This window comes from Onychostoma macrolepis, chromosome 15 (assembly GCF_012432095.1).
Source record: "Onychostoma macrolepis isolate SWU-2019 chromosome 15, ASM1243209v1, whole genome shotgun sequence".
NCBI lineage: Eukaryota > Metazoa > Chordata > Actinopteri > Cypriniformes > Cyprinidae > Onychostoma > Onychostoma macrolepis.
This window is the reverse complement of record NC_081169.1, coordinates 15,105,417-15,222,260: the sequence shown is the minus strand read 5'-3', so window position 1 is coordinate 15,222,260 and position 116,844 is coordinate 15,105,417. Positions and strand designations below refer to the sequence as shown.

The window sequence follows — 116,844 nt, the reverse complement described above, 5'->3', positions numbered from 1 at the left end:
CTCTGAGACACAAACATACTCACACAAAGCTTGGCATTAGCCTTTGTCCTCTGGAGGATAAAAGTCCTCCCGGACTCTCTCATCTTGTGAAGAAATCTGTCAAGTAGAGTCAGTGAGAACATCCAAGGTCAATAGTGCACTGAAAGCATGAAAGATCCTCACACACGTCTCCGCTGGAGAATAGCCTCTTGAAGCGATATTGCACTGGACTTTATGAGATGCCAGATAATTTTATGAAAATTTTTTGAAAAGTTATTTTTATTTAATTTTTTAAAAACGTTTTCCTGCGTTACACTCTCAGGAAAGTTGGTTTTGCAAGAAAACACAAAAACAAAATATAATTTTAGAATTTTATCTAATCACTATGTCTATGTCTAATCACTACGCTTTTTAGGATGCTTCATTGGATATTTTTTCCAGCAATAATTATTAAATATTTATTCTATTTCATCACACAAAGCTGAATACACTAAATTTTGTGTGCAGTCTATTCACAAGACTTGAAACATAGCAAAGGCTATAGGTCAAATTATAACTTACTCTTTAACTATCATTTCCCGTTTAAGAATAATTGTTTGCGATTGTAATTATAATGTATTGTATTTAAAATTATATATAATTTGTAAATGTAATTATTTTAGAATTATTTGTATACTGTTCTAATATGTATGATTTATACTTTTATTTGAAAAATAATTAGCTACTTGTAGCTACTTCATTTAGTTGCTAAATCAATTTTGATTTAGGTTTTTTAAAGTTTCATTTAAAAACTGAGGCCTGTTAATGTTATTTTAGCTTCATTTAAATGACCAAAAACAATTTTTATATGCTCATGGGGAAAAAGAGCCCGTTTTTAAAAATGCACATAAAATGCGGACCTTATGAATCTGTTTGTGAGAGCTAAACTTGTTATATACAGGCTCCCTCTGCTGGAGGGTTTGATGTAATGCTAATATAAAATTCATAAGAGCCAATTAAGCACGAAAACCGAAAAGTTCAAGAAGTGTTGAGATTAAGACAGATATTTCAGATTTGGAGAGTTATTTCAGTATCACTCCACGAGATGCTATGAGATTCTAGCAGCCAGCCAGTGCTAATGCTAGCATGTTTCTGTGAGGTAAAACAGAAACTAGCTGTCACAGTTATGCAAATCCACTCTCCTGTTTTGTGTTAAAACACACGCACACATTTTCAAGTGTAATCCGATCATTTACAGGCTAAAAATACATCATGAAGTGTCTGTGTTGTGCAGGTTAGCTGAGTGTTGTCTGGCATATGGCAGCTGTCAGGGCGGCAGTACTGCGTTGTCAGCAGCAGTCTATAGAGGGCAGGAATCATGGGACACACACGGCAGTCTGAGAGAAAGGTCTGTCTTATGGCACTTTGTGTTGCCATAGGCAACCTGAAAAAATACTGTTAGGAGACTGTAAGTCGTAGAGCCAGTGACAGACTTCATTCTGGGAGGTTACATTGGAGCCCCTAAAGCTGAGGCCTGCGTGCGGAGGAGGGAATGTGGGCGACTGACTTCCAACGCTCATTTCACACACGGGAAAGAAGAGTTGAGCCACACAAAAAAATGACAATTATGGCAGGTCTTTGTTGCTGTGTGGAGGACATCTTGTCCAGTTTTTCCTCCTGCCTATCCAAGTTTAGAAATGTTAAAAGTCAGTACGAAAATGGATCGAAAGCCACTAGATTTGAGGAAATCGACTTCATAAAGTTAGGCCACAAAACATCAAATATAATCAGTCACTGTGAAATATTAAAACCTTCAAAGCAGGATTTATGAAGTCACTCCTGTTTGTTTAACCTGGAGAATGTGATTCAGTGTGTAATAAATGTTCACGTTATGTCAGCTTGAAAAACAAGATTAACTGAGTGCCGTATGTCTTTAATTATAGGAACTGCAGTACACAGTCTAATCAAGTGCAGCTCTTAATGTAATGGCTGAGTGATTAATATTGTCATAAGGAAACAGATTCATTTTTTATGCCCTCAAACATCTCGTTCTTAAAGGGATAGTTAACCTAAAAATGTTAATTTTATCATTTACTTGCCCTCATGTCATTTCAAACCTGTATGAGTTAGTTCTGTGGAACACAAAAGCAGATATTTTTCAACTTACAATCAATGGATACTGGAGATATCAAACTCAAAAAAGGACACAAAAGCAACATAAAAGTATTATAAAAATGGTCCACACAACTCATGCACTATATTTCAAGTCTTAAAATCATTTGATAGTTTTGTGTGACGAATAGTCTGAAATTTAAGTGATTGGTTTACAAAACAGGTACTGTATGAATGATTCATTACAGCACAGACAGATCTGGTTCTCACCGACTGAAAATGATAATGAATTAATGAACAATGAATGAGCAAATAATCAATCAGTGGATAAATAATTTGGTCCTTTTCTCACAAACAGCTACTGTACAACATCAGAAGACTTAAATATAGTGCACGAGTCATATGATAGCTTTGGTTTTGAAATGGACCAAATTGGGTATTCAATGATTCTGATTCACTCTGACACTAATTCATTATTACAAGTTTTATGGCACTGCAGGGAGTAACTAGTTACATGTAACAGAATTAGGTAATTTAATTACAAAACGAATGTAATTGTAATTAGTTACAGTTACTGAGACAGTTACTTATGAAAATGTTAACGATTACAAAGGGGGTTACATCTGAATATTTTCACACACATACATAGATTAAATTGATTACTTTCCCAAATTGCAAATGAGACACCAATGTTTCAGTTTAGGACACAGAATAAGACACAGGTTTATTCGATAATTGTTTTATGTCCTATTTAGGTTTATGTATATGCCTTATTTTTAAAAATTGGCGTTTTTTTTCCCAAGGCATTGTTAGATGCCAGTGTTTCATGTCATATAGCTGAGCAAAGATTTGATTTCAAAAACAGTATCATAGCTATTAAACTATATCTTATGATTTTAAATCTGTATTTAACCTCAGAACAATCTCAAAGTAAGGTGCTAAAGTTAGATTTTTTGGTGGCTGTGCTTTAAAATGAAATTATTACAATATTTATTTGAGATTTCTTTCATTATAGCTCTGGCACATGCACATTTATCAGGAAAAAAACTACACACTGGAACAGATTCGAAAACAGTTAATGCTATTATAGGCCTAAATGCTGTTTTGACATGCAATATTGAGTATAGCGCAGGGCATGTGGCAGTTTGACCTTGATAAATGACTGTCCAGGTCTCATTAGCACAGCCTTCCAGCTGTGAGCCCTCCAGTGAGAAGCTCCAGCAGGACTAATGAGACTGATGTGTAGGTTAATATTTCAATTTCTGCTGCATTTATATATAACTGCCCGTTTGTTATTGGACTCTTTATATAAGGACTTCAAAAGACTAATGATCAGCCCCTGACTGCACAAAATCATTTTCAATGCAGGCAACACACATTTCTGAGTTTTTATTCATTTATCAACTGATACAGAGCTTGATGCTGATGTCAACATGCAAGGTGATCTTGACTATCACTCGTTAAGCTTTCACAACTCAATTTCTATATTTCTAATGATACGCACTACCTTAAAAGACTTAGTATGAATCATTTTACAAATTAAACAGAATGAAATAAATTATAGTCAATCTTGCCATGCCATATGCTGCTTTGGAAGCTCTGATTTCATTTTCAACATATTACAGGTAGCAAACCAAACAAATCAGTCAACACAATTATAAACAACTGATAACATTCTATGATAAAACAAATTTCACATCTTATTGTGATAGTGGCTACATGGTCAAATCAAGGCAATCATTAACATACTACCACAAGAAAGGAATATCAAGCAACAAAAATGAGAAAACTCAATCATGATGCATTGTTTTAAGTCTACTTGACTGTCTGACTGAAGAAGCCTGTGTTAAATTCTACACTCTCCGTTTTCCGATTTATACAAATATCAGATATACAGTATACAGATGCCTTTTGTGGGATGCAAAAGCATGCTGGAGCAGATATTCACCCGGACTGGATAAGAAGCAGAAAATAGAGAAAGAGTTCACACATCAGATGACATATCCAGCCTAATTTTACTACTTTTTTTGGACACAAAAAAAAAAATTCCCTGGAGAAAGCGTCCTATAAGCTGTCCACCTTGAGAAGGGTCTTCACTGCTCTGGTCCAGATGTGGCGTCTGTCTCTACTCCGTCTGTTCCCCCTGCTTGCGAAATATGTTTTTTTTTAGATTTACTGCACTTCGGTTTGGAAACAAACAGCTGTCTAGTCAACTACTGTGACAAGCCAAATGATGTAGCATTACCCACTGCAAAAAATTATTTTCTTACTTGCTATTTTTGTTTTGTTTTCCATTACAAATATTTAAAAATTCATGAAAAATATCTGAAAGTGTTTATGAAAAATATCAAGAAAATATCTGTCAATGGGGTATGAAAAATAAACTCAATTCTAAGGAAAACTATTTCAAACTATAAAAACTATTTTATTACTTGATATAAAAGAAACATTAACTGAAATAATATAAAAAGTTAATTTTCTTTGAAGTATTAAAATGACAAAATATACCGTATGCGACAGAGCATTACTTATTGATCCTTTTTGCCAGAATATGAGTTGATCATAGACATTTTTTTATTTTTGTCCGAGTAAAACGGAGCACAACCTCGTTTCAGCGATGCAGATGCACCTGAGGATAAAAATAATACTTCCATACATAAAATGCTTAGCAACCGAGAACTGGGTTGATGTTGCTTGGGAAAGGCCTAAATTCGGCACAGAGGTGGGGTTGAGTGGAGCGGCACAGCTGAAGGAGAGATATTTGGGCCTGGGCTGGAGCTTGGAAGGACACTTTCATTCTCATTGCTTGCCCCACTTTCCACATCAAATGACCAGATCTGCTCGGTTCGTCCTCAAAGGACGACACCGATAAAGGTAGTTCAAATGGAGGCTTTGGTGTGAGAACATTAACGTTATGGTCTTTCCGTCAGCACTGGCCTATTTGTTGCTTCAAAGTAGAATCTCCGGGGATCAACTGCTCGAGAACCATTTGCATACTGAGTTGGGGGATGCAGTTTATCCAGCATCTCTAGAAAACGAGGCAATTTTGTGCAGAACAAAACACATCACCCAAAAGAAAATTGAAAGGGGGGACAAATCTGCAAGAGGCTTTAATATTGAGTCCTGGAATTGTGGAGGCTTAAACCACCCACAAAAGAAATTAGATTTGAGAGATCTGTGTCTCAACAAACTGAGATATTAGAGACTACAGAGTGACTCTGTGGACTCCGCTGGCTGTCTATAAATCGGTGAATGGCCTTTTAATACGGTTGCAGACTTTTAAGAATGATAGATGTGCTCATTAATAATTACTTCATTAAGAAAATAATTATCCAAAGCACTCATAGAGTAATTAAAATGCACCCTTGAGCATGTCTTATTATGTTTACTCAGTATAAAGACATGACTCATTAAACATAATTGATGGATTTTTAATTTTATTTCATGTTAGATTTGATGGAGTTCATTTGTGGCTCACCTACTATAATGGGCGCAATATTTCCTGCTTTTTTTATTCAAAATCTTTGGTAAACAGTACAGAAAGAAAGCGAATCAACACGCTCTTGAACTCTCATTAAAGTTCAAAGCTCTGGTTGTTTACTTCGGATCTCAAAGCCAAATTCTGTGAGGATTTGTGAATGTCTTGCCAAACTGAATTGGATCAAAATAGCTGGCAGCCTCTGCACCATGTGGGTTGGGTGTTGAGTCTAGCTCTTGACTATAACTGTTGGGGACAGAGACTAACCTGAGTCCCCTTGGCTGCCGTTGAGGGCCTCACCACTGCTGCTCACCTCCTCATTGGGCTTTTCACCGGGTTTCATCTTCTTCCGGGTCATATGACCACGAAAGCCGGCCTGGATTTTGGCGGCCGCCTTATTGGCCTCTGGGTCATCCAATGGGATGTCCATGATGTCCTCTTCCTCTTGTGGCTGGTTGCATTCCTCCTGAATGATGAATTATAAGTGATAAATTTAGCAAAACAGACACTGGGTGTACTTCGTATTGATTTCTCTTTTGCTTAGAGTGATTCAGACTATCCTCTAAGATCTTATATACCACCATAGTGGGTTTAGCATTTCCTACCCATTTAAGCCCCCTTGCAATGAGTCATTATCTATCAGCTCCACAGAAACGGAGTCTTTCCAACTGAATGCTGTTCTTCTCCATTACACTCTTACAAATAAAGGGGTTTTCACAGCAAGAATCATTTTGGGTTCCCAAAGGAACCCTTCAGTGAACAGTTCCAAAGAGAATCAATTTTTCATGCTGTGAAGAACATCTAAAGAACCTTTTTCCACTATAAAGGACCTTTTGTGAAATGGAAAGATCCATGGATGTTAAAAGTTCTTCAAAGTACCATAAGGAATGTTTATTTTTAAGAGTGTAAGAAACCTATTACCTGAACCTATGAAAATAAAATGAACTGAAACATAAATGCAATGATTTCAAATAAATAACCACCCAGATGCTACAAAAACCAACTGTGACCAGCTTCCTGTGCTCTGTGAAACATGTCAGCACACATCATCAAGCAGTGTGTGTGGTGGGATGTGATGTTATTTGTCTCATTAAGTCTTCCTGAAGCTGTGAAACCACATGCTTTCTCCCACCACAACAACTTAGCATATGTAAAATGGCTCAGCAGAGGCTGGTTGGCAGTCTTTAAACTGCTTGTGTGCGGGTGATGAGCAGAAGTCCATTGTAAAGCCCTGGTAGGAGCATGTCCACCCACTTTTGAACTAAGAATCAGCCTCCTTTTCATATTAACCAAACATTTTGCCAACATATCTCATATGTGGCCACAGGCAGAGGCGTTCCACAATCCCCCTATAAATAAGCATCTGTTCATTTTACTGCCGCCTCTGAGGCTTAGTGCATGCTTACCCATGGATCACCTCTAATGAAACTGCGCAGTCACAAGCCTTTCCCATGTCTATACCAGTCCATTTAAATTAAATTATACATTTGCCCAATCCTTTTGCATATGCATAACAACAACAGCAAGCACCAAGCAGAAATAATTGGGGTACCAGCAAAAGGACTTTTTTTTATCCCATAAGCTCACATATTTGTTCATATTTTAAAACGAGAGCTGACATTTGTTAACATCAATTTATGCACAATAACTAGATTCATTTTATATACATTTTTCTATATATAATACCACTTTGCACGCTTTTTCAGACCCTTACCCAAAACGTTTTGTGGCAATTGTCCACAAATGGCTGCTGAAAGCTGAATGACTTTTTAAATATGCAAATGTCCTCATATACCCAGCTAATATAGCCACGCCCTATAAGCCATGTTTAATAGAAAGTTATTAATCAATATATTGTTTAATAAATAAATAAAAAGAGAATATATATATATATATATATAAATCTGTATATGGCGCCACCAAGAGTCCACCTTATTTATTATTAATTTTCAGTCACTGAGACGGTACGCATTTTTTATTTTAATTTTCTACTATTTAAAGTTTGTAGATTATACATTTTAATAATCCAATTAATACTAATAATACTATTAATATGAATAATATAGACAAATATTTGGGGATCCTTTGAACTCCTAATGGCCTTAGCATAAACTGTAAAAAGCTTACTCATTTGCATAAAGAGTCAACTGTTAAAAAGTGTGAAATGATGGTGAGCCCAAAATATGGATCTGAAGACATAAACCCATAAATAGTCCCCAAATTTACTGGACATGGAATTTACCGCCGACATAAAGTTTCGAAATACTAAAACAAGTATGTGCAAACAAGTCCAGCTTTTCTCTGTCCTAAACTAAAAAGTTAGTATGTTTTAATTTATTATCAAACCGATACAATTTAGTTAAATATATTTAGCCTAATTCTATACATTCAATATAAAACAAACACACAAACAAACAAAAAACAGTTAAAGTGGTCTATACTTACGATATGACAATCCATGACGCGCAATTACAGACGTTAATAAACGTGATCTCGATTTACAAGACGCACAAGTGCAACAGAGCGTAAACCTCCTCGCAGGGCAAATGCCTTGGACGAATACGCCTCTCCTCCAACTATCCTTATAATTCAGTCTTGGGGTGGGAGGACAGAGAGAGAGCGAGGGAGCGAGAGAGAGCGCGAGAGAGAGAGAGAGAGAGCGCGCGCCAATCGCGAGCATCATCACTCTGACACTGTCACTCAGCTCTTTGCTCGTTGCAAACATTTTGTTTAATGCTGACGTTTACACCGCCATTATTCTCATTTTCCTTACACCTGTTACCAATAGGACCAGAGATACTTGATCTTCAATGGAGAGAATGATTGAAAAGAGACATACCATGGTCCAAACCAATTATATAACATAACTTTAAAAATTCACAGTCCAAAATATTCCTGAGGGCTATCATAAGCTACGAAAATACTAGAAGCAGCTCCCCACATCTCAGTCAGTCCCACACAGTCCGTGCCTCCTCCACCCTGTGGCAATATACTGTAGAGTATAAGACAAACAGACAGTAAATCCATTGCCCTTTATTTCTCTGGAACACTGCTGCATCTCCTGCCTCCTACCCTACCAAGATTAAAGAGAGAAGATGCAGCTCGGTGCTGTAATGGTATCAGTTCTCTTTTCTTGGCATCTGCTGGAGGTGTAAGGCTGGGAGCTAATGAAGTCGGTTCACAGAGCACCGAAGTGTTAAAACACTGAGTTTCCAAGAAGAAGATGAGGTGACTTTACAGTCGTGCCAGAGATTGATGATAGCCATGAATATTGTTCCTGAAAATAGCACTTACACGATTCCCTTGCTCCTCCTACAGCGTATAAAGTCATTGGACAAGAGTTGATATAGGTCAGGTTAGATGACCTACATTGGAGCGAGAAGAAGAGAGCTTTGCTTTAGTGTGTGTATCTCTAATTAACCCCTACAGAACTTGAAACACTCCACTTTGGACGAGGATTGAAAAGCGAAGCAGCTAATAGGGTACATATTCCGTTTCTTTGGAAATATCACACAACTCCAAAATCTAGATCAGTTTCTCCCTCAGATAAATGGTCGGTAAAATGTTTCCATGGAAACACCACCAAATCGGTCTCATTCGAACCCCTTTAAAGAAGCATATGTATATTCTTCTGACCTCTTGGTTTAAAAGATCTAAACCTTTTTTGAATATCTCTTTATGAAATGTTGCAATCATTTGTTTGGGTCTATGCGTAGTGTTTATATGATATAGGATGTATGCATAGTTTGAGCTTTTTTGACCCTCTCGCAGTCTTGCACTCACCAGCTGGACTATTTCAGGACATCTTCAATCACCGTTCTCCAGAGAGACACAGAGCCATACTGTTGATCTGACAAGTCCTTGAAGATTTTTTTTTTTACTTACTAACTTGGGATAATAAAAGGAATAGTCTGCAGATAAGGATGGGGTAGGGCTGCTGGATTATGGCAAAAATCATAATCACGATTATTTTGCTCAATATTGACATCACCATTATTTAACATGATTACTCACAGATTTCTGGAAACATATTGCATTTATTGCATTTTCTAAATAAATAATAAATTTAATAGAATACATTCAAATAATAAAATTAATTTAAAAAAAATAATAATATTTTTTCATAAACATGGGAAGCCAAAATAATAAAAAAAAAAAATCAAAAATCAAAATGATTATTTGCATGGCCCTAGGATGTGGCTTCTATTTTAAAAATAAATAAATGAAAATAAAAATAATAATATATATACATATTACATTTATATTTTACAATTTATTTTATACAAATACCATATTTTTGTTTACCAAATGAAAAGGTGGTGAAAAAAAGAAAAGAAACAAAAATCCCTTACCTTTTGTTCTATTCTGTCAGGATTTTCCTGGTTCTCACTTTCAAGTGTCGATTCCTGGCTTTTATCCCTCTGCTGCTCCAACTGATCCTCTTCATCTCCTTCATTCTCAGTGTTTTCAGTCTGTTCTTGTGACTCTGTAGGATGTTCTTCTCTGATAACCTCTGTTTCTCCTTCTAAAGGCCTGGAATCAGCTTCTTCAGCTTCAGAAGGCAAAATATCTTCCTTTGGTTCAGTATCATGGGTTAAATCATCCTCCTCATCTTCAGTTTTCACCATATTTTGCTGAGGCATGTTCGAAATGTCCAGATCCATCTCTTCAGCATCACTATCAAGATCACTCCCTTCATTTACATTCTCTGTGTTCAGATCTTTCTCAGAAGCATCCAGTACATCAGTATTTAAAATCTCATTGCTTATCATGTCCTCTGTGACTTCAGTTTCACTGTCGTTATCTAGCTTTGGGGTTTCCTCCTTCATTGCATCCATAATTTTAGAGGTGTTCTGTTCATCAGAGCTGTTCTCAGCTTCATGCTCACCTGTATGAGTAGAGCAGTGATGGTGCACTTCATCTAGAACATCTATGACTTCGCTTTTACTGTCATATGTCTCATCACTGTAGTCAATATATGTGTCTTTCATTTCCAATGATCTACTATTGATATCAGATGTGGAATCAGCTGCATCTTCAACAAAGTCATTGGTGCTGCTGTAGTCATGATTGGTCTCTTCCTGGATTCCATTGTCTTGTAAGTCACCCTTTTCTTCAGTATATTCCTCTGATTCCTGCTCTACTTCAACTGCGTTTTCAGTAGTACTTTCAGTTGATTCCTCCACATAAATCTGCTCAATGCTTTTCTCTTCTGGATCAATGTCTTCTAATACATTATCAGCCATTTCTAAAACTCCCTGTTCAGCATCTTCAGTATGGCCATCATCATCAGACATTTCATTTGCTTGCTTGCCTACATCCTGCTCAATATGTGAAGGGATTTCAACAAAAGATTCATCTTGTGTTTCAAACTCTCCTTCATTCAATTTTGTGCTTTCCAAGTCTCTGTTGTTCTTAGTAGGTTCAGACGGATGGTTTATCTCTTCAGCACATACATCCACATTTGCGAGACCACCAAAGGAAGGCAACGGTGTAGGCTCAAGTTCTGATCTGCAGATATCAATATCTACAGCTTCTTTTTCAACCTCATCGTCCTTCAGTACCTCTGATGTTTGCTCTGGAATCCCGCTGGGGTCTTTTAGCTCTTGAGCACATATATCAACATGTGCCGTTCCCACATAGGGAATATCTGCATCAGGTACGTTTTCCATCTCACCGAATTCCTCATCGAGCTTCTTATCTAACTCATATTTTTGCTTTACTCCAGTGTCCTCTGAATTATTAGTGTTGAGGTCTTTTAATGGGGAGCTTAGGGTTTCATTGTCTCCAAAAGTTTCAGAACGGCCAGCGTTGCTTCTGAAAATTGACATGTAAGAAGGCAAGGATAATTTATATATGCAACAGTGATTGATAATATAAGTAAAAAAAGCACAAACAACTACAACAGGAGTAATAAATGAATCCTAATGTACAACCCAGATGCATATCTGTGCTCTATGATCGAAGCCCTGCCTCAGAAACAGTGAGCCACCCGCCAAGGTTCATCCTGCTATAAAACTGCTGCACTGCAAGAACATTCAACCAGAATCAAGGAAATCATGAGCCATTTTTAGTATTATTGTCTAAAATCTCACACTGCTTCACTTCAGTCTTGGCTGTTTCTCTCATCTGGAAAACTGTTAGGGGGAGTGAAAGAGTAAAATCACACACCTTGTATTTATTTTTGGTGAAATGTAGTTTCCTTGTATTGCTGTGCCCTGTTTTGAGAAGAACAAACACCATGTTAGAAGAAACTAGTATAATCTTAAGGTTCAAAGAGTGTTGTCTCATTTTTAATCAGTTTTTTTTTTTTATACCTTAAATGAGTGATTATTGTAGAACCTGTCTTCCAAATTTGCACCCCACTCTGCTGGGTCTAGGCCACTTTCTGAAACAAAACATGCATTAGTTTGTACATTCATTATTTTCAAGCATGCATCGACAATATAGTTGATCTAATAATACTAGCCCTTGCAAAGAAAAACTTTTTTGCCTTGGCTTGGACAAAGGCATACTGTATAAGCATATAATGACTAACTCATATATGAGTAATTCATATGTCATCAAAAGCTACTAAACATCAGGATCAAAGGAAAACAGCTCAGTTACCTTCTCTGGCTTTAAGAAGCTTTGTGAAGTAGAGAGCAGCAAAGGTGGGGATGTCCTCAGGCTGGTCTCTCAAAACCTCTTTAGCAAGACCCTCCAATAAATTCCCAAAGCCTCTAGGGATCCGCAGGTTTGTGTTGGAGAAGGGAACAGACATCTTCTACAGCTCTCAGGTCTGAGTTTAATTAGGGAAAAGACGTGTTCATTAAATGTTAATGGTGTTGTAGACTAATGTTTTCCACATAATTAGAAAAATAATTAAATACAATGATTTTCTCATTAAGATGTTTAGCTTTACTGCATGATATACACATATAGTGACACTGACAATACAAATGTTGTGCTAAAAATCATCTAAATGAAAGACAAACTGGCTTTTTTCCTCTGTAAAATGAAAGATATTTTGGAACACTTGTGCTATCAAGCCCATATTTTCTTGCCTTGTTATCGGTAGTCAATATATATTTAATAATTTAGCCAGGTGTACTGGTGTGATGTTTCTTACCGTTCAAAATCAGTCGAATGTTGTCAACCGTTGCTATGCAACTGACACGTGGTTCCAACTACCGATAGCGGAGAGGGTCAAAACGTTATGGCTTGTCATGTTGAAAAGGCAAAACATTAGTAGGATACACCAGAATTTTGTGTATATTTACACCTGCAATATAAAATGGTAGGTAACGTAGTATTTTTGCAAGTAACTTTTTCCCACTGTATCTGGTCTCTCAGGAGGGTAATTTCATTAGTATTGGCGCACACGATCCGTATCAAGTAAATATTTAAAGTGGTCTAAAGATTTTATTTATTTTATTTTATTGCCAAATATGATTTTGGGAGCAGACTTTTTATATAGATTTTTTTTATACAGAAGAAAGGCTATTCTGTAGCAAAAATTAAGCTATGATATACAAGTTTAATTTCATATTTGCATAACTACAAACAAATTACGCCATAACTGCATTCCATATTATCGAAGACATTAAGTTAGCTAGACTCGTTTTACTCAGGTTTAACGAGCCATTGCTCATAGATAGTCACTGATAAATCCCTGACGATCGAAATTACCGTATATATCGACCTGAGAAACATTTCCGCTCACAATATTTATGAAATAATTTTTCTGTCAGTTCTTTTCAATTCGGCGATGCCCGCGAATCGTGAGTCTATCGGTCAAACGATTCACGATCCAGTCTGAATCATTTTAATAGTTTTCCAACAGTATCAAAACAGTAACAATATATAGAAGTGAATATGGTAAATGTGATAATGTTTTTGGCCATATTAAATAACCACCTTTCAGAGTCCAAAGCTCGCTCAATGTGTGAAGTGTGAACAAATTGCAAGGAATTTCTAACCTTGTATCAGTAGTAGGCCTCCCTGCAATAAGTAAACAAACAAGGTATATAGGCTGGTTTAATAAAAATAATTTAGAGGGGTCTGAACTGGTGTTTGAGGTGTTTTTTTAGTATTAGAAAAAAAAACACACAATTGTGAAATTGGACTTTAGACACCATACTATAAATGATGTAAACCATTCTTTTAAGTCATACAGACCTTCCTGGTCAAAAACAGCAAAGCAGCTGACACAGTAAAAAAATTTTATGAGCTGCAAAGCAAATTTAATGCAGTAGCCTAAATATTTCCTTCAAGACTATAAAAGCAACAAACATACAAGTCCACACATGCGTTTTACAGTTTTTTAATTGCAGACAACAGAAATTAGGCAGACAGCTATTCACGATTTTCACATTTTGCCTTCTATATTTAATCAGATATGCAGTTTTTTGAAGTAACTAACTAAGAGCCTCACAGGAGTAGGTAATTACAGCATATTCAGACGTTGTGCTTAATTTCCTAGTGACCTCTTTAGAGTGGATGTGCAGTCTGTCAGCTGAAGCGTGCAGTAGCCCTGCTCTGGCATCGTCCTTCCATCTCTGCAAAACACAATTCACACTGTCACACATCTGGTTCCATGATTTCAAACAACCCTGCAGAAAATCCTTAAATAATTGCATATATAAAATAATATTAATTCTCACCGGTCTTTGGTTTTTTGAAGTCTGGTTAAAGGTGTCAGATAGATCCGGATTGCTGGATCCTCTCACAGAGATCACAATGTCAGCATAAGGGACTTCATGATCGCTCTGGCTGTCTGGGATTAAATTTAAAAAATAAAATGTTATGTGGATCAGTTAACTATTGAATGGTACTGCCATTCATATGACCATATTCAGATACACTATTGCTCAAATGTTTGGTTTTTTCATGTTAATGAAAGAAGTCTGTAATTCTCATGAAGGCTGCATTTTTTTTTTTTGTCAAAATATAGTAAAACAGTAATATTGTGAAATATTGCAATTTAAAATCTTTTGTATTTTAATATATTTTAAAATATAATTTATTCCTGTTATGGCAAAGCTGAGTTTTCAGCACCATAATCCTGGCTTTAGTGTCATTATATACTGATTTGCTGCTCAAGAAACATTTCTTATTATTATCAATGTTGAAAAGAGTTGTGCTATATTTGTACAAACCGTTATACATATTTTTTCAGGATTCTGTGATGCGTAGATCAATTAAAAAGAACAGCATTTATTTGGAATAGAAATCTTGTGTAACTTTAATGTTACTGTTACTTTTGATTATTTTAATAGATCCTTATTGAACAAAAGTATTCATTTATTTTTAATTTTACTGACCCCAGAATTTGAATGGTAGTGTATCTCGGTTTCCATAAAAATATTAAGCAGCAAAAATAGTTTAACATTGATAATAACAAGAAATGTTTCTTAAGCAGCAAATGATCAGATTAGAAAGATTTCTGAAAGATTTCTGAAGAGTTGCCATCACGGGAATAAATTACATTTTAAAATATATTAAAAGAGAAAAAGTTACGACCTGGTTTAGACTAAACTAGGATTAGGCTATAGATCAATTAAGACATTTAAGTAATTTTTTTTATAAAAGTGCCTCATTGCTGGTGTCCATCTTGAGACAAAACAAAGGCACTGATATATGTTAAGACCAGTCAGTGCAAGTTTCTTTCAGTTGAAAGAGCTCAGACTTACATTTTAGTCTGGGACTAGGTTTAAGCCTTGTCTGTGAAACCGGGGGAATATTTCACAATATTAAATGTTTTATGTATTTTTGATCAAATAAATGCAGCCTTGGTGAGCATAAGAGACGTCTTTCAAAAACATAAAAAATGTTAAGTATTTCAAACCTTTGACAATTAGTGTATATACATATATTATTGTATTTTAGTAAAGTAAAATATCAATTGAAAAAGACCTTGAGCGATTGGCCTTATCACCACAGCACTTCTGGATGTAACCCTACAAGAGACCAGATACTGCTAATGAAAGAGATTTGATATGTTTTGCTGTTTCATCATGTTTAATTTTATACATAAAATTGTGCATTACCTTTCATGGACTCTGTTAGCAGAATCCATGATCTTACATCCTTTTCTGTAGCACAGATACACCAGATGGGCCGTCAGGATAACTACTGCAGACACTGCAAAAGCTGCAAAGATCTTGGCCCAGGCGAATCCATCTGTATGGAAAAATGCTGACTTGATGGACTGTGTTGTATGTGAATCTGAAAATGGGTTGATGTATTTTTGGAAGTGTAAAAGCGCTCACCCGATGTGATGACCTCTATTTCCACAGTGGTAGCCTGGTCAGTGCATGTCCCTTTGGTGTGGCACCTGTATCGTCCACTATCCTCTGCTTTGATTTCACTCCACTGTAATGTGGTGGCAGTTATTTTGTCCAAGGGGAGGGTGCCATTTTCTCTGACCCACTGCACCTCACAGTGTTTGTTATCAAGGGCAACACAGTGAAGTTTGAGTGAAGTTCCTGCCATCACTTCGATGGTAGATAATGATGTTAGCACTTCATCGGACTCCACCTGACCCCTATACAACTTTACTCTCAGAGATGGATCTAGACCAGTAAAACAACATTCAAAACATTAATACAAACCAACAATGGCCTTAAAAATAGTAGAATAAGTATAACTGTCCTTACCGATCCTTAACTTATAGACTTACCAGCTAGTACTTTAGGAGGTGTTACTTGTTCTTCGGATTCATCTGTATAAGAATTGCAAAAATGGTAAGAAAAGTCCTGAGATTAATTAAAAGGAATAGTTCACACAAAAATGAACATTTGCTGAAAATTTACTCACTCTCAGGCCATTCCAAGATCTAGATGAGTTTCTTTATCAGAACAGATTTGAAGAAATATAACATTACATCTAGTGTTAAATTTCTCTTCTGCAGTGAATGGGTGCCGTCAGAATGAGAGTTCAAACAGCTGATGAAAGAATCACAATAATCCACATGATTAGTCCATCAATTAAAGTCTTGTAAAAAGCTGCATGTTTTTAAGAAAAAAAAATCCATCATTAAGGCATTTTAGTTTTTACACCATCGCTTTTGGCCAAAATACTAGGCCATAATTCATAACGCTTGCTCCAGTGAAAAAGTTCATTCCCTGTCGTCACATCAAAATCAACTGTTTTTGCTTGTAAACAGTGCTTGACCTGTGTATATTTCTCTCCTGATTCAGACACAATGACTTTTTTTCACTGGAGAAAGCAAATATTATGGATAAGAAGACACATTTTAGCAATGGTTTGAAAGTTAAAAAATATATATATATCTTGATGGATTTATCACAAACAAGTAGATTTTCACTTCACAAGAAACTAATTGATGGACTGGAGTTGTGTGGATTACTTGTGGATTATTGTGATGTTTTAATCAGCTGTTTGAACTGTTTGATTCGGACGGCACCCATTCACTGCAGAGGATCCATTGGTGAACAAATAATGTAATGCTTAATTTCTCCAAAGCTGTTCTTGTCAAAGAAACAAACTCATCTACATCTTGTAAGACCTAAGGATGACTCAATTTCATATGTAATAATTTTTTCCAAATATTAATATTTTTGGGTGAAATATTCCTCTTTTTTTTTTTTTCATTTTTAGCAATAAACTCAAATACCTCTTACCGTGAACTTGCAGTGTTACCAGAAGCTCTGTTTTACGTGGAAGGCCCGGACGGTCACTCTCTTCAGCAAGGCAAGAATAGTTATAACGCGTTTGCTCCATAATTAGATGAGGTATGTACAAGCTCACAGTGCACATGTCTCCTAAATTTGATCTTTTATGCTTCCATTGGCACTTGCTACATGCTGGAGTGTTTTCCCATGTCCAGTAACCACGAGTGAAGCCACTGGAACAGTTGTAGGTACAGTTTAAAGTAAATGGCTGTTGGAGTCTTGCATTCTGAATCTCATGCTGGATTTCAGCACTCACAGCATCTGTAAAGAGCCACAAAGTTAACAGCAACTAGAAACTGCACTTATATATTAATTTAAATACTAGTATAACTATTTACGGTAACATCTAATATTTTAGATATAATTTATATCATAATTAATAATAAATAAAAACGATAGCATCTCAATGACATTACCTTGGAATCCTAGTTGTAAAAGTAGCATCAGAGGAATCAGCAACATGTTTTGGTATTCATTCAAGATACTTTTTCTTATATCTGCATAAATGATCAATTGTATTTAGCATGAGAGAAAAACAAAAGGAAGCTCCTCCCCATGAGGCGGGCTTTGTTTTTGAATAGCACCTGCCTCTGGAAAATGTGGTTAACTGAGCTGTTGGTACATTGTAATGCATAGCAAAGTGCCTTTTGCAGCTTGATTTGCATGGCACTGTGATATTCATTTAACTAAAAATGTACATTATATATGTAATCATTAATATATATAAAACAATGTAGGGTACGTCTTAAGGAATTTACAATATATTTGAATGTTAAACAAATAGCACAATTCTAACCCACAAGTTATTTACAGATTGTTGTTTTTATTATCTAATTAACATTTTTCATGTATCTAAACATTTTAAATGGAAATTGCGTGAGTGATATTAAAAGAAGTTCACAGTCTGACTCTTGATAACATCCATGTTAATGAATCAAAGTGACTTTCCCAGCAGTTTGATTAATTTATTAGCCCATTGTCAGTGATCACATTCATGCTTTGCCGTGGAAACTTGGGGTTAGTACGGTTGGCACAGCTGCGGAGGTTTGAAACTTCACTTGAACGTAAGGAACAGGAAACATCCTGCCTTCACATTACCACAAAAAATAGCGTCACTCCATCATAATCTATTTTAACATGTACTGTCTTTGTATTACATGTGTGTTCTTTTTTAATGTATGTTATTTGGTTTTCTAAATGCTTTCTTTGTTTTCAAATGTAAATAAACACTGCATAAATCTTGTGAATAAATATTCAGGTTATTTCATTTAAAAATGTAAAAAAAAAAAAATTATATATATACAGTATATATATATATACACACACACATATATATATATATATATATATATATATATACAGTATATACACATATATATATTTGTGTCATTAATGTTCTCATTACATTAATAAAAAATTTTTGTTGTTGTTGTCCCATCTATGTTTGTTTATTTTTTCTCAGAATATCAGTACAAATGAAAGTGAATGTAGGTATAAAATATTTATTCCTCTAACATTAAAAGAAATCGAAAGGTAAATAAGATCCTGTACAGTCCATGGTTTAAAAAACAGACTGATATTCTAGAAGTTTACAGTTTTGCCCAGTAAGTGCATCACTGGCTTCTGACTGGAATTGAGTTACATGGCTTGAATTTCACTTTCAATTATTGAGGTGTCCCTATTCACTGATAGACTTAAAGGGGCTATAGAGCGACTGAGGACAGAAGTCTGCTGCGATGAAACGGGGAGCTTAAAAACGATCACCATGAACCGGTATTTTCTTTTATTTTCTTTCTGCATAACATGGACTGGCTTTAGACAGAGATGGAATCTCTTTGTATCAGGTAGGTACCATCAGCATGAGATGGAATTCTTTACGTAGAGTGTGTTAAATAAATGAAATGTGGAATGAAATGAAATACTGATTGAATATTGGTCAATGATACAGTGTGCTTATTAATTACTGTTGCAATTAGTAATTTGTTCTTTAATATTTTGATGCAGGAGGTGACGTGGGGCCTGAGGGTTCAGAGCATTTAATCTACTGTAATCAGACTCAAATATCATGCCCAGAGGGAACCTACTTTTCATCAGGGATTTGTCTTGAGTGTCCTGCAGGGAAGTTGTAAGTGTGATTTTAGGCTTATAGGAGATTTTGTGTAGTTGTATTAAATATTCAAAACACAATATTTTCTTTTTCTTTCCTTACATTTCAGCTGTCCTGGCAATGTGTCTGCACCCAGAAAATGCCCCACTGGCATGTTTAACCCTTATACTGGAAAAAGCAGTATCCAGGACTGCCAGGTAACCTAGTAAATAAATAAAGCATTATTTAATTATCTTATTTAATGTTAATTTAAATTTTGTACTAATACATTATTAAAATCAAAAGTTGTGGCTGTTAACATTATTTAATGTACCTGAGCAGCCGTGAACTAATAATGAACAGCTGTTTATTAACTACTTTTAACAATACTGTAAGAAATGTTCATAGTTAATGTCAATTAATGCATTAATGGAACCTTTTTGTAAAGTGAGCCTTATTGTATTTGTAATTCTTTTAAAGCCCTGTGTCCCAGGTTTGGTTAGCACAGAAGACCGTGTGGAATGCAAGCTTTGTCCCGCTGGTTTCTCTTGTGACAGCGCATCAGGCAACCTTACAGCATGTCTGTCAGGACAGTATTCTCCAGAGGGACTCACCCAGTGCCTGCCGTGCCCCTTTGGCTTTGTTTGCATAGAGGGTTTTCAAATGAAGGTGGGCACAAACTAAAGTGCTGCTTAAGAGATATTTTTCCCCTCCGTTTTGGTAATATTACACTCAACCTAAGCATAAACTTTGGTGTAAACCATTTTTATTTGTTCGTTTCGCTGTTTTAGTGTGGCCTCGGTGAAGAACCAAACTTCAACCAGACGGAGTGTGTTGAGTGTGCTGAAGGCTACTATTCCACTCTGTGCAGTGCTCAATGTCAGCTGTGTCCTGCAGGTAAACATGGACTCCCATGTTTAATTCACATGCATTTGATGTCTTGCTTGCACCTGCTAAAGCCAAAATAAACACAAGCATCAATGTCACAACATGCATACAAGCTTACAGGCACAAAACTTCTTGTAAATCCCTATAATTTACTCTTTAAGGAAGCCATTGTCCGTACAAAAAGATGTCTGCACCTCTTTCTTGTCCCGTGGGCCATTATTCAGACATACCGGGCCAGACTGAGTGTAAAAAATGCAATGGTTCATCAGTCTGCAGGAGTACAGTGACTCCGGTCTGGTCAAGGGGGCAGTCTCATCTTGGTCAGAGGTCAAGGCAACTTATCTCCTGTCCCCCTGGGACATACCGAGATGGAGAGAGATCAGACTGTGTTGTGTGTCCTGCAGGTGGGTCAGTATTTCAGGTTGGGCTGCTTGCTTTTCACGTTCAATACCACATTTTGAGTGTTTACATTTGTTTTTGCAGGGCATTACTGTGTTGCAAATATCGCGATACAATGCCCGGCAGGAACTTATGGACCAAAGGAGGGGCTACAGAGAGAAAGGGACTGTGCTATTTGTCCTGCAGGTACCTGTGATGGCCTACAAATTTACTTATGTATTGATTTTACATGTGCGTCTATTTGCTAATGTCACAATTAAGCAATATAACAAGAGTAAGAGCGCTGTTTGTTTGACTGGCTGCACAGGCTGTAAATATTAGAAACAAAAGTGCTAATTTGAAATGGCTTTTATACAACAGTTCAGTAAACAAAAAGTTGATATTGGGTAACTTTTTTAACACAGTATTGGTGGTTAAAATGCATTCACATTCGCCAGTGGTCAGCAAAATTTTGATGGTTAAATCCAGTCATTGTAATAGGAATCCGTGCAATTGGAAATTTGACATAAAGGGGGAACATTTCCAACAGAAAGCTGATTGGTTTGTGTGAGCGGTACTTTGTGCTATTGACAGTAGAGAATGGATTGTTTGCCGGCAACATTTTGCTGACAATTCGCTAAACATGTGGTCATGTTTGCTAATGTCTATTTACGTCTATTTGCTAATGTCACAATTAAGCAATATAACAAGAGTAAGAGCGTTGTTTGTTTGACTGGCTGCAACAGGCTGTAAATATTAGAAACAAAAGTGCTCATTTGAAATGGCTTTTATACAACAGTTCAGTAAACAAAAAGTTAATATTGGCATTGGGTAACATGTGGTCATGTTTATCGTAGCTCTGCAAAATTTCATGGGCAAAACACAGTGATTACAATAGGAATCTATGTGATCAGGAATTTCCTCAAGCAGATTTTCCAATGGCTTCAAGTTTTTCATGCAAATTAGCTGCATTGACCAACACAAGGTTGCTTTTCCTAATATGAACGCAACTTTAGCCTGTTTTTGCACCGGTGGCAAAATAATTCCAAACAAAGTAAAAGCACGATGAACAAATACACGTCTCCAGGCATCATGCAATAGTGCTGTTTCGTTTTTAACAAATCAGTTGTTTGATTCAATGACTCACTCATAAAGAAACAGTCACTTGTCGCCATCTACTGGTGCAACAATGTAACCTGCAGAAAGAGTCGCTTTAAAAATCCCCACCACTAACGCACAGACTGACATTCTGTCTGGAAACGTGCAAACAGACAAACATCCCAGTCTATCAAATTCGAGGGTCAGAACTGAATGTTGTATAATCGTAATGCACATGATAATAGCTGGAATTGTTTTGTTCTTCCTAGGTTTTTACTGTTTGGAGGGCACATCTCGGAGGCCCAGCTCTCAGTTTCTGTGCCCACAAGGGTATTACTGTGAGGAAGGCACGGGTGTGCCGCACGGGTCACCTTGCCCTGCTGGAACTGCGGGAGGACAACTGGGTCAGACAAGTAGGGCAGCTTGCAAGAGGTGTGCAGAGGGTCGCTTCTGTCCCGCAGGTTAGGGCATGAACCCAAGACACACATATGTATGATCGCATTCATGCACACACATGCATATAACACACATGCATATAACACATTATCTTTTGCTTTTTGTTGTCATGATATTATCTGTGAAAGATGACTGGGCTTCTACAGACATAGTCTTTTGTAGAAACCTAAATAGTTAAATGTTTTGATTTTGTGTTTTTACCGAAGCTGCAACTTTAATTTTCCTTAACCCACATGAGCCACTGCTGTTGAACGGTTTCCTGCCCTCAGCTGTTTCCTGAGTGTGATGTGCTGTAAGAGTGTGTGATGTGGGTCTGGAGTGGAAAAGTTGTTTGCGACGTTTTACATCATAGCTTTGTGTTTAAGTAAAGCACATCTCCATTTCTGATCTTCTCATTTATTGTTGTAGACCTAAACAGACAGACTTAAAATGTAATTGTTTGTCATTTTAAGAGTAAAAGTGCTGTTTCTGTTCATTTTTTGTTTTTCTTCTTTTCATTCTTTTACATATACAGTATCTCACAGAATTGAGTACACCCTTCACATTTTTGTAAATATTTTATTATATCTTTTCATGTGACAACACTGAAGAAATGACACTTTGCTACAATGTAAAGTAGTGAGTGCACAGCTTGTATAACAGTGTAAATTTGCTGTCCCCTCAAAATAACTCAACACATAGCCATTAATGTCTAAACCGCTGGCCACAAAAGTGAGTACACCCCTAAGTGAAAATGTCCAAATTGGGCCCAAAGGGTCAATATTTTGTGTGGCCACCATTACTTTCCAGCACTGCCTTAACCCTCTTGGGCATGGAGTTCACCAGAGCTTCACAGGTTGCCACTGGAGTCCTCTTTCACTCCTCCATGACGACATCATGGAGCTGGTGGATGTTAGAGACCTTGCGCTCCTCCACCTTCCGTTTGAGGATGCCTCACAGATGCTCAATAGGTTTTAGGTCTGGAGACATGCTTGGCCAGTCCATCACCTTTACCCTCAGCTTCTTTAGCAAGTGTTTGGGGTCGTTATCATGTTGAAATACTGCCCTGCGTCCCAGTCTCCGAAGGGAGGGGATCATGCTCTGCTTCAGTATGTCACAGAACATGTTGGCATTCATGGTTCCCTCAATGAACTGTAGCTCCCCAGTGCCGGCAGCACTCATGCAGACCATGACACTCCCACCACCATGCTTGACTGTAGGCAAGACACACTTGTCATTGTACTCCTCACCTGGTTGCCGCCACACACGCTTGACACCATTAGAACCAAATAAGTTTATCTTGGTCTCATCAGACCACAGGACATGGTTCCAGGAATCCATGTCCTTAGTCTGCTTGTCTTTAGCAAACTGTTTGCGGGATTTCTTGTGCATTATCTTTAGAAGAGGCTTCCTTCTGGGACGACAGCCATGCAGACCAATTTGATGCAGTGTGCGGCATATGATCTGAGCACTGACAGGCTGACCCCCCACCCCTTCAACCTCTGCAGCAATGCTGCCAGCACTCATACGTCTATTTCCCAAACACAACCTCTGGATATGATGCTGAGCACGTGCACTCAACTTCTTTGGTCGATCCATGGCGAGGCCTGTTCTGAGTGGAACCTGTCCTGTTAAACCGCTGTATGGTCTTGGCCACCATGCTGCAGCTCAGTTTCAGGGTTTTGGCAATCTTCTTATAGCCTACGACATCTTTATGTAGAGCAACTTCCAGTGACCAGTATGAGAGAGTGAGAGCGATAACACCAAATTTAACACACCTGCTCCCCATTCACATCTGAGACCTTGTAACACTAACGAGTCACATGTCACCGGGGAGAGAAAATGGCTAATTGGGCCCAGTTTGGACATTTTCACTTAGGGGTGTACTCACTTTTGTGGCCAGAGGTTTAGACATTAATGGCTGTGTGTTGAGTTATTTTGAGGGGACAGCAAATTTACACTGTTATACAAGCTGTACACTCACTACTTTACATTGTAGCAAAGTGTCATTTCTTCAGTGTTGTCACATGAAAAGATATAATAAAATATTTACAAAAATGTGAGGGGTGTACTCACTTCTGTAAGATACTGTATGTATGTATATATAATATAATATATGTACAGTGGCGTGAGGTGGTGTTTTAAAATGAGGAGGCAGTTATAAGTTTATATATACATACATACACACACACACACATACATACATATATGTATATATATAAAATTCATGTCCCTGTTACACTTCATGTGTTTACACTAAGTGCAAATAGCTATAGATTCTGTTTACAGCTGGATTTTCTGCTATTTATACTACTTATTGCAAACTGTTGAAATTATCTGCACCTCCGTATTGTAGTACATTATAAAACAGTATGCAGTAATAACATATTGGGTGAAAATTATAATTTTAATTCAAATTACTAAATGGATGTCACCTTATTGGGACAATAAATCCCGCCCTACACCTACCCTAAGCCTACCCGATACTTTAAGTTCAACTTTTAGATTATTTCCTCCATTATTACTGAAAATACATGCCTTTCCGAGTGATATCTGATTTGAAAAGGTAGGGGGAAAAAAAAGTTTGGCAAAACGTGGATTCGAACCCAGGTCGATCGCGTCAAAAAGGCCATCTGCGCCACTGGAGCTGTTACTTAACAATGGTCTGTTTTGTAATCATATGTTGGTGGGCGGAGTTAGCGTAAATAGCCGCGGCCAAGGCGCGTTATGCACTTGTACATACACACTCCATTTTTTATTTGTTAACTGCTGCTCAGCTGTTTTTTAATAGTCAACCTAATTTCGGGCCATAGTCATAAAAGCCCTGTCACAAACATTGTCACAGCCACGAAGATACATCTTTCATTTCATCAAGCTGAATGCTCACTAAGAACTGACACAGTCATCATGTTTTCAAGCCATTTCATGTTTCATTTTGACATGACACAAAGCAGTGATATCTAAGCGGAAGAGTTGTTTTTAGCCTCCTCTCACGTGACTTTCCCCCATTCATCTCAATGAGCCTCCAGAAGTCACCGCAGGCTTTGGGGTCTCTGTAGAAAGTCTATGAACTGAAGGGAGGCAAGCCTCCGCTGTAACATTACCTGCGGGTGTCGCTGTTGGACAGTGTTACTTTATAAAAACGAGTGACTTTTAGACTTTTAATGTCATATTTAGTCATATTTGCGCAGGGCGTCGCTAGACCCCAGTATAAATCTGCTGTGCCCCAGTATAAATCTCAAGTTTATGTTTTAACAATTTACTTTTATTTATTTGTAATTTATATATTCATCAATATTCATTTACATTATACTCGCGGCAAAAACAAACAAAACTGGTCTATATGCAACGTAGTAACCTAATTCATGCTTGTAAAAGCGACGCAGTTGCGCACTTTAACCATGCAGTCCTTTTGCGCAGAAATGCCTCCATCGCGATATGATTGGATATGATCGGTTATGATTGGATGTGATTAGTTCATGCGCTAAATCCCGCCTCTTTGTTTTCGTGCGAGCTCTCGGCCTGAATGAAGAAAATGATGGCGTTATTGACTATTAGGCGAGTAAACAACTCACCCGCTTAGATATCACTGCTTTGTGTCACGCCAAAATAAAACTTGAAATGGCCTGAAAACGTGATGACAGTGTCAGTTAGTGAGCATTCAGCTTGATGAAATGAAAGATGTATCTTCGTGTCTGAGACAGTGTTTACAGGGCTTTTATGACGATGACCCGAAAATAAGTTGACTATTAAAAAGAACAGCTGAACATCAGTTCACTATTAAACAACGGAGTGTCTATTACACTAAATATTTGTAAATACATGTTTACCTTCCTCAGTATTGTTGCACTGTAGGAATAGTGGTTTAAGCAACGGAAGTTTGTACAGTGAATTGTGTTGCACACAGCAGGCTTTCAAGAAAAAAAGATAGTTAGATAGAAATTACTTTGATAGAAAAAGTAATGGGGGCCTGTGCCCAGTAAAGCTTTAGGTCTTGCAACGCCCCTTTTTGTAAAATCGATTGTTTTCTCATCCAATTTTGAGAAGAGGAGACACTGCCTCCCTTGCCTCCTCAGAGGAAACGTCCCTGAATATATATATATATATATATACATAGGGCCGTCCCTGGCTGACGCGTGGCCCGGTGCGAGGTAGGGAGCGGGGCCCCCCTCGGTCCATTCACGATCGTGTTCCGGGGGTGGGGGGTGGCGGTGGTCCTCCTCGGTCCGTTCGCTGCGGGGCCCCTCACAGTGCGGGGCCCGGTGCAACCGCACCAGTTGCACCGCCCAAAGGACGGCCCTGTATACACACACACACATATATGTACATGCATACATTCACATTTTAACACAATAGTATTCTAATAATAATTTATGAAATTTACTTATGTAAAATACTAATCTTACATATACTAATAATTTTTCTAATTACAATTTTTTATTTTTTATTTTTTTTATTTACAAAAATGTATTGAGTCAACTTTCAGATGTCCACTCTCCTCAGGCTAATAGACATGGATTAAAAGCCAGAGAACCTGAAACCCTTCTTGATTTGTAGGTTCTGCAGGTCCTGGCTTGCTTTGTGCCCGTGGGAGGTATTGTCCAGCAGGCACACTCAGTGAGATCTTATGCCCTCAAGGGACCTTCACCCCACATCAGGGGGCACTTAGTAAGTTTTCTTTCTTAAAACCTTCATTCTCATTAAAGCACATCCTTATGAATCTACCATCGTGTTGATATTCGTCTCTATTTTCATCATAGGTGTAAAGGACTGTTTAAAGTGTCCACCAGGCTTCTATTGTCCAGAAGGAACAAGTGACCCAATGCCTTGTCAACCAGGCACCTTTAACCCCCTGGAGGGACAGGATGCGCTGGCAGACTGCAGGCCTTGTTACCCGGGCAAAGCATGCACACAAGTTGCACTGAAGTTTCCTGATGTGGATTGTATGCCAGGGTTAGTGCATTTCGCACCTGAGAAGAAAAAAAAATTAAACCAGCCTGAGCTGTACTCATCGGGCTGGTCCATTTAGTTGGTTTTAGAGGTTTTGGGCATCTGACCATCTAGTTAAAATCACATTTTACACCCACTTTCTGGCCAAAAAGTTTATTTTTTTGTTTGTTTGTTTTTTCAGGTTTGTGTGTCCACCAGGTTCTGCCCGACCAAATGACCCATCCAACGCTTGCCCTCCTGGTACCCTTAGTAACCGCACAGACCTCACTGACCTCTCCCAGTGCCAGCAGTGTCCCGCACATTATGCCTGTCTTCGAGGTGCCAGACTACCTTCAGAGCCATGTTGCTTTTGTAAGTTTTATTTAACTTTAGTTAATTTCAATTTCTTCTTTTACAGGCACTGGTGGCATCCAGAGGCCTCCGCTTTTTTGCTTTCCTGGACATTACTGTCCTGTGGGCACTATGTTCCCCACTCAACACAAGTGTCCAGCTGGTACCTGGAACGACCGCAGTGGACTGGAGTCGAGCGCGAGTGTCGGCCGTGCCCAAAAGGCTGGTACTGTTTAGCAGGAGTGGGGGCTCCCTCTGGGAAATGCAACTCGGGACACTACTGTCCTGAAGGTACTAAAGCTGTGTGAAACATCTGAATGTTCTTCTACCTTGAAGAAAGACATGTTAAAGGAATTTATCACTCAAAAATTTAAATTCTGTCATTAGCTACTCAACCTCATGTCGTTCCAAACCTGTAAGACCTTCGTTCATCTTTGAAACACAGATGAAGATATTTTTGATGAAATGAGAGAGCTTTCTGAGTCGCAATGCAACTACCATGAAAGGTAGTAAGGACATCATTAAAACAGTCCATGTGACATCTGTGGTTTAACCGTAATGTTATGATGTTACGAGAATGCTTTTTGTGTGCAAAGAAGACAAAAATAATGACTTTATTCAACAATTTCTCTTCTACCGATTTCTTTACTACCTTTCTGGATACCCTCTATGTCAAACCCTTTTTTTTTAAGACTATTGAAAGTCTTGATATACCATATGTGTGTTTATCTCTACAGGTACGTTATATGGCTCACAGCATCCATGCCCTCCAGGCACCTACAGCACAAAGATTGGTAACGGCGGGAAAGAAGACTGTCAGGTCTGTCCAGAAGGCTATTACTGTAAGGAGGGCACATCTAAACCCACTTCCTGTCCACCGTGAGTAACAGTCCCATTGGCTGAAATAACAAAAATAAAGTCAGGTAAGTATTCAGTGGATTTGACTTTTCCCTATGTGTCCAGGGCAAAATTTCGTCGGATAAAGGGGGGCCGGAGAGCCGAGGATTGCTCTGTGTGTCCTGCTGGCTACTTCTGTCCTCATCCGACCACAATCAATCCTAAAGTTTGTGGAACAGGAAGTTATTCTGTAAGCCGGACAGCTAATTCTATTCTAATGCATGTTGTCTCATTGCAATAAATGAATACACCATTTCATTTATCTGTCTCCCTCTCTTCCGGCTCTTTGTCTTGCTCTTTTTTGTTAGGATGAGGGATCAGTAGAGTGTCAGCCATGTTTGCCGGGTCACTACTGCAGCAATGAGACCACCAGTGAAGAGGCCATGCTCAGAGTAATGGTCTGCCCCCCAGGTTTCCTCTGCTCACAGGGCCTGGATCGAGAACCCCAGCGCTCAGCGGTATTCTGCCCAATAGGCTTTTACTGCCCCGGTGGAAGCGTTGTAAGTATCATTTCTAGGCTCAGAAACATTACGAATATCGTTGATCATTGTGTCAGATGATCAATGGCACGATACATAGCAATTATTTTATTTTCTATTATTTATGCCCTACTCAGGATCCTAATCCTGTTCCGTGCCCCAAAGGAACCTACAGTCGACAGCCAGGACTACGTGACCCTTCAGACTGCACAAAGTGTCCAGAGGGCAAATACTGCTACACAGAGAATCCCCAGGAAGAGCCCATTATTGAACCAGTATGGCTCCCCTGTAGTTTTTGTTTCAACTGTCTGGTGATTATTTAGTCTAATAATTCACCAGTCCCCACCAACCCGACAAAAAAAACAAATTAAATATTAAATATTCACCCTCAAGTCATTCCAAACCCATTTGACTGCCTTTTTATGCAGAATACAAAAGGAGTTATCTAGAAGAAAGTCCAAACTGCTCTTTATACAATGTAATGAATGGTGACCACGGCTGTGTCAGGTCCCATGCATGGAAAAGAGCAGCTTTTGAGTAAACTTTCACTTATCTTGTTTATTTTTCCAATCAGACAGGAAACTGTCCTGATGGATACTTCTGTCCTCCTGGTACCGGACATCCAAACTCATTTCCGTGCCAGTCTGGCTTCTTCAGGAATGACTCGTATGGACATGGAGGAGAAGCTTGTGTGGAATGTCCTCCTAGTTACTACTGTCCTACTCTGGCCACACACACTCCTACAGTCTGTCCACAGGTAAATATGACTGAGAATGTCTAATGGTGCTTTTCCACTGCATGGTACGGCACGGTACGGTTCAGTATGGCTCACTTTTGTGGGGTTTTCCACTGGCTACAGTACCTGGTACTTTTTTTAGTACCACCTCAGCCGAGGTTCCAAGCGAACCGTATCGTTACCAAAACGTGACGTGTAAACTCTGCTGATCATTGATTGAATGCGTCATTGAACTTGCGGCACGAGACACAACAGACCCGCTAGATTTAAATCAGCACAGCCAGCGAAGGCTCAAACGCGACTGTTTTGACTGAGCGCACCTTTCTTTTAACAACCAAAACATGGCTGTTTCGATGTCTGTTGAGGAAGTACAGACTCTCGTGGATAGCCGAGGAGCGGATCCATCGAGAGCTTGATGGAACGACGCAGAATTAAAAAGTTTTTCAGGAGTCACAGCAGTAGAGGCAGCGCAACTTTAACGACACGTGAATAATCCCGCCCACTCTAAAGCGGTACTAAACTGCAGTGGAAATGCAAACCGTGCCAAACTGAGCCATGCTGAGCCGAGTTGTACCACGCAGTGGAAAAGTGCCATAATACACTACCACTCAAATGTTTAGGGCCAGTAAGAGTGTTTTTTTTTTTTTTCTGAAATGTATTTTTTTTTTATTCAGCATGGACACATTAAATTATTTGTTTTTGCTTTACTTACACTTTTGGAAGCATTTACATAAATGATGTTTTTTTTTTAAACTTTCCATTCATCAAAGAATCCTTTAAAAATGTATCACTTAAGCAGCAAAAGTGTTTACAACATAAAAATAAGAAATGTTTCTGGACCACCAAATCAGTATATTTGAATAATTTCTGAAGGATCATGTGACACTGAAGACTAGAGTAAAGGTTTAAAAATCTTGCAGACCCCAAATCTTTGACTGGTAGTCTGCTGCGTTTATTTTACAGAATATTTATTGAAATAATTTAATACACTTTTTCAAACTAAGACTTCTTTCAGAACCATTAAAAAAAATAAATTACAGACTCCAAACATTTGATATATTGTATATAAAATGTTTTTTATTTTTTTTATTCTTTAAATGTCAAGGGTTTCTATTGTACTGAGGGGAGCTCAGCCCCAGAGCCATGTGAAGAGGGCACATTTGGATCCTGGCCAGCCCTGAGTAAAGTGTCACAGTGCGCCCCATGTAGTGGGGGGAAATATTGCACCGGTTTGGGCAAATCTGAGGCCACAGGGGACTGTGAAGGAGGATTCTATTGTAGACAGGGGTCAACGAGTCCAGTAAGATTATTACACAAACTTTTCATTTATCCTTTCATTTTTTTCACCCAAAAATGAAAATTCTGTCATTAATTACTCATCCTCATGTCGTTCCAAACCCCTAAGTCCTTTGTTCATTTCGGAACACAAATGAAGATATTTGATTAAATCCGAGAGCTTTCTGACCCTGTATAGACAGCAATGCAAATACCATGTTCAAGGCCCAGAAAGGTGGTAAGGACATCGTTAAAATAGTCCATGTGATTTTTTCACAATTTCTTCTCTACACGTGTTCACGAGAGTACCACGATGCAAGCGTAGAACTCCAATGCGTTGCACCTTATTTACAAGCAGAGGAAAACAAATGCTGTATATAAAACATGTCTGAATATTTCAATTTTTTTTCCCAGCGTAACTTATTTGAATTACATACAGACGATGAACTAAGAGAGATGGATTTTATTTTTTACTTCTTTTGGCGCAAAAAGCAATAAATCCATTATCAGTTCACAATAGCAAAGAGTCCAGGGTAGGCAGCAAGCAATCACGACGAGAATAAACAATCCCAAAGGTAATCCACAGGTAGACAAGACACAGAAAGAAACGCTCTGAAATGCACACCGGGGCAATACAAGACTTCGCAAAGAGGGAGAGTCTCAGAGCTGTATAAATAGTCTACTAATGCAGGTCAGGTGCAAGTGCAATCAGAGCCAGGTACGTGAGTGGGAAATGTAGTCCGAATGCAGTTCAATACTCAGGAGAGAGCTCCCTCTGGTGGAGAGCGGGAAGCACTGTGGGAGTTTCATTTGTGACAGAGCCCCCTCCCTGTGAGCGGCTCCTGACGTGAGGAGGCAGATGACGCCGGGGTCTTCCGCGAGGTCGTGGGGCCGGTTTATCCGGGTGCGTCCTATGGAACTCGATTAGGAGTGTGGGGTCGAGGATGTCCTCAGTACTGACCCAGGATCGCTCCTCCGGTCCGTACCCCTCCCAATCCACCAGATATTGGAGAAGTCCTCCCCAGCGTCTGGAATAGAGTAGTTCTCAAACCTGGTATACCTCCTCGCCATCAACCAAGATGGGTGGAGGGCCCTGGTCACTGGTCTGCTCCTCCTCCTCCGCTCTCGGACCACCAACGGGTTTGAGAAGTGAAACATGAAATGTAGGAGAAATTAGCAGGTTATGCCAAATGGTAAGAAACTGGTGTTATTTGTTTGACAATTTGGAAGGGACCCACGTACCTGGGACAGAGTTTCCTGCATTGAAGTCTGAGGCGGAGATCTCGGGTAGATAACCAGACCCATTGACCTGGAGTAGATTCAGGATTGGAGCGACAGTGATGATTGGCTTGCAACTTCTGCCTCCTAACAGCATGTAGCAAGTGGGTGTGAGCCTGGTTCCAAATGTTATCGCTCTTCTGGAGCCAGTCATTGATAGCCGGTACCTCGGTGGGCTCTCCTGACCATGGGAATAAAGGTGGTTGGAAACCCATTATGTATTGGAAAGGAGTTAGTCCAATTGACGGTTTTTGAAGTGAGTTGAGCGTACTCTGCCCACATGAGGTATCGACTCCAGTCTGCTTGGTTCTGTTGGCAGTCGGACTGGAGGTCTAATTTGGAAAAGTATTTGGCTTTACGGAGTTGTTCCAAGGCAGCTGGTACTGGGTAAAGAGGTAAAGGGTATCGGAATTTAACAGTGGTGTCGTTGAGGCCCCGGTAATCGATGCAAGGACGTAGGCCACCATCCTTTTTCTTAACAAAGAAGAAGCCAGCTGATGCAGGTGATGTTGATGGTCTGATGAACCCCTTTGAAAGTTCCTCATTGATGTAGTTCTTCATGGCATCGGATTCGGGTTGTGACAAAGGAAAGATGCAACCTTTGGGTGGTTCTGCACCTGGTGATAAATCAGTGGCGCAATCGCAAGAAGGATGAGGAGGCAATTCCGATGCCCTGAACTTGCTGAAAGCCTCAACAAGGTCGGAGTATTCTGAGGGAAGTGTAGAAGGGAGAACTGGTTCGCCCGGGAGCGTAACGGTCTGAACGGAGATTGCTGGATTGTCGATCAGACAATTGGCTTGACAGGAAGGGTCCCACTGAATGATCCGACCCTCCTTCCAGGAGATGAGTTGATTATGTTGGCGTAACCAAGGCAGTCCGAGAATTACAGGGTTATGTGGTGAGGTGATGTAGAAGCAAATGTTCTCAGTGTGAAGGGTCCCGGTCTCCAAATGCAAGTCCACGGTGGTGAGTATGACCCTTCCTTCACCGAGAGGACGTCCGTCTAGCGCCTCCACTGCCAAATGAGAAGTGCAAGGGATTAGTGGAATTTTATGTTGTCGAGCAAACTCGTGAGACATGAAATTTCCAGTCCAGCAGAGCTGATGTGGATATGTTATCTCCCTCTATAGACAGTAATATGGGTACTTTTATGCAAGTACTGGAATGGTCTGCTTCAATGCATGGACTCACCGTGGAGGAGTTACGAGGAGGCAGTCGTGTGGGACAGGAAGCCCTCAGATGGCCAGCCTGGCTGCAATAGAGGCAGAGATGTTGGCGAGTTCAGCGCTCTCGTTCCTCTGGAGACAGGTGAGTGTACCTGAGCTGCATGGGTTCCACGAGAGAGGAGGAGGTGGCTGGAAAAGGATTGTTGGCTGGTACTGTTCTGGTAGGGCGACGGGAACGAATCAAATTATCAATCTGAATAGCCAGTTCAATGAATTGGTCAAGGGTTTTCCCCTCGTCCCGGCACGCTAGTTCTGATTGAAGCTCTAAGCGGAGTCCCCTACGAAAGAGCAATTTAAGCACGCTTTCAACCCAGTCAGTCTGTGCGGCGAGAGTGCGAAATGACAAAGAATATTCAGCTGCGGTATTCCTGCCCTGGCATAATGCAAGCAGTTGATCCTCCGCGCTTTTACCTCCCTCTGGATGATCAAATATTTCTCGGAAGCGTTGGAGGAACATGTGAAATGAAGGGAAAGCTGACCCATTCTCCCTCCATACAGCCGTTGCCCACTCTAAAGCCTTGTCAGTGAGTAATGAACACACAAAGGAGATCTTACTGGTATCGGTGATGTACGTCGCTGGTTGTTTATTGACAAACAATGAACATTGCAACAAAAATCCCTTAGACTTCATAGGATTTCCGTCAAACTTATCTGGGAGAGCCAGGCAAGGGTTAACGGAAGGAGTGGAAGGAGGTGATGCGTTCATGCTCAGCTGACTAAGAGCCGGATCCGGAGATGAGTAAAAGAGTCCAGGTTAGGCAGCAAGCAATCACGATGAGAATAAACAATCCAAAGGTAATCCACAAGTAGACAAGACACACCGGGTCAATACAAGACTTTGCAAAGAGGGAGAGTCTGAGAGCTGTATAAATAGTCCACTAATGCAGGTCAGGTGCAAGTGCAATCAGAGCCAGGTACGTGAGTGGGAAATGTAGTCCGAATGCAGTTCAATACTCAGGAGAGAGCTCCCTCTGGTGGCGAGCGGGAAGCACTGTGGGAGTCTCATTTGTGACAGCAGGGTCAGAAAGCTCTCGGATTTCATCAGAAATATCTTAATTTGTCTTCTGGAGATGAATGAAGGTCTTATGGGTTTGGAATGACATGAGGGTATTTATGACAGAATTAAAATTTTTGGGTGAACTATCCCTTTAACTTTGCCTTTGATTGATTAATGTTTAATTAAAAGTCAAACTTTCTGGCCTTGACAGGTTCCTCCTGATGGTCATGAAGGGGGTGTGTGTCCTGCTGGCAGTTTCTGCCCACCGGGCTCAGTTCACCCACAGCCCTGCCCTTCAGGAACCTACAGTAACAGCACGGGTCTCCAACATGCGGAGAAGTGTGTCCACTGTCCTCCAGGGTATGACTGCAAGAGCAAAATAAGCATGCCTTTATAAATAAGCATTCAGTTTTCTTTTTTAAAGCATTTTCAAAAAAGAAAATTCTGTCATCATTTACTCACTTTCATGTTGTTCCAAACCTGCATGACTTTCTTTCTTCTGTGGAACATAAAAGAAGATATTATGAAGAATGCTAACAACCAAACTGTTTTTAGTTACCATTGACTTCCACTGTATTGCAATTCACTGTAAAAAAAAAAAAAAAATTCAAAATATCTTTTATGCACCAAAGAAGATAGTCATGCAGGTTTGAGTCAACAGTTCAGTAAATGATGACAGAATTTTAATATTTGTGTGAACTATCCCTTTAATTTAAAATCTTAAATTCTTATGTTTTTTTGTTATTCTCTCAGTTATTATTGTCTAGGAACAAACTCTACGTCCCCCTCTGGTCCATGCTTTGCGGGTTATTACTGCACCGGAGGTTCAGCCACACCAGTCCAACATGAAGCTGAGGAGGGACACTACTCTTTGGAAGGAGCTGTGAGGGCTGAACCATGCCCATTGGGAAATTTCCAACCAGTAAGTCACACGTTTAGAGCATTTACACCATGTAACATTTTAATTGTGTTGTATTCATTGAATCAATTTTATTAAATTTCAGTTTCATTTTCCATTTTACTTCTTTTCCATCAGGGAAGAGGCTACAACTCATGCATTGAATGCCAATCAGGAAGACTGTGCAACAAGACAGGCCTATCCCAGCAGCCCCTGTGCCCACCTGGACACTTCTGCCCTGCTGGATCCCTAATTGCTCACCCATGTCCCCCTGTGAGTATGAAACCTAATTTTCCATCTATTATACGCTACCGTTCAAAAGTTTTTTTGAAAGAAATATCTTCTGCTCACCCAGGGTCTATTTATTTGATCAAAAATACAGTTCAAATGTAATATTGTGAAATATTATTACAATTTAAAATTGATAAACACTTACAGTACAGAATGCAAACATTGGATTTCCTCATCTGACCTTCTGTTTTCATTGGAAGGGTACATACACGGCAAGTTCAGGAGCGGAGGATCTGCAGCACTGCGGCCCATGCGATGCTGGTCAGTACTGCCACTCTCCTGGACTAACTGCTCCTCAGGGCCCCTGTGAGCCTGGATTTTACTGCACTGGTGGATCTCATGTTGCCACTCCGGTAACAGCATACTGTTCAGTGGGTTTTAATCCAAAAACATGAAAGATCTATTCATTCATTTATTCATCCATTTTCTTTTTTTACAGATTAGCTCCAGATTTGGTGACATATGCCCCATGGGTTATTACTGTCCAGCAGGCACCAGACACCCTCATGAGTACCCCTGTCCTCCTGGAACCTGGAGTAATGCACTGGGGGCCCAGAATGTGTCATCCTGTTGGCTCTGCCCTGCTGGATTCTTCTGCAACAGCTCTGGCCTCACTCAGCCCACTGGAATATGTGCTCCAGGTACAAATTGACATAATCTCAAGTTCCTTCAGATTGACTTTTGTTTTTAAAATTGATCAGAGTTCTCCTCTGTTCTGTCATATAGGGTTTTATTGTGCGGGTGGTGCTAAAACGGCCATGCCTGATGATGGGGTAACAGGAAATAGGTGTCCAACGCGGTATTACTGTCCACAGGGGTGTACTTCCCCTCTGCACTGCCCTGATGGAACACACTCAAATAGCACAGGTATACTCTACATTTACTTTACAGGTGTACATTTTCCTGAACCTGAATATCCAGAGTTTATGTCCAGAGTTCTGTCAGACTCAAAACATTTTATAATGGCGTAATTTTAGTGCAGTTTGTGAAATTCAGAATTCCAATTAGCATGTTATGCTTTGTATATAGTTTAATAGAAGATTAGAATTAATGTCGTAGTATATTAAAAATGGTATGTCAAAAGAGCCTTGATTTTTTAATGATTTTATGCTTTATGATTTAAAAAAATAATGCCTCAGTATTAACTGAAACAAACTAAGTTTAAGTATTAAAATGACTAAATCTGAAATAAAAAGAAATGAAAGCTAAATAGAAAAAAGGGGAGAAAAAGTAATAAAATGCTAAATAAAAAAAGGTTAAAAGATAATAAAAGTAATAAAAATGACCAATTTTATGATGCTATAGTGTGTCCAAAAACTTTACCATCACCACTGTGCTGCATACTTTTCATACTTAGTATAAATATGCAAATTCACATTGTTATTTATAATTACATTTGTCATAAACACCTCTTTGCATCTTGTCTGTTCATTGCCTTCAGCTCATACACGTCAAGTCATTCACAATGTCAACTCAAAGCATAATAAAGTAAGTTGTGATCAGTGTGTTGTCAATGTGTGTGAATGCAGGTGCTGCAGAATGTAGTGACTGTCCCACTGGATGGCTGTGTCTGGAGGGGGAGGAGCTGCAGTTGTGTCCAGAGGGACATTACTGCCTGGGGGGCACAGTGGAGGACATCCTCCCCTGCCCTCCAGGCACATACAGCCCCAAAGCAGGACAAAACCAAGTAGAGCAGTGTTTACTGTGCTCAGCTGGTGAGAGCAGTGCCCCTGCTTTACTTACACCTTTGGCAGTTTTAATAGCATTGGTGTAGTTTTATGTTCATCATACCCACCTATCATTTTAAGGAATGTACTGTGAGGATTGGGGACTAGTTGAACCTACTGGTCCCTGCCAGGCTGGGTATTTTTGCCTCACAGGTATGTCTGATTACATCGACATTTGGCTTTGTCTTCATTTTGTTGAATTGGATCATGGCATCTAAGCATATGTGGTTCATGTGACTTTTGCAGGCATAAACTTCAAGAATCCTGATGCGAATATTAGCACAGGGGTGGGTGGGCCATGTCCCGTAGGTCATTACTGTCCTGAGGGCACCAGCCTTCCTTTACCCTGCCCGCTTGGCACTTTTTCAAACAGGTACTGTACTCACAGGGTTAAATGGTCCTACCAAATCAAGATGAGTAAATGAAATGATTAACCGATTTCTACTTGTCTTTATAGTCTGTATGTCACTGAGAACACGAGGTGCTCTTTATGTCCTGCTGGGGAATTCTGCGGTTCAGTTGGCTTGAGTAGACCATCTGGACTCTGCCGAGAGGGGTTCTACTGTCCTGCCGGGGCATCGTCGTCCACAGGTGGGACCATTCAACCTTGTTTATTAACTTGATGGCATTGTTTGCTGATTGTTTGTTTGTATTCCGCTATTGACTGTGGTGTTATGGTTTATACAGGTTCTGATTCTGAAGGTGGTCTCTGTCCTCAAGCGCACTTTTGCCCCACTGGCAGTGCCGTGCCTGTTCCCTGCCCTGCGGGCACCTATACCAACCTGACAGGACAGATTAAGTGCACTCCCTGCCATGCTGGATACTATTGCCCAGAGAGTACCAGCAAATACACTATGTACCCCTGTCCTCCTGGATTCTACTGCCCTGATGGTAAGAGACAGAATGAAATATGAATGGAAAACAGTACTGCATACAATGCAAGAAAATAACATTCTAATGAGTGTCAGTAAAAAAAAAAAATTGTTAAAACAAGATAAATTCATTTCACCAAAAAACCCCCCTGAAATGTTAGGCTATATTGCTAGCGTGATTAGCATATTGCTAACATGTTTTAGCATGATTAGCATGTTGCTAGCACGTTTTAGCATGATTTGCATGTTGTTAACATGTCATTAGCATGATTAGCATGTTTTAGCATAATTATATGTTGTTAGCATGTTTGCCACATTGCCAGTATGATTAGCATGTTACTATAAGGTGACCAGATGTGCCACTTCCCGGGGACATGTACTGCCACAGGAATTCTATTTTGCCTAAAATAACCAGGTTTTGGCTATATGATCGATCGATCGCTGTATGACATCAAAGTACCGCGAGAGTGATTCGAAAGCATAAGGAGCTGTCTGTCTCTGCTCTAACGATACTTAGAGGTCATACAACGATCAGTCTGCGCAGCGCAAATAACCAAAACCTTGTTATTTTAGGCAATATAGAAATCAGAACGTGCCCCCGGGAAGTGGCACGACTGGTCATGTTATGTTACTAGCATGTTGCTAGCATATAGATAGCAGGGTTAGCATGTTGTTAACGTTTCAACATGATTCATATTTTGTTACCATGTTGCTAGCATGTTTTTAGTACGATTGGCATGTTGCTGAGAGACATTTCTAGCATGATTAGCATGTTTCTCACATGTTTTAGCATGATTAACAGCTGTTTGCATGATTTAGCATGTTGTCCAAGGACAGTCATTAAGCTTTGCTAGTGATAGACAGCTTAAATACTGTATTACTCTTATTTGTGCAAAAGTTTTGACCCCCTCAATGAAAGTCTATGGGAGTTTTCGGAGTTTTAATTGTCTATTTAATGAAAATTTGACTAAATAGCATACATTATAATATCGACCATAACAGGAAAATAATTCTTGGCTTATCAGTATCGGCCAGATTTTTAATATCAGTGTTAAGACTAATTTTCAGAGAATTTATATACGTATTAAGTATTTTGTGTTGTGGTACTGGCAGATTTTTACTTATGCTTTAAACTATTAAAAAATCTGCTAGTGGCACTAGACTAAAAGTATAATTTTCATTAAAGAATATATATTTAACTAAAGAATTCACACCTCAATAATATGCAGTGCTAATCTTTGTTTACAGGAACAAAGCATGCCACCCAGTTCCCCTGCCCACGAGGCTATTACAACCCTGAGCCGATGACCCACAGCCTGGACAGCTGCCTGCCCTGTCCTCCAGGCCACTACTGTGAGAAAGAGCACCTGTCCACTGTGTCTGGGAAATGTAAAGCTGGTGAGTGCATCACCCGAGTAAGACAATCAATATTTCAACTAAATATTAAACCCAATTAGAGTTTCAACAAATAAAATCATCACACAGGATGGTTTTGTGTATCTGCCGCCTGGAACGCTCAGCCCTTTGACCTGGACAACTACACTAACGCTAACTGCCTGTGCCCTGCTTCCTCCACCGGGGGCAGATGCCAGGAGGGGTTTTACTGTCCCACTGGGACCTCTGAGCCTGTATCGTGCCCTCCAGGAGCTTTCTGCAATGCAACCGGTGCGTAATCACCTGATGCAAAGCAACAACTTCCCTATGTGCTTTTGCAAAATGATCTGTTTATACCTGACCTTCTAAAACAGGTCTAGCCCTGCCGAGTGGACCGTGCTCTCCTGGTTATTACTGCACAAAGGAAGCCACTTCATCCAGGCCTACAGATGGCATCACAGGCAACATCTGCCCTCCAGGAACTTACTGTGGTAATTACTGGGTCATTCAGATGTAGCTGATTTAAAACCAGCCTCAGCCAAATTTATTTTAGTTATGAATATCTGTCATTTTCCCCAGACGAGGGCTCTAGTGCACCACAGCCATGTCCAGCTGGGACTTTCTCCCCAGCAGCGGGCCTCGTGAGCAAGGACGAGTGTCAGCCCTGTAGAGCGGGTTACTACTGCGCTACCCCAGGCCTTCAGGCTCCTACCGCCCCCTGCAGGCAGGGTGAGAACTATCACTGCACAAAACCCAGACTAGTAAAGTGCCATTTAAACAATTTCTACATCTTGTCCTTGTCCTTTTTTTGGTAGGTTACTGGTGCCCGGCTGGTCAGACAGATGACCTAGCTCTGCCATGTCTGGTTGGTCATTACTGTCCCCCAGGAAGCCCTGTCCCAATTCTTTGTCCCACTGGGACATATCAGGACAAGCAGAAGCAGGCAAACTGTACAATCTGTGAATCAGGCAAGCTGCAGCCATGTTAAGCAAACTGTGTGACACACTCCCACATTTCTATTTCTGAAAAACGTACTGAAGCTTGTATCCTATTTTTTGGTTTCTCCTACATCAGGTTTTTATTGCGATGAAACATTTGGGGCTGCAAATATATCTGTCCTGCAGCCTTGTCCAAAGGGACATTACTGTCCTAAAGGAACAGGCTATGCTGAACAGTTCCCATGCCCTGCCGGCACCTATAACCCTCGTGAGCTCATGGACAGTCAAAACGACTGTTTATTGTGTCCGTCAGGACATTACTGTCCGGATGTTGGACTTGAAGAGCCTGCAGGTGAGACTGATGACATTTCAATAAAAAGTCTGAATCATGTGTTTATCACACATGCCATATATTTTTGCTATACAAGCCCTGTGTTCAAATGTTTGTTTGTAGGACTGTGTTTGGCTGGTTTCTGGTGTAGAGAGGGCTCCCATTCACCCAGTCACTTGGATGGTCCTACAGGGACAGTATGTCCAGTTGGTCACTATTGTCCAAAAGGTATTTCAGTAACTTCACCCACTAAAATTAGCCTTTATCAGGCCTGTGTTACAAGATATTTTGTACTTAGGATGACACAGTTTAATAATAGGCATGTACTGCTATTAAAATTCTTGCTGAAAATATATATAATTATATATTGATTTATTAATAAGATTTATTATATTATATTTATTATATTATATTATAAGCATCATTATATAGAATATGTATAAATAAATCAATATACAATATTTATTTATATATTTGTATTTAAAAAATATCTATCTATCTATACAGTATCTCACAAAAGTGAGTACACCCCTTACATTTCAGCAACAATTTTGGTATATCTTCTCAAGGGACAATACTGCACAAATGAAACTTGGATATATTTTAGAGTAGGCAATGTGCAACTTGTATAGAAGTACAAATTTACTGTCCTCTAAAAATAACTAAACATATAGCCATTATTGTCCAAATAACTGGCAACAAAAATGAGTACACCCTAAGTCAGGGGTGGGCAATTAATTTTCCCAAGGGGCCACATGAGAAATTTGGGCGGTTGCAGAGGGCTGGACCAATACACTTAACTATGTTCTGCCCAATATATTTTATATTTCTCTATAAATGGAACATATAACAATCATACAATCCAAATGTGGAGCACACAATTATACCAGTAGCTAATGAACATTCACAAAAACAGTTTTGAAAACGTAAATTTTTTTTGCAGTGTTTCAAAAACATCACAATTTTGAACAAAAAATCAAGTATTTCAGAGATTATGGACGTGACATTCACAGTCAAAACCTGAAACACACATTTTCATAGATGTATTCATTACCAATAGCTATATTGGACCATCTCTTTATATTTTTCTAAACCGCTGAAAATAGAGTCCAGACATCAGTAAAGTATCAGTCTATAAACGATGAGGAAAATAGGATACACTTGCGTCACGGACGTGACAAAAAAAGACCAGAGTTTTTGGGAGACAACGTAGGCCTATTTGTAGACTTTCTGTGATTTACAGTGCACAGCCCAGAAGCAACAATATCTGCCGAATGGAAATTCGTTTTTGTGTTACAGAGGAAAAATCAATATGGACGGGACGGACATCTCTCCGTTACGGCCGTGACAGTTCTGAAAGCGGAATTTATCCAACAATGGAAATGCGCAGCTAAAATGCTTTAAGAACTTTAACAGAGACGTCTAGCTGGTATTTAATAGGGCTGCCCCCAACAACTTAACTAGTCGTTCATTTAAGTCATTATTAACTAATCGCATATTAAAGATAATAATCCAATGAATTTAAATTCCTTGCTCAAGCACATGTATAAAGTTTGCCACCGTGTGAGCACAGGCAAAAGTCTCCTAATGATTACGAATGTGTTGGGAAAAAAAGGAGATATTTTAATTATTTATTAATTCTCTCTCATCTCCAGAGTACTGGACGCGCCTTTAGAGAGAAATGCAACCTTCATACAGATTACAATAATCAGGAAATATTTGTTTTTGAATTGGTTCGTTTAAAAGAAGACATTTTAAACTTTCTATAGATATAGCCTGTTTCACATGTCTGTGAGGCAGCCGTATGTACGCTGAGTTTCGGTTCTTTTTTCTGACGTGCTCCTTCGGAGATGGCAGAAAGCGCGTCCTGCTTTCATTATTTTACAAAAGCAACGTTTTGTTGTTTTTATGAGTTTACAGAAATAAAATCAGTTTTGATTTTAAAAATAAAAATCAGAACTGATTTTAAGTTGTTTCATTATTAGGAAACAAGCTGTTGCCTTGAAAATATAAGCAGTGCGGTTGTATTGCGTAATTACACCTATTTGTGATTGACTTTTAATTCACAAATTACCTCATGCGGGCCGGTCAAGGATAGCCAGAGGGCCGGATGTGGCCCGGGGGCCGTACAATGCCCAGGTCTGCCCTAAGTGAACATGTCAAAACTGTGTCCAAAGTGTCAATATTTTGTAGGGGCATCATTGTTATCTAGCACTGCCTTAATCCTCCTGGGCATGGAATTCACCAGAGCTGCGCAGGTTGTTGCTGGCATCCTCTTCCACTCCTCCATACTGACATCACGGAGCTGCTGGATGTTAGACACATGGTGCTTCTCCACTTTCCGCTTGAGGATGCCCCACAGGTGTTCAATAGGGTTCAGGTCTGGAGACATACTTGGCTACTCCATCACCTTCAGCTTCATCAGCAAGGCAATTGTCATCTTGGCGGTGTGTTTGGGGTCGTTATTATGTTGGAAAACTGCCATTCGGCCCAGTTTCTGAAGGGAGGGCATTATGTTCTGCTTCAGAATGTCTCGGTACATGTTGGAATCCATGTTTCCCTCAATGAATCTCAGCTCCCCAGCACCAGCAGCACTCATGCAGCCCCAGACCATGATGCTACCACCACCATGTTTGACTGTAGGCAAGACACAATTTTCTTGGTACTCCTCACTGGGGCGTCACCACACATGTTGGACACAATCTGAGCCTTAGAAGTTTATCTTAGTCTCATCAGACCACAGGACATGGTTCCAGTATTTCATGCTCTTGGAGAGGTTGTCTTCAGTAAACTGTTTGCGGGCTTTCTAGTGAGCCAGCTTCAGAAGAGGCTTCCTTCTGGGACGATGGCGATGCAAGCCGACTTGTTGCAGTGTGCGGCGTATGGTCTGAGCACTGACAAGCTAATACAAGATACACAAATTTGTATGGTCCTGTCAAACATACAAAAACATGAACATGATGAATGGACATGTGGCTTTGCATGTTTAAACAACGTTTAGCTGTTATCACTTAGGGTGTACTCACTTTTGTTGCCAGCTTTTTTGACAATAATGCCTGTATGTTGAGTTATTTTCAGAGGACAGTAAATATTTATTGCTATGCAAATTGCACATTGACTGCTCTAAAATATATCCAAGTTTCATTTCTATAGTATTGTCCTTTGAGAAGATATACTAAAATGGTTGCCAAAATGTGAGGGGTGTACCCACTTTTGTGAGATACTGTGTATATATACAGGTGCTGGTCATATAATTAGAATATCATCAAAAAGTTGATTTATTTCACTAATTCCATTCAAAAAGTGAAACTTGTATATTATATTCATTCATTACACACAGACTGATATATTTCAAATGTTTATTTCTTTTAATTTTGATGATTAGAGCTTACAGCTCATGAAAGTCAAAAATCAGTATCTCAAAATATTCGAATATTTACATTTGAGTTTGAATAAATGACCATCCCTACAGTATAAATTCTGGGTATCTCTTGTTCTTTGAAACTACAATAATGGGGAAGACTGCTGACTTGGCAATGATCCAGAAGACGAACATTGACACCCTCCACAAAGAAGGTAAGTCACAGAAGGTCATTACTGAAAGGTGTGGCTGTTTACAGAGTGCTGTATCAAAGCATATTAAATGCAAAGTTGACTGGAAGGAAGAATTTGGGTAGGAAAAGGTGCACAAGCAACAGGGATGACCGCAAGCTTGAGAATACAGTCAAGCAAAGCCTATTCAAACACTTGGGAGAGCTTCTCAAGGAGAGAACTGAAGCTGGAGTCAGTGCATCAAGAGTCACCACGCTCAGACGTCTTCAGGAAAAGGGCAACCAAGCCACTTCTGAACCAGAGACAACGTCAGAAGCGTCTTACCTGTGCTGTGGAGAAAAAGAACTGGACTGTTGCTCAGTGGTCCAAAGTCCTCTTTTCAGATGAAAGTAAATTTTACATTTCATTTGGAAATCAAGGTCCCAGAGTCTGAAGGAAGAGTGGAGAGGCACAGAATCCACGTTGCTTGAAGTCCAGTGTGAAGTTTCCACAGTCAGTGATGATTTGGGCTGCCATGTCATCTGCTGGTGTTGGTCCACTGTGTTTTCTGAAGTCCACAGTCAACGCAGCCATCTACCAGGAAATTTTAGAGCACTTCATGCTTCCTTCTGTTGACAAGCTTTATGGAGATGCCGATTTCATTTTCCAGCAGGACTTGGCACCTGCCCACACTGCCAAAGGTACCAAAAGCTGGTTCAATGACCATAGTGTTACTGTGCTTGATTGGCCAGCAAACTCGCCTGACCTGAACGCCATAGAGAATCTATGAGGTATTGTCAAGAGTAAGATGAGAGACACCAGACCCAACAATGAAGGCCACTATCAGAGCAACCTGGGCTCTCATAACACCTGAGCAGTGCCACAGACTGATCGACTCCATGCCACGCCGCATTGCTGCAGTAATTCAGGAAAAAGGAGCCCCAACTAAGTATTGAGTGCTGTACATGCTCATACTTTTCATTTTCATACTTTTCAGTTGGCCAAGATTTCTAAAAATCCTTTCTTTGTATTGGTCTTAAGTAATATTCTAATATTTTGAGATACTGATCATCAAAATTAAAAGAAATAAACATTTGAAATATATCAGTCTGTGTGTAATGAATGAATATAATATACAAGTTTCACTTTTTGAATGGAATTAGTGAAATAAATCAACTTTTTGATGATATTCTAATTATATGACCAGCACCTGTATATATATAAACTGCTATTTATTTAATTCTGTTTAATTACATGATATAGCATGTGATGTAGAATTTTTACACATGTTGTTCTGATGTAATACTACTGATTTGATTTCATTGAGTTTGAGTTGAGTTCAAGGTCTCTGTCTGTTACTATAGGCACTGACAGTCCTGTGCCCTGTCCGGTGGGAACATGGTCTAACAGTACAGGACTAAGGAGTGCAGAGGAGTGCCAGTCGTGCCCTGGAGGGTTTTACTGTGCCTCTACAGGTCTGACTGAACCCAGTGGACTCTGCTCTAATGGGTATGAGCCAAGTAATACAGTATATACACTATAACTTCAATACAGATGCCTAGTTTAACTAACGTCATCATGTTTCCCCAAAAGGTTTTATTGTGCCAAGAAAGCTGAGACTCCCACCCCTATTGATGGGGTCTCTGGCCACATCTGCCCAGAGGGTCATTACTGTCCTTCCGGAACCACTCTCCCTGTGCCATGTGATCCTGGGACTTTTGTAACCGTCACTCAAGCCTCTCAGTGCTGGCCCTGCACAGCTGGCTGGTACTGTGTGGATGGAGCCCGGCTGCTGTGCCCAGCTGGTTGGTGCTTTGGTCTCTCGTTGGCTATGTTTGGAATGGAGTACTAGTGTACTGCTTACTGGATGCTGCGCATGTATATTCTGCCAACAATTTTGAAAAAGTATGTGAAACAGTTTGCATTTATGCAACTGTTCATGTTTTAAACAGTAGTGTGCTACATTGTCACATGACCTCAACCCACTGCATATTTAATTCTGTGAGAGGCATCCAGTTATCATTTTGGAAAAAAAATTATTTTGTAATTTTTAAAAAAAAATTGTAAAAATAATCTGATCAAATAATAATAAAATAAAATCACATTTATTTTTAAAACATGAAATGTATTAATGTACTGTTTATCTATATCTGATTAATTATATGTCCCAGCATGTGATGTAAATTATTTTTAATATATAAAATCATTTTTTAAAAATATAATGTCAATTTATATATATACATATAAATGTGACTTTATATCACAGCTGATATTTTCAGTTCCAGTTCTGCTTTCATACAAAAAAACAACAGCTTTACTTTACTATACTATATACTACAGAGATTCTTATTACTTGCTACTTGATTGATTGCCATCAGGATGTGAAGAGACTTTCAACCAGAATAACAAAATACATTTCTGAAGACATTTTGCACCTTTAATTACTACCTAAGTTTATAACAGGTTCAAGAAACTCAATTAAATTGCAAACAGCACCACACAGTGGAGAGACACATTACATAAATTTCACCCAAATCCAGCAGTCACTTTTAGGCTGTTATCTGTCTGCCCCTTAGGTTTCTATTGTCCTGAAGGCACAGGTTATGACTGGAAGCCTTGTCCGGTGGGGACATACAGTTCTGACTCTGGCTTGAGCGTCCTCTCTGAATGTAAGGAATGTGATGGAGGACACTACTGCTCTCTTCAGAACTCCACCTCTGTCACAGGAAAATGCTCTGAGGGATATTACTGTGCACATGGAAACATCTCACCTCAACCCCACAAGCAGTCTGCAGGTAACCGTAACCAGGTTTCCATCCACAGACTTTTCTGAGAAGTTTTGAGATTTTGCATTAAAAATTCAGGTGAAAGCACTAAGACGCAAGTACAATATTTAATTTTTCTGAGAAAGCAACAACACATTTTTATGCTTTATATGAAGATAAGTTGTATATATTATGAACTATGTATGTTATAAAATAAATTATGAAAAGTTTTGATGATAAATGTTGATAATTTATATATACATGTGTAGAGATAGTTATTCACTGCCGTTCAAAAGTTTGGGTAATTCAGTAAGATTTTTTATGTTTTTTAATGGAGTTTCTAATTCTCATCAAGGCTGTATTTATTTTATGAAAACTACCGGAAAAAAACAGTAATATTATGAAATATTATTGCAATTTTTAATATTGGTTTCCTATTTTAATATACTTTAAAAAATAATTTATTTCTGTGACGCAGCACTGAATTTTCAGCAGCCATTACTCCAGTCTTCAGTGTCACATGATCCTTCAGAAATCATTCTAATATGCTGATTTATTATCAGTGTTGAAACTGTTTTTGAAAGGTCTTTTTAACTTTTTATTTTCCAACACTGATTATAAATTATAATATAGCATATTAGAATGATTTCTGAAGGATCATGTGACACTGAAGACTGAAGTAATGATGCTGAAAATTCAGCTTTGCTTCACAGGAATAAATTATATGTTAAAGTATATTAAAATAGAAAACTGTTTTAAATTTAATCTATTTTAAATTACAGTAATATTTCACAAAATTACTTTTTTTTTCTGTATTTTTGATCAAATAGATACCTCCTTGATGAGCATAAGAAACGTTTAAATCATTAAATATATTACTAATATAATATATAATATGTAATAATTTATATATATTATTTATGTTAACATATTTTATTACTATTTTTTTTCCAAGGAGGGGGATCTTGTCCTGTGGGTCACTTTTGCCCACAAGGCACTGCTCAACCTCAGCCTTGTCCAGAGGGCACTTTCAGTTACAAAACCCAACTGGTCAAAATGGTAAGAAGAATTTCTCTATTTAGATTAAAAGTGCAACAACACGAGTGCGATTGCCAGCAGTCACTTCTGTAAAGGACATTTTCTTACAGGAAGAGTGTTTGTCATGTCCTGCTGGCCATTATTGTGACATATCTGGGCTGACTTCACCCAGTGGAGAATGCTGGGAAGGTTTTTACTGCAAACAGGGAGCTGTACTCCCCAACAGCCCAATCAGCGATCACAGAGGAGGACCGTGTCCGACAGGTAATTGACAGATCCCCCAATTCAAGGCAGATTAAAAACACCCACGTTCCCCTCAAACCGGCCCACCTCATCCTGTTTTCTGTTCCCGCACAGGTTATTTTTGCTCTAGAGGCTCAGGCGCTCCTCAAGCCTGTCCAGAAGGATCCATCAGCAGTAGAGAGAGACAGGCCAGCTGCAGCCTGTGTCCCCAGGGGTAGATACACTTATACATACACAAGAATGTTTAACATTTAAAGGTGAAGTGTATCATTTTTTTCAATGTTAAAATACTTTCTGCTATCCCAGGTGGTGCAGAGACAGCTAGAAGTACGACATTCATACGTTAATTCTTCCAAAACTCTGTGGTGTTTTCAAAACATCACAACAAACCTGACACAGTAACATTGACTCAGCCAATAGAGTGCGACAGGCGGTTTTTCAGAAGTAAAAATCCCATTCATTTTCTCCATCAGGGAACTGATATTAAACAATAACTTACAAACCTTTAAAAACAGACCTACTGTGAGCTACGAGGTTGTTAATCGATGGTACTGTTTATGCTTTTGTTGAAGCCATCAGCCTGCATTATTTCAACATATTCAAATAAATAGTTGTTTAACAGCAGAATTCCTACAGAAAAACTACATTACCCATGATTCTGCAAAGAAATCTCTACCAATCAGAGAATTGCAACATGTAAATTGTAAATTCATTGCTCATGACCCATGGGAAAAATACAAAAAACAAAGTGGGCGGGAACTGTTGAACTTTTGGGGGGCAGTGCTTCCTTATCAATCGCCCAATAGCAGATGGTGGAGTGTTCAGGAAAGCTATCATTAATTTTGCATTCTGTTAGCTGTTAGGTGCCGCTAGTGGCACAAAAAATTCTATATTTCACCATCCAATCATCCACTGTACAGTAAAGATGAATAATTTTACATTACTAATATTATTAATGGTTTCACTTACAACTTTTCAGTTACTACTGTCCTGCCAATGGTTCCTTCTCTGAGGGCATTGAATGCCCAGTGGGCCATTATTGCCCCACGGGCACCCATCTACAAAATCAGCACCCCTGTCCAGCAGGGACTATTAATCCCCATACAAGAATGAGCAGCCGTGAAGACTGTTTACCCTGCCCTCCAGGTACCATTTCTACAAGCGACTGAACTCCTATCAAGTCATTTCTCAGTGTTACGCATCTCTTATTCTCAGAGGGTGATGCTGCCCTATTTCTTCAAACCATTTGAGTCACACCATTTTCAGTCACAGCCTCTTGTGCTTTCAGCATCTGTCAAAACTATGCTGAGAAATGTCCCACAAACTTTCCACCCGGCAGGTTTCTTTTGCGAGTCTCCTGGACAGAGTGATGTATCTGGACCGTGTGCAGCTGGACACTTTTGTCTCTCTGGAGCTGTGTCCCCCACACCTGTGGATGGAGGAACGGGTGGTAGATGTCCTCAAGGACACTACTGTCCGGTAGGGTCCTCGTCCCCTGAGACTTGTCCAGAAGGCTACTACAGCAACAGTAGCAGGAACACTAAGCTGTCTGACTGTGTGCCCTGCCCTCCAGGTCAGTACTGCTCTTTGGACTTTATTTTTTTTTTAGATCATTTGGTCTCTATTGATTTGTGGGCATTTTCTTTGTAGGATTTGCTTGTTCCAGTAGGGGGCTCTCCTCACCTTCTCATGTGTGCCAGATGGGCTACTACTGCCCACAGGGGCAAAATTCCAGCCATCCTGCTCACTTCATCTGCTCACCTGGGCATATGTGTCCACCTGGCAGCCCTGCCCAGATCCCCTGTCCGATTGGGACGTACCAGAACCTCCAGGGGCAGGTCAGTTGAGAGAGAGGCATGATTGTTTGACACCCTGTTGAAATTGGTAACATAAAAGGCATTTCTTCGTAATTCCAATTATTGTTAAACTAAAACTATATAAACAAAAATCAAAAATATGAAAAGCATAAAAACTTAATTTAAAATAATATGTTTATAAATAGGTTTGTTGAAATAATAAAATTACTACAACTAAAATTGATATAAATGACAATAATAACACAATCGATAAAAGCACATAACAAAATTAATAAAACTTTTTTAAAAGTAAAATAAAAATATGAAAATAAAAGCTAATTCAAAATATTAATACATACTATAATAGTGTATAAATAATACTAAAATAACACTGATTTCCAGTACATCTCAAATAAGCATTCTGTGGTGAAAATGGTGTTTATGGAGCAATTTCTGTGGAAAATCATATTTCAAAGTATATTTTCTCTTTGTTTAAATCAAAATATTTTTATAAACATGAAATTATTAATATTTTTATGATGGAATTTCTCAATTTAAGATCGAAAGTGTGAGTCTGTGGCATATAAAAGTATATAATCTATAGGTAAAAGTAGCAAAAATAAGAGATTAAGCATGGTAAAAAGTTTTAATGAGACCTTCATAAGAAGATAAAATCAAACTCTTCGACATGCAGTAAATTATGTTGAAGGAACGGAAGGAAAAACACTATGAAAGCTTGAAGATAAATATTGCATCTATTTTATACCCATAGGTAGAATGTTCTGTGTGTCCGGCTGGATATTTTTGTGCTGGTTCAGACACAGTAACAGGTGGAACTTCTATACCTGTGTCCTGTCCTAGGGGATATTACTGCCCTCCAGGTACTGGCAAAATTACTGTGAGTGCAAGATGAGGACACTTGAACCCTTTTTTTACTCTATCCTGTGTATTTTAAACAGGTTCAGAGTCTGGAGTAAGCTTCCCCTGCCCTGCGGGCACTTTTAATGGTCAGTTAGGCCTGTCTAGCAAGGATCAGTGTATCTCCTGCCCCCCTGGTAAATACTGCAGCTCCTCTGGCCTGGACACCCCTACAGGCAACTGTTCTCCAGGGTGAGTGAGCTTATTAGCCAGCTCAGCTCCCACAATGTCCCCATAAATGTCCTGTTGAATAATATAGGCCTGCTTTCTCATGCTAATCTCTTTGGATTTTGCAGTTACGTGTGTAACCAGAGTGCCTCGCTCTCTGAGCCAGTTGGAGATTCCACAGGAGGCAGATGCACTGCTGGCTTCTATTGCCCAGCGGGTGCCAGCCATATGGAGCCCTGTCCTCTGGGCACATTTGGCTCATTAGAAGGTCTTATTCCAGCATATGTAGCATAGCTGTGCTGTTAAATATGGATGAATGAAACTAACATTCTGGGTGTTTGTATAGGAGCAGCATCAGTAGAGATGTGTCAGTCGTGCACACCAGGACAGTACTGCGCAGAACCTGGGCTGAGTTCACCCTCTGGGCCCTGTAGTCCAGGATACTACTGTATTCAAAGATCACACACCTCTACGCCTCAGAACTACAACAACACAGGTCATTTTTTCCACCTACCCCAGTGTTTGATCATGGTAATGAATGTAAGCATTGTAATAGTAGTTAATTTAATTTTTGTTTTTTAGATTGTGAAGAACCTGGGGCTCATACAATGGAGGATGTCTATTCTCAGATTCAGTTCTTTGGGGATGTGTGTCCTGCAGGGCACTACTGTCCAATTGGTAGTGCACGACCAGAACCCTGCCCACCAGGTAGAGTTTGAAACAAATATTTACCCCAAAATTAAAATTCTGGCATTATTTACTAACCCTCATGTCATTTCAAACCTGTATGGTTATGTTTCTTCTGTAAGTCAAAAAAGGAGACATTTAGCAGAATGTTCACGCTGCTCTTTTCCAAACAATACTGTATAATCATAGAATGATGATGGGTTTTCGAGCTCTGAAATGGCTGATTAGATTTTGGTCTGTTATAGAAGTATAACTAGCATTTGGCTGCACACTATCTTGTGTCTATTTCTCATTGCTGTTTTACTAAATGATCTCTGATTGTTCTGTGTTACAGGTTCCTTCCTGGGCCAGCGTGGGGCTGTATCTGAGACAGACTGTCATCCATGTACCCCTGGATTCTACTGTCCAGACTGGGGTCAGAGCTCTGCGGAGCTCCGCTGTCCTGAGGGCAGTTTCTGTCCGGCAGGTTCTGTAACAGGACATCAACCCGGTAGGATGTAATACTGACGAGGCAGAAATCCACATTGTCCTCTGGGCATCAGTTAAACTGGGGTACTGGATGTACAGAACACTGAGCGGGTTTCATAAATAGAGAGAGACGGTGTCTACGTCCTCCTGCCATTTATCTTCATGACTAACCACAGCATCTCTACAGGGTTGCCCTAGTGCTGTCTGAATTATTTAGTACTGTTGCCATGAGATGTCTAGACATCGTCTATTTATATACTGCCAGTCTCTTACCTTTATGATCTGTCTGTTCAGACCGTCAGTGTCCGTATGGTCACGCGTGTCCGTATGGCAGCGTCCAGCCTGCCATCTGTCTGCCTGGTACTTATCAGCCTCTGCCATCCCAGCCTTCCTGCAAACCATGCCCACCAGGTAAATATTAAATGAGTCTCTCAAAGCTTGTTAAAGAATGTTTGGGTTGTATTTTACCCCAGAATCATAAAGAAAAAATTTGAATATAAATACTACATTCATTATTTTTGGGACAGATAAACATTTTACTATACTTTTTTATAGTTACCCTGACTATCTTGATATTTGACTTCTACTATTCCCATTATTTTTAGTAATGATTCTCATTGCTGTTATGCAGGACATGTTTACATTACAATAAAACAAGTACTGTAATACAATGATTTTTAAAACTAAAATAAGCGAACGTGATTTTTGTTAATTCTTTATGGTTCTAAAAATAGGATTCCTTGAATGTCAAGAAATATCTGGATCATATTTCTTCCTAAATTCATTCAAAAAAGAGAAAATTAACCTTCCATCTACATTTGACATTTGACATTTACTATTCTGACTGCAAATTATTATTTCCATTACCATTATATAATATTTTTAAAATTTGTAATATTTTAATTTTTCAATCTTAACGGTGCTAAAAAATTCTTAATTATTTATTTTGATTTTTGGAGTGAAAAATGACCTAGAAATTTTTGGGTCATATTTCTCCCCAAATTTAAATGTATTTCATAAATTAAATTATTTATATCCTTAATTATATTTTGCATTGACGTTATTGTTTTACTATTGTCATTTATTTTCAATAATGATTTTCATTACCACAAAACTGAATGTTTTTTTACATTATAGTAATCCAGTGATTTTTTTGAAAATTAAAATGAGCATATTTTTATTTTTTTTAAATCTTAATGGTTTTAATTATTAAACAAGTGAATAGTACTATGCTTTTTCTTCTACTAGGTTTTTACTGTTTGGAGGGTTGCACCACCCCGTTTCCCTGCCCTGCGGGCTCTGCAAGTATGATTGAGGGGTTGCAATCTCAACTGGATTGCTCTCCATGTCCTCCCGGATTCTACTGTAACACCAGTGCACTAATCAGCCCCACCGGACCATGCTCTGCAGGTCAATGCCACAGAAATTCCCATTAGAGCCTGTTCTGCTGGTGTATATCTTAATTTTACATCTCGTTCTCCCTCCATAAAAGGCCATTTCTGTTCATCTGGAGCCACAGAGCCTGCCCCAGTCTCTCAGATGTATGGAGATATATGTCCAGCAGGACATTACTGCCCCGAGCAGAGCAGTGCTCCATTACCTTGTCCTGTCGGTTTCATTCTCCAGGACAAAGGAGCCACTTCTTCTAATGATTGCTCCCCTTGCCCTCCAAGCAGATACTGCGTTGCACCAGGCTCCTCTCAGCCCTCAGGTTGGCAGATCATAAATGTTACACTGTAAATCACAAAATAATTAATCTGAATGATGATGAGAAGTGATGCCTATGTTATACTTGCTCTTTTACAGGGTTTTGCGCTCCAGGTCACTATTGCATCGGCAGCGCAGATACCGCCGCACCTCAGGCCTCACCCTCTCAGCAGACCTGTTTTTGTGACCTCATACCTTCATCCCACCTCCAAATGTATGATCTTTGCTTTCTGAAGCACAACATAACTTGCTCAATTCACATTTCAGGTAGGACTCCTGGTATGGTACTAAATCATTTATATGGTAACGGATGAGCCTGTTAAAACTGACTGACACTTTTTCAAGGAGATGGTGCTGGAGTCTGGACCGATCTGGATCCTCTATTAGATTTAACCGAGTCTGAGGGTTATTCAGAATCACCTCTACAAATCACAGAAACATGCACTGGCTTCAAAGGAGACCTGTGTCCTAAAGGTATACAATGAACACTGGTATATTTGTTATTAAAATATGTCATTAAAAGGGTTGCTCACCCAAAATAGCCATCATTTACTCAGATTCAGATTCATTCTTTATTGTTACTCACTCTAATGTCATTGCAAACCTGTGTGACTTTCTTTCTTTTTTTGTGTATGAGATATTTAAAAAAATATGCTAGTTGCTCTTTTCTATGCAGTTACAATGAATAAGGACTGGAGCTTTTAAACTTATCATACACCATCATAACATTGTTTATATGACTTGTGGGCAATATCATCTGAGTGAGCAACAGACCAAATTGTATGCCATTATTTACTAAAAGCCTTCAAAGACTACCTAGTTACAATGTCACTCATTAAGAAGTCATTTACATTAGTTTTTTAACATTTCATTGATGATTTGTTCACAAAGCAGACATCTCTATTTCAAAGTATGACATTTTCAATATGGTGAACTATTTAGCTATATCTGTATAAGATTATGATTATTATGTACTGATTTCTAAAGCTCAGTGAATCTTTTCTGCAGGATCTTATTGCCCAGTGGGTTCATCTCTTCCTCAGCCCTGTGATTCAGGCTCTTATTGTAATCAGACTGGCCTGCACACTCCTGCAGGCCTCTGTTTTACTGGATTCTTCTGCCCCACTGGCTCCTTAAATCCCAGTGCAATGCCTTGTCCTCCTGGACACCTCTGTCCCCGGGGCACACCACTACCCCTGCCCTGTCCACAAGGCACAGTAAGGAGTAAGTAAACTACTTCCTACTTAGGGCTAAAAGGACAACTCATTAATAAGTAACTTCATTACTGATTATAGCTTAAAATATAAATTTATATTTTGTTTATTTTACAAAATAAATTGATCCTGGTCATTATAGTAAATCTTCAATTTATCGACAGTATCTACCTGCATTTCTTCATAGTTACATTCTATAGATCTTTCTTTATATCCAAAATGCAATAGATGTTTGACCTCTTGCCCAGAGCCAGCGCCAGCACAGCACTGATGAAGGGGCGGCTGAAGTTATGAAGGGGGGCGATGACATATGTGGCCCATTAACATATTTGTGGGACCGTAAACAAACCTGCCCACTACTACTACAACCACTGGGTTCACACAGGTAGTGTTTTGGCTGTTAAAAACGTGAGCAACAGGTCAGAATTTAAAAAGCGCAAGGTCTAGAGGCTGAACTTCTTTGAACTTGAGCGCCGTGTTTCAGAATGATCATGCGCGAGAAGCTGCTATAAAGACCTGAGATGAGTGCAGCATTCAAAGATGTCCATAACCCGTTTACATTGAAATACAATGGAAAAGTACCAGAGTGAAATGAAAAAATGCTTTCTGAGTGAATGACCCTACTAAAAGCTACTTAGCAAATACAGATGGCAGATACAGAGTATTTAATAATATTACATAAAACAAAATTGCATAGGCCAATATATTCAAAAATCTGACATCCAGGAAATAAACAGATTTTAGTCTTAGGCAGTAGTTTCACCACAAATATAGACAAGTGATACCACCACCACCAAAAATACTTAATTGTGTCTTCTTTACTATAAAACACACATTCATTGCGACCCATTTAACAGATGCATTATTTTATGGTAAGTTAGAACAACTTGAACAGCAACAAACAATAACAGCGAAGTAATCAACTAACTACGATCATCTAGCTCGCTATTAAACATTAAAAAAATTATTTCATCATATCTTTAGCTTACTTAGTAGAGCTGCATTCTTAGAAGTTTGTGGGTCAATTGTAACAATTGTAAATCGTAAGTCGTAAATCGTTGATATAGTACAATAATATTAATACTAGAAAGCCTATGCACTTGGCAGCTTTATTTTTTAATTATTATATTTCATAATTAAAATCTATTTTCACACTCATCTTCAGTGAGGGGGCGGGATAGTCCAAGCGAGGGGCAACGCCCCCTCATGCCCCTACACCCCACCCCCTTGGCGCCGGCTCTGCTCTTACATCTCTTACAATTGTCTTTATTGCCTATTAACATTTTACTTGCCATTAACCAATTAAACCGCTGTGGCTGGATGCTTATTAATCATTTTGTGATAGTACGAGTCACTTAATGGTTCGATTTTTTTTCCGGAAGCTTTATGGTTCCACATTTTTAATACTCACTAGGCTCTACTGGGGGATCCATTGCAGATGATTGCCTTGAATGTCCACCAGGATATTTCTGTGAGCGAAGAGGCCTAACCAAGCCCTCTGGTCTGTGTTCTGAGGGCTATTATTGCCCTGGAGGACAGGACACATCCAGACCGCCAGAGCATGTGTGTGGTGCAGGCCACTTCTGTGAAAGTGTAAGTGGAAATTTCACCATATACACATTTGAATTATTTTATTTTGTTTTATCTTTTTTATTATAAATACATTTATTTTTTAGATTATTTATTGTAACATTGGTGACACTAGTGACATGAAATAAAGGAACAACCTTAAAAAAAAAAAAAACTATTATTAAAATATTTTGTTTTGCATTTTTTTCTCACTTATAAGGTCTTGCCTTACCTGGAAAAAATAACATGAGTAATAAAACATTAAACACACCCTTAAAAGTCATAGAAGTTATATACCAGATAGAGAACAAGTGAACAAGGCACTGGGCTAATCTTTAAACCATTTCATTATTTAATAAAAAGTTAGGTTATATAATTGTGCCTTTTACAAGGGATTTCTTTAATATTTCAATTTTTCATGACTGAAATGTAAATGTTTGAGAATGATTTAAACAAATCCACTGTAAAAGTATAAAAGAACAAAAGTGAAATGGCATGAATTTAGTCAAATGACTTTGTTAATTTGAATCTAATTCCCTAATTTGTCATTTTTAATGCATTTAATTCTCTTAATATGTTAAAATGGAATATAAAAATGACAGTGACCTTCATAAAACATATTTATAAAACACATATTGTTACTGCTCTAACAGGGCAGCATCACAGAGAGGCCATGTTTCCCAGGAAGCTTCCAGCCCAGTCTAGGCCAACATAGATGTGAGGTGTGCCCTGCCCGCTTTTTCTGTCCTGAAAATGGTATGAATGATATTTTATCAAATTAATGGTTGAAATATATATCTGTTATTTATGCCTTTACATAAGGATGTTTTTCTTGTACTAGGTATGACGCACCCACTCCCATGTCAGCCTGGGTTTTATTGTCCAGTTGGGGCATCTAATCAGCATCCATGTCCTCCAGGGAGTTATGGGAACCTGTCTGGATTGGCTGAATCTTCTGAATGCTCTCAATGTGACCCTGGGACCTATTGTATGGGGTCAGGTATGACGCATGAACAATGATTATATTTTCCCCAGAGAGAACATGCTAATCCTGCTTGGTCTGATATGTGGAGCTGATATTAGTTTGTCTGTCCAGGAAATGTGTCACCAACTGGCTCTTGCAGTGCTGGATTCCTGTGTTTTGGAGGAGCCATCATTCCCTCTCCAAATGATAATGAGACTGGAATACCGTGTCCAACTGGGTCTTACTGTCCAGCTGGAAGCTTTGCAGGAATACCTTGTCCCAAGGGCACATTTAGGTATTGATGTGACACATTACAATACAAAAGAACTGAATTTTTTTTTTAATTATTTATATTAAAAGCAACAAAAAAAGGAGAACATTCATTGCACAGCATTATATTTAAAAAATAATTGTAATGTAATTAACTTACATTTTTTTATTAAAAATGTAATTCAATTAAATGCCATTTTTAAAAATAAAAATGTAATTGGTTTGCAGCAATCAGCGTCAATTGTCAGACATAAGTCAATGCCAAAACTGCACACCAGGGTTTTATTGCTCAGAGCCAGGCCTGACCACAGTCAGTGGACCCTGCTTGCCAGGTCTGAATATCATTTACAGCAGAAATTTTTTAGACCTTCACAGGACTTCTTGAAGATGAATATTAATATGGCACGTCGTATTCCTACAGGGTTTTACTGCAGTGAGGGATCTCCGACTTCAGCTCCCATGTCAGCCGTGTATGGGGATATTTGTCCTCCAGGTCACTATTGTGAAATTGGTAGTGCTGTGCCAACTCCCTGTCCAGTGGGCAGCCGGCGCCCTCATAGTGGGGGAAAGGGCACAGATGATTGCATGCCTTGCCCTGGAGGTACTGTGTTACTCCATTTTAGAGATATACTGTCTGCTCCTTTGACTTTATGGGGCTCCATTGACTTTATAAGGCTCCATTTAAGTGAAATTTACTTAAGTTAGGAAGTTACTACCATTTCTAGAAGACGTCAAATGCAAAATCGATTCTACTCATGGGTCTTTTTATGTATTGTTGTTCGATCACAGGTCAGTTTCAGGATCAAAAGGGACAGAGTGAGTGTAAACCCTGTCCTCCAGGTTTCCATTGCGTCAACCTCACAAGAGGCTTTATGGGGGTCAGCACTCCTTTGGTCTGTCCTGAAGGCTTTTACTGCCCCAATGAGACTCAGTCTGGAAACCCAGTTCCATGTCCCAAAGGCACATACAGTGATTCTCTTGGCCTCATTTCAGCAGGTGATTTATTCTGTTCTGTATTGCAATAACATGATTAGCAAGTGAACATGATTAAATGCATTTTTCTGTTTATATAACGCTTATTGGGTCTGTTTTTTGTATAAATGCAGAGCAGTGCCTGGTGTGTCCTATGGGCCATTTCTGCGGTTCATATGGACTCTCTGAGCCCTCGGGGCCCTGCGCCCCTGGATTCCTCTGTTTTGTGCAGGCCACAGTTCCCAACCCCACTGACAACAGCACTGGCACTTTGTGTCCACCGGGGGCATACTGCCTTCTGGGAACAAGAGCAGGTGCTCTTTGGAACATTGTTAATTTAGTATTATTTATACAATATAATACTATTTATTAATATTTTAAATTAGCTTTTTTGCTTTTCTTAAGTTTGTTTATGTGCTTTTGTCATTTTTTATTAGTTTTTGTTGCTTTTAAATATTTGTGTTTAGCTTACTTTACATTTTAGTTTTATTAATTTTGTACAATCAATTTTTAATTTCAGTTTTCATGTAATATTTGTATTTCATTTCAGCTTTATTTAAATGAATGAACCATTTTAGTTTTAGTTAACAATAACAACACTATGGAGGGATCATAAGGGTTTTCAACCTTTACTGACTCAGAGACCCCCAAATAATAATATTTTTGATAAGGGGAGTGTGCATAATTTTTTTCTATTTTTTCTCACCCTGATCTGATTAAGCACAATGATTCATTTCAAGTTCACAATATTAATATTCCACTTAATTCCACTTACTATTCACTCACAATACCCACACATTTTCCACAAACCCTATTTTTCATATTCTAGATTCTATTTTTTCATTCAAATGTCACAAATTTTTTTAAAGAAAATGATTTGCTTTTTTATCCTTTGTGGAAAAGGTTAGTTCAGAGACCCCTGGCTGAAAACCATTACAATACCGCTAAAACATTGAAATTATGCCAGAATTTGGAGTTGTATGATGCAATCATGAGTCATCTTCTATTATTGTCTAAGTCTATTGTACCGTGTAGGTGAATGTTCTGCTGGCTACTACTGTGACTGGGGCTCCAGCAGTCCGGAACAGAGCCTCTGTCCTGCAGGTTTCTATTGCCCCGCAGGCACACACAAGCCCCTGGCCTGCACTGCAGGCACTTACAGCTCCGTCATGGGCAACAGTCACAGAGAAAATTGTGAGCCATGTCCATTAGGCTACTACTGTCAGGGTGCGTTACTTATTCTGTCTACAAGAAAATTAGTTTAAAACCATCTCTGTGCTCTTATAAATCTATTACAATAGATCCTATTGCATTACAACACAGGGGAAGCAGTAGCAGAGCTTCTTCCATGTCCACCGGGGCATTTCTGCCCCACAGGCACATCACAGGGCACTCAGTTCCCCTGCCCTCCAGGAACAGTGCAGCCACAGTCTGGGACAGCCAGTATAGATGAATGTCTACAATGTCCTGCAGGTCAGACTGAAAATACATGACAAAAAAAAAATTATTACATACAGAGACTGCTGTTCAAAAATTTGTGGGTCAGTAATATTTTGAAAGAAGTTATACTTTTATTCAGCAAGGATGCATTCAATTGACGAAAAAACAAAATTAAAGTAAAGACATTTATAGTAAAAGATTTCTGTTTCAGAAATGCTTTTCTTTTGAACTTCTAATCATCCAAGAATCCTGTAAAAATGTATCACAGTTTCTACAAAAATATTAAGCAGGCCAACTGTTTTCAATATTGATGATAATAATAATAAATCAGTATATTAGAAAGCTTTCTGAACAATCATATGACACTGAAGACTGGAGTAATGACTGCTGAAAATTCTGTTTTGCATCACAGGAATAAATTACATTTTAAAATATATTATTATAGAAAACAGCTATTTTAATTTCTACAAATATTTCACATTTTCACAGTTTTTACTGTATGTTTTATCAAACAAAGGCAACCTTAGTGGGCATAAGAGCCTTCTTTCAAAAACATTTAGAAATGTTACCGACCCCAAACTTTTGAATGGTATGTATTACATTTTAGTTTTAGTAATTTTAGTACTTCAATTTATTTTTATTTCAGTTTTTCAAGTAATGCTTATATTTTATTTCAACTTTATTTAAATTAACAGCACTGTGGAGGAGCTGTTTAGCTCTTTTCATAAGGGTTTTCAACCTTTACAGACCCAGAGACCCCCAAGAAGACAGCCAATCCAAAACCCCCCGAAAAGGGACACATTATAATACCTTTTTTACTGAAAACCTTAATTATCATTATTACATTATATAATCAGATCATTATTTCATTCATTTATCATATCAATATAATTTATCCCCAAACTTTTGAATGGTTTGTATTTACATCTACATCTAATTCATGTAATCTGTCTGTCTAGGCATGTTTTGTGCTCGCCATGGTCTTTCAGAGCCTACAGGACGCTGCCAGGATGGATTTCACTGCCCCTCGGGTGCCACAAGCCCCAACGGCACTGGAAATGTAGTATATATCATCAGTTCTGTTTCTTAAAAAAGACACAGTGTGTTCACAAAGGGTTAAACTCATTTACAGTCTGTGATTTGCAGATTGAATCTACAGGCAACAGCATGTGCCCGCCTGGCCATTATTGCCCAACTGGTATCAGCTCTCCTCTCCCATGCCCCGCTGGAACATTCTCCAGCTCCCCAGGGTTGAGTGGGGCGGAGCAGTGTCAGCTGTGTCCTCCTGGGTACTTCTGTGAGCAGACTGCAATGGTCCATCCATCAGAGGCAGCTCTCTGTGATGCTGGGTAATTATATCTATGCTTTTCAGTAGCTAAACACAGTCATCTGACAATGGTACACCCACACCCACTAGAGTTGAGCCAACCTGGTGCACTCGTGCATTGCTAATGGATCTTAGTGGCACGATTTCAGATGTTAAAGATTTATTGTCCATTACTGAGTAGTGCTGAAACTATTATTGATATTCTCCATTACTGAAATGTTATGTAAAGTGCAAATGAGTCAGGAAAGATAACTTATTAAAGCAACTCTATGGATCCAGTTTCTATCCATTTGTGGCTGGGTTGGAAAACAGATACAGTGGCAGTGTAGTGCTTTTGCGATTGGCTTGTTGAGGAGATTTATTCATCAGACATCTAAAACTTGGTGTATGCTCATAAAACAATTTTTGAAAATAAGTTTATGACAGCTTTATTTCTCCCTCACAGATATGTGTGTATCAATGGGAGTCGTAGTGCTCGACCGGTAGATGGATTGCAGGGTTATATTTGTCCGAGCGGACACAGCTGCCCCATTGGTACTCCATTGGAAGTGCCTTGTGAGCCTGGCACATACAGCAAAGCTCCTGGTGCCACCCACTGTCTCTCATGCCCAGCTGGCACTATGTGTCCTTCCCCTGGCACACAGGAGCCGTCCCCGTGTCCCATGGGTGAGTCCAGCCCTGTGCTGAGATTATTATGATGGATTATTATGAATTAAGTTTTTCTATTCTGCTGCAAATCCTTTTTTCCCCATCATACAATGCAATTTATAAATTTACAGTCAGTAAGATTTATTTTATGGTTTTGAAAAAAGTCTCTTATGCTTATCAAAGCTGCATTTATTTGATCAGTAAAAGCAATAAAATTGTGAAATGTTATTAGAAATTAAAATAACTGTTTTCTATTTGAATATATTTTAAAATGTAATTTATTCCTGTGATGCAAAGCTGAATTTTTCAGCAGCCATTACTCAAGTCTTCAGTGTCATATGATCCTTCAGAAATCATTCTAATATGCTGATGTGCTGCTAAAGAAACATTTCTTCTTAACAATTGTGCTGCTTAATTTTGTTTATGGAAACCTTGAGACATTTTCACTATACATTATTGTCAGGAATATTTGATGAATAGAACGTATAAAAGATCAAATTATAAATATCTTTTGATCAATTTTGCAGTACATGTCCTTCCTAAATCCAAACCTTTGAACAGTGGTGTATATGCTATGATGTTTGCTAACAATCTGCCATCTTTCCTGTGTTGCATCAGGTCATTTTTGCCCTGTTGGCACTGCTGCTGCTGTACCCTGTCCTGTGGGCACACTGGGACAGGCTACCAGGGCTCAATCGAAGGCTGCCTGTGTGCCCTGCCCTACCGGACTCTACTGCAGTTCACCTGGAACATCACAACCACAGGGTCTGATATCATCCCACACTTTGTTTTTTTTATAAGAGCACAGGTTTTAGTCTGTGACTGTATCATATGGACTAATTGTTTTATTTATAGGCCAGTGCCAGCAGGGTTATTTCTGCCAAGGAGGGTCTCCAAATCCTGCTCCTTTGAATACAACTGGCTACCTCAGGAATGGCCCCTGTCCGCAGGGTCACTTTTGCCCTTCTGGAACCCTAATGCCTCTGCCTTGCCCAGCTGGCAGCATTCGTGACCTCACAGGTGTGTACAGACCCACACATTTATTTTAATATAAATCTATAAAACATTTAGAGCCTCTAAGGAAAAACAATAAAGCAGTTCAAAAGGGCAGTTATTATACGCAACCAAAAACAACAAGAGAAGCAACATGTAGTTGCATATGAATAATTTACCAGGGATCGCACATCAAAATAAATCAGCTATCAAATCCAATAGGCTGTGTGGCTTAAATTCACTGGTCCATAAATAATATTGCACAGATTCAGCTTTATTTGCTCTTATAAATTCACTCTAGCAATATACTTTTAAATAATTGACATGCTTCTAAATATTGCCGTTTCCATATTCTCTGGAACCTTTTGCACATTAATATTTTATCATTTACCTTCTTTATTTACTAACATGCAGTGTTTTGTGTTCATAATATTGATCTGCCCACAGGGGGTTACTCCATAGAAAGCTGTCTTCCCTGCCCAGCAGGGCATTACTGTGCTAGCGAGGGCCTGGACGCTCCAACTGGACCCTGTGCCGCAGGCTTTTACTGCCCCGTAGACTTCTCCTCCACCACCCCGCATGCCTTCCTCTGCCCCAAGGCCAGTTCTGCCTCCTTCACACCCTTCTATCTCTTTTTAATCTGTACCTAGCAACCTGACTGACAGGTTTTGTTCTCTCAGGGTCATTACTGTCCCTTGGGCTCAGCCCTGGCCTTGCCCTGCCCCACGGGACAGTACCAGCCAAATCCGGGCTCGGATAACTGCATCCCCTGCCGTCCAGGCTATTACTGTGAGGAGGCAATTATCGGAGACCCCCGGCCTTGCCCACCACACTCCTACTGCCCTGCAGGTAACCCATGCTGCTGTAACTCTCTATATTGTGTCTGTGGTGTCATTAGTACACGCATATTATCTGATTCTGCTTGTAATTGCAGCAACAATGGTTCCTCAGCCTTGTCCCAATGGCACATACACTCCACCTGAGGTCGGGGGTTTGCAGGAGGAGAGAGAGTGTTTGCCGTGTCCACCAGGAAAGTTCTGCAAGTATGTTTACAGATCTTATAAGAGTGTTTCTTCAACCATGGACATTTATGACCTTGTAGACGTTTAGAAGATGAACTTAAACTTTACACACTCTCTCTATTTTATTATTTATTTGTATGCTACTATTCAGATGTTTGGGTCAGTAAGATTTTTAATGTCTTTGAACAAAGTCTCTTATACTCACCAAGGCTGCCTTTATTTTGTGAAATTACAGTAAAACTGTAATATTTATTACAATTTAAAATAGCTGTTATAATATATTTTAAAATTTAATTTATTCCAGTGATGGCAAAGATGAGTTTTCAGCATCATTACTACAGTCTTCAGTGTCACATGACCCTTCAGAAATCATCTAGTATGCTGATTTGATGCTCAAGAAACATTTCTTCTTATTAGCAATATTGAAAACATTAACCAGGCAGTTGAATTAACATTGGTTAATATATTTGTAGAAAATGTAATTTTACACTGTAAGCTTACATTTTTTCAGCATTCTTTAAATAATAGATATTTCAAAATTTTGCTATTTTGTAGCATAAATTGGTTTACTGTCACTTTTGATCAATTTAATGCACCCCCTTAATAAAAGTATTAATAATACTTAAAATACACTTATAAAAAAAACACTTTTGTATGTTCAACTATTACATGGAGTTCAAAACAACAGCATTTCTTTGATATAGATTTTTGTTTTTATTATGCATGAATTTTTGGTCACTTTATGTGGCCTTTCTGCATAAAACTATTAATTTCCTAAAAAAAAAAAAAAAACTTGCTGATCCCAAAAACGGCAGTGTACATGCATGCATCACATTTTTTCTGAAAATAATGAAAATTCAGTTATTGAGTTTTTGTGTCTGATTATTATTATTATTCAGGGCTGGTCAGGTGAAAGGCCTGTGCGCTGCTGGATTCCTGTGCATCTCTGGCAGTTCAGAGTTCACCCCTCAGTCTGCCTTTCTGCTCAACAGAGACCAGTGTGAGTGGGGAGCACAGTGTGCTGGACCGTGTCCTGTTGGTACGTTATTCATCTTCCTATAAACCCATCCATGAATCCAGAGTACAGTCTTGATACATACAAAAAGTGATTAAGGATATGTTTTATATGATATGTGATTCACACTGTAGCTGTCCAGAGTGTGTTTATTCCTGCTCCTGTTTTTGGACAGGCTTTTATTGCCCTGAAGGCACAAAGGAACCTTTATCTTGTCCTGCCAACACTATAAGAGCAATCTCTGGAGCAAGTACTATACATGACTGTCTGCCTTGTCCTCCAAGACACTGGTGCCAAGAGGGTATGTCAATTGCTATACTGGAATTTACATGTGCTATGTGTAAATATGTCCAATTGTACTTTAAATCTAACAATTAATTCCTGACAAATTTCCATATAGTATTGTATAGTTAGTACAGTAGCTTGTTACATCCATCTGAATGAAAAATTAAGCATTATTTTGCTTTCTGCGTTCTTACAGGTGATCCCATTCCACGGATGTGTCCACCAGGCTATTACTGTGACGGCATAGCTGATTATGAGTCTGCGGGGCGGCCGGGGCCTAGAGAATGTCCCCTGTTTACATACAGGCCCACGTCTGGGGCAGGAAGCAAAGGAGACTGTCTTATTTGCCCCCCTGGCACTTTTTGTAACTCCACAGGTCTGATATACCATGTAGAACACACTATAGTATATATAATCATAAATTTTATGTACAGTTAAAAAAGTGACAATATGGACTTCAACATTTCAAATAAGTGCTGTTCTTTTGAATAATTAGAAATGTTCCTTGAGCATCAAATCAGCATATTAGAATGATTTCATATGACAATAAAGACTCGAGTAATGGCTGCAGAAAATTCAGCTTTACATGCAAGAAAAAAAAACATTTTAAAGTATTTTAAAATGGAAAAAAGCACCTTCTTTCATAAGAGACTTCTTTCAAAAATATTAAAAAATCCTACTGACCTCAGAATGTTGAACAGTAGCGTATCTTATATAATATAGTATAGATAATCATATACTTGCTTCATATTTTGGACAGAATGATGATTTACATTAATTTACATCTTTGTGTTCCTGTCATCAGTAAACTTTGTTATTATAACCGTCTCCCTAGGGCTCACTGATTTCTCAAGCTTCCTTTGTCCACCGGGTCACTGGTGCGGTGGGACAGGTTTCCCAGTGCCCTGTCCTGCAGGCACCATGAGGGCACAGCCAGGGGCAGCTGCTGTCAGTCTGTGTGAGCCTTGCCCTCCTGGTACCTATTGCCCAGACCCTCGCACCATGGGCCAGCCTAATACAGCAGGCATCCCATGTCGAGCTTCTTATGAATGTCCTGCAGGTAAGTGTGATTTCTACATGACTGATATTTACAAATGCACTAAAAGGTGCATAAATGGCACATATTATAACCGTGAAGTGTAATAAAGTGATCCATCATCATACAGGCTCAGTCACAGAGACCCCTTGCAGAGCTGGTTCATACTGTAGACCCCAGACAGGAGATCCCACACCGTGTCCTGCAGGATACTACTGTCCCGAAGGATCTCACACCTACAGCTCACCACAGCAAGTGTAAGCACCAACCTGCTAGGGATGTACAATATATTGCAAAGAGAGGTTTTTCGATATTGGATATTAATTGTGATATTCCTCTATTTTTACTTTTCCTATCACTCACTTATATTCATTTAAATATAAATATGATTAAGAAAAAATGATTAATCTGTTTTTGCAGATGTACTTTTCCATATTACTGCCCAGCCAACAGCTCTACCATGCTGTCCTGTCCAGATGGCTGGATGCCGCTGAACACCAGCGGTTTGAGGAAGTCTCAGGAGAGCAGCTGTGTGCTGTGTGGGGCCGGCACCTATCGGCCCAGTCGCTCCCCTCACCTCCAGTGCCTCCTCTGCCCTCCAGGACATCACTGCCCTCTGGGTCAGTACTGAAGAGCTCCCATAATACAAACAATAGCAGCGCTGATTGATTATGTTTAATATTTGAATGATCTGTTTACTAGGCTCACACCATTATAGTGTTCAACCCTGTCCAGTCGGGTACTTTTGTCCACAAGGCAGCTCCGATCCTGTTCCCTGCCCGCCTGGCTCATATGGAAACCACACTAGTGCTGAATCACTTGAGGAATGTAACAAATGCCCACCAGGGACCTTCAATCATTTGCACGCCCAGAGAGCCTGTCTCCCCTGTGGGAGTTCGTCCACCTCAGATGCAGGTCAGAGTGTGTTTTAGGACACTGTCTTTATCCTTAGGGGCCATTTACACAGAATGTGTTTTTGCCACAGATTAGGAGCCAGATTTTCTAAATAGGGCAAATTAGCGTTAGAGCGCAATTCCATAAAAGCGCCGATGGGAGGGGAAAATTTTGTGGGTGATTTACTGACAATGCGCACATTAAAGAAGACAGACGCAGCCTGATTATTTCCATAATGACCAGCGCAAATTACTGCCTGCTTTAAAACGTGTTTTTATGGGCTTTAAACAATGGTGCAAATACCAGTAATTTGACGAGTGCAAACGTTGCGTGATAAATTTAAATACTCTCCTCCCATAAAATTTGCGTCTGAAACTCCTACAACTATAACTATAACTATGTTCACACCTTTTCAGCACTAATTCTTTACTGCTCATCTTTAGTTAATCCTGACAGTACTATTTTAATGCTTTGCGCTGGCGCAAGCTGTTAGTAAATCTGGCCCTATATGTCTTCTGGATTACGCAATCAGATTCCAAAAATGAAACACTTGTAATTAGATTATATTACATTTTTCACTACTATAGTACTACAACTATTTTTATTGATTACATGATTACAAAATCAATGGCCCATTACACTCCTAAAAACAAACCATAGCATGTAATGTATCTGTTTTGTTTCTTTTCATAGGGGCGTCCTCTTGTACCTGCCTAGGCAAAAACCGTGCGTTCCAGTACTCAGATGGGTCGTGCTTGTGTAAGTCCGGTTTTGTCTTTTACAATGAATTAGACTTCAAAAGCTCCACCGCAGACAGTGAACTGGACTGTCAGCCTGAGGTGAGATGTGTGCACTGAAGTACAGCTCTGTGTTTCTTCAGTATATTTGTGTGATAAGACAGTAAGGAGCTCTTCATTCTGTGTAGGTGAAGAAGCGCTGTGGGGCAGGTCAAGTGAGACTGGCCTCTACGCTGGAATGTGTTTTCCCATCCACCTACTCCTGTAACGTCACATGTGGACCTCAGGGTGGGACTTTGGATGTTGGGATGGGCATGTAAGTTTGTTGTTCCAGTGAGGAGGGAGTCTTCTGTGTATAATGTTAACACTTTACTGTAAGTAGTTGTTTTAGGTATCATTAACTTAGAATGAAAATACATTTACAGTATTTATTTATTTTGATGTTTATGCTAATTGCTACATAGAGAGGCGTTCAAAAGTTTGGGGTAAATAAGATTTATTTTTATTTTTTTCAGCTAGGGCACATTAAATTGACCAAAAGTTACAGTAAAGACATTTATATGTAACAAAATTAACAAATAAATGCTTTTAATATTAAATTTTAATATTAAAATATGCCTAAAAATGTATTTCGACTGTTGTAAGCATAATCATAGTAGAATGATTTCTAAAGGATCATGTGAGACGATGATAATGACCATCTAACCATATTATCCTTTACATAATGTGGTGCACATTATTAAAACGTAACCACTATGGTTCCATATAATGATTCATGGCTTCTTATAACAAGACATTTGTGTTATTTTTCTGCAGTTGTCACTGCGACAGGTACGTGTCAGTGGAGGAGCTGTGTAACTCTTCATGTGTGTCCACACTGCCGGTGCTCTCTGCCAGACTGGATACAGACGGACAGCTACTGTTGAGAATCAAAGCCGCAGATGAAAGCAAAACCTGGAGCAGGGTGAGATCTGGACCTGTTAAAAAGACTATTCATTGTTATGTATCAGTTATTGTACTGTGCTGCTTATTGATGTGAACTCATTCTAAATATAACATTGTTTCATTTTTCTCTCAGAATATGATAAATGTACTGGGACCCGATGTTCATGTCAAGAACATTGGAAAGATCCACTTCATCCAGTTCGCTCCTGAGGGAGTGTTTGGTTGGATTTTAAAAGACCCCCTGCTCATTGATTCTTTAGTAAGAGGTAAGCTGCCAGTGTTTATCTGGCCTCCAGACTCATACATTTTGCCCAAATCTTTCACCAAAATAATCCAGAACATAAAACTTTAAGTTAAAATCTTATCGACCCCAAACTTTTGAACAGCAGTTTACATTAATATTTACTACAGTTGTATAAATTGACAATGTATTCTGATCAAACATAAACATTAACAATGAACAACAGTACATTTATAAATGAACAAATAAATTAATAATTGCTGTGAAAAGTTGTTTATTTGTTCATGATACCTAATGCATTAACTGATGTTAACAAACTGAACTTTATTGTAAAGTAGTACAGTTATTATACATTTTTTACTACACAGCCCTCTGTAATACTTAATTCTGATTGGTCCATGACTCTGTGTATATTTGATGATTGTGACTGATTTTCTATTCTTTATATTTCCTATTCTGTGCTAGTTCTATGCTGCTGCATTCTCAAGATGTCAAATACATTTTAGATCAGTATTTCACATTTATTTATTAGCTTTTAAATAAGCAGAATCATTTATAGTCAGCTGGCCATCACACCAAAAAACTTCAAAATGGTACAAGAACACCTTGTCTGGGTTTATTTTGTGTTAATGACTGTCTAACTGTACATTATGCCTTCATTAAAACATTAAAGCTTGCAGTATTTCCTTTCAGAACCAGTTGAAATTCTAGAGAGAGATTTCAGGAAGAAACGACATGCTGATCAGAATGAGGTTTCCGAGCCTCTTCCACGGATCCCAAATCCCATCGCATGTCTGTCCCCAAATGATATGCTCATCTTTCAGCTCACCATCAACCACACCGGTATGGCTTTGTCAAATTCAGCACTAATACTGAATATACCTAGTGGCATGTATGTTTCATGTCATTCTGTGAATTTAGACCGCCACTACAGTCACTTCCCTGTGTACCAGAAGGACCACCTGTTCAGCAGTAACCCTGGCTGGGATTTTGGGGCATTTAGACGTCTGCAGCATCTTGTCAAACACACACAGCTAAATTCCAGCAAGTAAGACTAGATAGGTATATTACATGTAGCTTTCAACACAGATATGAAGCTGATCTTTATCTTATTAGATTTGCACATGTGTTCATGGAGCCGGGAAAGTATGTGTTCTTGGATAACGCAGTGCCAGACTGGAGTCTGATAGTGGTTGTGAGTGAACAGGGCTCTGAGTGCAACCCCACAACGGCTGCGTTCCACCCGACGACCCCTGCACAGCTTGTGCGACACGGGATTGTTAAACAACACAGCTTAAACCTCCTTCCAGACTGGGGGCTTATCACAGGTTGGGTGCTTTTGAAATAGAAAATGGCATTTTTCTTGCTAACAGGAATGCTTAACATACTGTGTTTTGTGTTTCTCCATAGGGATCTTGTCTCTGTTGGTGTTGCTGATAATAGTGTTGACAGCCTCTGCTCTTGTCTTGAGGCCTAATCGGTCCAACCTCATCGCTCAAGGGAGGCCAAAGCCCAAGTGGCGCAGTTTGGGTGAACCCAGTCTTCCTATTGAATATGTTTATAATACAGAAAGGTAAGTCAGCCGCTTATTGCTGAGGTGTCTTGATGTTTATCAAAGGGATATTCACAAGTAGTTTGGGACAAGAATACTAGGGATGCACTGACATTACATTTCTGACCAATATATATGCCAATTTATTTATTTTTTCCATGTAATGGCTGATAATTGATAAATTATTATTATTCTAAAATCAAATTAAAAATAAAACTCTAAAAACCAAAATAAATTGCTTTAAAGGATACACATAAATTTAGGCATCACAGCATTATGTATACAGTAGTATCAAAAACAAACAGTAATTTTGAGATTTGCCAAAGATTATATTTAACAGTGTTTGTAAATTATTGATGTTACTAATATTAATGTTATGAGAGTCAGATAATAGCAACAGTACTGTTAAAATGTAAGAAACAATCATGTACATTCAAAAATCAAATACTGACCAATATACACTTTAGTTGGGGTCAGTAAGATTTTTTGTTTTTGAAAGAAGTCTCTTATGCTCAGCAAAGGTGCATTTGTTTGATCAAAAATACAAATCAGTAATATTGTGAAATATTATTATAATTTAGAATAACTTTTCTGTTATAAATAATACATTTTAAAACATAATTTATTTTTGTGATGACAGCTTAATTTTCAGTCTTCAGTGTCACATGGTCCTTCAGAAATCATTCTAATATGCTGATTTGGTCTTCAAGAAACATTTCTTACTATAAATGTTGAAAACAGTTGTGCTGTTTAATATCATTTTAGAAACCTTGTTACATCTCAAAATTAATATCCATTTTTCATATTATACATTATTATGTTGTTATGCCTAAATTCACTTGTGGCATGTAAAGCAATGATCGCACATGGTGCAGTTTTGAGTGTGATTTGTGTTGTGTTGTGTTATAGTGTGGACAGCTCTGAGCCACTAGGTCTTAGAGGGGTGGGAGAGGGAGCGGAATCAGAGGAACCTGCTGTTTGCAAAGGAGGTAACTGACAATCATCTGAAATGCCTGACAAGGGATAAATATACGAAAACTCTTCTGAATTCTGTCGAATCCCGTATTGATGTGAAGGTTTCAGAACTACACTTATGGAGCTGGAGGAGTTTAATGTGAAAACTCTGTATGACAAGTTAGAGGATCAGAATTTACATCTGGCATCCCAGCTGGCAAAGCACCGCAAAGACACACAAGAGTTTTACAGGAACATGTGCCAGCAAATTGATGCTCTGAGGGTAAGACAGAGACAGGAAGTCAACTGAAGATAAGAAATGCATCAAAAATGGAAATAATGATGATAACATGATCAATCTCTGTAACTAATCAGTTTGTACATCTTGTATTTAGGACACACTAGAAAATATGGAACCTTCAGAACTGAACCAGCTGAAGAAAATACTAGACAATGACGTTCTGATGAAAAGAGAAACTGCTCATGGTGAGACAGAAGTTTGCTGTAACTCGAGCCTTACATGTGTATATACAGTCTTAAACAGTCACGGGTCTGTGAAAGTGTTTGTGTTTGCAACAGAGCCGTGGATGGGGCTGATGGAGGCTGTGCTGAGATCTTTGGAGGGAGTGCTGTGCAGGATGAATGGGGAGGTCTGGCAGCCACAGGACAGCACAGCAACAAACAGCCACAGAGACACTCGAGAGAGTGAACTTCACACCGGATTCACTCAGGTTACTTATTTCAGTCCATTAAAACAACACAGAGCCATGGATTACCAATGAATGCACATAATAGTGATATTAAAAGAATAATTCAGTAAAAACTTAAATTCTGTCATTATTTATACTCTCTTGTAAGTATAAGTCATTCTTTAAATGTGAGGCATGTTTCAAAATGGATCTTTTATCCTTTTATGATCAGATCATATTATATCTTTAATCATAAAAGTGTAACGTTTGATTTGTTCTTTTGGGCAGCGTTGTTATTGTGAACTAAAACCATTAAAATGTAAATATTAGATTAAAAAAAACTTAAGCAAAAATTTGTGTAACACTTTACAATAAGGTTTCATTTGTTAACATTGATTAACTATATTAGTTTACATATAGCATTTATTAATGTTAGTTAATGTTAACATTATTCAATCTGTTAACATTAATGTACTGTGAATTAACATGAATATGAACATTTTTATTAACTAACACTGAAAAAGATGAAAGATTGAAAAATGCCATAAAAATATATTGTTCATTGTTAGTTCATTTTAGTTAATGCATTAACTAATGTTAACAAATGAGTGAATTGTAAAGTGTTACCAAAACTTGAAATGTTGCCTACATTTCAACACTAAATGAAATAAAATAAGTTGAAGCTGAAGTAGTGCAATTACTAAAACTAAAATAAAGCTAAACAAAAATCTTAATCCAATAAAAATAACAAAAACTTCTTAATGTTCATTTCAGCATTTACTAATACATTATTAAAATCACAAGTTGTGTTTGTTAACATTAGTTAATGCACTGTGAACTAACATTAACAAATACATAGTGTAATAAATGCATTGTTCATTGTTAGTTCATGTTAGTTAATACATTAACTAATGTTAACAAATGACACCTTATTGTAAAGTGTTACCAAATAAAAACTACAATAGTATACACATAATACTAAAATAGCACTGCTTTTTAACACTTCTCTTTTTAGTGAATCGGTTCACACACGACCAATCTGAAATGATTCATTCACAAACCATACACGGAATCTAATATAGATGCATTAGTTTTGTATTCCAAGGGGAATAAAAATAGTCAAACCTGTTCGAGTGAGTACATAATGACATCATTTTTATTTCGGCTGAACTATCCCATTAAGTTTTTCTGTATCATTTTACAGTTTTCTCCTGCAGACATGTCAGAGTTTAAAGTGCGTGCAGAGACAGAGGCAGCTTCCTCGGATCAAGGTTCGACCTTGATAAAAACCAGTTTGCAGACTTTGACCCAGGGCTCCTGCTGTGCTCACGGTGCATGCTCTCATCTGTCAGGTCAACAGCAGAGCACCATCCCCTGCGTGAGTGAAGAGGAACTGGCCAAGTTTGTGTCTCTGACGCCTCTGTCCAAAACACTGCAGGAAATAAAGGAATCACTCCAGACTCTCACCCACGCGTCCAAGACAGAGGACGGTCGGTACACATTTGTGCATTGGGATTTAGTGAGCTAAAGTAGAAATGCACTTTTAATGAATTATGTTGATATATAACAATTAAAAATATAATATCAAAATTGTATTTATTTATTTAAAATATATTTTATTTATATATTGTATCTTTTTTGTGTGCCATGTAAGGTCTTCTAGTCGTTTCAGAGTTTTGACCTACATTTGCTTTCTTCTTCTTCAGTAATTATCAGCCCAGCAGAGGGTGAACCGTCACACCTGATCCCTGTTGCCCTTGACAGCCTTTCCCCACAGCATTTCACGGTCTTCCTGTTTGGCTGCCACATTGTGCGTTTACTGAGCAGAGCTTGTTCCTTCCCCCCGGTCATGCTGCTATTGGCCGGGACGGTGCCAGTCTCTCATTGTGATAACCTGCTGGCCTACTGCCATAAAGACTTTTATTACGACACAGCCAATCAAATTCTGTACATCCTAGAGAAGAAGCTTCAAAATGCTGGCCAGTTCATCTCCATTCTCTTACACTCAATGGCCTACATAACCTCGGGTAAGAAAGATTGCCCTAGTCTTCAGATCAAAGATACAGCAAAAACAGTAATATTTTGAAATTTTTTTTTCTATTTTAATATATTTTAGAATGTAATTTATTCATATGGTGGCTGAATTTATTTGAAATAAATTAAGTAAAAGACTTTACACTCACTTTTGATCAATTTAATGCATCCTTGCTGACTAACCCCTGGTTTCACAAACAAGGCTTAGGCCTAGTCCCAGACTAAAATGTAAGTCTGAGCTCTTTCAACTGAAAGACACTTGCACTAACTGATCTTAAAATACATCTGTGCATTTGTTTTGTCTCAAGATGCACAACAGTATTGTTTTTTCAAAGGCATGTTTATAAAAACTACTTAAATGTCCTAATTGAACTATTGCCTAATCCTGGCTTAACCTAAGACCTGTTTGTGAATCCAGGCCTTAAAGTGTTAATTTATTTAATAAAAGTAGTGTACAATACATAAAAGATACTAATACACAACATAAGACAATTAAAACATATAAAATATATCTAAAATGCTTGTTTTTTGTTCTATAAAAGCTTAGATAAAGAGACAAGTATCATCTTTCATAAAATGTTATGAAATAACATAAATAATGTTAAACATTAAATGTTTTTCTTTTGGCATTTCTATTTTTTACAGGCTCAAAACCTCTCGAATTCATAAAAGCCTTCCACTTGGCCATTTCAGAATTAAGCATGCAGTTGTTTCATCACTCTTTCACTGAGGACCAGAGGAAAGGAAAGGTAAGGCTCGTGTTTGAAATATATATGAAATCCAGGGAAGAGCTATAACAGACTTTTGCTCACATGTTAGATGAATGAGGAAAACACACCGGAGGCCTTTGGAACATTAGTAGAGGACTTCTTCAGTGTAAAAATACCAACTGAAACCCATTTCACTGAGCACCTGCTGGCAGAGAGGTTAGTAACCAATCTAAGGTTAGTTTTTGACATTAAGAATATATGTGACCCTGGACCACAAATCCAGTCAAAACGGTCATTTTGCCTTTAAAGTTGTCCAAATGAAGTTCTTAGCAATGCATATTACTAATCAAAAATGAAGTTTTGATATATTTACAGTAGGAAATTTACAAAATATCTTCATGGAACATGATCTTTACTTAATGTCCTAATGATTTTTGGCATAAAAGAAAAATCCATAATTTTGACCCATACAATGTATTTTTGTACCCCAAATATACCCCAGCGACTTAAGACTGGTTTTGTGGTCCAGGGTCACATATTAAAACATTAAAAACATTCACTTTAATCGATTTTAGACTTCAAGTATATAAATACTTCAAGTTGGAGCAGCTCCTCCAAGAACTAAAACCAACTCGAAAAGACAGACATGGATATGGTGAGAGATTTTGAGAGCGATTTGTAACAGAAACCATTCTAGCCTTGCAAACACCTGAACACTGATACAATTTGTCTTGGTCTTTTGTGCACAGGACGAGGGCAATCTGGCCTAAAGACTCAAGTCCCAGTGAGTGAAAGCATGTTTTGCATGTTATGTTTTATTTATTCTGAAGAGTGTACGTCTATGGAAATATCTCCTCTGTGCTTCAGGTGCTGTGTATGGAAAGAGAAATAAACAGACTTGATGAAGTTTACCAGCAGCTCTCCTCTGAACTCCACAGGGAAACACTCATACGCAGCCCACCGGAGAAGAAAGAACCCAGGTTTGACAAACCGCTTCAGGTAACAGCCAGTCTGACTCACCTCATGGAGACCCCTATACATCCCCCACTATATTTGCAAGAGGGCCAAATGAATTTCCATTGTAAAATGTATTTCTCACCCCTTCTGTCTTGTGTCTCTGATGCTCCCCATGCTTGCAGGAGAAGCAGGTGATGCTGGAGCTGCAGAAGTGTACAGTGGATCAGAGACTGAAGGAGATGAGAGACAGACTTTCTAAACTGAGCTTGAGTCCTAATGAAAACAGACCAGCTCACGGCACAGTCCTGGCTCAGGAGGACAGCCAGACGCCCAGCAAACGCAAACCAGACAGCGGAGGAGCAGAGAAACAGACACCTGCTGCAGGACAGTCCAGCAAGAAGAAGAAGCAGAGCAAGCATATGGACAAAGATGAGGAAAAGGGTGTGACTGCGTGAGGAATAATGTTTGAAAATGGTGATTATTTAAAAAAATTATCAGTTTCTTGTCATTACTCCGTGTTTTAGTCTTAAAGATCTTACAAGTTACAATCATTTTATTCATTCATAATGACTGTGAAACTTGTGTGGCATAGTCACAGCCAGTCAGAAGATATTTAATGTTCAATGTACAGTTATGATGAGCAGGGCAAGACGAAATAGAAACAGAAACCAAAATGTCCTTTCAGTTGTCACTTGTAGATGTCATTGCTGTTTATGACAAAAATGGATTTAATGTTTAACACCCCTGGTTTAGAAGCAGTGTTATGCTAAACAACTTAGCAAATGTAGTCACAACCTTAAAACTGTGAATCTTTATTGTTTATTTTTCATTTTCATCAATGTAAGCATATATTTACACTACTGTTCAAACATTTAGGGTTGGTACATTTTTTAAATGTCTGTAAAGTCATGTAAAGTCTGTAAAGGCTGCATTTATTTGATCAAAAATATGGTAAAAAAAAAAAACATTAATAATGTGAAATATTATTACAATTTAAAATACTGTTTTCTATTTAAATATATTTTAAAATGTAATTCCAGTCTTCAGTGTTACATGATCCTTTAGAAATCATTCTAATATCAAGAGACATTTCTTATTATTATCAGTGATGAAAACAGTTGCGCTGCTTAATATTTTTGTGGAAACTGAGATAAATTTCTGTTCAGGATTCTTAAGAGAACAGCATTTATTTGAAATAAAAGTTTTTGTATTATAAATGTCTTCACTGTCACGTTTGATCAGTTTAATGCAGTTTAATGCAGATTTACCTAGCCTTATCTCCAAATGACTACAGCCCCATTGACTCCCTCTGCCAATGCATTGATGAAATAAACTGTTGGATGTCCCAGAACTTTCTTCAGTTAAATAAGGAGAAAACTGAAGTCATTACATTTGGAAACAAAGATGAAGTTATCAAGGTGAATGCATACCTTGAGTCTAGGGGTCAATCAACTAAAAACCAAGTCAAAAATCTTGGGGTGTTTCTGGAGACAGACCTTAGTTTTAGTAGTCATATCAAAGCAGTAACTAAATCAGCATACTATCATCTCAAAAACATTGCAAGAATTAGATGTTTTGTTTCCAGTCAAGACTTGGAGAAACTGGTTCATGCCTTTATCACCAGCAGGGTGGATTATTGTAATGGTCTCCTCACCGGCCTTCCAAAGAAGACCATTAGACAGCTGCAGCCCATCCAGAACGCTGCTGCCAGGATTCTGACTAGAACCAGAAAATTTGAGCATATTACACCAGTCCTCAGGTCCTTACACTGGCTTCCAGTTACATTTAGGATTGATTTTAAAGTACTTTTACTCGTTTATAAATCTCTAAATGGCCTAGGACCTAAATACATTGGAGATATGCTCACTGAATATAAACCTAACAGACCACTCAGATCATTAGGATCGAGTCAGTTAGAAATACCAAGGGTTCACACAAAACAAGGGGAGTCCGCTTTTAGCTATTATGCCGCCCGCAGTTGGAACCAGCTTCCAGAAGAGATCAGATGTGCTAAAACATTAGCCACTTTTAAATCCAGACTCAAAACTCATCTGTTTAGCTGTGCATTTGTTGAATGAGCACTGTGCTACGTCCGAACTGATTGCACTATGTATAATCACTTTCTATCCTTAAATGTTTTAAATTCTTTTAAAATCAATTTTTAAATCACTTTGTTTTTATTGTTGTGATTTTTATTATTTTTAATCTCTTATTATTTTTAATGACTATTTCACTTCCTTTTATGTAAAGCACTTTGAATTACCATTGTGTATGAAATGTGCTATATAAATAAACTTGCCTTGCCTATGTTTTCATTAATTAGCATTAATTTTAAAGTGATTTAAAATCTAAATGTATAAAAACAAATCAAAGATATAAAACACATCATCTTAAAAGTGTAATTTCTTACGTCAATACAAGAACCAGGGAAAATGTTACTAGTTAAACATGCTATGCACTTCTGAGCAGTAATATGTGTAGCGTGTTTTATCTGGACTTCATCCTCCGGTGCTTTTCCAGTCAGTAATCTAACAGTTCATGCACGCTCATGCTCAGAGCCGGGCTAAACTCTTTTTCTCTAGGGGGAACAGACTGTGAACAGATTGGGAGGGAGGGCGAGCGGTAGCTGTCATCAGCAGCTATCAGTGTTACAACTCTCTGTCCTTGAGCTGATACGCTCAAGAAAGTTCCATTGGCTGTGTGCCGTCTGCCTTTATCGCTTTAGATTAAACAAACAGTGTATTCATACAGCATCCAGGGCAGACTTTCCACTTAACATACCTGTCAGACTCAGTGTACTGCTGCTGAAGTAGATGCAGTGTTTGCAAGGCCCTCATACGGAATAATATTCTCACATTCAGACTTTGTTTTGTAGATTTTTTTAGTAGATTTACCATTCATTTTTAATGCTCTTGAACTTTGTTTTTGAGAAAAGCAGCATGTAAAGTTTTAAAATTCTCTACTGACACTGATGTAATGTCATTTTTATTTTTGAAGGCTGATAATAATAATAATAATAATAATAATAATATATTAATTATGATTATTATATTTATTTATTTATTTATTATCACTACAACTAATATAAACAACAGCTACAACATCAATAATAGATAACAAAATCATAATAATAATTACAAAGATCAACAACAACTATTATTATTTTTGTTGTTGTTATTGTTGTAGTGACGACAATAATAACGTTCATTATCATTACTGTTGTTGTTACTGTTATTATTATGTTATTATTATCCCTGCAACTAATATAAATAACAGTTTTGAAGTTTTGAACTTAAAGAGAATCTTTGTTTGAGCTCAAATTAACCACTAGTGAAATGGTCTATTTTTTTCTTTTTTTTAAATGTAATTTAAATTTAGTATAGTTTCTTCATTACAAATTACATTATCATAGCAGTTTGAGTTTGCATTTGAAAGTTCAATTACAAATTAATCACAATATTTTAAGATTTTGAATTAAGATTTATAATTTTAAGATTCAGAAATTGCTTATTTGATTTGTGACCTAAAATTTATTTTATAGTTTATAAATAATTATTCTTAATTTTATTTATTATTATTACTACTACAACAAATATAAACAACAGCTATAACAACAATAATAAATAAACAACAACAAAATCATAACAACAACAACAACAATTACTATTATCGTTGTTCTTAAGTACAACAACAATAACAACAACAACAACTATTATTGTTGTTGTTGTTGTGACAATAATAATGGTCATTGTTGTTGTTATTAATAATAATAATTATTATTATTATGTTGTTATTGTTATTATCCCTGCAACTGTTTTAAATAACAGCAACAATAACGACAATGCCCAATTATATTTGTTGTTTAAAAAAATATATATATATATATTATTGTAGTGACAACAACAATACACACTGTAAAACAAATTCCATAAAATTTATGGTAAAAAAACGGCAGCAACATTTTAGGTTTTACGGTTTTAACTTAAATTTACAGTTAAATACCATAATTTCATTAACTGATATAATGTTAATATACCAACCTATTGAAGTACTGAAATCTGTTTTGTACCTTTGTATTACACTGATAACCACCAAATACAGGTGGTGATGAGAAAGTCACATGATGAACCAAAGCCCATCACAAGCAGCTTTTAAATAATAACATATATAGAAGGTGCACAGTGTCATTCACACAAGCATTAAACACCATCATGGTGAGACTCATTAAACTGAAATATGCAATAAACATTAATTTAACAACATTAGATGTAACGCACAACCCTAATAAACATAATTGATAAGAAAAAACTAAGAAGAAACATAGTTATTTCAAAGAAAAAACATCAAATTCAAACAAAATTTGAAATGCAATGCAGGGAATTCTGGGAACGTCAATTTAAATTTTTTTCCCTTCTTTTTCACTTCCAAAAGCAGTATTTCACCGTAAAATTGTCTGAAATGTCTATTACAGTTTTTCACCGTATATATTAGGGGAACTTACCGTTAACCATTTAACAGGTTTTTACCGTAGCTTTTTCACAGTTTTTTACCGTTAAAATCACGGTCATTTTTTACAGTGCAGTAATAATAATAATAATTATTATTATTATTTGTGGATATCAATCTGTTTGAGTTTGCTTATTAGTACAACAAATACTTTTGCTGCCCGGCAAGCACTGTATTTCCTTTAGGAAATGCAAATGTTTTTGCTTTTACTTTACTGTTTTTCTGAGTGTTTGTTTAATATACATATATTTATGAACAGGTTGTCATGCTGTATTTCTGGAGGAGGTAGCTATGATCATGCCTATTTCTGTCCTGGCTCTCTTCATTACAAACAGACAGCTGCAATACCTGAGAGGGCTCCACTTGAGTAATAAACTCAGTCAGAAATCTAGTCTACAGTCCGTCACTTATTACAGAGACCACCGTTTTATTTTCAGAAATATTGTCCTCTGTTATAGGGCTGAAGATCCACTGATAAGTCCATTAAGGGAGCATCCTCCAGTAAGTGTTGTCATTTATTACTCATGGCATATAAATGTTTTAAAAGGAAATTGTGTCCATTTGTAGATCTTCTAGAGACATCTGTTGATAATGCCTCTTAGTAAAGAGCAAGTATGACATCTGTCTACATTAAAACAAAAATTGACAGAGAAAGAAAAACAAATGAACTATAGGATATAATTTAGGTACATTTTGAGAGCTTATTTCTTAGAATCACCTCTGGATAACATTTCTACTGAAAAACATTAGACAAAGTTGGATTGGCAAAATAAATTAATTCATAGAAGAGGGTGCCATATTTCACTTGCCTGTAGTTAACAGACTGAGCAAAAATTCATGCCGTAAACCTGAAATTGCTCTAGATCTCTTGAAATGCATTTCTTCATTTTACATGGTTTACACCAGTAAATAAAGGGCCAGAAATCCTTTGGAGCAGAGAGATTTCATTTGAAAGGTTTGTAATGTAGCACATAATGGCACATAAGTGCTAGACAGGCATTTCTGTTTTCAAGTCCAGTGATGTGTAAAAATGGCTTGCGTAACCTTGCTACTGGTTGTTATTCAGTGAAAATGAATGTGAACGCCATGCAGTATGTATAAATTCTCTTGAAATATGATTATTTATTTTGTGTGCATCATTATATAAATTGCTTTACTTTCTTTTTTTCAAAAGACCATGAAATGGGAAATATTGCCACACACATAACAGAACATAAAGATGGCTAATAGATGGCAAAACTTTGTTTTGATAGTTTCATCAATACTATTTGATAACAGTAAGGTGTGTAGCAACTTGTAATGTAATAACTGCACATAATGTAATAAGTATTAAATTATTATTGTAATAAAATGTTCATAATGTAATAATTTTTTCAGAACTTAATAAAATCTTGAGCTCAATTTTTCACATAATGTAATAGGTTATTGTATGAGAAATGTATGACATTATGAACACACTTTGGCAACTTATAATGTAATCACAGTTCATAAGGTAATACCAGCACATAATTTAAATTAATGTTTACAATATTATAATTATATGTCAATATAATAAATTTGACCACAAAGCATATATACACTGTAAAAAATCCAATTAACAAAATGTTGGAAGGGCATGAAATATTTAAGTTGAACTAATTTTATTGCTTGGGCTTAGTTGAAAAGACATATTATATTAAGTCTGCACAAATATATTTTAAAAACATGAAATTAATGGTTATTTTCAAATCCAGTCAACATCCAGAATGCTAAATGTTGATTAAACTAATAAAATCAAATCCAGCCAACACTGAGATCAGTGCTTGGGCTTAGTTGAAAGCCCATGTTGCTGCGACTTGTATTGATTTTTTGCAACAAGGAGCTATTTTAGCTATATTTAAATGAAAATAGCGATTTTTTGAAGATTTAAAATTTTTTACTTGGCCACACTAGGCCCGTGACCTCTCTCGTTTGCTCTCAATCATGCCAATAGGTGCGTTCGACTTTAAGCGGCGCTGCACAGAATGGTCAGTGTATGACATCAAAGTACCGCGAGAGTGATTTGAATGCATAGGATCCGTCTGCTCTCTTATCGCTCTCGCGGTACTTTGATGTCATACACTGACCATTCTGAGTCTGCGTGCAGTGAACACACATCAGTACATCTGCCATTCAGACATGATGACACACACCACCATTTCATTATAAGCATCAAGATGGTGGAGAAAAAAATATGATTACATCAGGGCACCAACTACTCAGTGCATGAACATCTTGTTTTAACCACATATGCCACAATTCATGCACAATCATGTCAACCAGATACTGAGAGACAGTGCATCATCGTGTCATGTGTGCTGGGATGCAATATTTTGCACTTACTTTGTAGTAATAGAAAAGAAGAAAGAAAGAAAAGAAAGTGACCCATACTTGGAATTTGTTTTTTTTTATATTTGTGATTCAGAATTTACTCATTCAAATGTGAGTTACAAGTAGGCCTAAGCATTTCCTAATTTCACTTCAGATTTTTTTGTTATAGGCCTACTTCATCTTTTGTTATATTTTTTATACTGTCATCATTTGTAAAGTAGATATATATTTACTTTCCTTTACCTTTTACCAAATTTACCTGTATTTACTTTCTTTTCATATTTGGCGATTTTTTTTTTCAAAATGGAGACTTTTGAGGGTGGTTCTAGAGATTTTCTGAGGGAGAGGTTTGGCAACACTGACTGAGAGACTTTGCAGGAGAAACAGCGTTGCCATCTTGTCAAGTTCACACATCAGGTAAGTTGCACTAAATAAATGTTATTTTTTTAGACTAATTTAACAAGAAAATCATGCAACAAAATAACTTTTTTTTTGAGTGAACATTTAGAAAGTGTTTTATGAGTTGTATATCCGAAGAAAAGTGGATATTTAAGTGTATGTCAAGTGGCACTGAATAAATATGGCCACATACACACTGCAAATTATCGTTCCATGTGTGTACAGAACAGCAGTCACTCCCGCATTTGTAACCATAGCAACATTTTGGCTTCTTGCAGGAGTGAAGAAGAATTTAGAAGAAAAATCTGCCATTTTTTGGCTAAAGACTCTTTTTCTCTGTCAATTTTAACTGAACTACCGCTGATAGATGTGCTGTATTTTGTTTCTGCTCAGGAGGTTGCTTTAGAGAGCGCTGTCTTGCAGTGTTAGACATGTTGTTTGGTCTTAGCTCATAAAGCTTGGCACTTTATGGAGTTAGTAAAGTGGTCTGTTGCAGATATGAGATTAGTGTTTTTGTGCTTGTCCTTGTTTGTCGTTTTTCTTTCTGTGAAGATGCAATTATTAGAAAATGATACAGTAAAGTAACATGAAAATCACCACAGTGGTATTGGGGAGATGAAGAACAAGAATCTGGTGGAGTTTGCAGAAAACAATTTGATTTAATCTTTTTATGAATTTTTAAAAATGTCTGTATAGCAAGGTAAATAGCATTTGTCATGACTTTGGTATGCAATTATTAAAATATGATACAGTAAAGCAACATGAAAATCACCAGAGTGGTACTTAGGGAGATATAACAAGAATTTGCAGAAAACTATTTTATTTTATTTTTTCTTTATGAATTTTTTAAAAATGTAGGCTATACCAACAGCAAGTGTCTCAGGTCAAAACATGCATAAAACATTTTACAAACCCATTGCAAATGTTTTATTGAAAGATTTAATACATTAAATACAATTAAACAATAAAATACCATTAAATTAGAAGTGCCTGTATAATGTGTTGTTTTAATTAGTCTATTATTATCAATTAATTGACTGTGGCTTCAGTTTGATACGCGATCCGACCCACTCTTTAAAAAAAATATGATTTACAAAGATTTCGAAGCTTCATGGCTATCACTGCCACGCAACGCCATGTAGATGGCTTGACTGCAGTTATCAAACGGTGCGGTTTACATGGCGCTTCTGGTCTCGTGAATGGCGCTTCAGAAGAGAAGTCCATCATTCCGAATGAAAATGAACAACTGAATCGTTTCACAAGGCCGTTGTCAGGAATCAGTCACCACCCAGCACAATCACCCGATCACAGTCACCTGACTTCTAATTGCACGCACCTGCTGACACCAATCAACACCACTATATACACACACTGCCATTCCCCACATTGTCCAGTCTACCGTTCACTAGATGGACAGCTCTGGACTCAATCTACGATCACGACTTACCCCAATGCTTACCAGTTGGATCCCTCGCCAATTCTCCCTCGAAGCCTTTGATCCCCGATCCGAACCTGCAAACAAGGACACAACTTCAACCACAGCTAAGCAATCAGAACTTCACACTAACTTGCTCACTCACCTGCTTTTGATCTCTCCCGATCCCGAATACCTAAATCCCTTCAATAAACCTGTTGGTTCTCACCCATCAGTTGTGTGTACCGTGTTTTGTGACAGAAGACCGGACCATAACCGGCAACCAGATGGATCCCCATCCATCCACACCAGCGGAGGTCCTGGAGGAACTTGTCACCACTCTCCGGCATCCCTGGTTCCCCTTACACCACCGCAGTCTGCCTCTGTCAGTCCCATGGCGGTGCCTGCTACCTTCGCGGGTGACGCAGCTGAGTGTGGCGGTTTCCTCCTCCAAGTGGCACTGTATATGGAGATGCAGCCCCAACAATTCTCCACCGAACGATCAAAGGTATCCTTCTTGATTTCTCTTCTCCGTGGCAAGGCGCTGTTATGGGCGAAAGCAATATGGGATGCAAATACTGCCATAACCAACTCATACAGTGCGTCTACATATGGCCATCTATGACGACTCCGTTGGTCTTGAAAACTTTATGCAGAGAGCCACTCGTATTTCCCAACACCTCACACGCCAATGAAACCGCCCACCAGTCTGTCGCGCCCGCCATGGGTGCCCCAGTACCAGAATCGATGCAAGTGGATAACACTTGACTCACCCCCTCAGAACAGGCTCGCCGCCTAGCGGCAGGATTGTGCATCTAATGTGTTGATCCCGACCATTACATCAGGACCTGCCCGGTCCGACCACCACGCCCTGCGGTAAGTACCCTTCAATTGGATCCTGTTGTTTCAACCCTGTCCTTGCTCCCAGTTCAACTATTCACCGATAATAATTCTGTTGCAGTATCTGCCCTTGTCGACTCGGGCTCCTCGGGCAACTTAATTTCCCAAGACCTACTGAAACGCCTTCAGCTCCCAGGAAGCGCCATGCCCAAGAGTTCTGAGTCGAGACCATCCAGGGAAAACCGTTAGGGCGTGGATGGGTGAAATACCAAGCACCTACATTAAAGCTCAAGGTCGGACAACTGCATGAGGAAGAGATCACCTTTCTGGTACTGGAGGGACCCACGGTAGATATCATCCTGGGACGCCCCTGGCTCGTGCTCCATTCTCCAAAGATCAGATGGGACCTGTGTGAAGTTACTCGCTGGAGCAAATACTGTCATCAGCACTGTCTCGTCAGTACCCACTCCTTCCCAGAGTTCCAGCATCGTTCACGTAGCCTCCACGCTCATCGAAAGCCCTGAACCCCAGGAAGAAGTCAAGGTCCCATCTGATTATGTGGCGTTCCAGGATGTCTTTAGTAAGCAGGCAGCCACCAAATTACCACCACACCGGCCATGGGACTGTGCCATCGACTTGCTGCCTGGAAGAAAACTCCCCTAGGGTAGAGTTTACCCTCTGTCCATCCCGGAGCGCAAGGCAATGGAGGACTACATCAAGGAGGCTCTCAACCAAGGTTTCATCAGGCCCTCCACCTCTCTGGCGGCTTCCAGTTTCTTCTTCGTGGGTAAGAAGGACGGGGGCTTGCGGCCCTGTATTGATTACCGAGCTCTTAATTCCCAAACAGTGAAGCTGCCTTACCCTCTTCCCCTGGTCACCCTCGAGAAACTCCGTGGGGCCCGCATCTTCTCCAAGCTGGACCTGCGACGCGCGTACAACCTCGTTCGACTCCAAAAAGGGGACGAGTGGAAGACAGCATTTATCACTCCGTCGGGGCACTACGAATATCTTGTAATGCCGTATGGGCTGGCCAACGCCCCCTCAGTCTTCCAGGGATTCATGAACGAGGTTTTCCGGGAGTTCCTCCATCGCTCCGTGATTGTGTACATTGACGTCATCCTAATCTACTCCCGGAACCAGGCTGAACATCGCCAGGTCGCGTCAAGCAGGTCCTCCAGAAGCTCCGAGAACACCATCTCTTCCTGAAGCTGGAGAAGTGCGAATTGCATCGCCCCATGGTGCAATTCCTGGGATACATCGTAGGCCAAGAGGGGATTCAAATGGACCAGGGGAAGGTAGATGCTGTGAGGAATTGGCCTCGTCCCCAGACCATTAAAGAGCTCCAACAGTTCCTGGGATTTGCCAACTTTTACCGTCGCTTTATCAAGAATTTCAGCACTCACACAGCCCCTTTAACATCCTTACTCCGAGGAAAACCCAAGTCCCTGTCCTGGAACTCCATCGCCCACGAAGCCTTCCAGAAACTGCAGACAGCCTTCAGCACGGCCCCCATCCTACACCATCCGGATCCTTCAGCCCCTTTTGTTGTTGAAGTTGACGCCTCCACCACTGGCGTCGGGGCCGTGCTTTCCCAATACCACGGTGAGACTCCTAGCCTCCATCCTTGCGCATACTATTCGAAGAAACTGACCTCAGCGGAGCAGAACTATGACATCGGGAACCGGGAGTTATTGGCCATCAAACTTGCCCTGGAAGAGTGGCGGCACTGGCTGGAGGGAGCAAAACACCAGTTCACAGTCATCACAGACCATAAAAACCTCCAATATCTTCGAGATGCAAAAAGACTCAACCCACGTCAAGCCCGCTGGGCTTTGTTCTTCACCAGGTTCCAGTTCACCACAACCTATCGCCCCGGAAGTCGAAACAACAAGGCTGATGCCCTCTCTAGAATCCATTCTCCCGATACTCCCACAGATCCTGAACCCATTCTCCCTCCAGCCATGGTTATAAGCCCCATTCAATGGAACATAGACAAGGAAATCAGAGCCGCCACTCTCACCGAACCTGCTCCGCTGGGAGGCCCAGAAGGGAAGACTTATGTACCGACCACCCAACGACACTCCCTTCTGGGCTCAGTTCACAATGTACCAGGCTCTGGACATCCAGGCAGCCACAGGACCCTCTTGCTCCTCCGAGCTCTGTACTGGTGGCCTAGTATGACCCAGGATGTCATCAGGTACGTCCACAGTTGCTCAGTCTGCGCCATGTCCAGGACCCCCCGGCATCTTCCTGTAGGCAAGCTAATGCCGTTACCAATCCCTCATCGACCCTGGTCACATTTGGGAATAGACTTCGTGATGGACCTACCAAATTCCGAAGGTAACACTTGTGTGCTGGTGGCAGTCGATCGCTTTTCCAAAGCTTGCAAATTCATCCCCCACAAAGGACTCCCTACTGCCATGGAAACAGTGGAACACTTATTCCAGCACGTGTTCTGAAACTTCGGAATACCTGAGGACATAGTCTCGGACAGAGGTCCTCAGTTTATTTCCCACGTGTGGAAAGCCTTCTTCAGGTTGCTGGGTGTCATGGTCAGCTTGTCCTCAGGATACCACCCCCAGACGAATGGCCAGACTGAGTGCAAGATCCAGGAACTCGGACGTTGCCTCTGGGCATACTGCCATGACGATCAGCACAGCTGGAGCCACTTCCTCCCATGGGCTGAGTATGCACAGAACTCCCTGCAACAAAACACCACAGGTCTTACACCATTTCAGTGCATACTCAGGTTCCAACCACCACTCCTCCCGTGGACAGGAGAGCCGTCGGAGGTTCCAGCTGTAGACCACTGGTTCCGAGCGAGCCAGAGAGTGTGGGACTCAGCTCACGTCCACCTCCAACGTGCAGTGCAGAGGCATAAAATCTTCGCAGATGCCCGGCGAACCACTACTCCCACCTACCATCCCGGAGACAAGGTCTGGCTGTCCACCCGGGATCTGCGCCTCCGCCTGCCGTGCAAGAAGCTGAGTCTCCGCTACATTGATCCCTTCCCGATACAGAGGCAGATCAACGAGGTCACCTATGAACTCCAACTCCCACCCAGGTACAGAATACAGTGGGGCAATTTAGTCAGCCACCAATTGTGCAAGTTCTCCCACTTAAAAAGATGAGAGAGGCCTGTAATTTTCATCATAGGTATACCTCAACTATGAGAGACAAAATGAGGAAAATAAATCCAGAAAATCACATTGTAGAATTTTTTAAGAATTAACTGGTAAATTCCTCGGTAAAATAAGTATTTGGTCACCTACAAACAAGCAAGATTTCTGGCTCTCACAGACCTGTAACTTCTTCTTTAAGAGGCTCCTCTGTCCTCCACTCGTTACCTGTATTAATGGCATCTGTTTGAACTCGTTATCAGTATAAAAGACACCTGTCCACAACCTCAAACAGTCCAACTCCAAACTCCACCATGGCCAAGACCAAAGAGCTGTCAAAGGACACCAGAAACAAAACTGTAGACCTGCACCAGGCTGGGAAGACTGAATCTGCAATAGGTTAGCAGCTTGGTGTGAAGAAATCAACTGTGGGAGCAATTATTAGAAAATGGAAGACATACAAGACCACTGATAATCTCCTCGATCTGGGGCTCCACACAAGATCTCACCCGTGGGGTCAAAATGATCACAAGAACTGTGAGCAAAAATCCCAGAACCACACGGGGGACCTAGTGAATGACCTGCAGAGAGCTGGGACCAAAGTAACAAAGGCTACCATCAGTAACACACTGCGCCACCAGGGACTCAAATCCTGCAGTGCCAGACGTGTCCCCCTGCTTAAGCCATTACATGTCCGGGCCCGTCTGAAGTTTGCTAGAGAGCATTTGGATGATCATATGGTCAGATGAAACCAAAATAGAACTTTTTGGTAAAAACTCAACTTGTCGTGTTTGGAGGAGAATAAATGCTGAGTTGCATCCAAAGAACACCATACCTACTGTGAAGCATGGGGTGGAAACATCATGCTTTGGGGCTGTTTTTCTGCAAAGGGACCAGGACGACTGGACTGATCCGTGTAAATGAAAGAATGAATGGGGCCATGTATCGTGAGATTTTGAGTGAAAACCTCCTTCCATCAGCAAGGGCATTGAAGATGAAACGTGGCTGGGTCTTTCAGCATGACAATGATCCCAAACACACCGCCCGGGCAATGAAGGAGTGGCTTCGTAAGAAGCATTTCAAGGTCCTGGAGTGGCCTAGCCAGTCTCCAGATCTCAACCCCATCGAAAATCTTTGAGTCCGTGTTGCCCAGCGACAGCCCCAAAACATTACTGCTCTAGAGGAGATCTGCATGGAGGAATGGGCCAAAATACCAGCAACAGTGTGTGAAAACTTACAGAAAACGTTTGAGCTCTGTCATTGCCAACAAAGGGTATATAACAAAGTATTGAGATGAAATTTTGTTATTGACCAAATACTTATTTTCCACCATAATTTGCAAATAAATTCTTTAAAAATCCTACAATGTGATTTTCTGGATTTTTTTTTCTCATTTTGTCTCTCATAGCTGAGGTATACCTATGATGAAAATTACAGGCCTCTCTCATCTTTTTAAGTTGGAGAACTTCCACAATTGGTGGCTGACTAAATACTTTTTTGCCCCACTGTACATCCTTCATTCCACGTGTCACTCCTTAAACCCTGTTCTCCCTCTGCACCAGGACCCACAGAAGTGGACGAACCTCCTCCCCCAGAAATCCTCGAACAACCCTCCGTCTATCTGGTCAAGGAAATCCTGGACTCACGGCGACGGGGCGGAAGACTGGAATATCTGGTCGACTGGGAAGGATACGGACCGGAGGAACGCTCCTGGGTGGCCAGGGACGACATCCTAGACCCCTTACTGCTTGAATATTTCCATCGCACGCACCCCGAGCGTCCCGCGCCCAGAGGCCGTGGCCGCCCCCGTCGCCGTTCGAGGGCGTCAGGAGCCGCCCCTGGGGGAGGGGGTAATGTCAGGAATCAGTCACCATCACAACAGTCACCACCCAGCACAATCACCCGATCACAGTCACCTGACTTCTAATTGCACGCACCTGCTGACACCAATTAACACCACTATATACACACACACTGCCATTCCCCACATTGTCCGGTCTACCGTTCACTAGATGGACAGCTCTGGACTCACTCTACGATCACAACTTACCCCAATGCTTACCAGTTGGATCCCTTGCCGATTCTCCCTCGAAGCCTTTGATCCCGATCCGAACCTGCAAACAAGGACACAACTTCAACCACAGCTAAGCAATCAGAACTTCACACTAACTTGCTCACTCACCTGCTTTTGATCTCTCCCGATCCTGAATCCCTTCAATAAACCTGTTGGTTCTCACTCACCAGTTGTGTGTACTGTGTTTTGTGACAGCCGTTCAGTGCGTCTCAGTCAGTTCCCTAGGTAGTGAATCACTAGATCGTGCACACAAGTTCCTGCACTGGGAAAGACCGTGATCCGTAAACACTGGGACAATTGATTAATCGATTTGTAAAATATCACCATTGGTATTTATCAACTACAGCCAGGACCATTATATTTTGATATTATGTTTATGCTATTTGAGGTAATTTAGCTCTATAATATGAAATGTACATGTTCTATTACAAATCCAGTCAGCATCAATGCTCCATGTTGTGCAATGGATTTTGGAATGGATTTGTGCCAAAAAAAAAAAAAAGGGTTGCAACTTCTGTTTCATCACAAATTTAATTAACTGATATTGATACATTGTAAATGATTTAAAAGGCATCATTTCATTTTTTGAACTTAAAATGTACTTTTCTTTCTCCATCAGCGTGTGGCCAAAGGTTTCATTGGTGCTTTGTCATCACTGCAAGATTTCAGATGCAACCCAGTCAGTTCTTCCAAGGCACAAACACTGGCTCGTGACCAGATCGCTCCACTGCAATTACATACTGTGTGTGTACTTTCAAGACTAGGAGTTTATTTTTTTCATTCCAGGTAATGTGTGTAAATGTTTAGAGTTTTTACTACAATATTATGTTACTACACTATAATGTGCTTTATTGTTCTCAGTGGCATCTATGCTAATATTAGTCTGTTTCATTCTTATTCTGATGTGAATGTAGCCGCCCAGTAAGTGTCCAGATCAGATGGTCACTGCAGTCACCCAGATCCAGTCCGTATCCAGATCAGATGGTGGATCAGCACCTAGAGACGACCTCTACAGCCCTGAATGTCAGCAGAGACCATGACAGCTAGATGAGCTCCAGAGACAGATCCCCTCCGAAGACCTCGTTGGCCATCGGGACAAGACCACGAGAACCAGACAAGTCCTCTGGTCATTCTGACCTCTTTTGCAGCCTAGAATTAAACCACACCATGCTGGTTTCATCTGGCCAGAGGAGAACTGCCCCCCCTGACTGAGTCTGGTTTCTCCCAAGGTTTTCTACTCAATCTCTGTCACTGATGGAGTTTTGGGTCCTTGCTGCTGTCGCTTTTGGCTTGTTTATTTGGAGACGCTTGGCTGATTGCACAGACATTATTGGAAGAGAGCTGAACTGGATGATGTCAACACTGAATCACCATTGAACTGACTTTAACTGGAAAAATGACTTGTTAATGTCCTCTTGCATTATTGACAAACTATTTTCCTGTTTGACTCTGTAAAGTTACTTTACAATCAGTATTGTATAAAGCGCTATATAAATAAAGGTGACTTGACTTGATTTTATATACTGTAACACCTGGTTAATTTTTTTTTAAACTTCTGCCTCGTTTTAAGGATGTAATTGTGAATAGTAGTAATATTTGTAAATGTTTGTTTGCTAACATTTTGTTTAGCTTGTTTAGTTTTTTCTTAGTTCATTAAACAGTTTAAACTGAATTTTGCAGTTGTATTACAGATGTAATGTTTGTCAACTGGAGCTTTAAAGGGATAGTTCACCCACAAATGAAAATTTGCTGTTAATTTACTGACCCTCAGACCATCCAAGATGTAGGTGACTTTTTCTCTTCATTCCTGTATGTTTAGTCTGTTTGAAAAATGTTATAAATGGAGATTGTTATTAAATAAAGGCTATTATTTGTTGTAATGTGTGTGTTTTTAGTGATTGATAAACACCAGTTAATTATTTTTAATAATTTTGTTAAACTATAAAAATATATGTTTATTTATTTATTACGATAATAGCCAAATAATAAATCTTAGTTGAGGTAACATATAAAACACATGGAGTAAATGGTTAAATTTTAATTGACATAACTAGTCTTCTAAATGTTTGACCAATTAAAACATTTTAGTTGAATGGACTATAAAACTAGTTCAGTAAAGGTTGAGCAAACTAAAAAATAACAATTCAGATAACACTTTGAAGTCAGAAATTGACCGAACGTAAAATTTCTGTGGAACTAGTTACTAAATAATAATTAGTTGACACAGCTTGAAATTTTTACAGTGTAATAGTTTTATGTAAAATAAGCTATTACATTAGGATAAAATTAGGCTTATTAGGCTACATTGTGAATTTTTATTGTGAAGAAATATTCATTTAACTCCGTGCTGCCGTTGCCTGAGGCAGAAAATGCAATCTACTACATTAGACTTTGGAAACTTTGTTTTTGTACAAATTTTTTCATAAAAATGAACATGCCTTCAGTGCCTTAATTTTGATCAAACAATTAAAATATATTTATATGTAACCACTGTCGTTGTCATCATACCACGGACATTACCTGTGAAGTTAAAGTAAATGGCAGCAAACTGCGCTCTTTCAAGGGAGTGCATTTAATGCATGGCCAAAGTAAGAGCATAATCTACTGTAAGTGTTTAAAACATGCAAAGTAGGATTGCCAACTGTTCCCGTATTTAAGTAACATTCCATATTAAATCCATACGGAAAGCATCATGTCACGCCCAGTTTAGGGAGCTAAAAAAAAAGAAAAAAAAAGGGAACTCTCAAAAAATAAATAAATAAATAAAAAAAATTAAAAAAAAGAGCACCCTTAGTTAAAACTGTAATAATAACAAACTCTACTGTGCACATTTGCGCTCTGGAGAGCATCAGATTTTTCTGTTTACAACGTTTGCAGTGTTGAGCAGTGTAGTCAATCACAGACACATCCATTAAACCGATGAACTGAGATGAGTGACAGGCTCAGTGCATCTGAAATTATAAAGGGAGCACTCTTTGCACGCATTCTAGACTATCAGTAATGAATTCAGAATTTTAATAAAAGGTTTTTTTTTTTTCATGATGCTAAGAGGAACAATGTCCCCTCACTAAAGTTTAGCTATAGTTTAGTTATTCTATATAAATGCTAAAATGAATCTCAGACGTGAACATATTTGCTTAGTCTTTACACACACACACAAACTATTTCTAAATGGAAATATATATATCTTTTTATAAGTAATTTGTATTTGAAAAGATTAAGCAAAGCAAATATGTTCACGTCTGAGATGCATGTTGACATTTATCTCTATCTCTATATATATACACACACACACACACACACACACACATACAAACAACATCAGAATTCTGGAACCCAGAATATTTTGATACTTGAATAAAAACAATGAGAGCCATAAGAGCATCCTTTGGTTTAGCAATGTAAAAGGGCATGGAAATCGAGCAATGGATGATGAAACGTACAGTACAATGTAATTTTGAACGCACTGTTTTTATTTTTATAGAGCCTATTACAATTATGAAATTTGACATTATTTTTGGTGAGTTTATAATGTAATAAATGTATCATAGTACAATTATTACATTATGAGCTCAAGATTTAATTACGTTTTGAGAAAATTGTTACATTATGAACATTTTATTACAATAATAATGTAATATTACATTGTGTGCAGTTTTTACATTGTGTGCAGTTATTACATTATGAGTTGCTACATTGCAACTTCAAATAGATCCAAAATAATGCAAAAAAAAAAGAAAGTTTGGTTGTCTGTTCAGTTTTGATTTTTCAGCATGCTGGATAATAGATCTGGTGGTGCTGGTAAATAATGTCTGTAGGGTGGTTTTACAACCTGATGCAGCAGAGCCACCGGTCAAGAATGGATTTATGAGGTGAGATTGATGGGAGGAGGTCAGAAGAGATATTTTGGAGGTTTGTATGGAGAGGTTGTTGAGCAGTAGGTGTTTAAAAAGCGTGTTTCCTCATGGGAGATGGTTTCAAACAGGGATGGAGTAGGATGAGGCTGTAGGATGTGGCAAGTGTTCCCTGATGGAAATAATTTACAAGAGGTATGTGCCAGATTTTGATTGCGATTGCATTTAAACTTCAAAGCATAAATCCAGTGAAGATGTTTTTTTTGTCAGCAGAAAAAAAAAAAAAAAGAATCTGTTTTTTTTGTGTTTTTTTTAAATAACACGTCTCTTTGCAATAGTAAGAGGCCTGGAATAGCACAGTCAGAGTGACACACCATCTTTGTCACCTGTAGAAACTTTTTCTAAAAAGTTGAAAGGAATCCTTTCACTGGTAAATACTTCAGCAGCAAACAAAAAGGCTGCTCATGCCTGTCCATTTTCTGCACTCACATAACAGCCTCAGTGTTTCTTGACCTACTCAGCATTCAGAGTGTTTCAGACAGGACTTTTTCTGAGAAACATGCAGGTCATCACTGTGAAGCTGAGATCATTATTCAGAAATTTGCTCATTTGATTATTGACCTACAATGTAATTCGTTTATAAATATGCATTCTGCGTTTTATGGCATGCCATTTCATATTTTAAAGGTCCCATGAGATTCTGCTTTTTGGATGCTTTTATATAGGCCTAAGTGGTCCCTAGTACTGTATCTGAAGTCTCTTTTCCCGAAATTCAGCCTTGGTGCAGAATTTCAGCCACTACGAGCCAGTCCCACAATGAGCTTTCCTTAGGACGTGCCATTTCTGTGTCTGTAGCTTTAAATGCTAATGAGGAGGAGAGAGGCGGGGCAAGGTGGAGGGTGGGTGTGTGGCCTTAACCAGCTTGCGCTACCATGCACTACTGTTGACAGTGGATGTATCGCAATGGCTCGTAGTCACACAGTCCTTCATGACCCAGAATCTGATCTGGATGGAGAAGCACCGGATGAAGAAGTTGCAACTCAGCGGCTACAGCAGGACGTCTCCGAATGGTTCGTTTAAAATATTGTGTCTGGATACGGTACTTTAGTTGGTTTGTTTATGTATGCTGTTACAGTTATTATCATGTAGCTAATGCTAGCCATAGGCTCGGATGAAGGAACTAAAAAATACTTTGGTGTTCATTTGTACATCCAAACACTGAGCAAATGCCGTGCTTCGCTCGTTTGCAAGCCATGCTGTCTCTCGAGGAAAAAAAAAATATTGCGCTCGCCTCACACAGTAGTAGCTCATTTTCTCATGGCGGGCAAAGCAGAGAAAGGGGAGGTAACCTTTCCCCGTATGACGGCATAAAGGGAAGATTCCAGATTGGGTCATCTGAGCTTTCATTTTCTCAAAGGCGAAGCAGGATACCCAGGGCTCGGTTTACACCGATCACCATTTCTAGCCACTGGTGGACCATAGGCAGGCTAGGGCAACTCATATTAATGTTAAAAAACCTCATAAAGTGAAATTTTCACGCCATGGGACCTTTAAATTTATAAATATCCTAAAACTTTTTATTTTTAGCTTTAAATTAGGAACCCCAGGTTTTTTATCGAAGTCTTACATTTTTGGACTTTAGAGAGCACTTTCATTTATTATTTGAAATATTATTCATTTATTGAATATTATTATATTATATTCATTCTATGAATTATTACATGGGCTTACATTCATTCATTCATTTTATGACACACTATTTCTTGTTTTAAATGTTTAAATATCATTTCTCCCTCCAGTTAAACATTTTGAATCCCAGATTTAGAGAGCAAATAATTTTATTCTTTTAATTATATTATATTATATACTAATAAACAGACTCACAGGGTTTCATCCTTCATGGCTGGATGAAAAGATTACACTGGCCCTGCTCTCTCCACAGTGTCATTTTGCTTTGCTGTTGCCATGGTTTCCCTGCATGGTGGGTATAGCAACCAGCAGGCCTGCCATTTTTAGTCTGTGCTGAGACCAAGCCTGCTGGCAACATCTCCCTCGCTAAGCAGCGCACTCCTGCTATTGTACAGATAGCTCTGTACAGATGAACCTTGCTGAGAGACATCCCTTTCAATCCCTTCCACAATTCTTGTTGTTTCATTGTTTCATCAAGAGTCAGAATAGATTGGAAAGCATCTGGCGCTTGTGGAAACAAATGGTCTCTGTGCTGTGTAGAAATAATTTCTAGGTCTGGGAGCCATGTGTTCTTCTCTTCCTGAGAGGTCGGCATAATAAAGCAGCCATAATCCCAATGATGAAATCTGTAATCCTGACCTTTGGACTAAGCTTCACTGGGTTCCCATACATTACTACTTTAGCAAGATTAAATAGTCGTCGTTCTCATTGTAAGATTAGACACAAATCTTACATTTGTGGTAGCATCCAAACAGGGATCTAATCTTAACAAATTATCCTTCCCAATGGTACTGTAAAGAAGAGTAATCTGTTTTATCTATATGGAAAAGCAAGATGGGAGTACATGTATACTTTTGCGTATGGCTAAGCCATTGTGAGCATTACCATATAGCATTTGCATATGCATTTCAAACCAGATGGATTACTGGAGTGTCAGAAAAATGTTTATCCTAATTCTCAGATGTTTTCCATTAAGTGTTTCTCCTTATGTGCACTATTTAGATATGCTGCTAGTCATTTGACTGAAAGCATTTTAATTTAAAAGAATAGTTCACCCGAGAATGAAAATGTGTTTAAAATTTACTCTCTTGGGCCATCCAAGATGTAGATACGTTTGTTTCTTCATCAGAACAGATTTGGAGAAATTTGGCATCACATCACTTGTTCACCAAAGGATCCTCTGTAGTGAATGGGTGCCGTCAGAATGAGATTCCAAACAGCTGATAAAAACATCACAATAATCCAGAAGTAATCCACAAGACTCCAGTCCATCAATTCCATCGTTCTTTAAGGCATTTTAACTTTAAACCATCGCTTCTAGACAAAGTACGAGTCCATAATCCATAATCCCCTGCTGTTCTCTCACATCAAAATCAACTTACATATTTGTGTAGAACTGTTTTTGCTTGAATCTTTATCTGTGCATATTTCTATCATGATTTAGACAAGATGACTTTTTCACTGTAGAAAGCAATATTATTTATATAGGACTCGTACACTATATATATATATATATATATATATATATATATATATATATATATATATCAGTGGGGATTTCTTTAAGACTGCAAGGAAGCTCGGCTTCCCCTATAAGTATAATGTCAACATATTAATTGTCAAATATGTACTATTGTGTTAACATTTTATTGACTAAAAATGCGATAGAACACTTCATCTCGAAGACGAGTTCGTTCAGAATCAGCTACATACAGCAGGTCGCTGACTCGATTTCCTTCTCATACACTCCCGTAGCTTCAGTGTATTTCTCTGTTGAAGCCGAGCGTCCATTGACTTCAATGGGGCTGCTTTGAACAGTTTTTTTCAGCGCCTCGAAACTAGACGGTCATTGGATAAATGCTGCGATTATGTCCCGCCCACGGACACTCAGCGTCTCTGGGGGTGAATGGAGGAGTGGGCTGGCCTGGACACCGGGCTTCTGCGTGATGATTGGAGGGTCTGTCGAAAGACTGCATCTCCGTTTGATTGACAGCGATTTTGTACTATAAAAAGTCGCTGACGCTGAAGCTATTCGAGCTCAGTCCCATAGCGGCTTTGCACTTGGTTCTTATAAATCATTATATATATTTTTTAATTCATTTATATGTTTTAATATACATGATGCTAACTCGGAAATTTCAAGATATGCGAGCAAAAAATGCTCGTGACACTTAGGCAATACAACACGAACAAGAGTGCTGTTTTTGTTTCCTTTGTGCTCGAATCCAAATCCGCGTTGTCTTGGGAGAATCACTGATTCACTGAGCCATTCATAAAAACAGTCATTTGATTCGCTCCTGAAGGATTCAGCCGTTTTGAAAGAATCATTTGAATGACTCAGTGATTCAATCACGAACTTCTGCCACCTGCTGGCCGTTTTTAAGTTTCCCGTCTAAAAGTAGGCATATAACATTATTTTCCAACATATTTCTATATTCAGAATTTAGTATTTAAAACATTAATCTCATAACATTATTTATGCAATTATAAATACAGTCTAAATGAATAAATGCCATATCTAAATGTCACTTCATGCAGCTTCTGTGCAGCGCTAAGATGAGTTGTGTTTAGATCATTTCATGGATAACAATAGCTAGTCATTCATAAGTATTCAGAGAATAATATTGTCTGTTTTCACTTACATCTATTTATTTATTAAATTTTGATTCATTTTGTAGAATTGAATTATAAATTAAGCTGGTATAGTATCATAAGACATTTTTATGGTATCGTGACAACCCTATTATACACCACATTCCTTGTTTCAGTTTAACCTAATTCTCACATTCCCTCCGTCGAGTTTAATATATATATTTTTAGATTGTTTGTTCATACATACAGTAGGGTAGGCTAGTGTCACTGGAAAAGACACCTAGTTGGTACGACAGGGTCACAGAGCATTTTCTTGAAAAGGAACGTAGGGCAGAATTTACGTATAAATAAATGGACAATTTTTATGATGTAGGCCGAAAATGAGCTTCCCCTCTTTGAAAGACCAGCAGCCGCTACTGATAATATATATATATATATATAGTACAAAATAAAAGTAATGGTTTGAAGTTAAAAATGTCTAAATGATGGATTTGTTTCTTACAAACAGATTTATTTTATTTATTGTGATGTTTTTATCAGATGATTAGACTCTCATTTTGATTACATCCATTCCCTGCAGAGGATCCGTTGGTGAGCAAGTGATGTATAGTAATAAGTAAACTAAGGAAACAAACTCTTCAAACATTTTTGGCTATTCCTTTAATAGCCATGCAGTCTACAAGTTTTTTGTGGTTTCATTTGAACATATGCCACACTTTTTAGCTCAAAAATGCCATTTTGCATTTGTCAGTTTCTTCAACAGTCATCATTCATGTGGTGACTGCAAACTGTAAAGGTTAGATTCGGTGTGACTCATGTAATAATTGCAGTAATTGCGATGAAGCTGCTTTCCCGACCATGCGTAGGTTAAGTAGGCCCAGCGTGTGGGTTTGAATGATGAAATGCTGTTCTCGAGCGGAGACAATTGAAGCCTACAGATGCATACAGCTCATGATGTGCTGTTCTCGCTGGGGTTGATGGATGTTGTTTATGAGGGGAGAAGAGACAAGAGATGACGACTGAAAGATGAATGCTAGTGTACAACTCAGTGATCGGTGTTAAATTTGTGGACTCTGACGAAGCTTCGGCTTCATATCGGTCTCTTTCTGTTGCCTACGTTGCCAGGACATCAGGACAAATCACTTATTAGGCATCAGCCTTGAATAGAACAATCCAGTATAGCAAGACTGGGCTAGTCACACTTTTTAGATCAGTTAATACAGTTGGGTTCATTCTTCAAAGTCAATTTTTGTGTAGACACAAAGTCTTAGCTACAATAATGAACATTTCCACTGATAGAGTTCACTGAAAACTTTAAATAACATTTATTAAAAATAGCGGGCTAATGTTGTCATACTGTATGGGGTAAGTTGTCACAATAAAACCTGCCATTAAACATTCTATAATAGGCATTTCAGCCAAATTAAACAATAAAAAAAATTATGAATCATATCAATATACAAAAACCAACAACAAAAAAAAAAACGCTAAAAGGTAACATGCAAAAACATACCCATTGTTTTAGCCTGCCAATATTGTGATTAAAAAGTTTAGTAAAATTTTTGTACGTTTCTACAAAAACGTTTGTAGAAATCAGTCTGAAAGAAGACCCAGCCGCGCATGCGCACTGAGCTCGTCTGTCATCATGAGTAAGTGCCTACTTAGTAAGAAAACAAAGACAGGCGTCTTTATTCTACAGCTGCGGAGGTTTGACGATGGAGCATCTGCACTGCTCATGTGGATGCAAAAGGAAACAGTAATTCTTCTCTGTCAATGACATCTTCTGAAAGAGCTCGTTGTGGAGACGCTGGATTTCTTTATTCCGCGCGAATTTTCTACAGGAATCATTAAGATCCACAGGTCTTCAGATTCACGAGCGTCGCCATGGAACGGCACAGTCCGCTTCTAGTTTAAGACGTTTACAGAACGGATGTTTGCATCTCGGTAAGAAAGCTCAAACTTTATTTTGAGAAACACGACAACGTTCATTCCGTCCCGTAGACCTGCATGAAGCGCCAGCTCCGAGTTGTTTCACTCAGTTTGCTATTTCAGTGCGACGTCTCTGTCTAGTGATGTAACTTAAACATCTGAAGTAAAATGTAATGTAATCAATAAACAATCACGCGCGATTGGGCGCTGTCCGTGCTGAACCTATATTCTATATGAGTTCATATCTGAATCTGAATTTTATATAGCCTATATATATTTTTATAAACATTTTAACTTATTCAAAATCAAGTTAGTGTCGGTTTTTCTTTCTCTCTCTCTGTACTTACAGGAAAACTCGATCTGAGACGCCGCCCTGTTGTTAGATCTCCCAGTATGGCAACTCACATGAGGCTTGTGTTGCATTTGCTATTGCTCTTCATATTTGCTGGTAAGTGTTTTGAAATTTTAAATGAATAATTTGAATAATAAATAACGACACACACCATTTTGTCATTTAAAATAAGGAGAGAAAATGCTATAGAGATAACAGTAATATTAAGAGTGTTAAACTGATCATGTTAATAATAAGCATAAGAGTTTTTGTAATTTAAAGTAATTTCTAAGACAGTGTATGGTTGTGATAAGCACTACAGGATAACAGCATATCAGGACTCAAATAATATGCATTAATTAATTTATATTAATTTATTTATTTACTATTATGATTTTTTGTTTTTTGCAAGTATTACATACACACACACACTGTACACGTGTGTGTGTGTGTGTGTGTGTGTGTGTTTGTATGTATGTGTATATATATATATATATATATATATATATACCAAAAAAACACTTGAGTATTTGCAGGGACCCCCCTGCTCACTATTTTTGGGCTTTTTTTTTTTTCAGAATTACTTCCAGAATTATTTCAATAACTCCCCACAGCCTCTTAAATGTCTGTATCTCCTAGTACATAAACCAGTTAATCATACATCAGAACATTTGTACAGACAGTGTTTGAGGTATGTTAGGAACTTATTTGTGAGTCACAAATTCACATATCTGTTAAAAAAAAATACAATCCTATACAGAGATGGCATTAATTCAGCTCTAAACGGTCCCATAAGTGCCAATGACTCACACTGCTTCTCCTCACAGATTGTGGCAGTCTGGTGTCATCAGAACATTAGAGATTTAAAATAGAATTTCATCTACCACTAACTTCGCATTCTTTGACTAGTGGCGAAATATGTCACAACTAGTCATTATATTATACGTTGTCTGTGCTTGTGGGATGGACAACTACATTTGCTGTTTCCATTGGCCCATATGACCCTTCAAACAGAAAAGGCGCGATCAGTCTTGACAGCTTCTGCTTGAGGCTGTGAGTCACGTAAGATGCCCTCCATTTCAACAATGACGGAGAGGTTATGTTCACAGTCGAGCGAACACTCCAGAACAATCTTCACATCACTGAGGCCTCGGCCCGGTCCCTGCTCAATGTGGCGTTCTCTGCCACCAATACTGAGCATGTGTCTGCAGCAATGAGGTATGTTTTTGTCTGAGCGGGAGTCGGGAGTGCTGTGAGCTCCTTCTGGAATTGGAGCTTGTAATGGATAATAATCTCTCTCTGTCTCTCTTCCTCATTCTCTGGTGCTCCCTTGAGAAATCTTGGCTTCAGATTTAATTGACCTCCATAAAGTATATGCAGATTGAAGCTACGTTTTTGGAAAGGTGTTAACTTCTCACTCCAAAGGGCATGATTGGATGTCCTACATGTTGATGAAAGATGCAGTGTGTGTGGTAACACTCTGTGTTTTCTGCAGTTCAGGAGGTCAGGCTGGTGTGTGTGAACGTGGCATCAGACAAAGAGGCCACCGTAGGCGGTGTTATGAAGTTAACCTGCATCTACTGCATGAAACGAGAGGAGATCTCTGCCGAAACCAAAGTGGACTGGTTCTACAACGGTTCTGCATCAGATTACAAAAGACTGCTTGTGAGATTACCTCTTAGCTTTTTTGCTGCATATTATTGTATTTAAAAATGAGCATATCTGACACGCCGTCATCTCCTCTATACAGATCTATCAGTATAATCGTGAGCCGCAGGAGCCAGAGGACGCAAGAATGTACTGGAAGGGCCGTCTGACATGGAACGGCAGCAAGGATCTGCAGGACCTCTCCATTAGCATCATAAATGTCTCCGCAACTGACTCTGGCACATACGACTGTGTGGTGTCACGCTTCTTCGAGTTCGATTCATTCAAGCATTCCATCACCGAGAAAATCACAATTGAACTGAAGGTAAACATGCAAGGTAAGTGAGCGAACACTCCGCTGGACGCTTACAGTACCTCGTCTAGCCATATTCGATCTGATTACTTCATCTCTACAGTGTGATTTGGATGGTTGCACCGCAGGCCATTTCCAAACATGCTGTAACCTAAAAATCAGATACTGTTGACCTCAGTACAATGTCCTTCCTTCAATATAGTTCAACTGTGTCCTGATGTGTTGTTTGTGTTGTTCTAGTAATGCTGTACTCTGTTCTGTTTTTATTGTTGTTTAAGCCTACTTATTGGAAGGCAGGAAGTTGTTTTCAGGGCTTTATCTAAGCAGCCACTTACCTCTCTATCTGTTGTAAGGGGTAATGTAAAGATTCTGGTTTGTATGCTATTCTCTTGATGCCTGAGATTGCTGAATGCAGAGTTCTTCCTCTCACTTCAATCGAATATACTTTACCTAATGTATATTTGTCTATATTTAATCATGCAACTGCAATGCATCATCTCTATCTGTGAGTGTCTCGGTTCGCAGATAGACATAGACAATGTTGTATTTAAGTGGTGGGTTTAGAGGATATTTTGAATTGCAAGCAACCTTCCAGAACCACAAACTTACAGTACAACTCTGCTTTTACATTCAATGCCATTTTAGATCTGTTCACTGCAGTGCATGAGACATTTGTAGAGAAACTCTTTATAATGTGAACACGGGTCCTTTTTGACAATTGTACTAGATTTTGTAGAATTATATGCACTTGTTTTCTCTAGAATGTCACATGCGCTGCACTATCATTGATGTATACAGTGGTTCTCGCCTTTTAAAACCCATTTTCATATGCAGAACAGTCTGTTGAAAAATTATTAATATAATTAGATCAATGTGGGTGAGCTTCTGAAGGGTAAAGCTGAGAACCTCTGATCATGCAGTCACTTTGCGATCATCTTTAAAAGACAATTTACCTGTCTTACAATATGTCATATAACCTTTGAGTCTTATTGTCCTCCAAGGGAAAGCTGACATGAAGTATCTGAGCATGTTTGTTTCATTGTGTGGTTTTGTGTTTGCATGCAAATTATTTACTGTAATGTGTCTTCTAAGGGACAGGCAGAAAAATGAAATTGATCAATTTCTGCCTAATGAACACCTAACTGAAATTTAAAGGGATAGTTCACCCCAAAATGGAAATTCAGTCATCATTTACTTACCCTCATCATGCCTTTCCGAACCTGTACGTAGGGCTGTCGTGATAATCGCAATATCGCGCTAGAGCATAACCGCAGAGGAATGCAACAACCGCAGCAACCGCGATATTTCAGGGTTCCCTCTCGAGCTTTCACGAGACATCACGGAGAATTTCTCCGTTATGGGAACTCCTTCCCTTCAACCTTTCCTGAAGTCCTATTGGCTCACACCAGTCAAATGACTGGCCAATTGTCGCGAAGCATGCAACCGCATGCAAATACTGACGAGCTCGAGAGGAAAGTGAAAGTGTGCTCTTGTCTGCCCTGTACTCAGTGCAGCTCCAGTTATTCGTGTCTATTCACTAGTGCTACCATGATCATGTTATGTTTTATGCTGCTTAACATAGCTATCTCTGTACTGTTGTTGTGTCTGTACTGCCCTGTTCGCAGCGCAGCCTGCAATATTATCGACCAGATATGCAAATTTCGTATACCTGGGGTGTAGACGCTCATTGGCTTACCTCCACCTATCAGCTGCGAGCCCGCCTAACAAGCGTCACTATTGGTGGGAATTATGTGTGTGTGTATTCTCTCTTCGCTGAGTGTGTAACTTGTACAGGCTGCTCGTAGCCTCTCTCACGGCGGGATTGAATATCATTCCCATAACGGAGAAGTTCTCCGTGATGTCTCGTGAAAGCTCGAGAGGGAACGTCTCCGGGTACTATTGTAACCTCGGTTCCCTGAGAGCGGGAACGAGACATCACGGTGTTCGCCGTGCTCGCTGCTCGACCAGCTAAGCGGCGTTCAGTATCCGATTCTGACGTAATTGTCGCGGGCACCGCATTTTATACTGCCTCTCGAGCTCGTCAGTATTTGCATACGGTTGCATGCTTCGCAACAATTGGCCAGTCATTTGACTGGCGTGAGCCAATAGGACTTCAGGAAAGGTTGAAGGGAAGGAGTTCCCATAACGGAGAAATTCTCCGTGATGTCTCGTTCTCGCTCTCAGGGAACCGAGGTTAACCGGAGACGTTTTCTTTTTCGTAAGGTTACGCCCTTTTTGTTTTACACTTCGTGCATGTGTACTGAATATTAGTAATGATAACAATGTGTATCATGCTGATTTGCACAGAGGCTCAGTAAATTTGCACTTAACAAGCCTAAACAGACAGTGAATGAGAGAGAGATCGACTGATCGCGTGCGATTACCTGCGTCTGTCCTTCAGGCCGAGTCATGTAAAACAGGTTGTCATGTCCAAGGAAAGTGAAATCTGTCTTAGCATCGACGCTCTGCTGGTCAGCTGAGCCTTTAAAAGTGGCGCTCAGTTAAAATGATTTAAACAGCGTGTTTCATTACAAATCTCTGAATGAATCAGCGTGTAGTTGAATGAAGACTCACTCAAAGACAGTCTCTTGACGCCACCTTGAGGCGAAACAATGAAACTGCACTGACAGCCGTCTAGAACACGCAGGTGAGATATTAACAGAAAAAGTATCTTGTCAGTCAGATTCGAGGAACAGAACTAACTGTTATATATATGCTAACAATATACTAATGATCTTATTGTCAGGTTTATGTTTTATGTGGACCGTTATTTTGTCACTCTTCTGTTTACTTCACTTCCTGTTTCAACGCGATTTAGTTTCGGTTTCATATATTATATATATATATATGTATGTGTGTGTGTGTGTGTGTGTGTGTGTGTAAGGAATAATTGACGACGGGCCGTTGAATTATTAGAAAAATAATGCACACCCGACCGAAGTCAATTATTCCGCTTATACTACGGTTGCCACACCTCGACATCGATCAGATGATATATTTCAGGGCATTCGTCCAGTATTTCTACTTAAATCGCTAATTCCAAAACGGCATTTTAAACCTAGTAAAGGAGGCTTGAGCCGTTGATAGCACATTAATAATGCAGTTAATACAGTTAATAACTAAGTTATGAGAGAGAGAGATTACCTGTGTGCGTCTCTCAATAGCAGCAATGTCTCTAGTTATAGTGAAACTTAGTTCCTTTTGTTCACGAACAGCGCCGTTGTTGTTACCTGGCTTGTGAGAAGTCATGTAGTTTTTAAGTTGTTTACTGATAAAATCGTCAGAGTAGCGCTAACAACATTAGCACCATGTATGCTAGTGTGTGCAAACTGTAAATGTTATGTATGTGCGGTCTGTGAGGGAGAGAGAGCGGGAGAGATAGAGTATGTGCTTTCCGTACATAATAAAGCGTAATTTTGTGGCAAAAACATGGACATGATCTGTTGTTTTTATCCATTTGTTTACTATATTTATTTGTTTGGCCAGTGTCCTTGTGGGTTTTGGTTATTTTGCTGTTGTAAAACCTTTGAAATAACAGAAATCATTTGGCGAAGTGATATGGTCATGTAATGCGGTCAAGAGCTGCCTGGAACTACGTTCGCCGTGCCTTTCCCTGAAAATAATTGCACACCTTAGAACGTTCGTCAGCCAATCAGATTCAAGCATTCAACGGCCCCGTAGTATATATATATATATATATATATATATATATATAATATATATATATAATACCGCGCTATTGAGCCACTCAAAATTACCGCAAGGGAAATTCCTTAACCGCGACAGCCCTACCTGTATGACTGACTTTCTTCTGCAGACACAAAATAATATTTTTTGAAGAATGTTGGTAACCAAATAATTTTGGTTCCCGTTTACTTCAATTATATCCATACAATGGAAGTCAATGGGAACCAGGGGCCTGTGTACCATGATGGTAGATGAACAGTTACAGGATTAGTTTCGAGTTGACAAAACCAAACCACTCCAGTTCGGTTTTACTGGTACCATGATGCTGATCATCAACTTTCTTTGTCAACTCAGGCTTTGATCCTGAGTTTGTGGAGCACGTGCACGTGAATGTGTGACATCACTGGTGAACAGCCAATCACGAGCCTTGGTTAAAGGTTTTGCTAAAGGTTAAGAGATTGAAGAATATGATGAATTTAAATGCATTTACAATGACAAAATTACTTGTTCATGAAAGAGGACAAATAAAACAAATTATCTTGTTAAACTAAAATTGTTTGAATGTAATGGATTAATAATAATATAAATCATATAAAATAACTCAATTTCTGGTTTTGGCCAGACAATTTTTTAGTACTAGTTTTAGTACTGTTTTTAGACAATTATTTTTAGTACTAGTGACCTTTAATTTGGAGCAAGAGAAACTGGGGAAGTGACTTTTTTTGTGTCAGTCATGTGTCACTTTGCTCACATCTGATTAGTCCAATTTCAGTTTGAGATCTATAACCCAGAACATAACCTGCCCCAGAGCAGGTTAGCCGTAGAGTGCAAGTTATTATGGCAATGAATGCAGCTAAAAGCCAAGCCACTTTCATGGTACCTAAAACCCAGGATTGGTGCAAACTAAACTGAAACGTACCTGGCTAGCCAGCTAATCCAGCATCATGGTACAGGCCCCAGAACTGTTTGTTTACCAACACTCTTAAAAAAATTTTATGTTCCAAAAAAGTAAGTCATACAAATTTGGAAATACACGAGGCTGAGTAAATGACAGAATTTTTGGGCAAACTACCCCAACTTAAATCAAATTAATTGTCTTTTTTTTTTTACATTTTCTTACCAACAGTTCATTTGGATTCTCTGCAGATCTTCTGTGCATGCTATGCTTTTGTTCATATAACAAAAAAATAAATAAAAAACATGGAAAATGTGGTTAAAATTGTTATATGAAACCATTCAATCAGAAATGTACAGTACCACTTGGATGCAAAGCATGACTGCTCATCTCTGAGGTCGCACTTGGTTATAGTTTTCTGGTGACCTGAAATAGCTTTAATGACTCTCCTAATGCATTACAGCAGATCAGCTATATTTTGACTTGCCCACTCATGCATTTTGCACTTTTGTCCTCATTTTCAGTACACTTGAGACTGTCTTGAGTCACTTTCTGGATGAATTCATCACAGACATCCTTAGTGGCAACCGTATCAGTCTAACAGCCCTCCTCTGATTGCTCAATTAATTGTACAAAATTCCCTCTGGTTGTATATTTTCATTTTCTCAGCGAGTGTAGACACCGCAGCGCTGTACTCAGAGATCATGATGTATGTGCTGCTGGTGTTCCTCACATTGTGGTTGCTGGTGGAAATGATCTACTGCTACAGGAAGATCTCCAAATCTGAGGAGCTGGCTCAGGACACTGTGTGAGTATTACATTATCACGTGTCTTCAGTTACAGTCTTGCTTTTACAAGTTTGAGGGGACCATTTAAAGGAGTAGTTTAATTTAAATTTGCTAAAAATTTACTCGCTCTCAGGCCATCCAAAATGACTTTATCAGAACAAATTTGTAGGATTTTGCCTTATCACTTGCTCTGCAGTGAATGGGTGCCATCAGAATGAGAGTCCAAACAGCTGATAAAAACATCACAATAATCCACGCGACTCCAGCACATCAATTAATGTCTTGTAAAGTGAAAATCCATTATTAAGGCATTAAACTGTCACTTCTGGCCAAAAGCCCATAATTTGGTACTGGTAGTCCATAATTCATCATAATGCTTCTTTCAGTGAAAAAGCCCATCCTCTGTTGTCCTCTCACATCAGACATACTTGTTTAGACCTGTTTTGACTTGAACAGTGCTTGGTCTGTGCATATTTCTCTCTTTTGTTTTTCACTGGAGAAAGCAATATTATGGGTAGAGGATTTTAGCTGGAAACAATGATTTAAAGTTAAAAACAACTTGATGGATTTGTTTCTCACAAACAACTTTTAATGTCACAAGATGGTATCTGATGGACTGGATTTGTGTGAATGATTTATGGATTATTGTAACGTTTTATTTTTGTTTTTTGGACCCTCATTCTGACGGCACCCATTCACTGCAGAGGATCCATTGGTGAACAAGTGATGCAATGCTAAATTTCTACAAATCTGTTCTGCTGAAGAAACAAACTCATCTGTATCTTGGGTGGCCTGAGGGTGAATAAATTGTAACAAATTTTCATTTTTGGGTAAACTATTCCTACGTTCACCAAAATGTATCTATATTTACTAAATGATTAAATGCTCTCCAAGCTTAATGGAAAAGTAGGATAAAATATATATTTTTACACAGACATGACATTCAATCAATATAACTTGAAGGTTCAATCATTAGTGATAAATTTAACTTGTTTGTTGAGTTGTTTGGATGCATGATAGACTACCATGACACACAAACACAGACATGCACATACACATTGATACGGGTAATGGGCATAAGTGCTTTAAAAGCGTGCATTAGTGTGACTCAATCCCATCAGTCATGCAGACCATATGGGAAATAAAGTGGTGGCCTGTCAGCCTTACCTGTTGTAATCAGATTCCAAACTGATACTCATTGATCTTACTGTCACTTGACACAGCATTGGGCCATTTAACCCTCTCTTTTCTTTCTACTCTTTCTTTACCACAGTTTAATTTGTTGTCAGTCATTTCTTCTTGATTTGTTTTGTCAGTCATATGAATATGTGATTATATTGCTATCCTCACTCTGCCAGCAGGAAAAAAAAAACACGGAGATCCCCAAACTTCAGCAACTTCAACTTCATTGAGTATTCAATATCAGAGCCACTGAGTATTATAGGGATAAGTCAGCCAAAAAAAAAAAAAAAAATTGTCATTGTTTTCTTGCCCTCATGTCATTCCAGACCTGTATGGTGTAATTTTTTTCTCTCTCCAAAAAAGACATTTGTGAAGAATAATTACACACCTTGTCATACACCAAACACATAGTGATTATTAGGTAATAATGACTTACAATTGAACTTAAATTACTTTTATTATATTTAAGGGTTTATTTGCATATTTTGGAGTCATTGGCCAATGGCCACTATGAACTGTTTTTATATGGCACACTGAAAACATGCTTCATCTGTTAATATCTACATTAAATTTTTTAAACATTAAACAATGTATTTGTATTAAATTGTAATTTTATCATTTGTTATATTTTAATTATTTAAAATAATGAATGAAGTAAATGAATATCTCCTTAAAATGATCACTTTTTTTATTGTACAAGAGCTGCATTAAAAATACTTTTGTGTTACATGGAAACAAACACCATACAGATTTGGAATGACACACTCTCAGAAATAAAGGTACAAAAGCTGTCATACCTAAAGGGTCCATTTTGGTACCTATTTGAACCTAATAGGTACAAAAGAGTACCTTTTGAAAAGGTACAGCCCCAGTGACAGCTTTTGTACCTTTATTTCTGAGAGTGCATGATGAGTAAAAAAAAAAAAAAAAGATATAATTTGGGTGAACACTCCCTTTAGTGTGGTAATGGTAGGAGTCCTGGCTAAGTTGGTGCAGCAGTGCACCCTCAACTCTTAGTTTTGCCTTTTTCTTTTGTACCCATTTGTCTACAGGACAGACTACTTAGCCATTCCCTCTGAAAATAAAGAAAACCCGGGCCCCGCTGTAACGGAATAAAAGTCTCACACCATTACGGTATTTTTGAATTTACCTCTCAATTAGAAACATCATCAACAATTCCCCGCTCATCCTGAGTAGCTGACTAGAACCCTTACACCATCGCTGTCTGTTTCTCTCTTTCCTTGTTCACATCCTCTCTTAAAGGGGTCACGACATGGATTTTTAAAAAATTATTTTAATATGTTCCTTGAGGGTTACTTATAATGTTAAAGTTTTTTGCACAAAATTTTTTTTATTATTTTTAACCCTCATTCTGACCCTGTCTAAAACGACCTGTTTTAAGGGGCGTGTCCTTTAAGGATAATTTCCAGACAAAGCATTATGAAATCGTTTAATTATGGTTTGTGATGCAGCTGCAGTTAGATCTAGTACCGCTTCATCTTTCAACAAATGTTTCTTTGTGAACTCTTCATGACACTGCCTTGTTTACAAAAAAAATGCTCTGAACAATCCTCAGACACAATCCGGGATGCCTTTAAAAAAATAATTATCCACTTGTTCCTTACACTGGGAACCTTCTGATATCTGTACAATGACACAAACGAGCTGTTTAAATCAAACACATTAAAGCAAACGTTCTTTCACTCCATTTGTGCGATTGACGACAGACTCAAGTGCGTGGACTGCGTCAGAAAGCGAACACGCATCTTTATACTGTATTCAGTGTAGACAAGAAAGCGGCAGTGATTGTAATTTCTGTTTTCTTTTGACGCAACGCAACACTCGCCTTCAGCGTAATCAAGTGTCAGCCGTTGAGCGACTGAACGCCAGTGGGCGGGGCCTATGGTGAGAAGATGACTATTCGTTGATGTCTTGCTCTGGAGGCAATGTTTATGCAAATGCTTGTGCCCCTTAATGTCATCTGGCACCTCAGATCCAAACGAGCCATTTCTGGAGCTTAAATAAATACTTTGTTTACGATGAGGAGGAGGTTTTAAGCTATGAAACTTGCAGGGTGTTTTAATGGTACAAAGACCTCTTATATGCCAAAAGATCAAGGCAAATTTGATTTCTCATGTCATGACCCCTTTAACATCACCGGATTTTCATTCCTATCCACTCAAACACATGCCACTCTTCTGTTCATTGCCATATCTGTCCAAGCAATCACTAACTACAGCTGATCTCTCAAGATAATTCAATGAGAAGTAAAGTACAGCCGCGGTAATGCTGAGGTCAGGGTTTGTTCTCTTTGTAAACTCCTTGATCGATGATTTTAAAAGTTTAAAGTGATTTGGAATATGAGAATGCATTGATAGATGTGATATGACATGGATCCATTTATTCTAAATTGCACTGCTCTTTTTTTTTTTTTTTTTACTTTTTTTCTATGCAGCTTCCTGCAGTGTCATCTGATATGTTTTACCAGAACTGGAGTGATTTGTAATTTGAGGAGGACTTTTTGTTGTTGGTGGGGGTTATGTAACATCCTCTTCTAATAGAAAACAGTGTGGAATTTTCTAGAAACATGATTTGAGTAGTGTGGAAGTGCAGATTTTTGCATTTCTAAAAATGTTTTATTTTTATTACTACTATTTTAATTTTAATATTAATTGTAATTTCATATATATATATATTTCATATATGCACGGTTGCAATTTTACAAATTTTTTCAACTTTGTAATAATTTAGCATATATAAAATACGTGTGTATGTTTTTTTGTTTTTTTTGAAGAATAGCTTTTTTGCATAAAAATAAATTCCTTCCTTGTGGAATAGTAATTCTAATGATCATTTATCTAATAATCAAATTTAATTCAAATACTTATACTATACTATTAGGATTTATAATACAATATATCTCAGCTAACCAAATCTGGACATTGCTTTTTGTTTCAGATACTGATGATTCTTAATAGCCACCGGTTTAAAATGGAGAACAGGAACTGATCTTGTTCTGACACTTCAAGAGCTGCTCTGAGAAACCAGGAAACCTGCCAAATCAAATCTCTCTTTTCTCGATAATGTGATGTGTGGAACAAACTCTCGACTGGTTCATTATCTCCCGCTGTCTCGGTGGAGGTCAGCAGTAACACGCGTCTAATCTCAAGACTGATGAGGATCTGTATGTGTCTGTCCTCAACTTTTGCCTTAGTAGAGACACAAATACAGCAGCCCAGAGTTGAAGAGCTATCATACTGCCTATACACGCACTTTTCTTAACCAAATGTCAATCATTACTGTCACAATGCCCATGTGAGCCTTTCCCTCTTTGGTATACACTGTTCTTACTCTTTTGATAGAAATAGACGAAGATAAGTCTGGATTCCAATTAGACTTGGTTTTTATTGTTGTATTTTCTATACAAGGAACCCCACTGTAGTATTGTGGGTTTTTATTGCTTTTTATTTAAAAAAACAAACTCAGCTTTGCCACTTTGCAATCAATCATCAGTGAAACGGTGGCAGGTAATCAGCTGTAATGAGGACATACTGTGTACAGCAGTGTGATTGAACACATGGTGTCATTTGTGTTTACATTGGTCATAGCAGTCTGTCTTCTGAATGATCTTGCAGCATTAAAGCAAGTTCTTGGCATTAATACTAGCACTAGACTGAACAGCATAATTATTACATTATTCCAGCCACATTGCCTAACCTGTTGTTATTGTTCAGTGATGTTCAGCAGCAGCAGTGAGATCTGCATACCTTAAACACTTGCTTTACAATTCTACACGCTCATATCAGATTGACTGTGAACAGTTGTTGGAACTAGTAACACAATCTATTCGGCTGTTAAAATAACACTTGACTATGTGTTTGTATTTCCTTTTTTCACTGTTGCTATAATGAATTTATAAATTTGGATTTTTCATGTTTTATTTCTATTGGTGCCGGCTTGCCACTGTTAACTTTGCCTTTTGCATTGTTTTATATAGGTCACAGTTGCCACCACAGAAACACTGCGCTTGCTCTACCCTGTTATAATGGAGCTGCTCATCACTTGTCAAAGCTTGTCATGTATATTAAACCAGGTGATGCATTCCAAAAAAGGTCTGACTGCTCATTATTTTGAGTCATTTTCCCCAAGCCTTAACACATGGCATGTCATCTGAGTGCTAAACACACACACACACACACACAAATAAATTAAAGCTTTGAGAAAGCATGCTAGATTTTCAACACCTTAGATAATCACAGTTCCCATAGACTATATCATATGTGCATTGCACTTATAAATCACATGTACAGTATGTAATTTACCAAAAAAAAAAAAAAAAGGCATATTATCTTATAACGCTCATCATGTTTCCTAAAGTAACTTCAAAGCTGGTCTGTATGATCACACATTGTCAACAAATATTCTAGAGTTATATAATGAAGATGTAACGCCACTAATGAACAAAGAGGGTACGTTGTATTGTCAACAATGGTCTTTGTCTCCCTCTGTAGTTCATACAGTGTAATTGCAGTTGACTGAAGGAGACGTTCAAGGCACACTTCGTTTATAAATTAACCTTTTGGTTTATACTTTTCGTTTTGGTGAACCGTTTTGAGGATTTAAAACTCACATTACTTTAAGTGCATTAACATTTAATTAATAGTTTAGAACAGTTAAAACAAAAGCAACTTCTCAAAATCTGACAGTGTCACACATCAGATACATAAGCATATAGCCTACTATTGTGGTCACAAAAAGTTAGCCATTTTATATATATCTCACACTTACTTTTTTTACTTGAATTTAGTTTTTTTATTTATTGTTTTCTTTTTCTTTTTAGTTATTTTAGTAGGCTACATCAAATTAAAATAAATGAAATTAGATGTTTCCTTGACAACTAACTGAAATAAGTTTTAAGTTTTTTTTATAGGCTATATATCATTTCAGTTAATGTTTTATTTCAAGTAACGAACATGTTTATATGGTTTTAGTTAACTATGTCTACATACTCGAGGGCGCTTTATAAACTGACAACTACAATATTTCTGCTATGAATTCTTTTACCACAAGAGTGCAGTGCTTTTATTTGGAGTACGACAGACTACCACTAATAACAAGCGACTTCTCTCACGATGATGATCTGTAATGTTAAACGACACTTTTAATTGATCAACAGCGACAGCTTTTGTTCTGTAAAGTCATGCTCCTAGAATATCACTCTCAGAGAAAAAAAATCATCCAATAGACTCATTCCACACACACATACAGAGACCAAGTCTTGTCATATGCTCTGGCCTCGGGGCTGACATTTGTGAAGTGGTCCCTGGAGACAACATCTGAAAACAAATTGATTTAGGTTGATTTTCGTGTGCTGCGGGCGTCTCTTACCTCGCTCAGCGTTGTTCTTTTTGATCCTGCCTGTGTCAACATCCTCTGATGTGTCCTTCTGGGGCTCCTTACGACAGTAGCATGTGTGCAGGAGAGTTCAGTGTGCTCCTCTTAAATTAAAAAAGACTCTTTGTTTTGTCTGGTAATTGCCCCTCAAAGTTCAGAGATTAGGGACAGAAGAAAGGCAAATAGAGTCCCGCTGATTAAAGTGCTCTCAGAACATTCCTTACAAGCGAGTCCCTACTGAACTCATTTTAAGACTCGGTGTGGTGGAATGTATTTTCAACTCAGAGATCTGTAAGATTGAATAATGGCAGAGAATAAGAAAGAGGCAGAAATCTATTTCTTAGAAATTGAGAAGATCTATCACGACCAAAAACCGGAGGGGGCGTAGATGATCTGATGCACTGCAGGGCAGGGAGAAAAACCGACGCACCTCAGTGAGTTCACTCTGATCTGATTCGATTCGCTGGAGCCTCGATGAGTTTTTCTCTCTCTAGCAAGAAGCGCTACTGTATAAAAGGACATCATTACTGTTGGGGTGTTGGAGGGGAACATACCTTCTCACCTATTTCCTTGCTTTCACCGTCGACTCCATGGAAACGCTGTATGGGAGTCTACTCTTCACTGTAAAATGAAACCGCCGCTACTCTCATATTTCGTATCACTCCGCGGACTCGCGCTCTGCCGTTTCATCGAAACGCAACTGCCCCAGTTTTTGCATCTTAATTATCGATTGTGGTGAAAATGAATTCTGAGCACTTTAATATTATTATTATTTTTAAATATTATTGCAGATTTTGTTGTTGTTAAGCAGTTGTTTTCGTATATTGCAGTGGACTATTTTTTTTAGTGGAAGCTTTAACAATTTAGAAGTTTCTAGGCACGGCGCGGACTGAGGGGGATGGCCGGACTTTAATTTAGCGTTGTCTAACTCATAGTGTAAAATAGTCTAACTGATTGTTTTTAGATGGAAAAGCTGCCCATAACTCCTGGTCTAGGATCTGTTTTCTTCATAATAATAGCATAATGAAATAGATTTGACAAACAATCCAGTGTATCTTCTGTTTTGGAAAGCTTCAAATGATTTTACAATGCATTTTCGCAGAGAGGAGCAAAGTAGCCAATCACAGGCCTGTTTGTTGATTTCTAGGACAAATGGCCAATCAGAGGTGTTTAGGTTGTAGGCTAATCCACGCACTCACCGCCAGTGTTTAGCTAAGTCCGCGGTTTCCGCAGAATTGGGCAACTTTAACACTCTTTCCGCGGGATGTTTTTCATGTCCGCGGGTTGAGGCGGCCCCAATAATGTGATATTTAGCCCCTGGAATGCGACTTTTACCAGGGGA

At 38.8% G+C, this 116,844-nt stretch overlaps 4 protein-coding genes across 22 annotated transcripts; 2 read left to right on the top strand and 2 right to left on the bottom strand.

Annotated features, from left to right (window-relative positions):
• Positions 1-3,444: 3,444 nt before the first annotated feature.
• On the bottom strand, positions 3,445-12,766 carry spa17 (sperm autoantigenic protein 17). Of its 10 annotated transcripts, none has more exons than XR_009274368.1 (8): positions 12,660-12,766; positions 12,158-12,329; positions 11,866-11,936; positions 11,720-11,766; positions 9,901-11,365; positions 9,332-9,485; positions 8,843-8,913; positions 5,873-6,014 (listed from the first exon to the last, which is right to left on the bottom strand). XR_009274368.1 is itself a non-coding variant. In XM_058799572.1 (7 exons), the coding sequence occupies exons 2-7, from the start codon at positions 12,309-12,311 to the stop codon at positions 4,196-4,198; spliced, it is 1,908 nt and encodes a 635-aa protein (XP_058655555.1). In that variant the 5' UTR covers positions 12,312-12,329; positions 12,660-12,760; the 3' UTR covers positions 3,445-4,195. The 10 variants fall into 10 exon arrangements, 6 of the variants coding, with proteins under 6 accessions (XP_058655555.1, XP_058655554.1, XP_058655552.1 ...); XR_009274369.1 differs by having other exon boundaries at positions 9,332-9,482; XR_009274370.1 differs by having other exon boundaries at positions 9,332-9,459.
• Positions 12,767-13,843: 1,077 nt separating this feature from the next.
• LOC131520686 (uncharacterized) lies at positions 13,844-18,423 on the bottom strand. Its single transcript, XM_058745106.1, has 8 exons — positions 17,643-18,423; positions 17,176-17,487; positions 16,212-16,253; positions 15,802-16,104; positions 15,580-15,712; positions 15,446-15,489; positions 14,194-14,306; positions 13,844-14,088 (listed from the first exon to the last, which is right to left on the bottom strand). The coding sequence occupies exons 1-8, from the start codon at positions 17,686-17,688 to the stop codon at positions 13,948-13,950; spliced, it is 1,134 nt and encodes a 377-aa protein (XP_058601089.1). The 5' UTR covers positions 17,689-18,423; the 3' UTR covers positions 13,844-13,947.
• Positions 18,424-22,016: 3,593 nt separating this feature from the next.
• On the top strand, positions 22,017-78,798 carry si:ch211-286b4.4 (SCO-spondin). 6 transcript variants are annotated; one of them, XM_058799231.1, is made up of 96 exons: positions 22,017-22,137; positions 26,669-26,779; positions 26,872-27,064; positions 27,243-27,379; positions 27,459-27,682; positions 28,129-28,270; positions 28,355-28,478; positions 28,597-28,788; positions 28,905-29,042; positions 29,342-29,524; positions 30,609-30,803; positions 34,492-34,640; positions 35,034-35,202; positions 35,317-35,451; positions 35,670-35,822; positions 35,909-36,110; positions 36,196-36,336; positions 36,999-37,184; positions 37,278-37,349; positions 37,443-37,569; positions 37,654-37,787; positions 37,884-38,087; positions 39,317-39,466; positions 39,554-39,733; positions 39,817-39,933; positions 40,022-40,171; positions 40,258-40,410; positions 40,517-40,732; positions 40,835-40,939; positions 45,607-45,751; positions 45,836-46,047; positions 46,819-47,037; positions 47,963-48,066; positions 48,156-48,309; positions 48,403-48,502; positions 49,268-49,434; positions 49,628-49,861; positions 49,939-50,126; positions 50,857-50,965; positions 51,044-51,194; positions 51,299-51,438; positions 51,517-51,666; positions 51,753-51,878; positions 52,192-52,347; positions 52,620-52,736; positions 53,574-53,735; positions 53,818-54,036; positions 54,132-54,299; positions 54,378-54,506; positions 55,041-55,256; positions 56,661-56,839; positions 57,469-57,571; positions 57,657-57,815; positions 57,912-58,074; positions 58,278-58,381; positions 58,471-58,650; positions 58,839-59,045; positions 59,156-59,335; positions 60,057-60,248; positions 60,345-60,494; positions 61,421-61,524; positions 61,608-61,810; positions 62,234-62,454; positions 63,055-63,201; positions 63,292-63,456; positions 63,877-64,028; positions 64,110-64,278; positions 64,364-64,472; positions 65,351-65,490; positions 65,642-65,767; positions 65,948-66,127; positions 66,587-66,811; positions 66,918-67,044; positions 67,208-67,407; positions 67,490-67,702; positions 68,375-68,520; positions 68,607-68,734; positions 69,235-69,382; positions 69,497-69,629; positions 70,298-70,447; positions 70,526-70,652; positions 70,721-70,932; positions 71,015-71,177; positions 72,066-72,145; positions 72,233-72,393; positions 72,506-72,596; positions 72,690-72,841; positions 74,004-74,070; positions 74,152-74,289; positions 74,506-74,826; positions 75,479-75,582; positions 75,653-75,759; positions 76,119-76,198; positions 76,293-76,327; positions 76,411-76,542; positions 76,683-78,798. In XM_058799231.1, the coding sequence occupies exons 8-96, from the start codon at positions 28,672-28,674 to the stop codon at positions 76,953-76,955; spliced, it is 13,788 nt and encodes a 4,595-aa protein (XP_058655214.1). In that variant the 5' UTR covers positions 22,017-22,137; positions 26,669-26,779; positions 26,872-27,064; positions 27,243-27,379; positions 27,459-27,682; positions 28,129-28,270; positions 28,355-28,478; positions 28,597-28,671; the 3' UTR covers positions 76,956-78,798. The 6 variants fall into 6 exon arrangements, with proteins under 6 accessions (XP_058655214.1, XP_058655213.1, XP_058655212.1 ...); XM_058799230.1 differs by having other exon boundaries at positions 54,381-54,506; positions 74,004-74,289; XM_058799229.1 differs by having other exon boundaries at positions 61,421-61,521; positions 74,004-74,289.
• Positions 78,799-81,346: 2,548 nt separating this feature from the next.
• Positions 81,347-114,899, top strand: scn3b (sodium channel, voltage-gated, type III, beta). 5 transcript variants are annotated; one of them, XM_058799238.1, is made up of 7 exons: positions 81,347-81,507; positions 101,615-101,713; positions 103,092-103,261; positions 103,347-103,581; positions 108,808-108,946; positions 111,161-111,242; positions 113,067-114,892. In XM_058799238.1, exons 2-6 carry the CDS (start codon positions 101,659-101,661, stop codon positions 111,222-111,224), a joined length of 663 nt encoding a protein of 220 aa, XP_058655221.1. In that variant the 5' UTR covers positions 81,347-81,507; positions 101,615-101,658; the 3' UTR covers positions 111,225-111,242; positions 113,067-114,892. The 5 variants fall into 5 exon arrangements, with proteins under 5 accessions (XP_058655221.1, XP_058655222.1, XP_058655219.1 ...); XM_058799234.1 differs by lacking the exon at positions 81,347-81,507 and adding an exon at positions 95,952-96,125 and having other exon boundaries at positions 113,067-114,895; XM_058799237.1 differs by lacking the exon at positions 81,347-81,507 and adding an exon at positions 100,303-101,280.
• The last annotated feature ends 1,945 nt before the right edge of the window (positions 114,900-116,844 follow it).

Excerpts from the sequence above, each read along its gene's own strand:
- spa17 (XM_058799569.1), bottom strand. The coding sequence starts at position 12,311 with ATGTCTGTTCCCTTCTCCAACACAAACCTGCGGATCCCTAGAGGCTTT. Across the intron at positions 11,767-11,865 it reads ACAATAATCACTCATTTAAG|GGCACAGCAATACAAGGAAA; the intron begins GTATAAAAAAAA and ends TTCTCAAAACAG. Across the intron at positions 11,366-11,719 it reads TCACCAAAAATAAATACAAG|AAGCAACGCTGGCCGTTCTG; the intron begins GTGTGTGATTTT and ends GTCAATTTTCAG.
- LOC131520686 (XM_058745106.1), bottom strand. The coding sequence starts at position 17,688 with ATGTTGCTGATTCCTCTGATGCTACTTTTACAACTAGGATTCCAAG. Across the intron at positions 15,490-15,579 it reads GCTAACAGAGTCCATGAAAG|GGTTACATCCAGAAGTGCTG; the intron begins GTAATGCACAAT and ends GGTCTCTTGTAG. Across the intron at positions 14,307-15,445 it reads GATAAGGCCAATCGCTCAAG|ACAGCCAGAGCGATCATGAA; the intron begins GTCTTTTTCAAT and ends ATTTAATCCCAG.
- si:ch211-286b4.4 (XM_058799228.1), top strand. The coding sequence starts at position 28,672 with ATGCTCAGAGTAATGGTCTGCCCCCCAGGTTTCCTCTGCTCACAGGGC. Across the intron at positions 68,735-69,234 it reads TTGGATGTTGGGATGGGCAT|TTGTCACTGCGACAGGTACG; the intron begins GTAAGTTTGTTG and ends ATTTTTCTGCAG. Across the intron at positions 70,933-71,014 it reads AGACTGGGGGCTTATCACAG|GGATCTTGTCTCTGTTGGTG; the intron begins GTTGGGTGCTTT and ends GTTTCTCCATAG.
- scn3b (XM_058799234.1), top strand. The coding sequence starts at position 96,044 with ATGACCCAGAATCTGATCTGGATGGAGAAGCACCGGATGAAGAAGTTG. Across the intron at positions 101,714-103,091 it reads ATTGCTCTTCATATTTGCTG|TTCAGGAGGTCAGGCTGGTG; the intron begins GTAAGTGTTTTG and ends TGTTTTCTGCAG. Across the intron at positions 103,262-103,346 it reads CAGATTACAAAAGACTGCTT|ATCTATCAGTATAATCGTGA; the intron begins GTGAGATTACCT and ends TCCTCTATACAG.